Source organism: Phyllobates terribilis, unplaced genomic scaffold (assembly GCF_046119375.1).
Source record: "Phyllobates terribilis strain yellow unplaced genomic scaffold, ASM4611937v1 Scaffold_2__4_contigs__length_985480577, whole genome shotgun sequence".
NCBI lineage: Eukaryota > Metazoa > Chordata > Amphibia > Anura > Dendrobatidae > Phyllobates > Phyllobates terribilis.
Genome location: NW_027362762.1, coordinates 386,451,439 through 386,595,617, shown reverse-complemented (window position 1 = coordinate 386,595,617; position 144,179 = coordinate 386,451,439). Strand labels below are relative to the sequence as shown.

Below are 144,179 nucleotides of genomic sequence, written 5' to 3'. Positions count from 1 at the left end.
TCAAACTGTTTTTTTTTAGATACCAAAGGCCCAAAACTGGATAGTACAGCGATTTGACCCGTGGAACTGTGAAACCACACTGGGATGTCGGGCCTACACAAGACTATTTTCAACAGATATATTTTTGTGTCACAACAGTCAGGAGACACTACTGTTTTTCTTTACGGAAAAAACTACCAAAACCTGAATAATAGAGATTTTTTACCATGGGATGGCTAAACCACAGTTATTGTTTACTGGGGTATACCACACTTTTTTAAATAGAGATATTTGCGGCTGAACAGTGAGCGACACACTCAAACTGTTTTTTAGATACAAATGGCCCACAAGTGGATAATACAGAGGTTTGAACCGTGAAACTGCAAAGCCACACTTGTATTTCTCGGGCCTACACCAGACTATTTTCAACAGATATATTTGTGTCTGAACAATCAGGAGACACTATTTATTTTTTATGGCAAAAAATGCCAAAAGCAGGATAATAGAGATGTTTTACCGTGGAACAGCAAAACCACAGTTATAATTTACTGGTGTATACCAGACTTTTTTGAATATATATATATTTGCGGCTGAACAGTGAGCGACACACTCAAACTGTTTTTTTTAGATACAAATGGCCCAAAAGTGGATAATACAGAGGTTTGTACCGTGGAACTGCAAAACCACACTTGTATTTCTCGGGCCTACATCAGACTATTTTCAACAGATATATTTGTGTCTGAAAAATCAGGGAGACACTATTATTTTTTTTTTTACAGCAAAAAATGCAAAAAGCAGGATAATAGAGATTTTTTACCGTGGAACAGAAAAAGCACACTTCTGTCTCTCTGGCCTAAACCAGACTATTTTCAACAGATATATTTGTGTCTGAAAAATCAGGGAGACACTATTATTATTTTTATACAGCAAAAAATGCCAAAAACAGGATAATAGAGATGTTTTACCGTGGAACAGCAAAACCACAGTAATAATTTACTGGTGTATACCAGACTTTTTTAAATATATATATTTGCGGCTGAACAGTGAGCGACACACTCAAACTGTTTTTTTTAGATACAAATGGCCCATAGAACTGCAAAACCACACTTCTATTTCTCTGGCCTACACCAGACTATTTTTAACAGATATATTTGTGTCTGAAAAATCAGAGGCACACTTTTTTTTTTTTGGGGGGGGGGGGGACACCAAAAGGTTAATAAGATGGGTATTTGTACATTGTGAAGGAGGAAAAAAAAAGAGGATTTAGACAAAAAAAAAACAATTTTTCCTGGCCCCCGGGACCTGGAGCTAAGTCCAGCAATTTCAGCAACAGGAGCAGCACACAGGACTGTAATGCAGCGTTTGCTGGTATAACCACTGCGTCTCATATACAGCCTGCCTGCCTGCCTGATATACCTGGGATGGATAGTAGTCCTGAGAAGGACTGTTTGTTTGATCTGGCAGCCTTTACAGACCCTACACTAACTATTTTGCAGGATATATCTCTCCCTAAATCAGCAGCGCTGTCCCTACACTGTCTGATCCGGAGCGACTGTGTCCAAGATGGCGGCGCCCGGTTTTAAATACTCGAGGTGACGCTGTGCGGCCAGCCAATCACTGTAATGCCCACAAACAACATGGCTGCGGCATTACAGTGACTGGCTGGCAATCCCTGCATGTTCATTGGCTCTGTAAAGAGCGCCAAACATGCAGGGCGGAGACCCGAGCTCCCGCCCAAGTAACCCGGAAATGCTCGGTGCTCGCCAAACATCCCGAGTAGCGTGATGCTCGGGCGAGTACCGAGCAGTGTCGAGCATGTTCGCTCAACACTAGTAGTTATCCAGCAACTCGTGAAATTGACTTAAAAAATAGCCTTTATTTTGAAAAAATTAAAAACATGAGACCATAGTGCAAATAAAAGCGTACAGAGGCTTACGCGTTTCAGATACGTAAAACCTTATTCATAGCATGCTTCGCCTTTTTGAAGGCAGAAGTGCAGAGGAACAGAGCTATTGAATTTTATACATTTAATCCAGAAAGGTAGGCAGTGTTTATAAAAAATATACAAAGATGTTACAAAATGGAAACAAAACAATACGATATATACAATTACATAGAATAAAAGGGATAAACAAAGTAAAGTACTAAACCTGTGTCACAGAAATGGCTCAGAGCTTAGCAGAGGGAGGCCCTGCTTAGGAAAACAGACAGAACCATAGTAAGCTGCACTTTCCCGCACTGACAAATTCCCAAAACCCAAACTCTGATTTTTATTAGATCAAGGTTATGCCTGCCAACATGCCTCCACTTGGTGAGCTCATATGGGGGCTAGTTGAGGGATGTGTTAGGTCTTTTAGAAGTTTATGAGACCCCAACTTTCAGGATATCTTTGCCCCTGAAGGTCCCAGGCGTGAGTTATTGTTGTCATGTTTCCTATCACGATTTTACCTTTCTATAGAGATGAAACAGGGCATGGATAGCATCATCAATCTTTTCGATATTAAGTTGGGGGTGTTAGAATGGCCCTACGGTGATGTGAGTAAATCCCCAATATTCATCATTAACCACTGGCTCCAGAAAGTCTGAGACCAATGCTTTGAACAGAGGAAACTCTTGCCTCAGAAGTGTGCTTCTCTACATCTGAATATATGAATCCTAGGCGTAATGTCTGGTTCTCAGAGCAGATCTCTGCTGTAATTACCTGGTCACAACAGGAGGCCCTACTTCTATGGAGGTTGAAGTGTCAGTTCTTTTCACTTCCCCAGTTATAATTAATCCTATATGTTCAATGTGAGGGTCATATGTCCCCTCTCTGGAGATGTCTTTATGGATTTAAATTCTTCTCTATGACATGCTTCTTTAAGAATACCATAATTTTTGTCTAGGCCATTTTCATTAGTTTGCTTTTTGAAATTTTTCTTTTGAACCACAATTCAACAGCAATGTGTGATTTTCATTAGTTGATATTCAATAAATTTAAATTGAAAATTACTTTTGTCAGTTTCAAGTTATTTCAGTGACCATTGTGGCATTCGTTACTTTAACAGAAGAGTACCAACAATTTTGTCCATATATGAATGTCTTGGTTGATACTGCATACACTGAATTGTCTGATTTACTTGGCAGAATATAGTGCACAAGGATACACTATTTTACAGTGAAATGGGGGAGGAAACTATTGTTAACGGTAGAATGTTTTTTTTTTCCTTAGGGAAATGCAAAGAATTCTGTTACATAACAGAAACAGGAATATGTTCATATTGCCCATTAAGAATCAATAGCTAAGTTACTTTTCTTTGGTCCCTTTTAGCAAGCAATAACTGTCTATGGTAAAATTCTCTCTTTTTGACTATTTTGTAACTGTATTGGATTTTAAGATGCCACTTCAGGCTAATATCTCCATTATTCACATCACATTGCTGCATCCTTAGCACTGTCTTTTGTTCTCTGATTCTAATGGAATGTGAGCTGAGGATCTGCAGGCTTCTTACAAAAGAAGAGTAGAAGACATATGGTGTCCTTGCCATTCATTCACCGGTCCCCAGGCTGGTATACAGTCTTTATAAATGATCGGCTTATCAAGGCTCTTGCTCCTTAAAAGCTCCCTAAGGAGACGTTTGTCTGGCGGTTTGCTACTGTATATTTAGAGCTTGCAGAGGTAGAACCTGGTAATCACTGCTCTGTGCTTTAAGCTTATAATCAATACCTTGGGTGCACATTATGTTTATCTAGCATGGGCCATTAGATCTCGTGGTTGATGAAAAACACTTCACCTACAAATTGTTCAGAATAGCATTGCATATATTATTCTAAATGGTATTAAAACCCTTTATTATGTCCAAATGTACATATAATCATGGAGACTAATATACCGATCATTTAATAAGGATGAGTTGTACTGTACATATATTATTATTATTACAGCTGACACATAGTGTTTTACCCTACAGAATGTATGGCTGATTCTTCCCATCCATGCTAATTGGATTTTATTATCACTTATTAGAAACCAAAGGGATTTCATTCTATAATTTATCATTTGGTTTGTAGTTTCTAACCTCTAAAGAATACATAATACTGTATTCATTGCTATTAGTGGTTAGTATAAATGTAAATAACCATACCGATGTCTGCAAATGGCACTAACTAAATAATAGATAATCTGCTAAAAGGTATTGCAATAAGAATGGTAATACCGCAGGGCACAACTGTAAAAATATTACAACCTTTCAAGATCGTATTATTCATGGTTTTGGCACTACATAGCAAAGTCTGACATATATGTGCAATACCATATAGTGCAATACCTGGGGCAATATCATTCACTGGAAAATAATAGAGTAAAGACTGAACCTCCAGACCATTGAGGTGGCATACTAGTGGTTTCTGGAATAGTATACAAAACTTTATTCTGTGAATTAACACTTTTCGAACCAAACAGAAAACTAGAGTAAAGTAAAGTAAAGCTAAGCATGTCGCATTGCATCGCTTTAGTAAAAAGTGTTTTTGGCGCAACTGTGTTGTTATTACAATTCTCCTTTTTTAAAAAGATCTTTCCTGAGATTATTTGGAGTAAAAAAAGAAGTTTAAAAATACTATCAATGAAAATGGAAATAAGATAGTGATGTCCCTATAATTAAAGGGGTTATCCCGGACCTTTTTTTTAATAATATGCCTATGCACTGACAGAAGCTTCAGCTGACATCACGTAGATGGAGAAGCAGTTCTTTTCCGCTCTGCTCTGTTGACAGGGCTTGACTGCCAACTATGGGGAGCCAGCTTTCAATCAGCATGATGTTGGTAGTCACGCCCTGTTGACAGAGCATCTTGGAAGAAGAAGAGCTGCTCTGTTGCCACAGTGCAGCTGGATCACCGGCAGGAGCGGTCAGAACGTCCGGTGAGTCACCAGTGGGTACACGGGTACAACAGGCAGGTGGTTGTCTCTGTTAGCAACTGCCTGCCTGTTAGTTTTTAGGCACATAGTAAAAAAAATAAATTTCTTTAATAACCTCTTTAAACATTACTTGTTATCCTGCCAAATATCTAGTTAAGAGAATAAAACAAAGACAACCCAGTAGATACAAATAATTTTGTCACCTTCTTAGTAAAGAAAAATGTACTACAAACCCTGGGTGATGTTAAATATAGATTAGAACAATATTTCATCTACAAAAACTATGGTCTCACTTTCAGAAAGATATCTACATACAGTCCCTTTTCTTAAATTTGAATAATAATTTAATTCCAAAATCTAAAGATTTAGTTGGTTTTGAAGTTCTGGTTTTGCTGTTTCAATTAAGTAATGATAATCTTCTTAAAACATTCAACTAACTGTTAGGTGTATGTGCTTTTCCTAAAAATCACTATTTTATGTTCCTTCACTTCAGGTCAGCCCTGCTAAATCAGGAGCAAAACCAGTCATTATAAATATCTAAAACTTATGAAAATTTTCAAAACCGCAAGACCTGATTTCAAATTAAAAGTTGTAAAAAGAAAATGGGAAAAGGACTGGTCTACTATTATGGATAATTAATGGTAAAATATAGTGCCTATCAGCCATTATGTTTCCTCAATATCCTGGTATAAAGCTTCTCAGTTATTTAATTCTTTATTCACATCAGCTCTGCTTCTGTATGGAAAATAAAATGTAAGTGCGCTCCTGACTAGGGTATTGAAAAGTGTCTACGGCATTAATGAATAAAGCACATAACGCTGAGTGATGATGGAAATATACAGCCAAAGCAGTCTTTATTAATTACAACATGAATATAAACAAACTTAAAACACCATTTCTTTCCTGAGGAGATTCTGTATGACCCACCAACACTGGACGGTAACTCGGGGTTGACAAATTGTCATAGTACTGTCCACACAACAAATTCTTTTGTTCCCGGGAACCGTCCCAGCGTGAACTAACCACACTTACTAATAAAGGGTCACCATACCTCCAATGTGACCTTAATCCCATTTAACCACCTCCAGCTGCCATGATGAAATTAAAGCATAATAGCAAAATCCCACACACCACCATCTAAATTTGATCATTGCCAACCAAACATAAAAAGACAGGCGGGCGAAAAGGACGTTCACTGGTTCTGTTCCCAGATAGAGCTGTTGGTCTACAGGTCCTCATCTTTTTATAAGCTACCCTAAAATACCCCGCCCCCTCATAATCTCTTACCCAATCCTGACTTAATGCCGCCTATGTGACCAAACCTATAATCCACACTCCCTAACTTCTTGTGTGTAGGTGCAGAATTCAAAATTAACCCTTTCCTGGCATCCTACTTTCAAACCCCTGTCATGTCTAGGCTTACTCTAGCTATGCTCAATCCAGCCCTATCTTTATTGTGGTAAGTTGATAATATAATTGTGTATGCATATTCACTTGCTTTGGAATTGAAGTAAACACTTTTGTTACTGGAGTAATGTAAATTATGCATGCTAGGTTCTATTGATCCAACATAAATGAATACAGATTAAATCATTATTAGTAGATCTCATATACTGCTAGGAAGACTTTACTTTAGTTATGGGTCGCAGAGGAAGCTCCAACAGATGCAATGTGATTCTTTAATCTCCTAATAATTAACAAAATTGTTAACTCATACAATCTTTCTATAAATAAGGAAAATAGATTTTCTGCTATGAGTAACTGGTCTTATTGTTTCCATATTATACGTAATCTTACTTATATAATAGAAAGGTAAAAAGAGTCCCCAGTAATCACACATTTATTACATAACTTAATGTCACAAATGTTTATGATGGGTGAACTCGTATAAGTGCAGGGTGAGGCTACAGTATCCCAATAACAATACATATTACAAAAAACAGTGTTATTCTGAAGTGCCCCATTACAAAACCATGACTAATTTTTCCTTTTAAGTCCTGTTTCCTCCTATGAGTATCGGCCAAAGTGTTCCTATAATTGCCAGTTACAATTCTACCAAGTGTGGTAGCTAAAGCACTCACATACTTGCTTAGGGTCCACTTATATTGGCTAATTATCGTGAGCAAAGTGTTCCTGGGAATGGTCATTTTCCAATAATTGGGCAGTGTAAAGAGGCTGCCAGTCACCATACGATTGAGCCAAATGCTTGATCAATATTTGCTTAAAAATTATCGTTGTTGGCAGCACATCTTGCTGTGTAATCAGGACATGTGGTGATGATAACAATGACAGTCAATGCACTGAACGATCTATTAATAATCAGTCTGTGCACGCCCGAAGCATGGCTAGCCTATCTATACAGTCGTTTTTACTTTACCGCTGATCATCAAACATGTAGTCTATCGGTAGTCATCTAATGGCTGTAGTTTGTGCAGTGTAAATGTACCCTTGTAGTCCTGAGCCTCTCCTCTTCACTAACATAAGCAGACTTTAAGTGAACAGCCAGAAGCCACTAATATGCATCTTGCACTGATCTCCTTGATGAGTATTGATCTCTATGATCGGTGCAGGAAAGAAAAAAATGACTAAAGACTAGTGCATGCTGTGTGCTCATTATTGACAGTTAAAAGGAACCAGTGACCTTGAACATAGTGTCTGATCAACAGGGAGCATGGTTTGGAGCATGAACGGAGATTATTGATTTCCTTCACCATAAATCTCCCATTTAAGAAGGGTCGACAAGTTCTCAATAGGGTTTAGGCCAGGTACGGAGGTGGGCCATGGAATTATTCTTTCATCTTTAGGACTTTACAGGCTAGCCAAGCAGTGGAGACTTTGATGCATTGTCCTGCATAGAAATCACCTTTTCTTGAAAGATGCAGACTTTTTCCTGCACCACTGCTTGAAGAAAGCGTCTTCTAAAAACTAGCAGTAGATTTGTGAGTTGATTTTGCATCCATCTTCACCCCGAAAAGGACCAACTAGCTCATCTTTAATAATACCAGTCCATAGCAGTACCCCAACTCCACCTTCCTGGTGTTGAAGTTGAGGACTGTGCCCATTATTAATCTCGCTACAGGCCCATTTATATGATCCATTAGGAGTCACTCTCATCTCACCAGTCCATAAAAACCATTGAAATATCTGTTTTCAGATATATCTTGGTCTTGTGTTGACATTTCAACTTATTTTCCTTGTTCAGTGATGGTCGGGTTTCAGTTCTCCTTACCTTGTACGTCTGGGCACTCCAGGGTGGTTACAATTCTGGAATATGACAGCACTGGAGGATAATGGGTTCCTGGTCACTTCACATTTGATTCTTCTCAAATCTTTGGTAATTAATGTAAGTCTTTTTCTCTCGGCATGCTTTTTATGAACCTGTTGACTATTTGCAACAAAATTTTTTGATTGTTCTGTGAGGTATTGCACCTCACCCAGAGGTGTGATATCTCACTCTCAGGTAAGGATGGAATGTGGATCAGGACCCCGACACCTGCATGCATTACACCACATTTCCGGGGGGCAGGGCGACTGATATGCTCCATGTAGAGCACGACAGTCCCTGTCCCTGGCTGGAGTGGGGGGAGGGAATACCGAGGAAGGGGGAACCCTGTAGTGCATAGGAGGGAGAGGGCAGTTCCTGGGTGCACCTAGAGGGAGGTATAAGAGGTGGGCACCATCTTAGTTCAGGCAGTCAGTCAGAGGGAGGAAGTGACAGAGCAGGGCCTCTGTGGAGCTTAGCTCCGGAGGCGGGCCTAGCCTGTGAGGCCCTGCAAGGACAGAGAGAGAGAGAGAAGGAGGCTGGGAGCAGAGGCTCTGCATGAGCTCTGCTCCGCAGGCAGGCCGAAGAGAGCGGCCGGAGCCTGGAGGAAGCAGAAGGAAGGAGAAGGAAGGAAGAGGAGCGGAGGAGACTCCAGGAACAAGGAACGAAGGGACCCCAGGGGTGCGGACCGGCGAGTCGCCACCGCACGCCCGAATCTACCTGCGTAGAAGGGTCAGGCCAAAGGGGGAGACCGGTCCCCGAAACTAGTGGAGGCGGGGAACTACCCTCAGCTAGAAACCGGAGGCTGTGACATTTCACGTGGCGCAGCCCCTCGCTACACCCGCTAGGAAGGCACCACATAGGGTCAGGGAAACTGGCGCCAAGGTTTACCCAGAGAAGGCCCGAGGCAGCCGGACAGAAGCGAGGTCACTGGCGGGGTATGACAGGCCAGAGAAAGGACACACAAAGGGGGTCCTGTGAAACGCTCCAAAGTTATCTGGGAGTAGGCTGAGCCCCTCACCTGGTGAACACAGTGCGACGTGGGACGTTATGACCAGCTGTAGTAACGTGGATAAAGAACCGTGAGTAAATACTCTGGACTGCATTACAGAGACTGTGTCGTTACTGCTGCTCCCGCGCACCATCACCCCCAACATCCACACTTGCTGCCCTGAGGCTATACTCCTCCCGTGGGGAGTTATACTATTTCCTGCTGCACACACAACATCAGCCTCAGCGGTCTGCCCTGCAGCGGCGGTTCACTGTGACCGCAATCCACGGGTGGCGTAGTCGGACATTTAATATCATAAAAACCACATAAATAGACTGTCTGCCATTTGGGTTGACCACCCTGAGTCACGGGACCGGGTCCCCGCCACACGAGGACTACAACCCCCAGCATCCGCAACGGGTCCGGTTCCGGGTATCCCCACACACACGCGGCCCAGGGGGCGCGTCAATCGCACCCCAATATCTTAGCAATTTCAAGAGTTCTGCATCTCTCTGTAAGAGTTTTAACAATTTTTTACTTTGCCGTCCATATGGGCATGCAAGTCATAGAAAGTGCATGAATTTGTCATCATGCAAGACCTTAATTTTAATCAAAATGCTTTTGAACATAGGTATGGTCATTTAATTAAAGAAAACTGACTGCCATAAGTTTTGAATACACTATTTATTGATCACAACATAGAGAGTAATTCATTGTTTTCAATGCCATAACTTAGTATTTTGTAGCATAACCTCTTGCTTTAATTACTGCACCACACCGACGGGGCATTGAAGTCACTAGGGTATTCTAGACATCTTGTGGGATCTTGCTCCACTCCAATTGCAAATCTGCAAACAATTCATTTTTATTGCTCTGGGAACGGGCCCCAACTTGTCGCCCTAACTCATCCCAAAGGTGCTCTATAGGGTTTAAATCAGGTGATTGGCTAAGCGATTGCAACAGGCGAACATTTTTCTTTGCTAACCAATTTTTTACTAAATTGGATGTGTGCTTAGGATCATTGTCTTGCTGGAATTTCCATCCCTTGCCTACTTTGGTTTTACCATATGGCAGCATTACATTCTCCAGTATATCCTTGTACATGGTAGCATTCATATTTCTATCAATTGTATGCAGAGGCTCAATGGCAGTTGCAGAAAAGCAGCCCCAAACCATGACATTGCACCACCATGTTTCACTGTAGGTGTTTGGTACCTTACATCATCACATTTTCCAATTGGGCATTATATATAGTGCTTGCCATCACTACCAAATAGATTGCACTTGGATTCATCCAATCACAATACCTTAGACCAATCTGTCTCTTTCCATTGGCTGTGTTCTTTGGCAAACTCAAGTCGGACCTTCTGGTTCTTTGCAGAGATGAAAGGTTTCTTGACTGGAACTTGTGCATTCAACCCTACTGCTCTTAGCCGTCGCACCACAGTTTCGTGACTCATTTTGACCCCATATTCTTCTTTTATTTCGTGCAAAATCTGTACAGCACTTTTATGGACATCAGATACTGACTTTTTCTTAATAATGTGATTAACTCTGGAGGAAGTTTTCTGTGGCCATCCACTTCTAGGTTTGTCAGCTGTTCCTTCTTTCTCTTTCTTTAATACACGTGACACTTGACTCTGAGAACAGTTGTATTCCATAGCTACCTCTTTTTGGCTTTTGCCTGACTTCACTCTCAGAGTAATAAGCTTCCTGACATCTGGTGATAAATTTGGCTTTGTCATTGCCATGTTTTAACCTAAAAACACATTCATGTTGGAAACTAACAAATAAAGGGAGAAAATAATGTCAAACACAATTTTCGTCCTTATAGCTGACAACCATTTGCTTCCGGTTTACTAAAATCACCAGGACAATGGCATCACAACAACCAGACAAAAGTAATCACACTTGTAAAAAAAATGCAAAACTGTTAGTGCCACTATAGCACGGACCCCATCATCAAACAAAACTAAAAGTTCATTGAATGTAAATTGGCTTCAAGGTCACTAAATACCAACCTTGGACTAAGCTACAAATGTTCCCTAATCAGAATATGCAAAGAACATTTCTTGAGCTTGTTGAACAAATGCACACCTTAGAGGTTTGGGCTAAAAATAAATTGTAATCAATAATATAAAACATACAAATTAATTTGTAATTTTAAATCTCTTAAATATTGGAAGTTCTGCTTTTTTATTTTATGGAATCAGTATTAAACCTAAGTATCAGATATCAGTCCTAGGTGTTGATGCTGATAAACTCGTAGCGTGTATGCAATACAGTAATTTACCGTCTATGAGCTTTGAGGGAATGAGCAGTATAGGTTCCGCAGACATAAATTATGTACAGTCATAATAACATAAAGAAAAATGAAGTATGAACTTTAATCAACCAAAAATATTGATCTGGGCTGTAGCAATTTGTTCATGCTAATGTGGTAGTCAAATATATTGACCGCCTATATTGATTTATGGCTCATGCTTTATAATATGTGCACAGAAGAAGGTAACTGATTTGCTGCAGAAGAACTGATTCTTTTCATTTCATGAGCTATTTTCAAATAACCTGGTACTCTGAAGAGGTCAGAAGTCTCTCCTGGATCACTCGTATGAGAATTCACAGACACATGGAATAAATGGAATAAATACTTTCTTTTCCTTATTGTTAGAACTCAACCAGACAAATGTATTTTTGGTCCGAGTGCTATCTGTGAAAAAACGGACAGCACGCGGACTAATGTTATTTAATGGGCCTGTGCAGGTGAGTGATCTTTTTTTAAGCACCCATTCTATATGTGAAAAAAAATCACTGCATACACTAGTTTCTTCCATAAATCAGATGAGACTCAAAAAAAACTAAAATGGATTCCATACGTATCGCATCCGATTCTTACGGATAGATTGCAATTCTGTAACATGGTAAACTATAAATGGTCTTGTAAATTACTAATAGCTGCAGTACAAAATGGATTGCATGTGGACTGCACACGGATGACAAGTGAGAAAAAAATGTCCGAGTTTTGTGGATGAAATGCTGACAATTATTTACAGTGCCTACAAGTAATATTCAACCCCCTGCAGATTTAGCTGGTTGACACATGCGGAATTAACTTGGCATTGTGACATTTGTACTGTAGATCAGCCTGGAAGTGGGAAATGCTCTGCAGCAAATTTTTTTTTTTTTTTTTTTAAAACGTTAAAAGTTAATTCAGAGTGTCATTTATTATTCAACCCCTCAAACCACAAGAATTCTGTTTGGTCCCCCTAAAGTATTAAGAAGTAGTTCAGGCACCAAGAATAATGAGCTTCACATGTGTGGATTAAAGATCTCTTTTGCCAGCCTTTTCTGACTATTTAAGACCCTCCCCAAACTTGTGAACAGCACTCAGACATGGTCAACATGGGAAAGACAAAGGAGCATTCCAAGGCCATCAGAGACAAGATCGTGGAGGGTCACAAGGCTGGCAAGGGGTACAAAACCCTTTCCAAGGAGTTGGGCCTACCTGTCTCCACTGTTGGGAGCATCATCCGTAAGTGGAAGGCTTATGGAACTACTGTTAGCCTTCCACGGCCTGGACAGCCTTTGAAAGTGTCCTCCCGTGCCGAGGCCAGGCTTGTCCGAAGAGTCAAGGCTAACCCAAGGACAACAAGGAAGGAGCTCCGGGAAGATCTCATGGCAGTGGGGACATTGGTTTCAGTCAATACCATAAGTAACGTACTCCACCGCAATGGTCTCCGTTCCAGACGAGCCTGTAAGGTACCTTTACTTTCAAAACGTCATGTCAAGGCTCGTCTACAGTTTGCTCATGATCACTTGGAGGACTCTGAGACAGACTGGTTCAAGGTTCTATGGTCTGATGAGACCAAGATCGAGATCTTTGGTGCCAACCACACACGTGACGTTTGGAGACTGGATGGCACTGCATACGACCCCAAGAATACCATCCCTACAGTCAAGCATGGTGGTGGCAGCATCATGCTGTGGGGCTGTTTCTCAGCCAAGGGGCCTGGCCATCTGGTCCGCATCCATGGGAAGATGGATAGCACGGCCTACCTGGAGATTTTGGCCAAGAACCTCCGCTCCTCCATCAAGGATCTTAAGATGGGTCGTAATTTCATCTTCCAACAAGACAACGACCCAAAGCACACAGCCAAGAAAACCAAGGCCTGGTTCAAGAGGGAAAAAGTCAAGGTGTTGGAGTGGCCTAGTCAGTCTCCTGACCTTAACCCAATTGAAAACTTGTGGAAGGAGCTCAAGAATAAAGTCCACATGAGACACCCAAAGAACCTAGATAACTTGGAGAAGATCTGCATGGAGGAGTGGGCCAAGATAACTCCACAGACCTGTGCCGGCCTGATGAGGTCTTATAAAAGACGATTATTAGCTGTAATTGCAAACAAGGGTTATTCCACAAAATATTAAACATAGGGGTTGAATAATAATTGACCCACACTTTTATGCTTAAAATTTAATAAAATTCAACTGAGCAACATAACTTTTTGGTTTGTAAGATTTATGCTTCTGTTCATAAAACCTACTCTCGTTTGCAGTTTGAAGGCTCTAACTTATTTGCATCTTATCAAACCAGCTAAATCTGCAGGGGGTTGAATACTACTTGTAGGCACTGTATATGCTTGTGTGAACCTGGCCTTACATGGTACCATAATAGTAGGACCTTATTTTGTAGTGAATGTAAGTCAGTCTTTGTAATGTGAGATACAGTACATCAGAACCTTGCTTATGTTAGTTTTAGACAGTATAAACTTAAACCAGACAGTTTAAAAATGTACCAATTATAACACAGTTGCTCATATTGCTTGATAACTTTAGTGAATTTTTAGTCTGTCTTCGTTAATACCACCTACAAATTTTCTGCTACAAAATATCCATGGAAACCAATACCAGCATAAAAACTTTGTCTATCACAGCTCGCTTTAGATTTGTCACTATCCTGGAGGGAGAATCTTACCATAAGTATGTAATTACTGGCTTAATAGTGAAACCCAGTATCTCAAGGTCTTTTAATGCTGACTCTGACATACTCTTCTATGTCTGAGTATTAAGTAAGCTTTGAGTTCAGTTATCATGTGTATATTGGCTATTCATTTGTTTGCTGTTTAACCCTTTGTTTGCTGTATTACAAACTTTTCTCTAAACTTGTTCACACTATAGGTGTTGCTGCAAGTCCTTCCTGAATTGTCTTCCATCATAATTTCCTGAGTGTGTTATTTGGATCTCTGTGTCTTCTGGTGTACACTTCTCTGCTTGTCTGTCTGCTGACCTGGTCCTCACTGTTCCACATGCAATCTGGCAAGTCCTGCCTCCTGTGTCATTGCCTTCAGTTTGTGTTGTCCACCCTGGTCTGCAGCATCAGGTGAGCCCTTACAGATATAATACTGAGTTATCTCAGCTTTACTATTTCTTTGTTTATGCCATCTTTATAAATCCATGTAATTTGCAGATTTTAGAATCAGTCCTGCTCTTTGTAAGAAAAGTTCTATACAAGTTCTAGAATGCTATAAATTTACTGTCTCTATGGCCATGGCAGTTCATTGTTCTTAGAGCTGCCTCCTTTTTAATGTGGTTATGCCTTTAGGAATTCTTCCCTTTTGCATAGTTTTTGTTACGGTATAAATTATTGTTAGGAATGATTATCCATATGTATATGATCTTGATTATGTATATTGTCCCTCTGGTGATAGGTCATATCTATCACATGACTCATTTTTAATCTTCTAAACTTTAATGAAGTTTACTATTTTTTCACTATTCATTGTATTGTTTATGCCCTTGAGCTTTTGCAAGTGTGATTTTTTGATTCAAAAATCATCACACACTGAATTTATGGACACTATATATGCACTTGATATGAATTTGTAGAGAATGAAATATTATATTGTGTTGCCTTGTGCTTTTGTCATATGGGCGTACTTACAACGGATGATTAATCAGTCATGGGTTTGGGAAGTAGACATCAAGAGCTAAATTAATTTAGAAATAACTGAATGAAAGCACATTTATTGTACATATCACAAATAGCTGATGTTCCTCTCCCAAAATATTCTAATATTCTTTCATTTAAAAAATGTACCTTATTTTTCAGACCATAAGACGCACTTTTTCCTCCAAAATTTTGGCGGAAAATGGGGGGTGCATCTTATAGTCCGAATGTTGGAGGGGTGTATATTTATGTGTGGGGTGGGGGGAGCGGTATCGGTGGAGGAGCGGGGCACAGGAGGCCGCAGCCGCCCGCTGCAGCCTACACTGTCCCCGCTGCTAAAGAAAATGAATATTCACTGCTCCCCAAGCCCATGGGGGTATACAGTGTAGCCGCACTGCGGCTGCTGCTGCTGCCAGCTATCTCCTGTGCCCGCTGTTAAAGGGCATGAATATTCAATCTCTCTCCACGCCCAGGGGCGTGGGGAGGGGGTGAATATTCATGCCCTTTAATGAGCGGGCACAGGAGATAGCCGGCAGCAGCAGCGCGGCTCCGCTGTGTGCCTGCTATGAAGGAAAGTGAAGTCACTGCTCCCAGCGCACACAGACCCGGCGTGGGGAGCAGTGACTTCCGGCAGCTGATCTCACCTTGTGAGACGCGCATGGCAGTGACGTCATGCGCGGCTCACATGGAGAGATCAGTGCGGGCAAACAGGACGCAGCGCTGGAGAAGAGAAGAGAGGTGAGTAGGAGTGTTTATTTTTTTTTAACGTGCAACCTGATGTGGATTAGGGGGACCATGCATACTAGGACAGGGATTAGGGGTGCCATGCATACCAGGACAGGGATTAGGGGTGCCATGCATACCAGGACATGGATTAGGGGTGCCATGCATACCAGGACAGGGATGATGGGTGCCATGCATACCAGGACAGGGATTAGGGGAGCCATGCATACCAGGACAGGGATTAGGGGTGCCATGAATACCAGGACAGGGATGAGGGGTGCCATGCATACCAGGACAGGGATGATGGGTGCCATGCATATCTGGATAGATATGAGGGGTGCCATGCATACTAGGTTAAGGATGAGGGGTGCCATGCATACCAGGACAGGAATGAGGGGTGCCATGCATACCAGGACAGGGATGATGGGTGCCATGCATATCAGGATAGGTATGAGGGGTGCCATGCATACCAGGATAAGGATGAACGGTGCCATGCATACCAGGATGGAGGCATGCCAGGCATACCAGGATGGGGATGGGGAGCACATATAAAAGGAAGGGGGGAGGCATATATACTAGGATTGGGGATATTGTCAGAATTGGGGGACATTACCCCTATACCAGTGTCAGCAGAAGACCCCCTCCCCCTTAAAAGAGCATCATGACCACATTTGTTGCTTAAATTTTTATTTTTTATTTTCCTCCTCTAAAACCTAGGTGCGTCTTATGGTCCGGTGCGTCTTATAGTCCGAAAAATACGGTAATTTATTTATTATTTAAAGGGAAGCTTTCTTTGCTTAAATCAGGATTCTGCGTTATATGTATTTTTTTTTCATTGTTGCAATGTTAGGTTAAAATGTCAAATAACACCTCTAAACACAGCTGGTAACACAGGATCCATCAATCACAATATGCAATGTCACACCTGACCCTGCTCTCTCTTCCTTCACAATGATCTTTGCACACGCTCATGAGACACTACAATACAAGAGATAGGGTCAGTGTCTGTTCATTTTGGCTATGTACATATGTTTTTTCCTTAAACAACAGGAAGTTAGAGACTAAAAAGCCCCATTGGCCAGCGTGAACATTGAAAGATGTCTATTTTTTTTCTACACTAATTGTGATATGGAGAAAAACATTGCCCAAAAAAACTAGCACTAAAACCTGATTTAAAAAATGTCAATGTTTGATGATTGCTTCTTTTAAAAGTCAAGAGGTTGTAGGAAGGAATATTGAAATTTGATCACTAATGCATTCAAATGTTATATTATACTATCATCCCTAGACATATGACTTTTAAATACAATCCATCAACAAGAACTTTTTACTTAATTTAATTATATCTATGCATTTAATATATTATCCAAAATGCTTCCAAAATGTAGAAAAAGCTTACAAATATCAAAAATTGATTTGCATATATATAACTTGACCTTTGCAACCTTTTGTGGATTTCACAATTAAATTAGAAATATACTAATGTGCTTACAGTTATAACATGCCATTCTTTTAGGTACCGATTTGTTTTAGACAAAAAAGTGAGCTGAAATACCCAAAGGGTTGCAAGCATTTTCCTATAAGAGATTATACTTCAGTTACCCTTAATAATTATTTTAAATACAGTCTTCTAGGATCAGTGTAGTGGATAGTTCTTTATAATATTATATCAAATTTCATGTTGACCTAAAATGCTTTTTTTATTTGAAGCACATCCATTAAACTTTAACAATCTGTAGAACTTAAATTCTGTAATTTTCATTATTAAAGGACACCGTTCTCTCCTGGTTCTCCTCCTACCTCTCTGACCGCTCCTTCACTATATCTTTTGCTGGCTCTTCTTCCTCTCCCCTTCCCCTTACTGTTGGGGTTCCTCAAGGATCGATCCTAGGCCACCTCCTCTTTTCCTTATACACTACCCCTATTGGACAAACAATCAGTAGACTTGGTTTTCAGTACCATCTCTGTGCTGATGACACCCAATTATACACATCATCTCCTGACCTCACTCCTGACCTCACCCCTGAATTATTACAAAACACTGGTGATTGTCTTTCCGCCGTCTCTAACATTATGTCCTCCCTCTATATGAAACCGATTCCATCAAAAACTGAACTTCTTGTGTTCCCTCCCTCCACTAACCTACCTATGCCCAACATTGCCATCTCTGTGTGTGGCTCCAACATTACTCCCCAGCAACAAGCCCGCTGTCTTGGGGTTATACTTGATTCAGATCTTTTCTTCTCTCCTCAGATCCAATCACTCTCCTGCTCATGTCATCTACACCTCAAAAACATTTCTAGAATTTGACCTTTTCTTACCTTTGACTCTGTAAAAACTCTCACTGTCGCTCTGATTCATTCTCATCTGGACTACTACAACTCTCTACTAATCGGTCTCCCTCTTACTAAACTCTCCCCTCTCCAATCCGTCCTAAATGCAGCAGCCAGGATTATATTCCTCACCAACCACTACACCGATGCCTCCACCCTGTGCCAGTTGTTGCACTGGTTACCCATCTGCTACAGAGTTCAATATGAACTTGTCAAGGTAAAATACAGTACAGACCAAAAATTTGGACACACCTTCTCATTTAAAGATTTTTCTGTATTTTCATGACTTTGAAAATTGTACATTCACACTGAAGGCATCAAAACTATGAATTAACACATGTGGAATTATATACCTAACAAAAAAGTGTGAAACAACTGAAAATATGTCTTATATTCTTGGTTCTTCAAAGTAGCCACCTTTTGCTTTGATGACTGCTTTGCACACTCTTGGCATTCTCTTGATGAGCTTCAAGAGGTAGTCACCGGAAATGGTTTTCACTTCACAGATGTGCCCTGTCAGGTTTAATAAGTGGGATTTCTTGCCTTATAAATGGGATTGGGACCATCAGTTGTGTTGTGCATAAATCTGGTGGATACACAGCTGATAGTCCTACTGAATAGACTGTTATAATTTGTATCATGGCAAGAAAAAAGCAGCTAAGTAAAGAAAAACGAGTGGCCATCATTACTTTAAGAAATGAAGGTCAGTCAGTGTGAAAAATTGGGAAAACTTTGAAAGTGTCCCCAAGTGCAGTTGCAAAAACCATCAAGCGCTACAAAGAAACTGGCTCACATGAGGACCGCCCCAGGAAAGGAAGACCAAGAGTCACCTCTGCTTCTGAAGATAAGTTTATCCGAGTCACCAGCCTCAGAAATCGCAGGTTAACAGCAGCTCAGATTAGAGACCAGGTCAATGCCACACAGAGTTCTAGCAGCAGACACATCTCTTCAACAACTGTTAAGAGGAGACTTTGTGCAGCAGGCCTTCATGGTAAAATAGCTGCTAGGAAACCACTGCTAAGGACAGGCAACAAGCAGAAGAGACTTGTTTGGGCTAAAGAACACAAGGAATGGACATTAGACCAGTGGAAATCTGTGCTTTGGTCTGATGAGTCCAAATTTGAGATCTTTGGTTCCAACCACCGTGTCTTTGTGCGACGCAGAAAAGGTAAACGGATGGACTCTACATGCCTGGTTCCCACCGTGAAGCATGGAGGAGGAGGTGTGATGGCGTGGGGTGCTTTGCTGGTGACACTTTTGAGGATTTATTCAAAATTGAAGGCATACTGAACCAGCATGGCTACCACAGCATCCTGCAGTGGCATGCTATTCCATCCGGTTTGCGTTTAGTTGGACCATCATTTATTTTTCAACAGGACAATGACCCCAAACACACCTCCAGGCTGTGTAAGGGCTATTTGACCAAGAAGGAGAGTGATGGAGTGCTACGCCAGATGACCTGGCCTCCACAGTCACCAGACCTGAACCCAATTGAGATGGTTTGGGGTGAGCTGGACCACAGAGTGAAGGCTAAAGGGCCAACAAGTGCTAAACATCTCTGGGAACTCCTTCAAGATTGTTGGAAGACCATTTCCGGTGACTACCTCTTGAAGCTCATCAAGAGAATGCCAAGAGTGTGCAAAGCAGTTGTGGCACCCCAGGGGTCTGGTTACCACAGTAATAGAAATATTATGTCTGAGAGCAAGTGGGAGGTTTCTCTGGTCAGGAGCCCTAAGCATGCAACACTGCCCGCCCAGACCTGGGAGGGGAGGAATCTGCCCTTATAAACTGGGTCTGGGGCGGGATTAGGTGAGTTAGAGCTTGGAGAGGGAAAGATACAGCAGGAGCTCTGTAGGAGCAGGAGTGAGAGCCAGAGGCTGGAAGCTAGATAGCTCACCTTGGCTGAAGACACTAAACCCGGACACAGAGTCCGAGGCTGTGGGGACATCCAGGTCCAGCAGCAGAATCCAACCGGCAGGGGATTCCAGGTCCTCTGGCCTTAGAAGCCCGGAGGCACGGTCACAAGCAAGGGACCAGCACCGCCGTCGTGGAGCGAAGGCTAACAGAAGGCCCCAAGTCACCGGCCATACGGGTGAGCACCACACGGTATACTCAGGGACGTGGGCTACTTCTACCCGCATAGAGCAAGGTAGCCAGGAAAGAGTGCAGATAGAAGGGGAGGCCTACAACTCCACCTGGCCAGGGGGAGATCCTGCTTGCTCACAGACTGACCAGGCTTCTACTGCTAACCAGTACTCCCGGGAGGGTCTGCTTTATACCATCAGTAAAGACCCTGAACTGCACCACACTTCTCTGTGTTTCATCGCCGCACCGGCACCATTAGTACAGGGACACTCACACCATCACTCCCATCATCCACATTAGCTGCCCTGAGGCAATACTTCTCCCGTGGGGAGTTATCCCATACTCGGCTGCGCAAACAACATCAGCCTCAGCGGTCTGCAGCGCAGCGGCGGTCCCCACTGACCGCAATCCCCGGGTGACGTAGTCGGACATTTGTTATTACACTAAGACTGCCACTGGTTTGACCACCCTGAGCCACGGACCGGGTCGCCGCCACACTGAGACTACCACCCCCAGCATCCCAGCAGCGATCCGGCTCCGTGTATCCCCTGCACAACACAGGCCCAGGGGGCGAGTCACAGTCATCAAAGCAAAAGGTGGCTACTTTGAAGAACCTAGAATATAAGACATATTTTCAGTTGTTTCACACTTTTTTGTTAAGTATATAATTCCACATATGTTAATTCATAGTTTTGATGCCTTCAGTGTGAATGTACAATTTTCATAGTCATGAACATACAGAAAAATCTTTAAATGAGAAGGTGTGTCCAAACTTTTGGTCTGTACTGTATATATATTATAGAAAATCAATTAGTTTCTTTTAATAGATTACCTAATCAGTGTGAATCAATATAGAGATGATGTAATAATATATGTGTATGTATGTATGCAAATGTGTATATGCACATGGATTATGTTAATAGTTAATGAATATATAACTAACAGCTTCTGATCTAATTTGCAGACACAAACAACTAAATGATTTCCTGGGAATGACGTATGCATGTGCACGGCTGATAACAGAGAGATTCATGTTGAGTTGGCAAAGATGGCGCTGAGAAACGAACTCACCCCTCCCATCGGAATTCCTAAGGCGTTACTGAGTGCAAGAGATACATAGATGAACAAATTATAGCGTGCCGAGTTATCAGAAAAGAGCAATAAATTTTACTAATCCCACCTAGAAGGAGAATGCTATTTAACCCCATGTCTACGTAATAAAGAATGCCATTTGCGTGGTTCAGTCTCTGAGTGAAGTTTATCAACCAGATTAGCAGATTTGGTTAATTAGCTTCTCTGCATGCACTCGGATATCTTTAATTTGGAGGAGAGCACTTACCTAGTGTATCTTAAATTGGTGAAACCTTCACAAACTCATCACCCTCACCCACAAAGCGCTCCATGCTTCAGCATCGCCCTACATCTCCTCTCTCATCTCAGTCTACCACCCTACCCGTGCCCTCCGTTCTGCTAATAACCTTAGAATAACATCATCAATAATCCGAAACCTCCCACTCCCGTCTCCAAAACTTCTCACGTGCTGCGCCAGTTCTTTGGAACGCACTACCCAGGACTCTTCGTTTAACCCCCAATACCCACAGTTTTAAGCGTGCCCTAAAAACGCATTTCTTCAGACTGGCCTATTGCCCCACCTCCCTTATCTAACTATCCCTCCCCATACAAAATTTCCTTCCAAACCAGGTCCCTGGTATAATTTGTTCATCCCCCCCCAAGGACTTAATAGACTTATGTGTCTATACTTGTTCACATACTGGTTGGTGACTGGTTCATTTAGCATTAGGTGATTACCCTATTTATTTCATTGATGGTTGACCGTACAATACAAGCAATTGTTACCATCCTCCTTTCGTGTCTCCCCTATTTCCTCATAGATTGTAAGCTTGCAAGCAGGGCCCTCTCTCCTCCAGCTACATGTTGATTTATGTGATTATTGTTATTCTGTAATGTATTTTATTGTCTGTGCAAATCCCCTCTAAAATGTAAAGTGCTGCGGAATATGTTGGCGCTATAGAAATAAAAATTATTATTATTATTATTATTATTAAAGAGAATTTGCACTAAAATATTATATGGTTTGAATGTTATGTACTTGAGGCAACTCCTTGAAAAACAAACAATTCAACATCCAATGAATTCCCCATAAAATTCCTAATAAAATATTCAACTTTATACCATGCTAACCAGGATAACTTCCTCATATTGAGATAGTGTATATAGCCTGTATCTAAGCAATTACCATTACATAATGAATGTACTGGCATTAATGCCACATTGTGTAATAGTAGAAAACTATTCTATATACATAAATATAAGAGAACAGCTATATTCAGAGCAGAAGAGAAGCAATTTAGAATAGTGTAAAGGCAAACTATTTTGATGCCGGTTTTTCTTTTAATATATCTATTTTTTATCCAATCTGTTGTTGCCCACAAAATGCTAAAGAACTGCACCAAACCTGCACTTTTGACTGAGGTTTACATGTGAAAGCCACATTTTATTTGTTTATTTTCCTCAGTTGGTTGAAAATGTGAATTTAAGTTCACGTAGTTGGCCAGATTTAAAAAACTGAAAGAACAATGGATGCTCTTATTCATCAATTTTTGGAGTCAGATGCTCCTGATTCATGAAAAGATGATGAGCGCCACCTCAGAAACCGTCTCTGACTCGAGTAAGATTTCTGGCACAAGGTATGCAACAGCTCGTCATGAATTAGATGATCTGTGTTGTCCCACCCTGCACACATTTTGATGGACATGGGAGAAAGTGGAATGAAATCCCAAAAGTTGCAACAATTTTATGCAACTCCGAGTGGCGCCAACATTTTTCGACTTTTCAAAGCACTTTATTCCAGAATTTTTCCAAAATTGCTTTGATGAATTGGAGCCTACGTTTTTTACCTTTACCATCCAGTCACAGCACAGCTTTCATTTTACCAAAGCTGGATAAAAAAATGAAAGCTGATATATGGGTAAGAAACAGTTTTTCTTTTAACTAGTTTTCATAAATGGGGCTTAATGCAATTCTGTTTTACATGCATATTTAAGGCACTATGAACCTAAAAACAATACTTGAAATGTACTTATAAATGCTTTGTGGTGTTTACCCCTCCTAAGTCACCACCATGATTACACGCATAGTGCACACTCAACGCTCTGCTAAAGTTTGCTCTTTCTCTCTCTATATATAAAGCGGCAGTCCATAGATTAAGCAAAAAGGTTGATTTCTATTAGACCATGTGGTGACATGGCAATCTTGTTACAGAACCTTTCTACTATGAAGTGCTGCCTCTCTCTTTTATTTTATTATAGTAGACAAAGTTGGGTATATGTGCATGAGGCCTTGCACCAGCCATTAAATATACCGATTTTTTCAGACTATAAGACACACCAGACCATAAGATGCACCCCAAATTTTCAGGAGGAAAATGGGGGAAAAAAAATTAATGCGTCAAATGGGGGTCCATCTCACAGTCTGAATTCAGCTTACTGGCGAGGGGCGGTGGCTGTGATGGAGCGGGGACACAAGAGGTGTTCGGAGGTGAGACTTTGCGGGGTGATGCTGGGAGTCCCATCCCAGGCTGGAAGAAGGGGTTGTTCAGCGGTGCTCAGTGGCAGGAGTCGGGCGATACTGCGGGCGATGCTGCGGGTCCTGCGCTTGGAGGAGGGGATGTCTGGAGGTGCGACGCTGTGTGTCCCAGGGTGGGAAGAGGGGGTGTTTGAGGGTCCTCGGTGGTGCGGTGGCTCCTCCAACATTTTGTGAAATTCTGGAGCCCATGCACTTCCATGTCCTCTATGTGGCGGACTCCGGGAAAATGGCCGCCGGAGGGGGCGCCTGTGCAGATTGAGATCTCGGCACTGAGATCTGTCCTTTACTAAGATGACAGATTCTGAACCTGTGGAATCCATCTTGTTTCCTGTTTGGGCTTACTTGAAGCCATATGAATCTCTCACTCATTGCCTGAGTATTTTGTCTAGCTGTTAGTCTAGTTATAGTCTTCAGCTCCTGAACTGTCTTACCCAGACTCTTCTCACCTATCTCTGGATTGTTTCCTACAACTTCTTTGCTATTTCCAAGGACTTCTCTTACCGCTTGCTATTCCTGCTCATGCTCATTCGGCCTCTGGATTCCAGCAGTGCTGCACTAGTATCGTAACACCCAGTTATAATTAGTTTCTCACTTCCGCAGTTATAATTATTATTTATTTATATAGCGCCATTGATTCCATGGTGCTGTACATAAGAAGGGGTTACATATCAAATACAGATATCACTTACAGTAAACAAACTAACAATGATAGACTGGTACGGAGGGAAGAGGATCCTGCCCTTGTGGACTTACATTCTACAAGAATGGGGAAGGAGACAGTAGGTTGTGGAGTTGCAGTAGCTCCAGTGTTGTTGAGGTGGCAGCAAGCAGGGTCATGGCAGGCTGTAATCTTGCTTGAAGAGATGGGTTTTCTGGTTCCGTCTGAAGGATCCAAGTGGGGTGGATAATCGGACGTGTTGAGGCACAGAATTCCATAGGACGGGGGATATTCGGGAGAAATTTTGGAGGTGATTGCGTGAGGAATGAATAAGTGTGGAGGAGAGAAGGAGGTTTTAGGAGGACCGGGGATTACGTGAGGGAATATATCGGGAGATTAGTTCAGAGATGTACGGAGGAAAAAGGTTATGTATGGCTTTGTAGGTCAGTGTTAGTAGTTTGAACTGGATACGCTGGGCAATTGGGAGCCAGGCAAGGGATTTGCAAAGGGGGGTAGCAGAGGAGTAGCGATGCGAGAGATGGACCAGTCGCGCAGCTGAGTTAAGGATTGACTGGAGGGGTGCGAGAGTGCTAGCAGGTAGGCCACAGAGGTGGATGTTGCAGTAGTTGAGGCGGGAGATGATGAGGGCATGCACAAGCAGTTTAGTAGATTGAGGGTTGAGGAAAGGACTTATTCTGGAAATATTTTTGAGCCTTGGAGGGTGCGAGAGCTTGGGTGTGGGGTTTGAAGGACAGGGCAGAGTCAAGGGTTACTCCGAGGCAGCGGATTGTCTGTACGGGGGAAAGAGTGATGTCATTTATTGTGATAGAAATATCAGGTGAGAAAGATATGCGAGATGGGGGACAAATGATGAGTTCAGTTTAATTTAATTAATCCCATATGTTCAATGTGGTCATTTGTCTCCTCTCTTGAGGTGTCTTTATTTATTTTAATTTTTCTCTACAACACTCGGCTTTATAAATCAGTGCCAAATCCACTTCACGCCCATCTCTTTGCATCAGACCAAACCAAGATTGCATTTATTGTCTCTCTGCTGTCTAAACAAGACCTGGCTTGGGGAAACCCCATTTGGGAGAAGGGTGTCCAGAGTCCCACGACTTAGGGAAGTTCCTGGAGAAGCTCTGAGCGGTGTTTGAGGTAACAGGCCGCACCTCCTCAGTCGCCCTGTCCCTTTTGACTCTAAGACAAGGCGCAGACATCGTGGCTTGGTATGCTTTAGGTTTCCATTCCTTGGCTGCAGAACTGGCTTAGAATGAAAAAGCCCTGGTGCCGACATTCTGTCAGGGTCTTCCGGCCTTATTAAGGATGAATTGGCAGGTAGAGATCTACCATCCTCTTTGCATGCTCTTATACACCTGGCTACTAAGATTGATTTCCGTTTTCATGAGCGAGCTCTAGAACAAGATCAAGTATCTTCTTGTGTCCATGGATCACCAAGGCTGGCTCCAACCGTTTAGTACCCCTTGCTGCCGCAGGCCACACCTCCTACTTTAGAGCAGGTACAAATTGAGTGGGTTAAACTTTCTGTACAAGAACAACAGTAATGGTACAGAGAGAACTAGTGCATGTACTATGGAGGCAAAGAGCATTATGTTCATCAATGGCCAGTGAGGCCAGTAAACTCCAACACCTAGAGTTGCCCGCAGAGATGAACCTAGGTGACAAAGATTGCTCTCCAAAACTTTTGACTGAGGTCATCCTGGTCTGAGGAGAGACGTCTCTCTCAGCGGCAGCTCATTTAGACTCTGGTTCCGCTGCCAACTTCATCTGTCAGGGCATGGTTCTTCAACTTCAGCTTTCTACACAACAGCTAGATCATCCCCTGGATAATACTTCTGTTGACAGACAACTTCCGATGGAGCCTATCCGATTTATCACGCTGCTAGTAACGTTACAGATTGGAGTCCTGCATTCTGAAAAGATTTTTTTTCTACGTGCTACTTAAATCTGTAAAGTCTGTTCTTCTGGGCCTTCCACGGTTGCGTTTTCACGCACCATTTTTTGACTTGTCCACTTGCCAGGTGCTTCAGTGGGGACTGTTTTGTGCTACCAAATGCCTTGCCCAAGTCTCCGCCTTCCTTGCCTTCAAATCTTTCTTTTCTGATCACTTATTATCTTGCCTTTGCAGATGTCTTTTGTGAAAAGAAGGCAGAGGTCTTGCCATACCATTGATCTTATGATTGCCCCATCAAACTTTAGCCTGGTTCCTCTACATTCCAGGGCTGGGTATATCCCTTATCTGTACCAGAGACTCTTGCTATGTCAGAATACAACCAAGAAAACTTCATCCATAAGTCCTCTCCTCCTGCTGGTGCCGGCTTCTTCTTTGTGACAAAGAAGGATGGTTCTCTATGTCCCGGTATTGACTATCGGGGCCTTAACAAATATGCCCTGCCTTTGATTTCAGAACAATTTGGCAGAATCTGTGGGGCACCTATCTTAACCAAGGAGGGGGCTAATGCTAGGTTTTGGTCTGACTCGGCTATGTCAGTGCTCCAGCACTTGAAAGAGGCCTAAGTGAGAGCTCTGATGCTGCACCACCCAATCCTATCAAGCAGTTTCCCCTAGAGGTGGATGCCTCTTTTATTGGTTTGGGGCAGTCATTCTGCAAATGAGTTCTTCCGGGAAATTTGTCACCTGTGGATTTTTCTCTAAGCTACAGTGGCGACCAAAAGTTTAGCATATTTTTTAAAAGTGTGGTTACTTATGTCTGGTTATTGTGAAGCTATTTCCCTGGTGATGAATTGAAAGTGCATGAAGTTGTCATCATGCAAGACCTTAATTTTAACCACAATGCTTTTGAATATAGGTATGGTCATTTAATTAAAGAAAACTGACAGCCAAAATTTTTGCATATACTATTTAAACATAGAGAATAATTCATTGTTTACAATGCCATAACTTAGTATTTTGTAGCATAACCTCTTGCTTTAATTACTGCACCACACTGACGGGGCATTGAAGCCACTACGGTATTCTAGACATCTTGAGTGATCTTACTCCATTCCATTTGCAAATCTGCAAACAATTCATCTTTATCGCTATGGGTACGGACCCTAACTCATCACCCTAACTCATCTCAAAGATGCTCTATAGGGTTTAAATCAGGTGATTGGCTAAGCGATTGCACCAGGAAAACATGTTTCTTTGCTAACCAATTTTTTACTAAATTGAATGTATGCTTAGGATCATTGTGTTGCTGGAATATACATCCCCTGCCTACTTTGGTTTAACCATGTGGCTGTATTACATTCTCCAGTATATCCTTTTACATGGTCGAATTCACATTTCCATCAATTCTATGCAGAAGACCAATAGCAGATGCAGAAAAGCAGCCCCAAACCATGACATTGCCACCACCATGTTTCACTGTAGGAGTTTGGTATCTTACATCATTACATTTTCCAATTGGGAGGTATATATAGTGCTTTCCAGAATTTCCGAACAGATTGAACTTGGATTCAGCCGACCAGAACACCTTAGAGGAGTTCTGAGGAGATAATTTGCATATTCCCACTGCATTTTGGGGTAAGTGAAGAGTCTCCGCGAGCTCAAAGAACACTGGATTTTGGCTGTTGGAGCTGAAAAGAGGACATCGGTAAACCAGGGGAGGAGTCCTGAGGAGATAATTTGCATATTCCCACTGCATTTTGGGGTAAGTGAAGAGTCTCCGCGAGCTCAAAGAACACTGGATTTTGGCTGTTGGAGCTGAAAAGAGGACATCGGTAAACCAGGGGGGGAGTCCTGAGGAGATAATTTGCATATTCCCACTGCATTTTGGGGTAAGTGAAGTGTCTCCGCGAGCTCAAAGAACACTGGATTTTGGCTGTTGGAGCTGAAAAGAGGACATCGGTAAACCGTGCGCCTACCGGCGCGCGCATTTTGAATCTTTTTTTTTAAGCTTTTTTCACTGTTTTCATAACATTAACAATAAGAACATGGAAGAGTCCAGGAGCCATTTGGTGAGCTGCATATCGTTCTACATGTTCACAGACTTGCCAGTGGAAAAGCCAAACTTCACATGCCAGAAATGCAAGCTTGTGTCCCTGTTGGAGGAAAAGTTGCGAAATCTAGAAGAGAGGTTAACTACCTTGAAAATCATTAAGGAAGATCAAGAGTTCTTAGACAGAGCAGAATTATCTCTTCATGATTCAGAAAGAGAAGAAATTCGAACTGCACCTGACGAAACAGAGGAATGGAAGCATGTGACCCACAGAAGCAGGAGGATCGAGAGGCAGTCAGCACCCATACTGCTCAGGAACCAGTACCAGGCTCTCACGCAGGAGAACCATGAAGAAATACAGCAAAATAAGACTTTGCCAGCAATGAATAACCTTGTAAGCCCTCAGAAGCCTCCTGGATGGAGAAAGAAGAATGTTGTGAAGAAAAAACGGAGAGTGGTGGTCATGGGGGATTCCCTGTTAAGAGGAACAGAGGCCGCTATCTGCAGACCAGACATAACCTCAAGAGAAATGTGCTGTCTTCCAGGAGCAAAAATTAAAGATGTGTCTGACAGGATATCAAGACTCTTCAGACCTACAGATCACTACCCATTCCTGCTAATGCATGTGGGGACAAATGACACCGCAAGAAAGGACCTGGAAACCATCTGCAGTGACTTTGAAGACTTAGGCAAGAAAGTGAAAGAATTGGGAGCGCAGGTGGTCTTCTCATCCATCCTCCCAGTGGATGGCCATGGAACAATAAGGTGGAATAAGATTCTACAGGTGAACAACTGGCTACGTCGATGGTGCCGTCAACAAGGATTTGGATTTCTGGATCACGGAATGAATTACCTATACGATGGACTACTTGCTAGAGATGGGGTGCACCTTACGAAGACTGGAAAACATGTATTTGGAAGTCGCCTTGCTACACTCATCAGAAGAGCTTTAAACTAGAACAATGTGGGAAGGGAAGCAAAAGGCCAGAAAAAGCCATACAACTGACAAATACTATTGAGATCTCTGCTACTGGAAGTGGAAAGGAAGAACAAAGACAAAACAATTTAAATAATAAAAATATGGGAGGAAGAGAAACCAATCACAAACTAAAATGTTTTTATACAAATGCACAAAGCATGGGCAACAAACAAGGAGAATTGGAACTACTAATGCAGGAAAAGGAATATGATGTCATTGGAATCACTGAAACTTGGTGGGACGATACACATGATTGGAATAAAAGGCTAAAAGGATACAACTTATTTGCAAGAAACAGACTTGATAAACGAGGAGGAGGTGTTGCATTGTATGTTAGAAAAGCGTATATCTGCACAGAGATTGAAGCTTCAGAGACTGGGAGTTCTGTGGAAACTGTTTGGGTAAGAATACAAGGAGAGAACAACGGAAAGGACACCATTGTAGGCATTTACTACAGGCCACCTGGGCAAGCTGAAGATATGGATGAACTCTTTATGTATCAAATGACCAAGTTCTCCAAAAAATATGACGTAGTGGTCATGGGAGATTTCAACTATCCAGACATTTGTTGGGAATCTCTCTCAAGTAAAACTAACAGGTCAAGCAAATTCTTATCCTCTCTTGCTGACAACTTTATCTTCCAAAAGGTAGGGGAGAAAACAAGGGGATCTGCTACTTTGGATCTAATCCTTATAAACAGGGAGGAAATGGTTGAGGAGGTAAAGGTGGCTGGGAGCCTAGGAGGCAGCGATCATGCTATTATAGAATTTTGGATAACTAGAGGAGGAAGACATGTGAAGACTCAAACTTCAAGGTTAGATTTTAGAAAGGCAGATTTTAAGAGACTCAGAAAGAGAATAGGAGGGATCCAATGGCTGGATGTCCTTAAGGACAAAAATGTCCAGGAAGGATGGGAAATTTTTAAAAATGAGATTCTCAAAGCACAATCGTTAACAATCCCGAAAAGTAGGAAGAATGGGAAGCATTTAAGGAAACCAGGATGCATGAACATAGAACTTAAACACATGCTAAAAAGAAAGAAAGAAATGTTTATTAAATGGAAAGAGGGAGGCATATCTAAAGAAGATTATAATGCAGTCTGCAGATCCTGCAGGGCATGTATCAGGTTAGCTAAAGCTGACAATGAATTAAGGCTTGCAAGAGATGTCAAAAGCAATAAAAAAGGATTTTGGGGGTATGTCAAAAGTAAAAGAAAAGTCAAAGATGCTATAGGATTTTTACAGGATGAAAATGGAGAAATGGTAAGAGAGGATGTTGAGAAGGCCGAACTTTTTAATTCCTATTTTGCATCTGTTTTCTCTCAGAAAGAAAATGTAACATCAACTGATCTTCACTGTCCTTTTAAAGGAATAGAGGAATCCAAGTTATCTGTAAACAGAAAGATTGTGAGGGAATATTTAGCTAACATAAATGAGTTCAAGTCTCCAGGTCCAGATGAATTACACCCCAGAGTACTGAAGGAGATCGTAGAAGAAATTTTAGAACCACTCTCCATAATCTTTGAAAATTCTTGGAGAACAGGAGAAGTCCCAGAAGACTGGAGAAGAGCAAATGTTGTTCCTATCTTCAAAAAGGGGAAGAAGGTGGACCCAGTGAACTATAGGCCGGTGAGTCTGACTTCTATACCAGGAAAGATCTTTGAACAAATTATTAAACAACATGTATGTAAGTTCATGGATAAGAATGAAGTGATTAACCAGAGTCAGCATGGGTTTGTAACTAACAAGTCATGTCAGACTAACTTAATTTCCTTCTATGACAGAATCACTGACTGGGTGGATCAGGGAAATGCTGTAGATATAGTATATCTTGACTTCAGCAAAGCATTTGACAAAGTATCTCACACCATCTTTATTGAAAAAATGACCAAGTATGCAATGGACCAGGCAACTGTTAGGTGGATTCATAACTGGCTTAGTGATCGGACTCAAAGGGTGGTTGTAAATGGCTTCACATCCAGCTGGATGAATGTCTCAAGTGGGGTACCACAGGGCTCCGTCCTGGGACCTGTATTGTTCAACATCTTTATCAATGATTTAGATGAAGGAATTGAGGGTAAACTGATTAAATTTGCTGATGACACAAAGCTAGGAGGGATAGCTAATACTAGAGAAGAGAGAGAGAGGATTCAAAAAGACCTAAATAAACTGGAGCAGTGGGCAGCAACCAACAGAATGGTTTTTAACAGGGAAAAATGCAAAGTACTACATCTGGGCAATAAAAATGAAAAAAGCATATACAGAATGGGAGGAATAGAGCTAAGCAACAGTACATGTGAAAAAGACTTAGGTATACTAATAGATCATAGACTGAACATGAGTCAACAGTGTGATGCAGCAGCAAAAAAGGCAAATACAATTCTGGGATGTATTAACAGAAGCACACAGTCTAGATCACGTGAAGTCATTATCGGTCTTTACTCCTCTTTGGTCAGACCTCATCTGGAATACTGTGTACAGTTTTGGGCACCACATTTTAAAAAAGACATAGACAAACTGGAGCAAGTTCAGAGAAGAGCGACCAGAATGGTGACTGGTCTGCAAACCATGTCCTATGAGGAACGGTTGCAGGATTTGGGAATGTTTAGCTTGCAAAAAAGAAGACTGAGAGGAGACTTAATAGCTGTCTACAAATATGTCAAGGGCTGTCACATTGTAGAAGGATCATCTTTATTCTCATTTGCACAAGGAAAGACTAGAAGCAATGGGATGAAACTAAATGGGAGGAGACACAGATTAGATATTAGAAAAAACTTTTTGACAGTTAGGGTGATTAATGAGTGGAACAGGCTGCCACAAGAGGTGGTGAGTTCCCCTTCAATGGACGTCTTCAAACAGAGGCTGGACAGACATCTGTCTGAGATGATCTAGTGAATCCTGCTTTGAGCAGGGGGTTGGACCAGATGACCCAGGAGGTCCCTTCCAACTCTACCATTCTATGATTCTATGATTCTAGACCAATCTGTCTGTTTCCATTAGCTGTGTTCTTTGGCAAACTCAAGTCAGACCTTCCGTTTCTTGCAGAGATGAAAGGTTTCTTGATTGGAAGTCCTGCATTCAACCCTACTGCTCTTAGCCGTCACTCCACAGTTTGGCGACTCACTTTAACCCCATATTCTTTGTACATTTTGTGCAAAATCAGTACAGAACTTTTATGGACATCAGATACTAAGTTTTTCTTATTAATGTGATTTAAGTTTTCTGTGGTCGTCCACTTCTAGGTTTGTCAGCTGTTCCATAACCTTATTTATCTTTCTTTAATATATGTGACACTTGACTCTGAGAACAGTTGAACTCTATAGCTTTTGCCCGACTTCACTCTCAGAATAATAAGCTTCCTGACATCATGTGATAAATTTGTCTTTGCCATGTTTTAACCTAAAAACACATTCATGTTGAAAACTAACACATAATGGGATAAAACATTGTCAAACACAATTTTCGTTTTAATAGCTGACAACCATTTGCTTCCGGTTTACTAAAATCACCAGGAAAATGGCATCACAACAACCAGACAAAATTAATCACACTTTCATAAAAAATGCAAAACTTTTGGTCGCCACTGTGTTATCAGCGGTAGAGCGAAACATACTATTGGAGATTATGAACATTAAGATGGCGCTTGAAGAATGGCGACATCTGAAGGGTAACAGGAGGAAGCAGCAGAACTGAAGGGCACCAGCTCTCCACTAATAATATACACTGCTCAAAAAAATAAAGGGAACACTCAAATAACACATCCTAGATCTGAATGAATGAAATATTCTCATTGAATACATTGTTCTGTACAAAGTTGAATGTGCTGACAACAAAATCACACAAAAATCATCAATGGAAATCAAATTTGTTAAGCAATGGAGGCCTGGATTTGGAGTCACCCCCAAAATTAAAGTGGAAAAACACACTACAGGCTGATCCAACTTTGATGTAATGTCCTTAAAACAAGTCAAAATGAGGCTCAGTATTGTGTGTGGCCTCCACGTGCCTGTATGACCTCCCTACAACGCCTGGGCATGCTCCTGATGAGGTTGCGGATGTTCTCTTGTGGGATCTCCTCTCAGACCTGGACTAAAGCATCCGCCAACTCCTGGACAGTCTGTGGTGCAACGTGACGTTGGTGGATGGAGCGAGACATGATGTCCCAGATGTGCTCAATCAGATTCAGGTCTGGGGAACGGGCGAGCCAGTCCATAGCTTCAATGCCTTCATCTTGCAGGAACTGCTGACACACTCCAGCCACAAGAGGTCTGGCATTGTCCTGCGTTAGGAGGAACCCAGGGCCAACCGCACCAGCATATGGTCTCACAAGGGGGCTGAGGATCTCATCTTGGTACCTAATGGCAGTCAGGCTAACTCTGGCGAGCACATGGAGGGCTGTGCAGCCCTCCAAAGAAATACCACCCCACACCATTACTGACCCACTGCCAAACCGGTCATGCTGAAGGATGTTGCAGGCAGCAGATCTCTCTCCACGGCGTCTCCAGATTTTGTCACGTTGTCACATGTGCTCAGTGAGACCCTGTTTTCATCTGTGAAGAGCACAGGGTGCCAGTGCAACTTTGCCAATCCTGGTGTTATGTGGCAAATGACAAGTGTCCTGCAGTGTATATATGGACCATAAGAATTTAACCTTTCTGCTGTCCACCCAACGGTTAAATTCTCATCAAGCCAGGTAGGCCCTGTTTTTCACTTGTTTCAACTTTGAATTGCACTTTATTCCTGCAGAGAGGAATGTTAAAGCGGATGCCTTGTCTTGATCCTTTGACGTGACTGATTCCAAGGAGGAGTCACAGCATATCCTTTGATTGTTGAAGCGGATCCTGTTCTTTTAAAAGACATTCCCCCGGGTAACACTTTTGTTCCTACTGATAGGAAAAGGAGAATTATGTCCTGGGGACACAAATCCAAGCTGGCCGGCCATGTGGGCATACATAAGTCTACTGAGCTGATTGCTCACCACTTCTGGTGGTCCTCACTGGCCAAGGATGTTCTGGACTTTGTAACCACCTGTCCACTGTGTGCCAGAAACAAGTCTTCCAGGAACAAGCCTGCTGGTCTCCTTCAGCCTCTGGTAGTTTCTTCTATTCCCTGTCAACACATACCCGTGGATTTCATCATGGACCTGCCCATCTCTGAGTGTTACAATAGTATCTGGGTCGTGGTGGACCACTTTTACAAGATTGCTCACTTCATTCCACTGGTTGATCTTCCCTCCGCTGCCAAGCTTGTCACAAAGTTCTTTCTGCATGTGTTTCATCTCCATGGTCTTCCTCTTCACATTGTCTCAGATCGTGAGGTTCAGTTCACAACAAAATCTTGGAGAGCACTTTGCAAGCTGTTGAATGTCCAGCAGGATTTCTCCTCCAAGTATCATCCTCAGACCAATGGGCAAAAGGATCAAGTCAATTAGGTTCTTGAGAACTACTTACGCCACTTTATCACTGCCCGTCAAGATGATTGGGTGCAATTACTTTCCTGGGTGGAATTTTCGTACAACAATCACGTTGGGGAGTCTTCTGGAGAATCTCCATTTTTCTTTGTATACTCCAAGCATCCTCAAGTGCCCTTTCCCATGATTGTTTCTTCTGGGGTACCAGCAGCTGATTCTTCATATGGCAAGTACTTCCAGATCTGGCCGCTGTCTCAGCCTTACTCCTCAAGGCCGTGTCCTGGATGAAGTCTAATGCAGACAAGAAGAGAAATCCTTAGTTTCTTTACCGACCTGGAGATAAAGTCTGATTATCTTCCCGAAATATTTTCCTAACGGTGCTCTCTACAAGTTTGTTCCCCAGTACTTTGGGCCATTAAAAATCTTCCAACAGGTTAGTTCAGTGACCTACAATCTTCAGCTCCTAGTGAATCTACAGATTCCGAATTATTTCCATCTTATTTTCCATCTTCCTCCTGAAGTCTGTCGTCCTGAATCGCTTCTCTAAATCCCATACTCCTGCCTCTACTTCTATTCTTGATGCTTCCTCAGATGTGTTTGAAGTAAAGGACATTCTGGTTCGTAAGAAAGTTCGAGGGACGACCTTCTATTTGGTTGATTGGAAGGGCTATGGAAGAGAGATCTTGAGAGCCTGCTGAGAACATCTGCCCCTCTACCATTCTTGAGAGGTTACTCTGTCAGTCTAGCCAAAAAAGGAAGGGCCATAAGGGGGAGGGTACTGTCATGCTTGTGACTTGCATGGTTTGGAAGCTCCATCCTAATCACTGCATGCACCGTTCTGCTCTTCTCAGTGTCAGACCATCTCGCTGAGCTGCCTCGTGCAACACTTTCGGCTCTGCTACATCCTCCTGTTGCTGGAGAGTCTCAACCTGGCTAAAGGGATGCGTGGCCAGACTCTGCAGGGATTTAAAACCATTGTGTGCTGCAGAGTTTTGCTTCCATGGCCTATCCCCTGCCAGCAGTGGATATATTAGGCAGAATTTCCCTCCACACTTTGCCTGAGCTTAGGTTCTAGTTGCAGTTTGTCTCTAGTTCCCTGTCTAGGTGCATTATTGTCTTCATTCGCCTGTTGCCGATCCGGCTTGTTTACTCGTCTAGTCTGATCTCTCCACTCCTGACCCCAGTGTTCTATTTTCAACCTGTGTGGCTCACCCTGACCTCGGACTGTCTGACCATGTTTCTGGCTTCATCCACGGTGCTTTGTATTTGTGCCTCTGACCCGCTTGTCAGCTGCTGCAAGTCTGGGGACTGCCCTGGAGTGGTACCTGGTAACAACCCTAACAACCCAAGCCTATCCTCACCATCAGAGGCTCTAGTGAAGACTAGATAGTCAGTTAGTTATGACCTTCCAGGGTAGGCCCTGCCACTGGCGCAGTAAGTCCACATCCACCGTTGTCATATAGTGTAATTCAATGCACAGATCCTAAGCAGTTAGAAATACAGAAATACATGCCATGACCAGTATATCTATAATTAGTTTTATTGTTAAAAACTGACATAATGCCAATCTTTTTCATTGACTATAAATATGGTTTAGGACTAGAGATGAGCGGTGTTCGACTAGAACTGTTCGCCAATCTCAAATTCGAGCTGTTTTGGGCGGTGTTCGAGTTGTTCGACGAACCCGAACGATTTGCAAAAAATTCGGCTGTTCGAGGTTATGTTCGATAACTGTTCGTGCACCAAAAGCGTGTCCTGCATGTCTGGTGCTATTTAGAGCACCAATCATGCAGGGATTGTCTGCCACTCACTGTAATGCCACAGCCATGGTGGTTGTGGCATTAGAGTGATTGCCCAAATCGATGGGAACAGTGCCAACAGTGAAACATGAAAAGCCGGCAATTCAGCAGCGGCATACACCGGTACCCGACAATTTAGAACCGAAAGAATAGAGCTTCACACATAGATTAGATAGATATAAACATGTCAGCCACATATATACGAAGTACAGTGAAAGTGCTGCTTACTGTACTTGTCATTTAGCGTAAAGGATTTATCAAAAAAAATAATAGTGTTTTCATGCACCGTCTCTTTAAAAAAGCCGGCCGGCAATTCAGCAGCGGTACCCGACAATTTAGAATAGAAGGAATAGAGAATCACACATAGATTAGATAGATAGAAACATGTCAGTCACATATATATGAAGTACAGTGACAGTGTTGATTACTGTACTTGTCATTTAGTGTAAAGGATTTATCAAAAAAAATAATAGTGTTTTCATGCACCGTCTCTTTAAAAAAGCCGGCCGGCAATTCAGCATCTGTACCCAACAATTTAGAATAGAAGGAATAGAGAATCACACATAGATTAGATAGATAGAAACATGTCAGTCACATATATATGAAGTACAGTGACAGTGTTGCTTACTGTACTTGTCATTTAGTGTAAAGGATTTATTAAAAAAAATAATAGTGTTTTCATGCACCGTCTCTTTAAGAAAGCCGGCCGGCAATTCAGCATCTGTACCCGACAATTTATAACAGACAGAATAGAGCTTCACACATAGATTAGATAGATAGAAACATGTCAGTCACATATATATGAAGTACAGTGATAGTGTTGGTTACTGTACTTGTCATTTAGTATTAAAATAAAGGATTTATTATTAAAAAAATTGGCGTGGGGTTCCCCTTAATTTTAGTCTCTAGCGGAGGTTAAGCAGACAGCTGGGGCAGATGTTTGAAGCCTGGGAAGGGGGTAATACCCACGGAGCTTCCCAGGCTACTAATATCAGCCCCCAGGTGAATACATAGCCTTTACTAGCTATTAAAATGGGGGACCCCCCCAAAAAAATGACGTGGGGTCCCCCCTAATTTAATAGCTAGCAAAGGCTAGGCAGACAGCTGGGGGCTGATATTAATAGCCCAGGAAGGGAGCCATGAATATTGGCCCCCTCCCAGGCTAGAAACACCAGCCGTCAGCCGCCCCAGAAATGGCGCATTCATAGGATGCGCCAATTCTGGCACTTAGCCTCGCTCTTCCACGCTGCCCTGGTGCGGTGGCAGGGGGTAATAGGGCTGGGGTTGATGTCAGCTTATAATGCCAGCTGACATCAAGCCCAGGTTAGTAATGGAGAGGCGTCTATAAGACACCCCCATTACTAATCCCATAGTCAAAGTTAAAAAAAACACAAACACCCAGAATAAAGTCCTTTAATTGAAATAAAGACACAATTCTTTATTGTTCTAAATTAAACCATACTTACCGTCACGCCCATTCCAGCTGAAGCCAACGATCTCCTGTAATAAAAATAAAATAATAAACCAACCTCATCCTTACCTTTCCATGGTTCCCATGACAGCTTCAGCTCTGCTACATCGAGATGACAGGCTGGACCGCAGCAGAACGCTGCCATCCAGCCTGTCATCCCGCAGACACTGAGAAGAGCAGGCTTGCTTGCGCTCCACATTGTCTCTCTGTGACGGCATAAAGATGAGCCGAGGTCATGTCCAATGAACTCGGCTCACCTCATGCACGTCACTTACAGCGTGGGAGAATTCTCACGCTGAAGCGCTGAGTGCAGGAGAATTTTCCCACGCTGTCAGTGAGGTGCATGAGGTGAGCTGAGTTCATTGGACATAAGCTCACCTCATGCACGTCACTGACAGCGTGGGAGAATTCTCCTGCACTCAGCACTTCAGCGTGAGAATTTTCCCACGCTGTCAGTGACGTGCATGAGGTGAGTCGAGTTCATTGGACATGACCTCGGCTCATCTGGATGCCGTCACAGCGAGACACTGAGGAGCGCAAGCATGCCTGCTCTTCTCAGTGTCTGCGGCATGACAGGCTGGATGGCAGCGTTCTGCTGCGGTCTAGCCTGTCATCTCGATGTAGCAGAGCTGAAGCTGTCATGGGAACCATGGAAAGGTAAGGATGAGGTTGGTTTATTATTTTTCTTTTATTGCAGGAGATCGTTGGCTTCAGCTGGAATGGGCGTGATGGTAAGTATAGTTTAATTTAGAACAATAAAGAATTGTGTGTTTATTTCAATTAAAAGACTTTTTCTGGGTGTTGTGTTTTTTTTAAATACTTTACTAGAAATTCATGGCGGTCATGTCTAATACTGGCGTGACCCCATGAATTTTGGGCTTGGGTCCAGCTGATAATACCAAGCTGGCCCTAACCCCTTTATTACCCAGTGAGCCACCGCACCAGGGCCCTGGATGAGTTGGGTACAGCGCCAGAAGATGGCGCTTCTATGAACGCGCCATTTTCCGGGGTGGCTGCGGACTGCAATTTGCAGCGGGGGGGGCCCAGAAAGCTTGGGCCTCCCTGCGCTGCAGATTCCAGCCCCCAGCTGCCTAGTTGTACCTGGCTGGACACAAAAATATGGCGAAGCCCCACGTATTTTTTTTTAAATTATTTCATGAAATTCATGAAATAATTAAGAAAAAAAGGCCTTCCCTATATTGTTGTGTCCGGCCAGGTACAAATAGTCAGCTGGTGGTTGGGGGCAGCCCGTTCCTGCCTGCTGTACCTGGCTGGACACAAATATAGTGCGAAGCCCCACTTCAATTTTTTTTAATTATTTCATGAAATTCATGAAATAATTAAGAAAAAAAGGCCTTCCCTATATTGTTGTGTCCGGCCAGGTACAAATAGGCAGCTGGTGGTTGGGGGCAGCCCATTCCTGCCTGCTGTACCTGGCTGGACACAAATATAGTGCGAAGCCCCACTTCAATTTTTTTAAATTTCTTCAGGTAATTCATGAAATAATTAAAAAAAAATTGACGTGGGGCTTCGCACTATATTTGTGTCCAGTCAGGTGCAGCAGGCAGGAACGGGCTGCCCCCAACCACCAGCTGCCTATTTGTACCTGGCCGGACACAACAATATAGGTAAGCCCTTTTTTTCTTAATTATTTAATGAAATAATTTAAAGAAAATTGACGTGGGGCTTCGCCCTGTTTTTGTGTCCAGCCAGGTACAACTATGCAGCTGGGGGCTGGAATCCGCAGCGCAGGGAGGCCCAAGCTTTCTGGGCCACCCCCGCTGCAAATTGCAGTCCGCAGCCACCCCGGAAAATGGCGCGTTCATAGAAGCGCCATCTTCTGGCGCTGTACCCAACTCATCCAGGGCCCTGATGCGGTGGCTCACTGGGTAATAAAGGGGTTAGGGCCAGCTTGGCATTATCAGCTGGCCCTAAGCCCAAAATTCATGGGGTCACGCCAATATTAGACATGACCACCATGAATTTCTAGTAAAGTATTTAAAAAAAACACAACACCCAGAAAAAAGTCCTTTAATTGAAATAAACACACAATTCTTTATTGTTCTAAATTAAACCATACTTACCGTCACGCCCATTCCAGCTGAAGCCAACGATCTCCTGAAATAAAAGAAAAATAATAAAGCAACATCATCCTTACCTTTCCATGGCTCCCATGACAGCTTCAGCTCTGCTACATCGAGATGACAGGCTGGACCGCAGCAGAACGCTGCCATCCAGCCTGTCATCCCGCAGACACTGAGAAGCGCAGGCTTGCTTGCGCTCCACAGTGTCTCTCTGTGAGGGCATCCAGATGAGCCGAGTTAATGTCCAATGAACTCGGCTCACCTCATGCACGTCACTGACAGCGTGGGAAAATTCTCCTGCACTCAGCGCTTCAGCGTGGGAGAATTCTCACACTGAAGCGCTGAGTGCAGGAGAATTCTCCCACGCTGTCAGTGACGTGCAGGAGGTGAGCTGAGTTCATTGGACATGAGCTCACCTTATGCACGTCACTGACAGCGTGGGAAAATTCTCCTGCACTCAGCGCTTCAGCGTGGGAGAATTCTCACGCTGAAGCGCTGAGTGCAGGAGAATTCTCCCACGCTGTCAGTGACGTGCAGGAGGTGAGCTGAGTTCATTGGACATGAGCTCACCTTATGCACGTCACTGACAGCGTGGGAGAATTCTCCTGCACTCAGCGCTTCAGCGTGAGAATTTTCCCACGCTGTCAGTGACGTGCATGAGGTGCGCCGAGTTCATTGGACATGAACTCGTCTCATCTTTATGCCGTCACAGCCAGACACTGCAGAGCGCAAGCAAGCCTGCGCTTCTTAGTGTCTGCGGGATCATAGGCTGGATGGCAGCGTTCTGCTGCGGTCCAGCCTGTCATCTCGATGTAGCAGAGCTGAAGCTGTCGTGGGAACCATGGAAAGGTAAGGATGATGTTGCTTTATTATTTTTCTTTTATTGCAGGAGATCGTTGGCTTCAGCTGGAATGGGCGTGATGGTAAGTATGGTTTAATTTAGAACAATAAAGGATTGTGTCTTTATTTCAATTAAAGGACTTTATTCTGGGTGTTTGTGTTTTCTTTTAACTTGGACTATGGGGTTAGTAATGGGGGTGTCTTATAGACGCCTCTCCATTACTAACCTGGGCTTGATGTCAGCTGGCATTATAAGCTGACATCAACCCCAGCCCTATTACCCCCTGCCACCGCTACAGGGCAGCGTGGAAGAGCGAGGCTAAGTGCCAGAATTGGCGCATCCTATGAATGCGCCATTTCTGGGGCGGCTGACGGCTGGTGTTTCTAGCCTGGGAGGGGGCCAATATTCATGGCACCCTTCCTGGGCTATTAATATCAGCCCCCAGCTGTCTGCCTAGCCTTTGCTAGCTATTAAATTAGGGGGGACCCCACGTCATTTTTTTGGGGGGGTCCCCCATTTTAATAGCTAGTAAAGGCTATGTATTCAGCTGGGGGCTCATATTAGTAGCCTGGGAAGCTCCGTGGGTATTACCCCCTTCCCAGGCTTCAAACATCTACCCCAGCTGTCTGCTTAACCTCCGCTAGAGACTAAAATTAAGGGGAACCCCACGCCAATTTTTTTTAATAATAAATCCTTTATTTTAATACTAAATGACAAGTACAGTAACCAACACTATCACTGTACTTCATATATATGTGACTGACATGTTTCTATCTATCTAATCTATGTGTGAAGCTCTATTCTGTCTGTTATAAATTGTCGGGTACCGCTGCTGAATTGCCGGCCGGCTTTTTTAAAGAGACGGTGCATGAAAACACTATTATTTTTTTTAATAAATCCTTTACACTAAATGACAAGTACAGTAAGCAACATTGTCACTGTACTTCATATATATGTGACTGACATGTTTCTATCTATCTAATCTATGTGTGAAGCTCTATTCTGTCTGTTATAAATTGTCGGGTACAGATGCTGAATTGCCGGCCAGCTTTTTTAAAGAGACAGTGCATGAAAACACTATTATATTTTTTAATAAATCCTTTACACTAAATGACAAGTACAGTAAGCAACACTGTCACTGTACTTCATATATATGTGACTGACATGTTTCTATCTATCTAATCTATGTGTGAGGCTCTATTCCTTCTTGTATAAATTGTCGGGTACCGGTGTATGCCGCTGCTGAATTGCCGGCCGGCTTTTTTAAAGAAAGCGTCTTCTGAGCAGTTTGTCAGCTTTTGGACACCTTTGAAGGTGTTTTCTATGTGTTTCTATGTGTTTTTGTTTGCCTGCCATTGGTTTTAACGGTGTTCGACGGTGTTCTAAGGTGTTCGACGAACAGTTCGACGAACAGTTCCTCGAACATCCCGGTGTTCGACGAACCGAACCGAACCCGAACACTACGGGGGTGGCTCAACACTATTTAGGACATTGCAAGGCATCTTACAACATTATCAGGGACAAGAATTCCTAATAGTTTGCATGTGTGTTCAGCCTTGACTTAAGAGCAAACATTCATTGTACAGTGTTTGCATTTTTCACATATGAGACATACCCTTTAAATTGCCATCATAATGCTTCTGAAATCTAATTGGGATTTAATTAGTAAACCCACTGGACATTTATCTTACTTAAGTAAGACAGTAGCTTAATACTTTAATGTATAATAAATTCAATATGAAGCTTGGTTTACACAATTAATAATTAAATGTCAAGTATTTAGTTGATAGATTTGGTAGATCATTTGCAAGCTGTCACCTCAATATTTTCCAATGCTCTCCCATGGGAGAGGCAATCACTTCTTTTTTTTTGTTTTAAATACATGGCACAACTCTTATTTGTATGCATTGAAGAGGTTCTGTATTTCTTAAAAATTGATAAGCCATCAATATAAAGGTACAATCAGATGTCCGTATAAATCAGCCTGAGATCAGAACGCAGTGCATGAACTGGTTGGCGGCTTTCCCTAGCTGAGTGTGACAGCTTCATGTATTTCTATGCAGCTGACATGCTGGGGTCGGGAGAGTTGCCTGCCGGTCCGTCCACTGCGTTCCAATCTCAGTTCACTTCATACAGCCATCTGACTGCACCCTTAGATTGGCGTAGGCATTCCAGGGAAGTTGGACCACAACCAATTGAATATGAATGTCGTATACTAAAGATGGTCTATACATTTTAAATAAAGAGATGAATCTGTTAAAGTATATTTGCATTTAAAATAATTTATAGTTTACAATATTCAGTTGAATAGATTTTCTAAAAATTCTGAACACATTTACATTCCAAGTCCCAATATGTTAACACATTTCATCTTGTCATTGGGGGTTGCTGTTTTTTTGTAGTCAAATAGCAAATAACTATGCAGACTGAAATGGGGCAAAACATTTTAATAGTTAGTGACATGTACTAGGGAATGAGCTATCAATATTTACAATACATGCGTTTAAAAAAATATATTGATTTTTCACATTTTTCATGTCACTAATCAAAAAATATATCAGAAATCTTGGAATTTTTACACTGGTCATTAAGCCTAAATGTAGGCCTGTACTTCTCAGAAGCCTCATTATTATCACAGACAGAATTACAATTAAAGGTAACAAATTCTATATGCAGTATTTAATACAGGATCTGCCATTTATAGTGATGGTCACAGCTCAGCTCCCTTTCCTTCTTGCACATTGACCTTTGCTCAGATCTAGCATGCCCAGAAAGCTCTCATATAGTAGTCAATGGGTCAGTACTAGTGATGAGTGAGCATGCTTGCTACTTTTCGGTACTTGATCGAGTATCACTGGTGCTCAAGCGCCATGCTCGAGTTCCCGCCCCGCATGTTTGGCACCTGTTAGATAGCCAATGAACATGCAGGGATTGCCCGCCATGCACTGTAATGCCGTAGCCATGTTGACTACTGGCATTACTGTGATTGGCCGGCCGCATCGAGTCATGGGTCTTATATACAGTGGGGAAAAAAGTATTTCGTCAGCCACCAATTGTGCAAGTTCTCCCACTTAAAATGATGAGAGAGGCCTGTAATTGACATCATATGTAGACCTCAACTATGAGAGACAAAATGAGAAAACAAATCCTGAAAATCACATTGTCTGATTTGGAAAGAATTTTTTTTTCAAATTTTGGTGGAAAATAAGTATTCGGTCAATTACAAACAAGCAAGATTTCTGGCTCTCACAGACCTGTAACTTCTTATTTAAGAGGCTCCTCTGTCCTCCACTCATTACCTGTAGTACTGGCACCTGTTTGAACTTGTTATTAGTATGAAAACACCTATCCGCAACCTCAAACAGTCACACTCCAAACTGCACTATGGTGAAGACTAAAGAGCTGTCGAAGGACACCAGAAACAAAATTGTAGCCCTGCACCAGGCAGGGAAGACTGAATCTGCAATAGGTAAGCAGCTTGGTGTGAAGAAATCAACTGTGGGAGCAATAATTAGAAAATAGAAGACATACAAGACCACTGATAATCTCCGTCGATCTGGGGTTTCACACAAGATCTCACCCCGTGGGGTCAAAATGATCTCAATAACGGTGAGCAAAAATCCCAGAACCACACGGGGGGACCTAGTGAATGACCTGCAGAGAGCTGGGACCAACGTTACACAGGCTACTATTAGTAACACACTACGCTGTCAGGGACTCCGATCCTGCAGTGCTAGACATGGCCCCCTGCTTAAGCTATTACATGTCCGGACCCATCGGAAGTTTGCTAGAGAGCATTTGGATGATCCAGAAGAGTATTGGGAGAATGTCATATGGTCAGATGAAACCAAAGTAGAACTGTTTGGTAGAAACAATTCGGCGTGTTTGGAGAAGAAAGGATGCTGAGTTTCATCCAAAGAACACCATATCTTCTATGAAGCATGGGGGTGGCAACATCATGCTTTGGAGCTGTTTCTCTGCTAAGGGACCAGGACGACTGATCTGTGTACATGAAAGAATGAATGGGGCCATGTATCATGAGATTTTGAGTGCAAACCTCATTCCATCAGCAAGGGCATTGAAGATGAAACATGGCTGGGTCTTTCAGTATGACATTGATCACAAGCACACCGCCAGGGCAATGAAGGAGTGGCTTCGTAAGAAGCATTTCAAGGTCCTGGAGTGGCCTAGCCAGTCTCCAGATCTAAACCCTATAGAAAACCTTTGGAGGGAATTGAAAGTCTGTGTTGCCCAGCGACAGCCCCAAAACGTTACTGCTCTAGAGGAGATCTGAATGGAGGAATGGGCCAGCATACCAGCAACAGTGTGTGCCAACCTTGTGAAAACTTACAGAAAACGTTTGACCTCTGTCATTGCCAACAAATGATATATAACAAAGTATTGAGATGAACTTTTGTAATTGACCAAATATTTATTTTCCACCAAAATTTGAAAAAAAAATTCTTTCCAAATTAGACAATGTGATTTTCAGGATTTGTTTTCTCATTTTGCCTCTAATCGTTGAGGTCTACCTATGATGTAAATTACAGGCCTCTCTCATCTTTTTAAGTGGGAGAACTTGCACAATTGGTGGCTGACTAAATACTTTTTTTCCTCACTGTAAGACCCAGTGATGTGATGCTCGGCACACTGTGTTCAGGGAGAGTTTTTATCGGAAGGAAAGCATAGTTTAGAATCAGGGTTTAAAAATATTGCAAGTACTTGTATACTGCTCATGTAACATTAAAACAACAGTCCTTTTTGTTATGCACACGCCCGGGCTAAGCGGCGTGTGCGTGTGATTGGTAGTGATTCCACTGGACCGTGCCGGAGAGTGAATGCCTGGAGGGGCGTGACTAAGTATTCACCCGATCCGACCAGGGTCGCACGACGGCATACGACGCCAGTGCACCAAGGAGGAACCGAGCAGAGGGACCAGGTGCTACTCCAGGACAGACCCCGGACACGGCTGTTGACCCACACAGGGAAATACAGGAACAGGCTGGTAGGCTGGCACACAGACTGGAGGGTATAGGCAGGCACGACTGGTATGCAGGCAGGCGGGTATGCAGGCAGGGGGGTAAAGGCAAGCACAGCTAGAGTGCAGACAGGGAGGCACTAGCAGGTAGGAACACAGGCGGGATAGGACCCAGTACACACCGGGACTCAGGAACAATACAGGCAGAGGGTTACAGGCAAGCACAGCTAGAGTGCAGACAAGGCTGAGCAGGGAGGACAGGGCTCTGTTCACACGGAACAGACAGGAAGGGAAAGACAGAGCCAGATACTCACACAGTACTTGCAGAGACAACAAGCAGGAGTTAGGTACGAGTTCAGACTCTGCAGAAAAAGGAAGGGAACGGACATAGAGGCAAAACAGGTAAAGGACAGGAGAGAGTTCAGACTGGAACTGAGTGTACGGAGGAGACCGACACTGCAGAGGGATACAGGAGCGGGTCTGGGAATACGGCCCCCAGAGAGGCGGAACGAACAGGCAAGGAGCGTGTTCAGACAGGACAGACCAGACGCAGGAGCGGGTCTAGGAAATCGGCCACTAGAAGGCGGAACGAACAGGCAAGGAGCGTGTTCAGACAGGACAGACCAGACACAGGAGCGGGTCTAGGAAATCGGCCACTAGAAGGCGAGAGGAACAGGCTAGGAGCGTGTTCAGACAGGACAGACAAGAGAACACAGAAAGGAGTCAGTTCAGACACGGGAGCTGAAACCGCAAAGCAGGAGACATACAGGACTCAGTTCAGACACGGGAGCTGATACCGCAAAGCAGGAGACATACAGGACTCAGTTCAGACACGGGAGCTGATACCGCAAAGCAGGAGACATACAGGACTCAGTTCAGACACGGGAGCTGATACCGCAAAGCAGGAGACATACAGGACTCAGTTCAGACACGGGAACTGATACAAAAAGCAGGAGACAAGAGACGGGACCTGGCACCTTCAGAGTGCAAGCACACACTGAAGGAAACACTATGCACAGGCAGGGATAGAAGGGAGCTGCTGAGCTATATACCAAGTGACAGACAGCAATAGGCTGAGGACGCACAAGGGGTGTGACCCACAGCAGGTACAAAAGGCAGGAAGTGATCGGGCGCCGCCCTTAAGCAGCAGAAACAGACACAAACAGACAGCATGGAGGGAAGCCAGAGAGACATTCTGGACAGGAGATCAAGTGCGCCCTCTTGCACAGTGGGAGATGGACCACCATGCAAGGACGCCGCCAGGTATGTTACAGTACCTCCCCCCTTACGCCCCCTCTTCTTCAGGCCTGCCAGAATCTTCCGCAGGGAATTCGAGGGCCAGTCGTTCACTGGGTTGGAGGGGGACAGAGACTTAAGGGTAATCTCTGCTTCGAGGTACATCTTGTCAAGCTCACAGGAAGAAATAGACGGGTTATCACGTACATAATGAGGAAAAGTCACTGTCTCTTTGTTATCTGGTGGTATCCCGGAGGATTCAGGAAACAACTGGAGGTCCTCCGCCGGGTCAGAAGAGTGCAGAGGCTCAGAGAAAACAACTGCTTCAGAGTACACTAGGTCGGACTCACTGGAGGAAGCAGGCGAGGTATCGGGTACCGAGTATAGGAAAGTCTCTGTCCATTCACCACCAGGTGGCACCCCGAAGGGTTCTGGAGACAGCTGGCGGTCCTCCGCCTGGTCAGAGGGGTGTAGAGACTCACGGGTAACCTTTGCTTCAGAGTACACTAGGTCGGACTCACTGGAGGAAGCAGGCGAGGTATCGGGTACCGAGTATAGGAAAGTCTCTGTCCATTCACCACCAGGTGGCACCCCGAAGGGTTCTGGAGACAGCTGGCGGTCCTCCGCCTGGTCAGAGGGGTGTAGAGACTCACAGGTAACCTCTGCTTCAGAGTACACTAGGTCGGACTCACTGGACGAAGCAAGCGAGGTATCAGAACCAGGATATAGGAAAGTCTCTGTCCATTCACCACCAGGTGGCACCCCGAAGGATTCTGAACACAACTGGAGGTCCTCCGCCTGGTCGGAGGGGTGTAGAGACTCAGGAGTAACCTCTGCTTCGGAGTACACTAAGTTGGACTCACTGGACGAAGCGAGCGAGGTATCAGGTACAGAGTATAGGAGAGTCTCTGTCCTTTCGCTACCAGGTAGCACCCCGAAGGGTTCAGGAGACAACAGGAGATCCTCCGCCTGGTCGGAGGGGTGTAGAGACTCGGAGGTAACTACCACTTTGGGGTACCCATTGTCAGGCTCACAGGACGAAGCGGACAAAGTATTGAGTACCGGGTGTAGAGAAGTCTCTCTCCATTTGTCATCGAGTGGTATCCCGGAGGGTTCAGGAGGCAACAGGGGATCCTCCGCCAGGTAGTAGAGGTGCACAGACTCTGAGGTAACCACAGCTTTGGAGCATCCTTGGACATGCACACCGGTTAAAGAGAAAGAAGCATCTGATGCCGGGTGCAGGAAGTTCTCCTGTGTGGAGTCTGGATGGGCAGAAGTCTCTTCGGCCAGGAGAACTGGTGCACTACCCACGCACATTACCCATTGGGGTTTCTCCGGGATACAGGGAGATGAAGCTTCAGTAGGGACCTCAAGGTTGGGGTCAGGAGGTCTCAGGGAGGACAGACCCTGGCGTGACGGCTTGCCTCCAAGTCTAGCACGTCTGGACTGCCTCTTGAGGTTGAGAGAAGTATTCCGGAAAGCGTAGTCACCCTGTGAGGATTCTGGGTGGGCAGTAGTCTCATTGGGCTGGAGGACTATTGCGCTACCCACACACATTACCCGTCGGGGCTGCTCCGGGATATTGGGAAGTGAAGCTTCAGCAGGGGCTTCAGAGTTAGGGTCCTCGAAGACCATACGAAAGGCCACCAGGAAGGCCTGCAGGTCAAGGATGACAGGATCCCATGCTTCCCATAGGGGGGTGACCCATTTCAAGGCATCACCCGCTAGGTAGTCAATCATAAAGGCCACTTTAGCCCAATCGGAAGGAAAATAGAGAGGGTAGGCCTTAAAGTGTAGCATGCATTGCTCCACAAATGCACGACACTGTCTTGGATCCCCATAGTAACGTGGCGGATCCGCAGGAACGAGGGCTGATAGATCCATCTGGACGGGTGCGTAATTCGCCTGGAACTCAGCTAAAGGGGGAAAAAAAATTTATTTATTTTATTTTAATGCATGTATTCGCTGGAAAAACTTCTCAAAGAGCGAAGGCCGTGGGGCTCAACGGGAACCATGGCCTGAGCATGCTGTTATGCACACGCCCGGGCTAAGCGGCGTGTGCGTGTGATTGGTAGTGATTCCACTGGACCGTGCCGGAGAGTGAATGCCTGGAGGGGCGTGACTAAGTATTCACCCGATCCGACCAGGGTCGCACGACGGCATACGACGCCAGTGCACCAAGGAGGAACCGAGCAGAGGGACCAGGTGCTACTCCAGGACAGACCCCGGACACGGCTGTTGACCCACACAGGGAAATACAGGAACAGGCTGGTAGGCTGGCACACAGACTGGAGGGTATAGGCAGGCACGACTGGTATGCAGGCAGGCGGGTATGCAGGCAGGGGGGTAAAGGCAAGCACAGCTAGAGTGCAGACAGGGAGGCACTAGCAGGTAGGAACACAGGCGGGATAGGACCCAGTACACACCGGGACTCAGGAACAATACAGGCAGAGGGTTACAGGCAAGCACAGCTAGAGTGCAGACAAGGCTGAGCAGGGAGGACAGGGCTCTGTTCACACGGAACAGACAGGAAGGGAAAGACAGAGCCAGATACTCACACAGTACTTGCAGAGACAACAAGCAGGAGTTAGGTACGAGTTCAGACTCTGCAGAAAAAGGAAGGGAACGGACATAGAGGCAAAACAGGTAAAGGACAGGAGAGAGTTCAGACTGGAACTGAGTGTACGGAGGAGACCGACACTGCAGAGGGATACAGGAGCGGGTCTGGGAATACGGCCCCCAGAGAGGCGGAACGAACAGGCAAGGAGCGTGTTCAGACAGGACAGACCAGACGCAGGAGCGGGTCTAGGAAATCGGCCACTAGAAGGCGGAACGAACAGGCAAGGAGCGTGTTCAGACAGGACAGACCAGACACAGGAGCGGGTCTAGGAAATCGGCCACTAGAAGGCGAGAGGAACAGGCTAGGAGCGTGTTCAGACAGGACAGACAAGAGAACACAGAAAGGAGTCAGTTCAGACACGGGAGCTGAAACCGCAAAGCAGGAGACATACAGGACTCAGTTCAGACACGGGAGCTGATACCGCAAAGCAGGAGACATACAGGACTCAGTTCAGACACGGGAGCTGATACCGCAAAGCAGGAGACATACAGGACTCAGTTCAGACACGGGAGCTGATACCGCAAAGCAGGAGACATACAGGACTCAGTTCAGACACGGGAACTGATACAAAAAGCAGGAGACAAGAGACGGGACCTGGCACCTTCAGAGTGCAAGCACACACTGAAGGAAACACTATGCACAGGCAGGGATAGAAGGGAGCTGCTGAGCTATATACCAAGTGACAGACAGCAATAGGCTGAGGACGCACAAGGGGTGTGACCCACAGCAGGTACAAAAGGCAGGAAGTGATCGGGCGCCGCCCTTAAGCAGCAGAAACAGACACAAACAGACAGCATGGAGGGAAGCCAGAGAGACATTCTGGACAGGAGATCAAGTGCGCCCTCTTGCACAGTGGGAGATGGACCACCATGCAAGGACGCCGCCAGGTATGTTACACTTTTCAAGGCTAAATGTTTTCCTTTCTGTAGTAAAACTGCTGTTAACTGCATTTAGTGGATGGAAAGTTTAGAATCAGAGGTATCTTGGCAGGGTGTAATATTACTATTGCAGTATTAGTATACCATGGCTTCTGCTGCATCATTTAAACGACAGTCCTTGTCAGAGCTAAATAGTTTCTCTCTATAGTAAAACTGCTGTTACCTGCATTGAGTGGAGGGATAATTTAGGATTTGAGGCATCTAGGCAAGGTTTAAAGACGTTGTTCACAACTTTTTATTACTCCCCAATGTTTCCCCCCAGGGCCCTCGAGGGCGGGCCGCTCACAGGCATCATGTGATCCGCCACTGATGTCACGTCAAGTGAGGCATGACATCAGTGGCGCGGTCCCCGCGGTGGATGCTGGGTTGTGGGCGGGGTTACCCCCTGTGTCACACCCAGCATCCACCGCGCGCTTTCCCAATGAATGGGGAGAGGGAGAGTGCGCTGTGGATGCTGGGTGTGATGTGCGGGGTAACCCCGCCCACAACCCAGCATCCACCGGTGGAACGCAGAAGAGAGACTCCCGGCTGCCTCTCGGAATCATGACATGACATCAGCGGATGTTAGAGCCGGCTGCAGCCGGGGGTCACGTGATTCCTGTGAGCGGCCAGAGATAGCGACGCTCACAGGCAGTAACTGCACCGCAAGGTAATTACAAAACCACTTAGGGGTCTTGGAGAATACATTGGGGGGTAATAAAATGTAGTGAACAACCCCTTTAATATTACTATTGCAGTACCAGCAAACCACTGCTGCTGCTGCACCGTTAAAACAACAGTCCTTGTCAGGGCTAAATATTTTTTTTTCCCTATTAATACCGTAAAGGTTACATTTAGGCATATATACCTAATTTAAAATGTGAAAGGCGTGCGGTAAGGGACAGGAAAGTGGATGTGCTGCTGATGGTGCACGCAGAGGCCAAGGCCATGGGACAGGTGAAACTGCCTGCTGCGGGAGCACAACAAACACGGTTATCCATGAGACCTAGCATCCTGTCCCGCTTTGGAGGGGGGTGCGAGACACCACTATTGAAGCCAGACCAGTGTGAACAGGTGGTCGGTTGGATGGCAGATAATGCTTCCAGTATGTTTCCCAGCACCACCCTGTCTTCCACATGATCCAGTCTCACTCCAGTACTGCTCCTGAAGTCCTCTGGTTCTGCTGCGGCCAATATCTGAGCGTTCCCCTATCTGAGTCTCCATGTCAGTGAGCTTCGACTGTACCTGCTGACTCTGAACGGTGCCCTAATCAGTGTCAGACACTACCCTCGAGTGGTACCTGGTAGCTACTTGCTGCACAAGCCTGACCTCACCACTAGAGGCACCAGTGAACAATAAGGTAGCTGCTTAGTCACGTCCCTCCAGGGCAGGCCCGGCCTGTGGCACAGTGGGTCCACAAATCCACATGCGCTACCGGTGGACATAGAATACTGTATAGGAGGTAAATAGGATAGGGAAAGCCAGCTCACCATGTTAAGATACACTTTGTTTCAATGGAGATCACCGCACGGAGCCGCCCTAGTCTAGGACGTGAATATTAAAGCATGCAAAAAGAGAAAAAGGTTTCCTCTAGTGATGACAAAATCAGTTAAAAAATAAAAAATAGAAAAAACGTCTTAAAAATAAAAATCATTGACTGATAAAGTGAAGGACAGGTTCCATTGTCAAACTCGTTCTTCACTTCATTTGTCAATGATTTTAATGTTAAAGCAATATGGTGTATTTATTTTACTAATTAAAAAGAGGTATCATATATAGTAAATGCTTTTGCATATGAATATATTGGAAACCATTTTGGTAATTTCATAGAATAGATTTCAGCTACATACATTTTTCCTAATCAGTGTTTTACTTTAAATAAATAGAAATTATTTGGGATTTAAACAATGACCTGAGACATGATAGACAGAACTCAGTCCAAAAATTTACACCAGTGAATAGTTAATGAAATTAGACCACTAATAATATTCCCCTAAGGCAACCAGAACTACACCAATTAATTCCCTTCACCTAAATAAAACGTAGCATTTATTATTTCATTAAAATAGTCACAAACCTGCACACTGTGAAAAACAAGTTAAAAATGAAAGTACAAAGCCTTCTCTCTATTACTGTGTAATTAGTTTAGAATTTGATGCACCTACGGTAAATATAAAAAGTCTACACACCCCTGTTAAAATGCCAGGTTTCGTAATGTAAAATAATCATACCAAGAAGAAAAATGAAGGGAACCCTTTGGAATTACCTGAATTTCTTCACTGATTAATAATACAATGTGGTCTGATTGTTATCTAAGTCACAATTATAGACAAACAAAATCTTAAACTAATAAAATATAAACGGTTGCACGGTTCATGTCTTTTACTGAGTGCATTGAGTTAAGGAGAACCTGTCATCATGATTTAACCTGTTAAAGTAAAGGTATGGCCATAATGGCGCTGTCATACTGATTTAATTGATACCTGTAGTGAAACAATCCTTAGGCTGGTTCTTTTTAAATGCATCTTACATTTGGTGCAATAGCCTCTTCGTGCATCAGGGCGGGACTGTGGGATGGGACTGTTGGTAGGGTCCTCGGCTCTGTTTTGGCCCCACCGCATTTGTATGAGCATCCGTTCTCAAATTTCGCACTAGCGCAGGCCTTGCTGCGGGTGGTCTTTGCACACATTCAGGTCCCAGTGTTCTCCAGCAAAATGGAGCCGGTGGCTGTGCATGCGCAGATTGGGATCTCAGCTTAATGATGAGCCGAGATCTCTATAATTTTGCTGGAGACTGCTGGAGGTTAATCTGAGCATGTGCCGCCTCCGGCGCCATTAAATTGAGACATGCAATGCCTAGTTGCAGAAAAATCTCTTTATCTCAAGATAAAGAGTTAGTGTCAAACATGCCTCACAGTGAACAAAATTCTGGAGACCTCAGAAGATATGTGATACCTCAGAGGATTGTTGCTACTTTCCTTAGGAAGGGCTTCTTGTTAAGATTAACCCAAGAACAAAACAGCAAACCCTGAAAGAATGAAAAACAACTGTAATAGAGTCTCTACAGACTCTTTTACAGTACATAGCAAACTCCAGAGTTAGTTGAGAGTCAAATCCAACCCTGCGCTATTGAGATGGTCTACCAAATGAAAGGTTAACTAGAAGGGGTTGTCCAGACTTGGGTTTAAAGTCTGCAGTCACTCTTTGTGAATCCATTTGCACCAATGCCAGTTTTAAATCTTGGACACCAATTTTGTTCTTTTATTGCTTTGAGTGGCTTCTTGGACTCGTACAGATTATTAATAGCCAAAGACCCATTTCCATGTATTGAATTAATTGTTATGCTTTTCGGTATTTCAGAATGTGGAGCCCCGCATTGAATTTTGCCCAGGGTCATAATTTGTCTAAAACTGTCCATGGGTGTGAGAGGGTAAATTCACAAAAAACTATTTTATTAGAGAAATGTCTAGGACTAGCTTGCTGCCAAAAAAAAAAACAATTAGGTGAACAAAACTAATTCAGAAATTTATAGAACAAAATCTGCAGTAAAAGTACACACCTTTAAGTGTAGCCTAAATAGATCTCACCCAGATACATAAATTAGTGCATAAAGTAGTTTTACGCCATGAGTAAAAAAAAGTTTATTAAAGCGTATTTTCTTTGCTATGCTACACACATTATATTTTTAATACTATTAAAATAAATATGTATATCTGTGGATTATATAGATAAGTATAAACTTTATATTACACAATTCTGTTACAGAATCCATTTGGCACTATTTAATACAGTACTTGAACAATAAATACATTTAATCTTATTTTTTAAGCATTTTACTATATATAGTGTCGGAAACAAACAAAATATATATATTTTATAACAATATTCTGAAAAGTCGGTCACCTGACAGATACACAATATGTTTCTCTCTGCTCACTGTTGCAGATTGAAATCACAATGGGACAACATCAATTGTTTCTGTAAGTTAACAGCAGATGCATTATGCAGGTATAGAATAACAAGAGCAATACACTGTATCTGTACCTGGAACTAGTATGGTTACAATGCAGGAAACCCACAACACATTTTTTTGTTCGGAGAAACACAAGTGTACACGTAAATGCACAGGTATTATTTTGCTGTTTATGAAGAAAGCTGAATCTCACTTTCGACTTTCTCTATACTAATGCAATTTTTCTTGCAACTACAAAAATAATCACACAGTGAGTTGATATATGTATGACAAATCATAATTAATATTGAAGAAAAATGAATATATTCCAGTCAGTTGGCAGTATCATAGTCACATTTTCATCTGCTCTCTTGTTTTTCTTTAATTGGAGCAATTCCACTTAAAGGTGATCTATTAGGTCTCCATATGTGTCTGTTTATGAAAATCTTGTATTCACCCAAAAATAACAATTCTGATGCATGTTATTTAGAATGCTACACTCTGTTTTTTCCCCCTAGAAATGTATGCATTTATGATAATTGGGTGTTACCATTTTATTTGTCAAAGGGATGTGTCCCTCCCGGTCACCACTTTTTGAGCAGGGAGAAAGTACATATAAACACACTCTCAACTGGTAACTCCCAGTTGTCAATTTTCTTATACCTTTGTAGAAGGAATAACATAAAAATGGTACAATGCAATATTGTTAAGTGAAAATAATTCATAATTATTATATTATGGAAATGGGTATCTCCCAGTTGTCAATTTTCTTATATCATTGGAGGAAGAATAACATAAAAATGTCAGAATACAAAATTGTTAAGCAAATATTCTTCAGAATTCTTATATTATGGAGAATACAATTATTTAGTAAAACAGACATGAAGAGGTAACAGGTCCTCTAACTTGTACGAAGTCTAAAATATGTGTGTGGCGAAAAACATTGTAGCTTTAAGATTAAAGCTTGTTTAAGACTAAAGCTTGTCACGAAATTATCAAAATCACAGGATAAATATATTAATGATATGCAGATTATGAAAAAATGGAAAAAAGTTTTCTAAACATCCCAATTTATTCAGTAACAAATACAAGCAACACACCCAGAAATACGCTCACATTGGCATGCTATGAATGAGGTTATTAATGGTTGTCTGAGGAATATTCTGCCATGCTGAATGCACTTGGGCTCGCAAATCATCAAAATCCACAACTGCCAGCTTTCTTTGCAATTACCAACCAATGATGTACTAGATATGCTCAAAGGGAGACAACTAGACATGCTGCAGGTCATGAAAGCCTATTTAGGCCATTTAGGCTGCTCGCAGTAGCACGAGAAATATGCAACCTGGCATTTATCATGTTGAAAAACATCTACTGTGACACATTGGAGAATTGGGGGTACCAAATTAATGTAATGCTGAGCTATTAGTGTATAGCTAGAATGAAGACTAGAGGGGGAAGGCTAACATACATTAAGCCATCCTACATCAAAAACCCGGAAGTAGGACTGGTGTGACACTCCTTCGAGAAGGTGTTCCATTCACCTTACGCCACAACTCTCAAAGGTTATCTTGGTGCAGAGCAACACAGCAATGGAGGCTGAAAAAGACCATTAATGACCTCACTGATGACATGCCAAAGGGTATAAGTGTGAGTACTTCTAAGCGTAGCGTTCATTCTTGATACTGAATAAATTTAGATGTTTTGAAAATTTAGTTTCCATTTTTTTTTCATCATTTGCATATCATTAGTATGTATGTCGATCCTGTGATTTTCATAATTTTATGACATTTCCTTCTTGGTGTTACAATTTTAACGTTGAGGAGTTCAATCAACTCCAGCAACAGAGTTTCCCTCTGTAATGTAAAGTGCTGTGGATTTATGTTGATGTTATAGAAATAAAAATTATTATTATTATAAGCACATGTGATGTCACACCATGGCGGCTAATCTGTAGTAGAACCGCGGATGTCACCAGGTAAGAGTTAGTACTCCCTCTTCCATTGTCATGGCTGATTGAATGGGATGTGCGAATAAATTCACACCAACTCTAATATATAGATAATTATATATCCTAATCCACAATAGACCTTTTTTAATACGATTCAATGAACGATAAATAGGATTGCTCAGCAGTGCACATTACTCTTAGGTTTAAACATATAAAAACATAAATGTAAAGATTTGCATATCATATATGGAGTATCTGAAGAGACGTCACTTATACATGCACAGTAAGGATGTCATGTGTACTGTAAGGCACAAGTTGATATTTAGTGTCTAAAATGTAAGTGTATTACATGTTTTCTAGTCAGTGTCAGAGTAGCTTGCAGTTCGGCTTCCATTCAGTGATGAATTTCATTGATTTATATTGGGGCCCTTATGAACTAGCCCCATGAGATCAATAGTTAAATTCACTAAATATAAGCAAACATTTAATAAATATTAATGATAATACTATGTGGATAATCAGATCATTTTTACAGCAAATTACATATATAATACAACAGAGACAACAACAAAAAATTATCAGATGGATGATGCTGGTACTTCCATTTATTATTAGAATGGGATCCTGAACCTCTGTTCTTCCTCCTGGTGGTCAGAGATTGATTGGCCCCACATATAGACTTCTGGCCTATTCAGTGTCTATGAAGCTTATGGAAACAGCCGAGGCTGCAGTCTACGGTACCATAGACAGTGAAGAGAAAGGAAACCTCCATGTAGAACCAAGTAAGCTCTGGACCCCTGTTCACTTGATCTGTGAGAATCTCAACACTGGGGTTCATAGCTCACTGAAAGGAGGAAAAACTCTGTACCCCTGTATAGGAAGACTCCTGAAAATCTACATTAGTTATAGTTTGTGTTGTTTCAAGGTAATGTTCATTTGGGAATGAAGAAAAGATGCCAATAATTGTTGATGAATACAGTATTTTAAATGTATATATAATTAATATTTTCATTGCTTGCATATTTCTATATGAAAACTAAAAATATCATAATTAAAGGGTTATTTCTATCTCATAAATTAATCACATATCTCTAGGATATGCCCTCATGTTAAGATTGTTGGAGATTTGATTTACTGGACCCCCACAATCCTCAGACTGGAGGAACACCTTCACTGTTTTTTTTCTTGCAAAGTGGCTTCCCGTCCACGTGAAGGTGAGTGAGCGGCAGTCGGTCTGATTCATTTGAATGGACCTGCCACGAAGGGCAAGACTCTGACAGATGAAGGAGCACAGGACCCTTATTTGTGTTTTAAAGGAGAACTGATTTCTGTCATATAGGGAAACTAATAATATATTACCATCTGGACTATTGAATTATTGTATTTAGTAGGGCTACATTTAACAAGCTTAATAAATCTGTATACTATAACAATGCTGATATTATTTCTGATAAGTATCAATCTTCTTTAGAAACCACTAAAACAGAAAATCTTCCCAATAGCAATTTGCTATCAATTCAACTGAACATGACAGAAGAACAAATTGGCATTGTTAGCCAAACCCATGCTTAATTTCTAAACTGAAATGTTTCTCCTTATGGAGAGTGACACACCAGCTCTGGCACGTCAAGGTAAGGAGGCTTATTCGCCGTGTTGACGTGCCAGGGCTGGTGTGTCACTCTCCATAAGGAGAAACACTACCCCTTAGACCTCAGTCCAGAGCCTCTCACCTAGCCAAATCAGTTCTCATTCTTTGCACTGACGAGGGCCAACAGCCCGAAACACCGTGTCTGCAAATTGAGATTCTGTTTTGGCTTTTATCCTAAGTCATATTGCACGACTCGTTAAAGGGTTGATTGTGACTTGTAGGATTGCTGCTTCCAATAGGTGGCGCTATAGAGTACAAGTCCTCTTTTTCTCTGAAGAGGCAATTTGCATATAAAATGAAATGGTTGTTCAGAGATTCCAAACCTATTTAGCACATTACAGTAAATTTAATTACTGATATTTACTTATCATTCAACACACAGTGCTAACCCATGTGAAAGGGTTATTCCCAGAATCGCATTATTTTTCACAAAGCACAGTTAATGAATAAATCTATGATGATGTACAGACTAAGCCAAATGTAAAGTGTATTTCTTGTACCTGTGTGTCTTTTTTATCTGTACCTGTCCCCTGGGTGCATCCAGGTTCACATAACAGAATAAACAATTCTATTGTTATCTGCTAAAACTGAATTTCCTATCAGCACTTGTTTCTCCTTAGTGCTGCAGGACCCTCTACTTTGTGCTCCTGGTTAGCCACACCTCCCTGAGTTATCATCAAGCTAACATAAATCTAAAATATGCATTATGTTTCTGTACAGTGTCTGCTCCTGTATAGTACTCTGTATGATCAAGTTTATCTTTTACCATCAACACCAGTATAGCTGTAGTGTGATTTTACATAATTTTTAGCTGGTTTTAGAAAAACTCAACTTTCAGGTGCTGAACTCTCAGGTGCTCCTACAACAGGCAACAAAGCGTGTTTGTTGCCTGTTGCAGACAGATCAATGATCCACATATGCAGTTACTGTGCAACAATAGATAGGAATATGCAGTTTCACATCCCTGGTCTCTCATCAGTGGGCAGCTAACACAGCTCAAGTAATTTCAACCCCTATACACAGATCCACATATGCAGTATATTTCTCCTCTCTGCTCCGTGTATACTACCCATCCTGCAGCAGTATATCTCTCCTTTCTGTCCACTCTATATGCAGACTATCCTGCAGTATAGCTCTTCTTTCGGTCCCCTCTATAAACAGCCCATCCTTCAGAATATCTATTTTTCTACCCACTGTATATACAGCCTGTCCTGCAGTATATCCCTCCTTTCTGTCCTGTCTATACACAGCCCAACATGCAGTACAACTGTTTCATTCCTGCTCCCTCTATAAACAGCATATCCTGCAGCACATTTCTCCTTTCTGTTCACTTTATATCCAGTAATTTCACCGTTATATAGCTCCTTTCTGTCTCCTGTATATTCATCCCATCCTACAGCACATAGTTGTTATGAGCTCTGCACTATAAGGGTATGTGCCCATGGTCAGGGGCCACTTGCAGTCCCAATGCTGCAGGATAGCTGTGCGGCTTTCTCCCTCATTTTATGCAAATGAGCTGCGTGATTATTTATTTATTTTTTTACATGCATACTTTCCTCTTAAATATAATCTATGGGGAAGGTCCACATGTGGACCCCCAAGAGAAATTTACATGCTGTGGGTCTGAAAGACGCGCCGCATATCAGATTCCGAGGGTGATCCACAGGTGCTCAGAGACGCATAGTGGACATGGAATTTCTAGAAATCCCATCCACTACGCTGTAACATCAGGACGCTGCAGGTTTGATGCTCTTGAATATGGGCACATACCCTGAGAGAGGCTCTGCCCCTTTCTATGACATCATCCCTCACTGTAAAAGCTCAGTTTTAGACACAGCCCAGCTATGCTAGCAGTATGCCAGCTGAGAGAGACTACACTCTGCAGGATTGATCAGGGCCCCTGAAACTACAGGACGGTTCCAGTGTCAGCTGAAGGCAAAGAAGAGCCTGGAGGGTCCCCCATGGTGGGTGATATATGTAAAATGGGGCAGATTTAAAAATGGCTTATATTGGCACAAATGAACAAATATATGTGTACATTATTATAAGACCACATTGTTATTTTGGCAATACCCCTTTAATGGCTTTTCATGTGATATGCTGTTTCATTTATTTTCTGCAATTTATGTATTTAATTAGTGTCAAAAAAGTTAGAATTCTCCGTAACTTTGAAAATCTAGGACCATTTCATATTTTCATGTGGAACCTTAAAAGATCATTTTCGGTTAGTTTCCCTCTATAAAGTTAAAAGAATAGCTAAACTTTTTTTATCTAATTATTCTCTAAGTATTGCAAAGTTCTAAAATTCTGTAATACATATTTCATTACCTTATCTTGCTTTCTTCTTTCCCAAACACCATGCTGCATTGTTGTTTCACATGGAGAATTCAAGCTCCTTTAGAAGATGATATCAACTGCTGCTCACCCAAGATCTGTACTCTATTTGTAATCACAGTAGGAGAGTTCCCTTCTCTGAACTTCTCTGCTATCCACTCCTATAATTAGATCAGGAAATTCTCCTAATCTGGATGTTTGCAAATACAATATGGATCTTAGCTGTGCAGCAATTCAAAGCAGCTTCTAAAGGAGTCTGGCCATATGAAGCCGCACTGCAGCATAGCGTTTAGGAGAGAAAGAAGCAAGATAATTTAATAAAGTCTATCGCCAAAATTCATAACTTTGCAATGTCGGGAGAAAAACTAATTAAAGAATAGTTTAGTTATTCTATACACAACAAATTTAAACAAAGTGAACGGCAACCATCGTTAATGTCATTTTGGCTGAATACTGGTATTGGCCTTGGATATTGGGATGGATGACTCCAAATCCTTTGTTTTTTTGTAATAGCATCCCTAATTTTCAAAATAAAGTTAGTTGTAGTTGGAAGGGTCCGTACAACTAGCCTAAAGTGGCCTGCATAAAGTGGCAAATGATCAGCTGAATTCACTTGTATTTTCAGGCATCCCAGGCTAAAACCATCCAATCTGACAGCCCAGAATTACCAATCTATGATTATATGAAATGGTCAAAATTGGCCACTTTGAATTTTATGTAATATGTATGTACAGTATGTACTGTATATGTTTGGTAATATTTTGTTCTGGAAGTATTAGCTAAGATAATTGGATCAGGTTCCAATCTCTGGCAAATATGAGAGAATCTGGATAAAAAAATTGTTGGGGGAAATGAGATGGGTGTTGGCTAGTCTAATCACTGGTGAAAATGATATTACTTTAGGTGAACTGTTTAATAACAAGTAGAGAGATGCCTAAAGTATGTCCATACAATTAATAATGCTTCAGAAATATACAACATAAATATACTTCTTCATATTCTATGCACACTCCTTGTAGATATTACATTTTTAAAGACATATTGTACAGTATGTATACTCAGTTAAATAAGCAATTAAACAAAACTTATTAGATTAGTTATTTCTGGTAAAAACAGCAGATAGCCACCAATGATGTCATGAAAACATATCATAAAAATAAAAATCTATGTAATATGACATTTTTACAATATTTCATTGGTATGGCAGCCATTTTCATATCATAAATGGCAACCATTATTTTTTTTTTATAAAATAACCATATGATTGATTCTAAAGGATATTCTACAGTTTAAAAAAAATGCTTCAGATATATACAATAGCTATTTTGGGTTCAGTGATTTCATTGAATTGTGGCAGACTAAGTGTATGTGTATCTTTTTACATATTGATTATTGCTGGATCTATATAACAAACTCGAGCGGCAAATAAACCACACCATATTAAAGTTCGTTTGAAGAATAAAATTAAATTGATATTAAGTTTATGTGCCTTCATACTGGGAGGGTGATATGATGTGTATGCTGAATTGTGCAATGACATACATATATAAAACCATATATAACTGCAGTAAAACACTGCTTACCATCTTTATTTCAGTTTATAGAGTTTTCATTGCTATTTATGTAGAAGCAGCATTCTTATTATGGCTATATCAGAGGTCCTTGTCTTCAAGTTCTGGAGACTCTGGGCTTGAGTCCAAGTCACTGATGGCCTCCTTATTTACAAATGTGTTCCCCAATGTTATGCTGTGTCTTGGCTTCACTGGAGCTAACTCCGACAAATTGATATTGTCATTCTTCACAAGAGTTGTCTTGTCCATGTTCTCTTCGCTGTGCTTAGCCACCACAGCATTTAAGAAATCAAACTTTGGTGACAATGTTCCCTTTTCAAATAGATACTTGACCAAGTAAGAGATGGCTATATTGCTTAGAAATGAAACCAGCATAGAGAGTGTTTTAAATGGGAATCTTTGTAAATATATATTATTCTTGTCTACATAGCAGTCACCATAACATATAAGAGCCTGGAGATGTAGATATGGTTCTCCTCCACTTATCCGTAGAAAAAGCCCAAGGACATACCCTACTATAGAGCCATAGGTGTTGGTTCCTTTGATAAACAAGACGCAGAGCAGCTGAGGGAAAATGACAATGTAGACCAAGTCAGAACTCAGATACCAGAGTCCGTACACCGACTTTGCCAGTAATGCCATGGCAGTTGCACCGGCTCCAAATATAAAGACAGTGCTCTTCATAACCAAGGAAATCTCTCTTTCTGATGCCTGGGAATAAATGATATTTCATTCAATAAAAATACAATTTTAGTCATGTGTACAGAAGACAGCGTTTTCAAGAACTTCAAAATGTGTAAAAAGACCAAAAATCTTTGCTTATATAGTCTGCTTAATTAATAATCTTTTTTTTCCAATTCTGCATTGGTAGAGGCAACTAACAGAAAAAATATCTCTTGTCTGAAGAACCCTAAAAACCCAACTAATTACTAAGTGCAACTGAGTGTTGAATTCTACTCAAATTTTACAAAAATGTATTTTCTCCAGAATGCAGATTTCCTGTACTTCGCTCTGTATGAGCTGCGATTCTAAACTGAAGAGGGCCCGAAAAAGTTGTTTCTTAGTAAGAAAAAATGATATTCATATTTTCACTCACCTCCCAGCTACCTCTGCTGCACGCTCTCCTCGTAGGTCTCCGACGTCTCTCCTTACTGCAACCATAAGCTGAAACCCATGGCCTCTTCACTCTAGACCGAGAAATTACTATGGGCACTCTAGGTCAGGATATCCACTGGGCTTAAGGCAGGGACATCCCAGCCCAAATGTGGCTGGAAGTCCTATCCTAACTTGAAGATGCCTGGAGTTTCAGTATGCGGTAGATAAGAAGAGGATCCAAGGACCGTACAGTGAGCAGAGAGAAGAGTGACAGTGAGCAGAAGAGGTATGCAGTGAGGAGACTATTGGTTGTTGTTTTTTTCTACATCTTACATATGTTATGCTCTAGGGTCTCTCCAGACCCCAGCGCATTATAAGGGACAATCAATTTGTGAAGATTAAATTAGCTATGAATCGAATTTCCCATCTGGTAGATTTGGCTAATTTGAATTGGGTAATTTCTACTGGAAGTAAATATTTCATTCCCTTGCAGCACATCTGCCGGAAAAGAGGAGCATTACATGATGCCCTCTGAAATCAGTGGGCAGTCCATGTGATGAATGTGCATATTTCATAATGAGATAAACTCTATACAGCAGCTATCTGCTCAAGTCTGAAAGATGTATTGAACGAAGATTTGTTATGAAGCAACTCAGAATGGTACATGAAAATGAGTTTTCTAAACCAAATAACCTCTTTAAGTTACTCGCTATTTTATTTCTAGGTTACTTTTACGTCTTGTGTCGTAGCAGAGGGAATATATCTGACATTCAAAGCACCAGTAATTAATTCCTGCTCCCTTTATTCTCATCTGTTGCGCTCAGTAATATAAAAACATGTAAGTAATGATTAGTGATGAGCGAGCACTAAAATGCTCGGGTACTCGATGCTCAGGTCAAGCATATTGGAATACTCGGGTGCTCGACCCGAGCAACGAGCCCAATGTAAGTCTATGGGAAACTCGAGCCTTTTTCAGGTTGCTCCCCCCGGCGGTCTGCAGAGGGCCTAAAAATTGCCCAAATCGATGGGAACAGTGCTCAAATGACATGGGGACAGCATGGGAAAACCCATGGAAGCATTTCTGACTCCCAGGTCACTTCTGTCAACAACATTGTCAAAGGTATTACGCCACTTTTACAGACTCACAATAAAACACACCAAAATGAAACCAAAGTGGATTTTCCTGGGAAATATGTCATGGAACATCATCATTATTAGGAAGTGGGTCTCCCATTGTGTTTGCCTATGCAGTGAATGCAAGGGTTGCCAAAAATTTGGAGGCACTCCAATGCCCCTTGGAAGAGATGTGGAGGTCAGAGGGCCTCCTGAAAACAATGTTCCCATAATTAGGAACTGGGTCTCCCATTGTATTTGCCTATGCAGTGAATGCAAGGGCTGCCAAAAATTTGGAGGCACTCCAATGCCCCTTGGAAGAGATGTGGAGGTCAGAGGGCCTCCTAAAAACAATGTTCCCATTATTAGGAAGTGGGTCTCCCATTGTGTTTGCCTATGCAGTGAATGCAAGGGTTGCCAAATATTTGGAGGCACTACAATACCCCTTGGAAGAGACGTGGAGGTCAGAGGGCTTCCTGAAAACAATGTTCCCATTATTAGGAAGTGGGTCTCCCATTGTGTTTGCCTATGCAGTGAATGCAAGGGCTGCCAAAAATTGGGAGGCACTCCAATGCCCCTTGGAAGAGATGTGGAGGAGGGCCTCATAAAAAAAGTTCCCATTAGAAAGGAGCAGGCCTCCTATACTTGTAATGCCCATGCACTAAGTGTATGGGCTGACAAACATTTACCCCTGGGGGGTATACATGAACATACTGTATAAAATTTTTTTTTTACGGGCATCATAAAAACCCTTTAAAACAATTATGTGGGTGTTGCATCACGGACCACGGCCACCCTGGTGATATGGTGGTGGAGGATGAGGAGAAGGAGGAGCAAATAGCCAAAATCAGGAAGCGTATACCCATGTCTGGGTGTGAAAAGGTGCATGGGAATACACCTCCCAAGAAAAGACACTGGATTTGAGTTTATGTTACGCTGCTATCATTTGGTGGTGTTGCAAAGTCTGGCCCAATCCAGCCCTTGTTCATTTTTATAAGAGTCAGCATGTCAGCATTTTCAGTTGACAGGCGGACGCGCTTATCAGTTATAATTCCACCAGCGGCACTTAAAACTCGCTCTGATAAAACACTGGCGTCAGGGCAGGCCAGGACCTCCAAGGCATAGAGAACCAGTTCATTCCACGTATCTAGCTTGGATACCCAATAATTACAGTATAAGGCACAGCGAAATCACGGAGGACGTTGGTACGGTCGGCAAGGTACTCCCTCAGCATCTTCCAAAACTTTGCACTCCCTGTGAGAGTACCCCGCGCTTCAGGGCTTGTGCGATGGGAGGGGCTGAGAAAATTCTCCCAGAACTTTGACAGTGTTCCCCTTCCTGTGCTGGATTGAAGTTGTGTCTCTCTCGCCTGTACTTCTTGGTTGCCCAACCAGTAATGACTGTCACCCAAAATTTTGAGAACGCGAAGGTCATGGGAAAGGCAGCGTAACATAAGCTCAGCCATGCGTGCCAGACTTCTAACAGGCAAGACTTCCGTGTCCTCACCAAGAGGATAACTGACTAAGCTCTCCTCCTCCTCCTCCTCTCTGTCCTCTGGCCATCCACGCTGAACAGACGGTATGACAGCTGTGCAGGTAGTACCGTCTATAGCGCATTAAACTAGCTCCTGTTCTTCCTCCTCCTCCTCTTCCTCATTGCCCCCCAATCCACGTTGGGATGAGACGAGGCTGGGTTGTGTGTAATCACCCTGTATGGTTCCTAGCTCCATCTCATCGTGCTCCGCTTGCAATGCATCCTCTTTGATTGTGAGCTTTTCAGAAGACAGAAAAGCGGGATGGTGATGCTAATTATGGCGTCATCGCCGCTCACCATCTTGGTGGAGTCCTCAAAGTTTTGAAGGATGGTACATATGTCTGACATCCATGTCCACTCCTGAGGTCTTATGTGTGGAGGCTGAGCTGAATACTGACGGCCTTGTTGATGCTGGTACTGCCCTCTTCTGCTCACAAATCCTTCCCAACATCAGCAGTGTAGAGTTCCAACGCGTGGGGACATCACACACTAGTCTGTGAGCCGGAAGCTGCAAACGCTGCTGAAACACGGTAAGGGCGGCGGAAGCTGTAAGTGACTTTCTAAAATGGGTACACAGGCAGCGTACTTTAACAAGCAGATCCGGCAGCTCCGGGTAGGATTTGAGAAACCGCTGAACCACGAGGTTAACCACATGGGTCAGGCATGGTACGTGTGTGAGCTCGCCTCGCCTCAGAGCCACCACCAGGTTCCGGCCATTGTCACACACGACCATGCCTGGCTGTAGGTTCAGGGTGTGAGCCACAGATCTGCCAGCTCTTTCAGAGCTGTCCACAACTCTTCAGCATTGTGTGGTTTGTCACCTAAGCATATTAGCTTCAGCACGGCCTGTTGCCAGCTTGGCCAAGGCAGTGCTGCAGTGCTTCCAGCTTGTGACTGATGTGGTCATTTCGGAGATGGAGGCTGAAGAGGAGGAGGAGGCTGAGGAGGATGAGATGCAGTAGCTGTAGACCATGGGGGCAACCCTGATTGACCTAGGGCCCGCAATCCTTGCCGTCGGGAGGACGTGTTCCGTCCCAAGGTTCAACTGCGTCCCGGCTTCCACTATGTTAACCCAGTGTGCCGTCAGCGAGATGTACCGTCCCTGCCCACAAGCACTTGGTGGACTTTCCCGGTAACTGCATTGTTGAGGGCACGGCTAATGTTTTTGGACACGTGCTTGTGTAATGTGGGGACGGCATACCGAGAGAAATAGTGTCGGCTGGGGACCGAGTACCGAGAGACGGCCGCCGCCATCAGGGTGCAGAATGCTTCCATCTCCATGAGCCTAAAAGACAACATTTAGAGCGCAAGCAGTCATGAAATGTGAGAATTTAGCAGTGTGGCCTGTGGGCCGTTGACTGCGCATTTGCGCTTGTATTCCAAGGACTGGGGTATGGACAAATGAAGGCTGCGCTGGGACAAGGACGTGGACGTGCTTCCTGATGCTGCTACTTGAGAGTGTGCAATGGCAGATGCAGGGCAGGAGGCATCTTCGCATGCACAATGGACAGAGGATTGGTTTGCATGCACAACAGTGGAAGAAGCAATGGTGCCACCCGCAGACACTGTTCCTGGACCCTGGGGTTCGGCCCACAAAGTCAGGTGCTTTGCTGCCATGTGCCGGATCATGCTGGTGGTGGTCAGGCTGCTAGTTTTGCCACCCCTGCTGATGCTGGCCGGGCAGGTGGTGCAAATGGCCTTTTTGAGGCCGAGTCTTTAAAAAACAACCAGACTCGCGAAGACCTAACAGTTGTACTGGTAACTTCCTTCGTGCTGGTGTTATGGGGAACGGTTGCCTGCCTTCTGTCTGCAGCCACCACACTGCTTCTTCCTGACTGTTGGGGTGTTCTGCCTCCTTTCACCTGTGTGCTGCTGTCCTCGCTCTGCTTGTCCTCCTGCTAGGTTGGGTCAGTTATTATATCATCCACCTCCTCGTCTTCCACTTCTGCACCCTGGTCCTCCTCCTGACTTTCTCGCAATTGTGTCTCATCATCGTCCACCTCTTGTGACACTTTCCCACCGTGGCCTTTGTGTGACCGTGGCTGCTCAAATATTTGGGCATCGCTACATGCGATCTCCTCTTGTCTTGCTTCAAGTGGACCGGGCGAGAGGCCCAAATCTATAAATGGAAAAGTGAACAGTGCTTCATAGTGTCCAAGTGTGGAATCATTTGTCTCCGGGCACTTGGCATGGTGGGAGGAAGAAGGATCAGGGTGAGGAATATGCGGTCCAGACTCACGGCTACTGAGACTTGACCGTGTGGAAGGAGGTGGTGGTGGCTAAACGACTGGAAGCATTATCCGCTATCCAACCAACAACCTTTTGACACTGCTCTGGGTTCAATAGCGGTGTGCTGCGGTCTCCTAGAAATTGGGACAGGAAGGGCGGCGAGAAAACACAGTTTTAAATACCAGGCCTATAGGTAACTATTTTGAACAGCAAACCGGTGTCAAAAACTTTGCTGACACAGTGAAAAAAAATTTGAATGGAGGCCAAAAGTGGCAGTATTTTCTGAAAACGTATATGTGATCCGTGTGATGGAGAAAACACAGTTTTAAATACCTGGCCTGTAGGTAACTATTTTAAACACCAAACTGGTGTCAAAAACTTCGCTGACACAGTGAAAAAAATTTTGAATGGAGGCCAAAAATGGCATTATTTTCTGAAAACGTATATGTGATCCGTGTGACGGAGAAAACACAGTTTCAAATAGCGGGATTTCTAGCGCTGTAATATGGAAAGGACCTGGCTGTATTCTGCAATGCCAACAAGCAAATGGCGTAGAAAAACGGTATTCTCTGGATTGCTTTTTAAGCAAATAATGAGGATTAAGATCCCCCCAAAAATATTCCTGGCCCCTGAGACCTGGGCCTTTGTCTAGAAATATCTAACAGCAGCAGAAGGCAGAATTGGAATGGAGCCTCTTGTGCTATATGCACTGCAGTCTGCTATATACACTGCCTGCCTATACACCCTGCCTGCCTGATATCTCTGCAGATAGATTAGTCCTCAGAAGGACTGTTTGTTGAGAGAGATATGTGTAATGTTCGTGTTTTCTCCCTACACTACCTAATACACAAGCAAATCTCTCCCTAGCTCAGCAGCACCTCTCCCTACACTGCCTGATTGCGGCGTAGACTGACGAGCATGGCGGCGCCAGGTCTGACACAGACCTGATGAAGCTGTGCGGCCAGCCAATCACTGTAATGCCACAACCACCATGGCTGCGGCATTACAATGAGTGGCAGGCAGTCCGTGCATGTTGATTGGCACTCTAAAGAGCGCCAAACATGCAGTTAGGGCACCCAAGCATCCGACCGAGCATCTCGCAAGTACTCGGCGAGCTCCGAGCATCTCGAGTACTGAGATTCTCGGGCAAGTACCGAGTAATTGCGAGTATGCTCGCTCATCATTAGTAATGATTAAACACTGTGTGTGTTGTAGTAATTTGCAAACTTGGAATAGAACAAAATAATTGAAATTCAACCTTTATTAATGAGACCCATTTCCTTTAATTAAAGTTTTGCACCAAACATATAGCTTTTTAATTATGACAATTCTTATACTGTATGCATTTAGAATCTGAAAATTCTCAGAAGTTACTTACATTTTGTCTAAATGAAAGCTGATAGATGTTTCTGGCGAACATAGAGCTGGCAGACAAGATTGAAGAATCAGCAGATGACATCACAGCAGCAGATACGGCACCAAGTCCAAAGAAAGAAATGTAAGGAGGGCACAGATACTGAAGAACAATGGGCAGGATCATATCTGTTTCATTTCTACTCTGTGGATCAGGCAAACCATAGTCGGTTTGATTCCACTCTGAAAATAAAGGGGAAACACAAGCTTTTTGTTCAAAGAATACTAATAATTAATATTATTATTATTATGAAATGGGGTGGTCCGAAACTAAAATTTATTTTACTTCTAAATGCCTGTCTATTGTAATAATCTAATCTCTTTTCTAATACACTTTAATTAAAAATTCCCTATTGTTCCCTCGCTACACTATTAACAGCTTTTATTTTTTTCCCTACTTCCTGTATGATGACGCTACACTTGAGAATCCACAGTGCATGCTGGGATATTCAAATGAGATTTCATCAGGCAGCAGAGTCTGTGGTCACTGCCGCAGCCTCGGCCCCCACTCTAAAATGAAGCGTCATCAGTCCGTTTCAGCGGCTGGGCTAGTCCCTGCTCTACTGAGCACACATCAGTTGTCATTTCTGACATGTGCTCAGTAGAGCTGCCTTGTTACTGTGCATAGTCCTTCAATGCTCAGGGACTCCCTCGCCGGCTCTGATGAGAAGTGACGAGTCGGCAAGAGAGCGCACTGTCTGTGCTCATTGTAAGTAGAGAATGCAGCGAGCAAATAAAGAAGAGACCATCCCGGTCCTCAAGAGTGAAGTCACTTGCAGGGGAGGGATTGGTTTCTGCTTTTCTTGCTGACTAGGTTTTCTCTTTACAATGCGTGCACTTTCTTGCCAACTCGTCACTTCTCATCAGAGCCAGCAAAGGAGGCATTGTCACTGTCCTTTGAAAGAATATGCACGGCTCTACTAAGTATATGTCGGAATTATTATTATTATTTATGTTTAGAGCCCCATTAAGTCCATGGTGGTGTACATGAGAAGGGGTAACATGGTAACATACAATACACAAATAGAAATTATAGTGAACAAACTAATAGTGACAGACAGGTACAGAGGTGAGAGGACGCTGCCTTGTGGGCTTACACCAATGCATGCTCAGTAGAGCAGGGACTAGCCCAGTCCCTGAAACAGACTGATGACACTTCATTTCAGAGTGGGGGCAGAGGCTGTGTAAGTGACTGCAGCCTATATCCCCTGATGACATCTCTTATAAGTATCCCAGCATGCACTGGAGGTTCTCGAACGATGCGTCATCAAACAGAAAGTAGGGAGAAAAAGAATGAAAGCAGTTAGATAGCGTAATGATGGAACGATAGAAATTTTTTCATTAAAGTGTATTAGAAAAGAGATTAGACTATTACATTAGATAGGCTTTTAGTATTAAAATAAATGCTAGTTTTGGACCACCGCTTTAATAACGGTTGCACTGTATTCAGTCATGCAAATTAATATCGTACAAAGTATAAATATCAGATAAGTCAAACATTTAACAACGTTTAGATCTGTTATATTAATATAAATAGAATATTGAGAAGGCAACCTTATGAAGAATATGCTAGAACAGTTTTTCTAAGCACTTTGACCAAAACTCTGATATACTCATATACTGTATGTCTAAATTAAACCTTTGCACATACAAAGTAATATACACTTTGGGCCCAATTCATCAAAGCTTTAACGCCACCATAGAAAGCTTCGAAAAGTCGCATAACTTTGGCATAACTCAAGGATTTCCTAAAATTTTGTTAATTTTCTTCGTTCATATATCATTTTCGCCCAGCTCCAACAAAGTGGGCTGAGCTGGGGGTGTGACGGGAGTGAGACAACTGCTGCTTGTCAAATTCATAATGAGCAGTGGCGTTTGCTACACCACAAATTTTATTCCAGCAGGGACTGGAGTAGGATTTGTGGCGAGGCGCACACAGAGGTGTATGCCACTTGTCCGACACTCCTGATTCATGAAGGCATGTGATCTCCACATCAAGACCGGCATCTGATATGCATCAGATCATCAATTTCTCAATATGAAGAACGTAAATAATGAGACATGTAAACCTTACATACCCGTTGAAGCTCCTATAGCACCAATGAGAATAGAGGGAATAGCCATCAGTAAGCAGCCAAAGGCAGCTAAAATAGAGAGAACTTGGGCATAGGTTGCTGAGGATGCTGACAGTACCCTTTGGAAATATGCTTGCCAGGGAATCCCTCCGAGAATCTGAAAAATTAAGAATTTGAAGCATATTAAGACTCCTACTTCAGCAGCAGTGTTAGTAATGTCATGTGTCATATCATCTCCATATAGAATCCATATAGCAATGCTAAATAACAGAATGTTACCACCATGTTTTTCCCCAAAAAATATAACTCCCTTTTATATTCACTTTCTACATGCTCTAAAATATTCTACACTTTAGGTGGGTTATTGACAATATTCTTGCTAATATGGCCAAATATTTTGAGTGGTTGAGGATGTTTAAAGACATAGTGGTATTGTCTACAGCATTTCAGAGCAGCAAAGGACTAAGGTGGATTTTTATAATTTTATAATATCCAGTAATTTTAATGAATCGAATGAATTGAATTTAAGTAAACTAAATAAAGAATTGCTGATCAATTTTAGAATATAGCTTTACAATGGCTGAAGCTTTGTTTTTTTCTATTACACAGCTTCAAGCACCTTCAGATGGCTCAAGGATTAAAGGGGTTGGTCACTTTATCTTTATTTTAGCAAATGTATTCGGGGACGTGATTTACTGGCACTTACTGATATATAAAAATTACAGATTCATGCCCTGTACTTGTTAGTACAATGTTCCTCATAGACTGCACAGAGCATCTATCCACAGAATGATGACTGATGGAGGAGACCATTAGCTTCCTCCAATAGAAAAACAGCTTTCCCATGTAAGGTGTTTGACGATACTGATGGATTGGTTGAGATGGAGTAGAATGGACAGCAAGCTGGACCAGTAGAAGAGTGGTGGGGATGACAGATTCAAAGTTCAGTGACGTAGTCAGGTCAGCAATCCCCAAGGGACATGTGTCACAAAGGGATTTAAACAAGGCATACCGCACGTTTGGCCACTTAATCTGTCCTAACGTTTGTCTGAGACTGGCAAAACCTAATTTACATAATGCAAACTAACTAAGTTGCTGGTCAGTGACCACTTCACCTAGCCAGGTGGGGAACTTATGGGTGATTGACTGGAGAGCCAGAACTCCAACCAGCAGGATGAGTGATCAGAGAAAAGAGAAGCAGCGTGGTCATCCACAAACTCAGAATGGCAGCGGTGGACACAAGGGTCAGATGACACTTGGTGACATGTAACAGTAGTTAGAAGCTTAAAAAATGTTTGTATATTATTAAACGCCACTTCATAGTTTTCCCCTAAAAAACTCTTATCCAATGCTAGGAAAAAAAGAAACATAAAAAGAATATTTCTGTAAGTCCACAATGATAGATTTGCAGCAGAAATGTCAAAAATCTGAATATTGTACATCTGGATTCCTGCAACCCTCACTCAGATATAATGCAGAAAATGCATCAAAACGTTTTTCCAAGGACTAAAGTCTGCAACTTATAGATGTGAAACCTTTAAAAAGGGTTGGGAATATAATTTACTAATATGTAATGTAAATGTAAATATTTCAGCTAATTCAGACTATAGCCCAATTAATATGTGAGATGCATTAATTTTCAGCCCAGAAATATCAAGGCTAGAATAGATGCTAAGTGTGACACTGAGAAAATTGTTTATTCATATACAGTGTTCATCCTGACCCTAAGTCTTCTCTTCTCATACTGTGCCCTTTTCACACGTTTTACAATCCATCAAAAGAAAGATTTGGAGAAAAGTATTGTTTACCAGAAGCAAGAAACTGTCAATCCAAGACCAGGCATCTTCTTTCCTTATGCTGCCCAGCCAGGGATCCTTGTAGACTTCTTCTACAGCTGTCACTGTGATGTCTGTAACTGCGGGATGAGTCATTGCAAAAGGTACACTGATCCACTGCAACACAAAGAGCCAGCATGTCTGACGTGACACTGCTCTTAAACATTGCCATTTTGTACAATAAAAACAAAAGGTAATGCAATTTATGTAATGTCATATGACAGGGAGACGTCAGGCAATCAAAGTAATTGAAAATTAGCTAAATGGTAAAATGACATGAACAGCGGTGCACGCTGTCCGTCAAGGGCACCGCTGCTGAACGTGAGTCTGGGCTTCCCCCCTCTCGTCATGTATATACACACATATATGAATATATATGCACATTACATAAATATGTAATGGCAAAGATAAACTTTATACCAAAGACACAAAAAACCCCAATGTTTAAACGTACCCTAAAAAGAAGAGAGGCAGCAGTATGCTGAATAGATTGTAATTAAATCCTTTTACTGATGGAATTTATGGTGATGCACTTGTTTTGACGGCCAGAAGAATTTCCACATTCATAGCCATAATTTTGTTATTTTTTCATAAGCATCAGTATGTGAGCTGTATTTTTTAGGTGACATTTTGCCACAAACGTATATAAGCATCACAGTTTTATTAATTTTTGGGGGGTTAAAAAGAATGCGTCATTTTTATTTACACCATAAATAAAATGTTTATTGTATTGTGCGGTTTGTTATGATTATGCGGATACCAGATATATTGTTACTGCTTCATGTTTATTTATTTTCCAAGATTTTATGCCAATATTTAGTAGGTGTAATAATAGTAATAATAGTAGGTGTAATAATAGTAATATTAGCAAATACCACCAATCAGAATTGTAGTATAGTTATCCTCATTTGCTATGTCGCTTACCCCATGTGCAGGGCATTGCAGTAGCTTAGGTATCCATGGTTATGACCCCTAACAACTAACTAACTAACTTTCACTATATGAGTGGTCGTAACCATGGAAACCTAAGCTACTGTAATGCACTACTCATTGGGTAAGCGACATAGTGAATCAGAACAACTATACTACATTTCTAATTGAAGGTATTTGGTAATATTATTATCATTACACCTACTACATATTGGGATAAGAGCTTGGAGATGGGAATACCACTTTAACCACTTACAGACCCCCCATAAAATAGTCAGGACCACACATTTTAAACATCCGGTTGGTCCCACTCCTACTCTGCAGGGACATTCTAAAACATCACTGCATAGTAGTGCAACTACATTCTCTTGTGTAGCTGTGGAAGCAGCGATCCAGCTGTGAGAGACAGTCAAAGTCCCTATAGTGGTTTCTCAATAGAGTTTGTCTGCTGAATCCACTAGTGATTACATTGTTAGGGATGTGGCACACAGGCACATTAACACATTGGGAGACAGAGTGTATGGGGTTTAGGGTGAAGACTTGTCCTCTAGTGCACACAAGGGGAAGTGGTATACTGTATAAGGCCGGTGCTATGGGTAAGATGGAGACTGTAGCATCGGCGTCTCTGTCCCCTGCCAGGCAGAGACGCTGTCCCACTCACCTCCTCGCTCACCGCGCTCCCCTCTCTGCGTCAGCGCTTGCAGCTCCCTGGGCACTGTGCTTAGGGCGCGCGCGCTCCCTCCCTCTTAGAGGGGCCGCGTGCGCCATCCTAAGGAGTCCCCAGCCAATAGCCGAGGGTCCTCCCATATATAAGGCACCTCCTCCAAAATGGAGGTGCCCGAGCAAAAGTTGTTGCACAGTGTTTCTAACCTCTGCTTCAGCCCTCAGGTCCTGCTGCTAGCCTGACTACCAGTCCTGCCCGCCAGCCTGTTACCTGCCTGTTACCTGCCTGTTACCTGCCGTGCCTGCCAGCCCGCTCACCTGGGAGCACTTGCCTGTTGCCTGCCTGTTACCTGCCATGCCTGCCAGCCTGCTCACCTGGGAGCACTTGCCTGTTGCCTGCCTGTTACCTGCCGTGCCTGCCAGTCCGCTCACCTGGGAGCACTTGCCTGTTGCCTGCCTGTTACCTGCCGTGCCAGCTAGCCCGCTCACTTGGGAGCACTTGCCTGTGACCTGCCTGTTACCCGCTTGTTACCTGCCGTGCCTACCCGGAGGCTCCTGCCGTCACTCGCCGTGACCACCTGCCAGCCAACCTAGAGACTCCTGCCGTCACTTGCCGTGTCTACCTGATAGCCTACCCGGAGGCTTCTGCTCGCCAGCCTGCCTGCTGTGCCTACCTGCTATTCCTGTCAGTCCCTGCCATCTGTACCGTGGGAGTCACCTGCTCCCTTACAAGGTCGTCCCCAGAGTAGCAGCTGATCCCTCTGCTCGGTCCCTCCCTTGTCACGGAGTCGTTAGCCGCCGTACGACCAGGGTCGGTCCGAATTGATACTTAGTTGCACCGCAGCACAGAGGTTCCACCTCCCGGACCCGTAACAGAGACCAGAAGCAAATCCACAGAGTGTGTACTGTGGACATCATGGATTGATGCCATATTAACCAGGAGCCCCCTGATGAAGTCTCTGATGGAAGGGTCCAGACACATGCTGTATTTATTTTGTTTTTAATTAATTAAGGTAACCTCTGCCTAGGTTACACAATTGACTATACCTGGTTTTGCAGCCCACACCCTCACTATCTGGGATAATAGGCTTGACATCAGTCAGTGTTATATATACCAATAGTCCGTCCAATATCTAAAATTAACATAGGACTATGTAGGCTATGTTAGGATGAGACACAACTGAACTGGGGAGCCACTTACGCTATAATTTAGGGTGCCAACCTCTGCGGCTAGGTAGGGCAGATACCAGGGAATTAATAGGGAAAGACAGATCCCCAATACCCTGGTACCTCATATCGCTGTGGTTATTACCTAAAGTTATATGTGTGAATATTCTGTAACTATTTGTCTTTTACATTCTTGGGGAAGTTTTTAATAATTTTTGAATAAAATATATGCTTATAAGGGCTAATTTTGATTGTCCTTGTGATTACCCTTTCTTGAATCACTGATGTGAGCAGCTAGCACTAACAAGAACCTATTTCAAGTCTTGCGGCACTTCTGGCCTTCTTACACACGCTGATGAAGAAGGGTGGTGACTAATGTGATCGGTCTGTCCCCATACAGTATCATGTTATCAGAAGACATGTCCTGTTTACTCCATGCTATCTTCTGGGTCGGTTTGAGGATTGGAGCCCTTGGCAATTGCCCAGTTTGCCTTCATAAATGCCAGCCCTGGTCATAGATACAGCACGTATCAAAGCTGCAACCAATCACTAAACTCAGTGGCTTGTGTCCTTTACATCTACAGTGCTGCTGAGATCAGTGATTGGATGCAGTGGTGAAGTCGATGTGAGATCACTGCTGCAGCCAAAACACAGAAGCCATTGCTGGGTAGAGAGCTGGCGCTGGGCCCAGGTGGGTGAATACTATCTGGCTTTGTTATTTTATATGACTATGACTGCATATTTTTGGGGTCCACTTTGTTGAAAGTTGAGAATCCCTATATTAATATATTATTGTTTAATAATATTCAATACCCTATATATAAATACATAGTTTAGTGCAATTGAATGATGGTATTCATTAATACTTGACCAAAAAAATTAAATTCAATCATAGTTCAGTTTTAAGTCTGAAAAATACAATTGTTGAATACTGTACAATAAGGCATTATTGGCTACATTATATGCAACACTCAAAAGTTCAGATATATGTGCAATAGTAGAGTTTGATGTGATTGACTAGAAGAACTAAGAAATGTAATAATGTTTGCTTTATCTTTTACTCACCAATCCTACAAAGATGCAGAAGAGCTGAACAACGTCAGTGTAGGCAACAGAATACATTCCACCAATAAGGGTATAGAAAATAGCAATCAGGGCAGACACTATCACTGAAATGTTTATATCAATATCCACTATAACACTTATGGTGGCACCTATGAGAAATACATACAAAACAAGCAAGTAGATTACAATGCATTCCTTAAAATTGTAATGTTGGTGTATCATGTTAAGCTCAACAGACTGGCTCAACAGATTAATTTACTTTTAATTCTGTTGCATGTTAACTGTGAACATTTGTTAGCAATGTTCTGTCCTACAAACAGTACTTTAGACTCTGTTCACATTGGACTTTCTGGCAGTTCACATAGCCAGTCCATTCCTTCATTACTGAGAAATCAGTATTTGAAGCAGCTGATGTTAGTGATGTGACCTCAGGAAAAGGAGTCGTCAGTCAAGCCGGAAGAGGGTGGGGAGTAGAGCTGGAGTGACCTAAGCTTCAGATCTACAAACAGATCTTCATCCTCATTTGAATATCAATTCAAATGCAGATTTCTCAGTAACAGAGGAATGGATTGATCATGTAAAGGTCTGTCTTTGAAAGAGCTACACGCACATTTAAATAAGTTTTTTTTTGGGGGGGGGGGTGAATGGGGAAAAATCCTTCTGACAGGTTTCCTATAAAAATACATGAACCTCGATTGAAACCTGGCATTGCCTATTATGAAACAATGAGCTCTGTCAAGATTAGTCTATATAATTTGCAAACAGCTCTTGCATAGCTGTCATGGCTCACTTATAAATGATGCAAGCATGAATAGAGCCTCAGACTAATCATTTTAAAATGACACAACAGATATATTTTGCCTTATATGTGGATTAATTCATCTTTAATTTACTTTGTCATTCTCCTTCATTGTGATCCCACTTTATTATAATCCTTGTACATTTAATCTGTGTATCTTTATCAAAGCAGATGCTAATGTATATTCATTAGGGCCCCCTACTCCCACCCATCCATCTTGGAATACAATGGCATGTAAAAGTTTGGAGACCCCTAGTCAAAATTACTGTTATTGTGAACACAAGTTGAAGATGAAATTATCTCTAAGAGGCCTAAAGTTAAAGATAATACATTTCCTTTGTTCCATTTTTTGTTCCATTTTAGGCAAAAAAAAAAAGAATATATTTTACATTTTAAAAATTACAAAAAGGAAAATGGGCCTATGCAAATGTTTGGGCACCCTTGGAGATTTGTGTGCTCAGATAACTTTGACCAAGGTTTCAGACCTTAATTAGCCTAGGGTTATGGCTTGTTCACTATCATCATTAGGAAAGGCCGGATGATGCAAATTTCCAAGCTTTATAAAAATCCAGCCTCCTCCAACCTTGAATCAAAAAACAGCAGCAATGGTTTCTTCTAAGCGGCTGTCTAGCACTCTGGAAATGAAAATAGTGGTGGAGGCCCACAAAGCAGGAGAAAGGTATAAGAAGATAGCAAAGTGTTTTCAAGTTGCCCTTTCCTCAGTTTGAAATGTAATTAAGAAATGGAAGTTAACAGGAACAGTGGAGGTTAAAATAAGGTCTGGAAGACAAAGCAAAATTTCAGTGAGAGCTGCTCGTAGGATTGCCAGAGAGGCAAAACAGAATCCCCACTTGACTGCAAAAGACCTTCGGAAAGATTTAGCAGACACTGGAGTTGTGGTACATTGTTCTATTGTTCAGAGACACCTGCACAAATATGGCCTTCATGGAAGTGTCATCAGAAGAAAACCTCTCCTGTGTCCTCATGCTAAAAATCAGTGTCAGAAGAATGCAAAAGAACATGTAAACAAGCCTGATGCATTTTGAAAACAAGTCCTGTGGACTGATGAGGTTAAAATAGAACTCTTTAGCAACAATGATCAAAGGTATGTGCGTAGAAATAAGGGGAAAAAATTTCCAGAAAATAGCAACTCACCAACCATTAAGCAAAGGGGTGGATCAATCATGCCTTGGGGTTGGGTTGAAGCCAATGGCACGTGGGAACATTTCACGTGTAGAAAGAAGAATGGATTCAGTGAAATTTCAACAAATTCTTGATGCAAACATAACAGCATTTGTAAAAAAGCTGAAATTGAAAAGGATGGATAATGATTAGTGATAAGCAAACGTGCTCGCCACTGCTCGATACTCGCCCGAGCATTACGGTGCTTGACAAGCTCGGAGAGTATTTCCGGGTTGCTCGGGCGGGAACTCGGGTCCCCACCCTGCATGTTTGGCACTCTTTAGAGAGCCAATGAACATGCTGGGATTGCTTGCCACGCACTGTAATGCAATAGCCATGTTGGTTGTGGGCATTACAGTGATTGGCTGGCCGCACAACGTCATCAGGTCTATATAAGACCTGGCGCCGCTATGCCCGTCACAGTCTACCCCGGAATCAGGCAGAGTAGGGAGAGCTGCTGCTGAGTCAAGGAGAGATTTCCTTGTTTAGAGTTAGCATAGGTATTCCACAACATATATCTATAAGTGATAGCAGGAGTTAGGCAGGCAGGCAATGTATGTGGCGGACTGCAGTGCACATAGTGCAAGAGAGTCCATAGCACGTTCCTGCTGCTGCTGTTCTTACAGATATTTGTAGACATAGCTCTAGGTATCAAGGGCCAGGGCAATTTTTTTTTTATCTTAATCCTGGTTATTTGCTTAAAAAGCAATTCAGAGTACACCATTTTTCTGCTCCATTTGCTTGTTTGCACTGCAGAATACAGCCACATCTGTTCCATATTTCAGCAATAAAAATCCAGAAATTTGAACTGAATCTGGAAAATATTGGCTTCCTTTTCCATTCTGTTGCAGTGTGTCAGTCAATCTATTCACACTAGGTCTCTGTGAAGAATAATATTAGTAAATTACAGTCCTGCTATTTAAAACCATGGTTCTCTGTTAAACATATCACATATAACAGTGTTCCAAAATCAGCCATTTCTGCCTTCCATTGTGTTGCAGTGTGTCGATCAAGCTATTCACACTAGGTCTCTGTGAAGAATAATATTAGTAAATTACAGGCCTGCTATTTAAAACCGTGGTTGTCTGTCAGACATATCACATATAACTGTGTTCCAAAATCAGCCATTTCTAGTGAACGTGGAAAATATTGTCCTCCATTTAAAATGGGCAAGGTGCGTGGCAAGGGACGGGGAAGTGGATGTGATGGTTATGGTGCATGCAGAGGCCGAGGTCGAGGCCGTGGGCAAGCGGAAATTGTGCCACAGCAAACACCAACATCTTGTCGCCCGACCTTCCTGTCCCAAAAGCTAGGGGACCGGAGCACAACACTATTGATCTCAGAGCAATGTCAAAAGGTTGTTGGCTGGATAGCAGATAATGCTTCTGGTCACTTTGCCACTACCACTAACACACTGTCTTCCACACGGCCAAATCTCAGTAGCCGTGAGATGTGCTTAACCTCGTGGTTCAGCAGTTGCTCAAAACGTACCCAGATCTGTTGCATCTGCTTGTCAAAGTACGCCACATGTGTGCCCATTTTAGAAAATCAGCTACAGCTTCCGCCGCCCTTGCTGTGCTTCAGCAGTGTTTGCAGCTTCCAGCTCACCGACTGGTGTGCGATGTCTCCATGCATTGAAACTCTACATTGCAGATGTTGGGAAGGATTTGTGAGGAGAAGAGGGCAGTTGTTGACTACCAGCATCAATGCGGCCATCAGTATTCAGGTCAGACTCCACACATAAGACCTCAGGAGTGGACATGGATGTCAGACATCTGTACCATACTCCAAAACTCAGATGGTGAGCGCCATAATTAGCGTCACAACCCCTCTTTTCTGTCTTCTGAAACGCTCTCTGCTCACAATTAAAGAGGATGCATTGCAGGCGGAGCACGATGAGATGGAGCAAGGAACCATACAGGGTGATTCCACACAGCCCAGCCTCATCTCATCCCAACGTGGGTTGGGTGACAATGAGGATGAGGAGGAGTTTCCTGTGCTATAGATGGTACTACCTGCACAGCTGTCAAACCGTCTGTTCAGTGTGGATGGCCTGAGGACAGGGAGGAAGAGGAAGAGAAGGAGGAGGAGTGCATGGTCTGTCATCCTCTTGGTGAGAACTTGGAAGTCTTGCCTCTTTGCAGTCATTACTGGTTGGTGACACTTCTAGACCCATGCTGCAAGGAGAACTTTCTGTCCCTTATTCCCTTGCTGGACAGGCCTAATAAAATGAGGAAGTACCAGAATGCCCTTGTTGTGGAATTTTTAAAAAAAATTCCCATCTGAAAACGCTGGTGGCAGAGGTCACAGTTCGCTGGATAACAAGGAGTGCAGGCGAGAGAGACACAAATGCAATCCAGCAGAGGCAGGGTAACGCTCTCAAAGTTCTGGGACAGTTTTCTCAGACCCTCCCATCGCACAGGCCCTGAGGCGCGGGGTACTCTCACAAAGAGTGCAAAGTTTCGGAAGATGGTTAGGGAGTACCTTGCCGACCGTCCTCCATGATTCCTCTGTGCCTTATAATTATTGGGTATCCAAGCTGGACACATGGCATGAACTGGCTCTCTACGCCTATGAGGTCCTGGCCTGCCCTGCCGCTAGCATTTTGTCAGAGCGGATTTTTAGTGCCGCTGGTGGAACTAAAACCAATATTCGCATCTGCCTGTCAACTGAAAATGCTGACAGGCTGACTGTTATAAAAATGAACAAGGGCTGGATTGGGCCAGACTTCTCAACACCACCGAATGATAGCAGCATAACATAAACTCAAATACAGTGTCTTTTTTTTGGGAGGTCTAACTCTATTTGCATGCACCTCTGTCTTCACACTCAGACATGGGTATAACCTTCCTGATTTTGTCTGTTTGCTCTTGTCCTCCTCCTTCTCCTCATTCTCATCCTCCACCACCATATCACCACTATGCCATATCACCATATCTACGTCTCTTGCAAGGGACATTGGAGTGCCTCCAAATTTTTGGAAGCCACTGCATTCACTGCATAGGCAAACAGTATGAGAGACCCACTCCCTAAAAATGGGAACATTGTTTTCAGGAGGTCCTCCGACCTCTACGTCTCTTGCAAGGGACATTGGAATTCCTCCAAATTTTTGGCAGCCGTTGCATTCACTGCATAGGCAAACAGTATGGGAGACCCACTTCCTAAAAATGGGAACATTGTTTTCAGTAGGCCCTCCAAACTCTACGTCTCTTGCAAGGGACATTGGAGTTCCTCCAAATTTTTGGCAGCCATTGCATTCACTGCATAGGCAAACAGTATGGAAGACCCACTTCCTAAAAATGGGAACATTGTTTTCAGGAGGCCCTCCGACCTCTACGTCTCTTGCAAGGGACATTGGAGTCCCTCCAAATTTTTGGCAGCCATTGCATTCACTACATAGGCAAACAGTATGGGAGACCCACTTCCTAAAAATGGGAACATTGTTTTCAGGAGGCCCTCCAACCTCTACGTCTCTTACAAGGGACATTGGAGTTTCTCTAAATTTTTGGCAGCCGTTGCATTCACTGCATAGGCAAACAGTATGGGAGACCCACTTCCTAAAAATGGGAGCATTGTTTTCAGGAGGCCCTCTTACCTCTACGTCTCTTGCAAGGGTCATTGGAGTTCCTCCAAATTTTTGACAGCTGTTGCATTCACTGCATAGGCAAACAGTATGGGAGACCCACTTCCTAATAATGGGAATATTGTTTTCAGGAGGCCCTACGACCTCTACGTCTCTTGCAAGGGACATTGGAGTTCCTCCAAATTTTTGGCAGCTGTTGCATTCACTGCATAGGCAAACTGTATGGGAGACCCACTCCTTTCTAATGGGAACATGTCGTTACTGTGGCCCAGCTCAATGTGTCTTTAAATTGGTATTAGGGTTTTTCTCAAATTTTGGCAACCCTTGAAGTCACTGCATGGGCATTACCACTATAGAAGACTCACTCCTTTATAATGGGAACATTTTTTTTACTGAGACCCTCCCCTATGTCTCTTCAAAGGGGTATTGGGGTGAGTCCAAATTTTTGGCAGCCCTTGCAGTCACTGCATACGCAATAACAGTATATGAGACCCACTCTTTAATAATGGAAACAATAAAGCATAGCTGACTGCTGGCCCTTTAAGAATAGTAAGGGCCGCCTGATGGCCCTATAAAAATAGTGTTTATGACTTTCAGAGTCCATCCTTCATAAATGAAACAGGATGTGTCTGATGATGTCTCACACACCACATGGACAAATAAGGTAGTAAAATGTTAAAATGACATTTCCTGGTGAATGCATTTTTCACCGTTGAAAGCAATGCAAAAGTGCAAAAACGCATCAAAAATGCTACGTGTGAACATAGCCCAAGGTGTGGAAGAGCATTTTTGTTTTTGGTTATTTATTTTGCCTTATATGCAAGTCATTACCCTGGAAACGATGTTCCATGACATTTTTCACAGGAAAATTCATTTTGGTTTTGTTTTTATATGTTTTATTGTGAATAGAGATGAGCGTTGTCTACTCGAACTGTTCGCCAATCTCAAATTCGAGCTGTTTTGGGCGGTGTTCGAGCCGTTCGGCGAACACGAACAATTTGAGAAAAATTCGGCTGTTCGAGGTTATGTTCGATAACTGTTCGTGCACCAAAATCATAACTGGATTTTTTCTCAGTAATGATGAAAATTAATGTTAATACGCAGTTTGAGTGTACAGCGGGGTGGGGGGAGGGGCAGGGGATGGATCTCTGCAGGAACAATGAAGATCTCCATTTTTTTTTTCTCTTTCCAGCATTTACAGTGGGGAGGTGCAATCTGTCAGCCTATCAGCAGCGCACACACGGAGCGAAGTGCTTTTTTTCACACAAGCAAGGGCATGTGTCATTGGCAGTGTATGTCACATGTCCTTGCCCTATAAGACCAAGCCATTTTCCCCGTCGCCACCATTTTCTCACTGCTGCAGCTGCGTGTTAGACGGCACCGCTGTTGCTGTGTGCGCTATAACTTGTTAATTTCAAGCCAATTTTCGCACAAATCTACAGATAGCTTGGGAGTAGGGAATAGTTGTGATTGCAGTCCTTTTAAGGACTAGGTTACAGCATTTCCTACGACTTTTATCAGGCAGGTCTGTGCTCTTAAATAGATAGATTGTGGGAGTAAAGACTAATTGTAATTGGAGTCCTTTTCAGGACTAGGTTACATGAGTTCCTATCAGTTTTTGCCAGGCAGGTCTGTGCCAGTGCTGTGCAAGTTTTTTTCACAGCATTTGGCTGAATCTAGCAAAGCTAATCCTTTTTGGCCTATTGCAGAGTGTGTTAGTCAGTGGAGTAGCCTATCTGTGTTGCAAGATATACCACCTGTGTATAGAATACCAATTTTTTTACTGCACCTAGTGAAGAAAAATCTTTTGGGCATAGCATCATTCTATTAGTCCATCTATACTGACCTCCATCAGGTTGCAAATTGAATATAATTTTTTTCTGCATCTAGCTCTGAAAAAATATTGGGCTTCTAGCTGTGTGTGGGACTTGTATTAGTCCATCTATACTGACCTCCATCAGGTTGCAAACTGCATATATTTTTTTCTTCATCTACCTCTGAAAAAATATTGGGCTTCTAGCTGTGTGTGGGACTTGTTCTATTAATCCATCTATACAGACCTCCATCAGGTTGCAAACTGAATATATTTTTTTCTGCATCTACCTCTGAAAAAATATTGGACTTCTAGCTGTGTGTGGGACTTGTTGTATTAGTCCATCTATACTGACCTCCATCAGGTTGCAAACTGAATATATTTTTTTCTGCATCTACCTCTGAAAAAATATTGGGCTTCTAGCTGTGTGTGGGACTTGTTGTATTAGTCCATCTATACAGACCTCCATCAGGTTGCAAACTGAATATATTTTTTTCTGCATCTACCTCTAAAAAAATATTGGGCTTCTAGCTGTGTGTGGGGCTTGTTGTATTAGTCCATCTATACTGACCTCCATCAGGTTGCAAACTGAATATATTTTTTTCTGCATCTACCTCTGAAAAAATATTGGGCTTCTAGCTGTGTGTGGGACTTGTTCTATTAATCCATCTATACAGACCTCCATCAGGTTGCAAACTGAATATATTTTTTTCTGCATCTACCTCTGAAAAAATATTGGGCTTCTAGCTGTGTGTGGGACTTGTTGTATTAGTCCATCTATACTGACCTCCATCAGGTTGCAAACTGAATATATTTTTTTCTGCATCTACCTCTGAAAAAATATTGGGCTTCTAGCTGTGTGTGGGACTTGTTCTATTAATCCATCTATACAGACCTCCATCAGGTTGCAAACTGAATATATTTTTTTCTGCATCTACCTCTGAAAAAATATTTGGCCTTCTAGCAGTGTGTGGGACTTTCTCTATTAGTCCATCTATACTGACCTCCATCAGGTTGCAAATTAAAAATAATTTTTATCTGCATCTAGCTCTGAAAAAAATATTTGGCCTTCTAGCAGTGTGTGGGACTTTCTCTATTAGTCCATCTATACTGACCTCCATCAGGTTGCAAATTAAAAATAATTTTTATCTGCATCTAGCTCTGAAAAAATATTTGGCCTTCTAGCAGTGTGTGGGACTTTCTCTATTAGTCCATCTATACTGACCTCCATCAGGTTGCAAATTGAATATAATTTTTTTCTGCATCTAACCCAGCCAATAGTTTTGGCCTAATACCACAGTTTGGCCACTCAGCTCTGCTCGGTTCCCATCCATTGTTTTTTTGTGCAAACAACTCCAGAGTTGTTAATTAGTTAACCACCAAAATGAGTGGAAAAAGGCCTGCTGCTGGTGGAAAGGGGAATAGGCGTGTTGGGAAGGGGAAAAAAGGTTGTGTCCGTGGGGTAGGTGTTAAAGCAACAGTAACATCTGCAGAAGAAAGACCATCTTCCAGCCAAACTAAAATGTCTACTTCTTTTAGCGGACAATGTGATAAGATCCCTTTCTTACGGCCACGCCAATCGCTACAAATTCCAGATGAGGCACAAAAACAGCAGGTGCTTCAACGGATATCAAGTGCTCCTTTAAGTGGGCTCTCCTCCACATCAACTTCAACATCACAAATACTCCAGTCCTCAAAGGTGTCACCCCAATCGCACTTGCTTCCTCACAGCTCCAAAATCTCCAGCTGCCCGTCTGAGTATGAGGTAGAACAGATGGTTGAGTCTGCAGAGCTGTTTACTCATACTATAGCCTGGGAATCAGAGGTCGACTCCAGCGCTTCTGTGAATCCAGACGAGGAAATGATCTGCACTGATGCCCAGAATCTTTATGAGTCGGATCCAGGACCAGACGCAGAAGGTTCTGACCATAATGTAGACCCTCATTCCCAAACTGTAACTCCTGTTGGTGGAGACAATGAGGAAGATGATGATAAGACTCAAATACCTGATTGGAGCGACAACTTTAGTTTTTTGTCAGGGCAGGAACAGGTTGGCTCTGAGGACGACGGGTGTGATAACGCACAGGGTGATGATGATGAGGTTGGAGATCCCACTTACTGTCAACCCACAGTCAGCCAAGAGATGAGGTCAGCAGAGGAGGTGGAGGAAGATGCTAGTGACGACGAGGTCAGGTTGCGCCTTCCTGGACAGAGACGTAGTACTGGAAGCACGTCAACAACTGCATCCTCAAACACAACTCTGCCTCTCACCACAAGTCGTGGTGGCTCTTCAGGTCGCATGGGTGCTAAGCCTTGCATAGCCTGGGCATTTTTTCAGATCGATAAAGATGACCAAACTCGTGTTATCTGTAACATTTGTCAGCAAAAGCTAAGTAGAGGCCAAAAAATACATAGTTTGAGTACTTCATGCATGAACCGGCACATGGACATGAAGCATAAGTTGCAGTGGGAAGCTCAGTGTGCTACAATGCGGCCTAGCCGGCCAGGCCAACCACCGTCTGCCATATCTTGTGCATCCGCGGCCTCTTCATCCTCTGTGACTGGGGGGACAGCAGTCACACCTGTTTTGGGGCGCAGACCTGCCACCTCTTTACCCGCAACAGCCAGCGTGATTGGCAGGTCATCATTTTCTTTGGAGGTGGTAACACCAGCTGGTGTTGAGCGCTGTCCGACATCGATAGCACCACCTTTGGATCAAGGCAACCTAACATGTCCGCCTGCATCTTCCTCACAGACCGGCAGTTTGCCGGGGACACCCTTATCAACCCCGTCTAAGCACAATAGCCAGCCCTCGGTCCCTCAGATGTGGACAAGTAAAAGACCATTTCCTCCTAGCCATGAGAAAGCTAAGAGGTTGAATTTCACCATCTGCAAGTTTTTGGCTACAGAAATGCTGCCTTTCCGCCTGGTGGACACAGAGGATTTTCGAGACCTTATGTCCGTCGCAGTGCCCCAGTACCAGATGCCCAGTCGGCACTACTTCTCAAAGAAAGGTGTGCCTGCGCTCCACCAGCATGTCGCACACAACATCACCGCTTCTTTGAGAAACTCTGTGTGTGACAGGGTGCATTTCACCACAGACACTTGGACGAGTAGGCATGGACAGGGGCGTTACATGTCGCTGACTGGGCACTGGATAACTATGGTGACAGCAGGACAAGGGGCTGCTGTCCAAGTCTTGCCGTCCCCACGAGTTGTGCGTCAATCCTCTTTATGTCAAAGTTCCTCCACTGCTTCTGCCTCCTCAACCTCCTCTCGGTCTTCCACCTGCACCCAAAGCCTGTCTGGTCATGCCACAAGCTTTATAACTGCGCAGAAGGGATCCTGCACATCTCCTTACTATGCTGGCAGTAGGGCTCAACGTCATCAGGCGGTTTTTACATTGAAATGTCTGGGAAATGTGAGTCACACAGCTGAGGAGTTGTGGTCAGCTCTGGAGAACCAATTTCATGAATGGTTGTCTCCACTGGACCTGAAACCAGGGAAGGCCGTGTGCGACAATGCTGCAAACCTGGGTGCGGCCCTTCGCCGGGGCAATGTCACACACGTGCCTTGTATGGCTCACGTGTTGAACCTGGTTGTCCAGCAATTTTTAGCCCACTATCCCAGACTAGATGGCCTTCTGCAGAGGGCACGGTCGCTGTGTGCTCACTTTCGCCGTTCGCATCCCGCAGCTCAGCGACTTACATCTCTACAGAAGTCGTTGGGCCTGCCACTTCACCGGCTAAAATGCGATGTGCCTACCCGGTGGAATTCAACTCTGCACATGTTGCAGCGACTGTGGCAGCACCGACAAGCCCTGGTGCAATACGTTCTGACTTATAGCCTGGGCCAACGAGATCCAGAGGTGGGGCAAATCACGTTGGAGGAGTGGTCTCAGATCAGGGACCTATGCACCCTTCTGCACAGTTTTGAAATGGCGACGAAGATGTTTAGTGCTGACGATGCCATTATCAGCATGACTATTCCGGTGATTTACATGCTGGAGCACATGTTAAACAGAATTGGGAGTCAGGTGGTAGCACAAGAGGAGGTGGAGGAAGTAGAGGAGGAGGAGTTGTATGTGGAAGGGCTAACATCTGCAAGGTCCAGACGGTCGGCAGCACCAAGGCGGCAGGCATGTGAGGGTGGGGGAGATGGTTTTACCAGGGCGCATGGTAGCAGCCAAACTAGTGAGGAAGGTGCAGGAGCCCAGGAAGAAGTGGAGGACGAACTGATGGAAGACTCATCAGATGAGGGAGACCTTGATCACATTTCTGTTGTGCGAGGTTGGGGGGAGAGGACTTAGGAAGGAAGCATGATTGTTACCTCGCCACCAACACAACAGGGACTTGGTGCTCCTGGATGCGCAACACACATGAGTGCCTTCTTGCTGCACTACCTGCAACATGACCCTCGAATTGTGAGAATTAGAAATAATCCTGACTACTGGGTTGCCACACTGTTAGATCCCCGGTACAAAAGTTAATTTGCAGAAATTATTCCTGCCATAGAAAGGGATGCACGCATGCAGGAGTATCAGCAGAGACTGTTGCAGAATCTTACATGTGCTTTTCCACAAAATACCAGTGGTGCACGTAGTGAATCTCACAGTTCCAACTTGCCAACCGTGGGACCGTCAAGTGTTCAGCACTCAAACCGTAACAGAACCACAGTATCTGCTGGTAACATCAATTTTGCGGAATCATTTCACCACTTTTTTAGCCCATCCTTTGCAAGGCCACAGGAGACAAGAAGTCTGACACATAGTCAACGCCTAGAGACGATGGTACAGGAGTATCTCCAAGTAAACATTGAAGCCACGACTGTGTCACTAGACCCTTGCTCTTTTTGGGCTTCCAATCTGGATAAATGGCCGGAGCTAGCCACTTACGCCTTGGAGATCTTGTCATGCCCCGCAGCCAGCGTTCTGTCTGAACGTGTGTTCAGCGCTGCTGGTGGTGTGCTGACAGATAAGCGCACGCGGCTCTCCACTGATAATGTAGACAGACTCACGTTCATAAAGATGAACAAATCATGGATCCGAAACGACTTTTCTACCCCTGTGTCATCCTGGGGAGAGTAAAAGCTTGATGATTGGTTAAAATCACCCTACCAACCGTTTTAAGCTTTCAAATTACTAATCATGTTTATCTGTATCTTGGCTGGAAAATAATTTGGGCTTTGTAGCAGTGTGCAGCACTGATTCTATTAGGCCATCTATAATAAGCTCCACCAGATTCAAAATTACTAATCATGTTTATCTGTATCTTGACTGGAAAATAATTTGGGCTTTGTAGCAGTGTGCAGCACTGATCCTATTAGGCCATCTATACTAAAGCTTCACCAGATTTAAAATTAATAATAATTTTTAGCTGCATCTAGCCCGGAAAATAATTTTGGGGCTCCGAGATGCGCAAGACACATAAGTGCCTTCTTGCTGCACTACCTGCAGCATGACCCTCATATTGTCAGAATTCGAAGTAATCATGACTACTGGGTTGCCACACTCTTAGATCCCCCAAACTTTTCGATCAACCTTTTCATTTTAATAAAGACCAAAAAAATGGTCATTTTTGAAATTATAAGCATTAGCAGGTTGTTAGAAACTGAAATCAAACAGTTTTCAACTCAAAACTTTATTCTAGGTGATGTTACATTTTCACATAGGACCCCTTGTTCGAAAGGAGCTTCTGAACTCTCTCATCCATTGAATTTGTCAGGTTTTGGATGGTTTCTGCTTCAATTGTTTTGCATGAGGACAGAATACCCTCCCAGAGCTGTTGCTTAGATGTGAACTGCCTCCCGCCATCATAGACACTCCTTTTAATGATGCTCCAAAGGTTCTGAATGGGGTACAGGTCAGGGGAGCATGGGGGTCACACCATAAGTTTGTGCCCTTTTATGCCCATATCAGCCAGAGATGCAGATGTTTTATGTGCAGCATGAGATGGTGCATTATCATGCAGAAAAATGATCTTGCTGTGAAACACACGGTTCTTCTTCTTGAACCATGGCAGGAAGTGCTGTTTGAGAAAATCCACATACATTATGGAGTTCATCTTTAGCGCCTTCAGGGATCCTAAAGGGGCCGACAATCTCTCTCCCCATGATTCCAGCCCAAAACATTACTCCACCTCCTCCTTGTTGGCGCTGTAGCCGTGTTTGCGTGGGGTGTCCATCAACCAGCCATCCTCCACTCCATCCATCTGGACCATCGAGCGCTGCACGGCACTCATCCGTGAACAAAACAGTTTTGAAATCAGTCTTCATGTAATGTTTGGCCCACTGGAGCCGTTTCTGCTTGTGTGAAGTGGATAGAGGAGGTCGACAGGATGGCGTATGCACAGCTGCAAACCTCTGAAGGACCCTGCATCTTGTTGTTCGGGGGACGTTGGAGGCACCAGCAGCTTCAAAAACTTGTCTGCTGCTATGACAAGGCTTTTTTGCCGCTGCTCTTTTAACCTGACGTAATTGCCTGTAGGAAAGAGTCCTCAATTTGCCCTTATCAGCACGCACACGTGTGTACTGTGAATCAGCTACATACTTCTTGATTGCCAAGACACTTCATCCTGATCATCGCACAATGTTGATTGTAGTCATGCCTTGACCTAAACACTCCACAATTTGTTGCTTCTCAGCAGCCGACACATCCTTTTTCTTTCCCATTTTGGCAGAAAATGTAGGCTGCTTAATAATGTGAGACAGCCTTCTTAAGTAGTCTTGCCTTTCATTGGACACACCTGCCAAACTAATTAGCACAGGTGTCTGCAATTGCTTACAGTGATATAAAGAGCCCTGACACACATCACCATCAATGAGTTTAACTGACAAACAAACAAATTCTTCCCTTATCACTCCTAAACACTTTCTGCATAATAATTTGGAACACAGTGTACATGTGCTTTTCCACAAAACACCAGTGGTTCACGTAGTGAATCTTACAGTTCTAACTTGCCAACCGTGGTCTGTATGGAGTTGTTCAATAAAGGGCCCAAAATTAAGATAACATAGATGGGAGAGGTCTCTATGAATAGGAATTCCTAAGTATTTGATACCCTGTGAGGGCCAGGCAAAGGGTAAGTTGGACTGGATGGAATCCTATATGGATTTGGGGGGGGAGACATCGAGGGCCTCAGACTTCGCTGCATTGATTTTAAAATTTGACCATGTAACAAAGTGATCTATTTCAGCCATAACAGCATGGATGGATATATGTGATTGAGTGATATATACTAGGACATCATCAGCAAATAGAGAGCACTTGTACTCGGTGCCTCCCACCTCAATCCACCTAATTTTGGGGTTATGGCGAATTGATGAGAGCAGGTGCTCCGTCACTAGGATGTATAAGAGAGGGGACAGAGAACATCCCTGCCTTGTCCCATTGGTGATTGTGAAAGGTGATGAAAATGTTCTGACGCGCCCCCTGGGCCTTGGGACACCCGGAGCCGGACCCTTTTTGGTGGATGCTGGTGGTTGTAGTCTCCGTGGCGGCAACCCGGTTCCGTGGCTCAGGGCGGTCAAACCAGTGGCGGAACTATTTATGTGGTTTTGATGTTTAAATGTCCGACTACGCCACCCGTGGATTGCGGTCAGAGTGAACCGCCGCTCCAGGGCAGACCGCTGAGGCTGGTGTTGTGGGTGCAGCAGAGCGTAGCATAACTCCCCACGGGAGGAGTATAGCCTCAGGGCAGTGTATGCGGAGGATGGGGGTGATGTTACAGGGCAGCAGCAGTAATGACACGGAGTCAGTGATGCAGTCCAGGGCCTTTACTCACAGTTCTTATTATCCAGACCACGTCTGCAGGTAACGGCTGCCCACGTCGTACTGTGCTCACCAGGTGAGGGGCTCAGACAACTCCCAGATAACTTTGGAGTGCTTCACAGGACCCCCTTTGTGTGTCCTTTGTCTGGCCTTTCTTACCAACCCTTCTGTCCGGCTGCCTCGGGCCTCCTCTTGGTAAACTTGGCGCCAGTTTCCCTGACCCTATGTGGTGCCTTCCTAGCGGGTGTAGCGAGGGGCTGCGCCACATAAAATGTCACAGCCTCCTGTTTCTAGCTGAGGGTCGTTTCCTGCCTCCACTAGTTTCGGGGACCGGTCTCCCCCTTTGGCCTGACCCCTCCACGCAGGTGGATTCGGGCGTGCGGTGGCGACTCGCCCGTCCGCACCCCTGAGATCCCTTCGTTCCTCATTCCTGGAGCCTTCTCCGCTCCTCTTCCTTCCTTCTCCCTCTTCCAGGCCTGGGCCTCTGTTACTAGGCCCGCCTCCGGAGCAGAGCTCATGCAGAGCCCCTGCTCCCTGCCACTTCTGCTCAGACTTCTCTGCACTGAACTAAGATGGTGCCCACCTTTTATACTCCCTTCTCAATGCACCCAGGAACTGCTTCCTCCCTGCTCCTGCACTACAGGGTTCCCCTTCCTCAGTGTTCCCTCCCCCCACTCCAGCCAGGGACAGGGACTGTCGTGCCCATCTCAGGGGCATATTGGTCGCCCTGCCCCACGGCAATGTGGTGTAATGCATGCAGGTGTCGGGTCCTGATCCACACTACATCCTTACCTGAGAGTGAGATATCACACCTCTGGGTGAGGTGCAATACCTCTGTAGCAACCGAGCCCTCAGGGTGCTACAGTTCCATTTATCTTCAGCCTAGGTGACGTATTGCGATACAGGGCCGTGATTTTGGCTATAAAAGGGTCCCCTAGACCCCTACCCCAAGCTTTTTAAGAGAATCATATATGGCGTGCCAGGAGACTCTATGGAATGCTTTCTCAGCATCCAACGAGAGTATCTAATTACAAATTTTTAACTGCATCTAGCCCAGGAAATACTTTGTGCCTAGTAGCAGGGTCTGCTAGTCAGCGGATTATCCCGGCTGTTAAGCAAGCTACACCACCTGTAGTTTGGACACTTCATTTTTTCAAAGGAAATGCTTCGGGACCACGGGATACTCAGTGAAGAGCATCAGGAGGCACCCCAAGGCATAGGGGCTCGGACTGGCAGTAGGATGCCTTGCGGTGGACAGCCGAGCTCGATCCTTATAAAAGCTTTTTAACTGCAGCAGCTTTAGTGGACGCTACTGGAGCTGGAATTACGCGGCTGCTGGCATGAGACTTGCCCTCCAATAGATCCTTGTAAATGGATTTAAAGTGTATTTATTCAAATTAGAGAGACAATTTAAATTAAAAAGCTTAGAGCTGCCTCCACCACAGGGGGGCTCGCTCGACCCACCAGCGGACAGGCACCAGTATTGGGAGAGGGGGGCTGGCCGTCAGGGTTCACCGCGGCTCTGCCACAAACCCGGCGACACGGAGGTGACACGGGCAGGAGCGGACTGAACGTGTCGGCTTCTCACTTTTTGGATTTTAGAAGGGCATGACATGCCTATATCTGTGTCTCCCCCTCCTTTTACTCCTCCACCTCTTTTCTTTTCGCATGACTATATGTACTTGTCACTTTTCCATGTGTTAGTTGTGTCTTCTGAGCAGTTTGTCAGCTTTTGGACACCTTTGAAGGTGTTGTCTATGTGTTTCTGTGTTTTTGTTTGCCTGCCATTGGTTTTAAAGGTGTTCGAAGGTGTTCGACGAACAGTTCGACGAACAGTTTGGCGAACACACGGGTGTTCGACGAACCGAACCGAACTCGAACACTACGGGGGTGGCTCAACACTAATTGTGAATCCGTAAAAGTAGCATAATGCCTCTAACAACATTGTTGACAGCAGTGACCTGTAAGTCAGAGATACTTCCAGGGGTCTTCTCCATGCTGTTCCCATGTCAATTGAGCACTGTTCCCATTGATTTGGGAAATTTTTAGGCTCTCTGCAGACGGCCGGTGGGAGCTGCCGGAAAAATGCTCAAGTTTCCCATAGACTTACATTGGTCTCGTTATTCGGACTGAGCACTCGAGCATTCCAATTTGCTCGACCCGAGCAACGAGTAGCTGAGCATTTTACTGCTCGCTCATCACTAATAATGATCCTAAAGACACATCAAAATCTGCAATAGATTACCTCAAAAGGCGCAAGCTGAAGGTTTTACAATGGCCCTCACAGTCCCTGATATGAACATTATTGAATATCTGTGGCTAGACCTCAAAATAGCAGTGCATGCAAGACGACCCAGGAATCTCATAGAACTCGAAGAATTTTCCAAGGAAGGACGGATGAAAATTCCTCAAACAAGAATTAAAAGACTCTTGGCTGGCTACAAAAAGTGTTTACAATCTGTGGTACTAGGTACTAACCATGAAGGGTGCCCAAACTTTTTCATTGGCCCATTTTCCTTTTTGTAATTTTTAAAATATAAAAGATGAAAATATATATATATATATTTTTTTTTTCCTAAAATACAAAGGAGATGTGTCATCTTTAATTTTAGGTCTTTGAGAGATCATTCATCTTCAACTTGCTTAACTGTTCACAATAACAACATTTTTTACCAGCGGTGCCCAAACTTTTACATACCACTGTGCATAATTTTGTATTGCACTTGAACAAATTTTCTTGGCCTGTAATGTGATACCGCATTCACTATTGAGCCATAGCGAGCTGACATTTTGATAAAGAGACAATTATAAAATTCAATACAAATAAGTTAACTCTCACAATACAGATAAATTTGTTAAATTGAACTTTTACCCCCTAAGACATAACTTTTGTGTAGCTTTTTAAAAGATAAATCAATTTATCACTTCATGCCCATAAAGCGCTGCTGTGGCAGCACAAAATGGCATTTGACGTTCAGTATACATCAGTCTGGATGTGCAATGGGGTGTGATGATGCATTTTCAGCTCCTCTGCCTTAGGTTGCATTTCCTACCTAGCACCACCCTCCTCTGGTTGACTGACAGGTTGTTGGCTGTTTACTAGAGCCAACAACCTGTCAATCAACCAAAGTAGGCATTAAATACAGTGTGAAGCTGAGGAGCTGGAAGTGCATTGTTACATCTCATCAGCAGCATGATATAGAGAAAGAGACCTTGATTCCAGCAATGTATCACTTACTGGGCTGCTTACTGTAGATTTGATAAAGTCACTGTTTCATCAGTAGGAGATTACAATTAGAAAACTAGTAAACCTGCTGCAATGTAGTTCTCCTTATTCATAAGCTCTGTATAGCCTCACCTCTACGAGGGATTGGCAGCTTTCTGCCTATGCACAGCGTACATAGCTGTCCATTTGCTGTGTCTGAGAGGTTATTCAGAGCTCAGCATTTAAAGAACTGGTAGATCTTCAGCAGGGAAAACAATGATTAGAGAAACATAGCAAGAAGATTGTGGGTGAAGAATGGATTAATTCTAAGAAGGGGTTGTCCAATCCAGAGTAGCTATTAAGGGGTTGTCCAGTTGAGAGACAACCTGTTACAGAGGAGTTTAATAAAATAAATAGTGTCAAAATCCTGAGATTTGCTTTATAAAATATTTCTGGGTGGTTTGTACTGGTTTATTTTTAACAATTTGACAATTTGCAAAAACATATTACTTGACCAATCTGTCAAGTGCATGATATTCAGAATTTTACTATTATACTTTGTTATTTTTCTATTCTTGAAAATGATTGAGGATGATATTTTTGTATATGATTAGTCTGCTGTCTTGTTTTTAGCCCTTTTAGCATGTTGCAATTTTTTTTTTAAACTATTAACGTTTAAAACCAGAATAATTCCATCAATATTACTGAGATAATTGTCATCACAAACAGTCAGAATGTAAACAAGCACCTTACTGTTTCATCTAATCACGACACAGTTGGAAATTAGAGTAAATTATGTTTATTAGAGCTAGAAAAGCTTGGCCTGAAGCAGGAGAAATAGACCAGACAACCTAAGACAAATGCACTTGAATCAAATCTAAGTGGCAGCAACAGAGGTAAATCACTACCAATTTGGGATTCTTACAAAGATGACTCACAAGACGCAAGTGTCAAGTTATTACAAGCTCCCAGAAACAAAATGTTGCTTATTTAAAAGGTAAATCTGGGCTGTTTGATTTATTTCATATCATTACCTGGGAGATGAAAGCCCAGACTTTAGACCCCCACTCGTACTGTAGAGAAGCGTTTCCCCTCTCCCCAGCATGATGTAAAAATTGCCACCTACTTCTCTCATTACATTTCAAAGGAACATCCTTAATTCATAGTACATGAAAGAGTGTCCATGTAATGACTATTAATGCATCCACATGAGCTCCACATATAATTGTCATACATGACATGCTGAAAAATTGACATGTCAAACATAATTACAAAAATGGTCCCTATTTTTTTTTCATTTTTTAGAGAGGTATGTATGCTGTAATACTGTTGCCAACATTTACATTTTAGATGGGATGGCGAAAAGTTGTAAATTTAAATAAACTAAAATAAAAGGGCATGTCAAAGATAAGAAAGAGTCTTTTTTCCTTGTTTCCCCCCAGGAACTGTGCCACTCTTGTCCATGGGATTTGACTGGTATTGGTGCTTGGTCCCTTTCACACAAAAAGGGCAACTTTTAAATTAATGGGGTGGTCTGAAACTAAAATGTATTTTAATCCTAAATGCCTATCTATCCATGTGCATGCTGGTATAGTAAAATGAGTCATTATCAGGGGGCAGAGGTGCGGTTACTGCTGCGGGTTTTGCCCCCCCTGAAATGAAGCGTCATCAGTGACGTCCATTTCAGGAGCTGGGCTAGTCCTGCTGACATGCTTCAATTCCAAAATATGATCAGTGGATTCTTGTATTCTTGTCACTGAGCAATATACACAGTGACAGTGCACTCCTTTGCCGCTCTGATCAGAAGTGACTAGATGACAGGAGAGCGCACTGTCAGTGCGTGTTGTAATAAGAATACCTGGCGTGCTGAAAAAACAGAGACCAGCAGATTGCACAGTGACAAGAATCTGAGTGTACGTCGGAATTGACAACTGACACATGTTCAGTAGAGCAAGGACTAGCTTAGTCCATGAAATGGAGGTCACTGATGACGCTCTTTTTCAGGGAGGCAGTGACCGTAGCCTCTGCCCCCTGATGACGACTCATTTTACTATTCAAGCATGCACTGGGGTTCTCAAATGGAGAGTCATCAAAGAGGAAGTAGAAAAAAAAAGCAGTTTGATAGCGTATTGAGGGAACAATGGGGACTTTTTAATGAAAGTATATTGAAAAACAGATTCAAATATGACATTAAATAGATGGGTATTTAGAATTAAATTAAGTTTTAGATTTAGTTTTTCACCATCCCAAATACAGTCCCAATACAATTTCACTAATTTATGATGAAACTAAAGAGAGTCTGGTTATGATACTATATGTAAGGTATCACTCCATGTACCTAGGGAATAACTACATGTGCCTAGTGTATGACACCATTTACGTAAAGTATGACTCCATGTACAGTACAGACCAAAAGTTTGGACGCACCTTCTCATTTAAAGATTTTTCTGTATTTTCATGACTATGAAAATTGTACATTCACACTGCAGCCATCAAAACTATGAATTAACAGATGTGGAATTATATACTTAACAAAAAAGTGTGAAACAACTGAAAATATGTCTTATATTCTAGGTTCTTCAAAGTAGCCACCTTTTGCTTTGATGACTGCTTTTCACACTCTTGGCATTCTCTTGATGAGCTTCAAGAGGTAGTCACCGGAAATGGTTTTCACTTCACAGGTGTGCCCTGTCAGGTTTAGTAAGTGGGATTTCTTGCCTTATAAATGGGGTTGGGACCATCAGTTGTGTTGTGCAGAAGTCAAGTGGATACACAGCTGATAGTCCTACTGAATAGACTGTTAGAATTTGTATTATGGCAAGAAAAAAGCAGCTAAGTAAAGAAAAACGAGTGGCCATCATTACTTTAAGAAATGAAGGTCAGTCAGTGCGAAAAATTGGGCAAACTTTGAAAGTGTCCCCAAGTGCAGTTGCAAAAACCATCAAGCGCTGCAAAGAAACTGGCTCACATGAGGACCGTCCCAGGAAAGGAAAACCAAGAGTCACCTCTGCTTCTGAGGATAAGTTTATCTGAGTCACCAGCCTCAGAAATCGCAGGTTAACAGCAGCTCAGATTAGAGACCAGGTCAATGTCACACAGACTTCTAGCAGCAGACACATCTCTACAACAACTGTTAAGAGGAGACTTTGTGCAGCAGGCCTTCATGGTAAAATAGCTGCTAGGAAACCACTGCTAAGGACAGGCAACAAGCAGAAGAGACTTGTTTGGGCTAAAGAACACAAGGAATGGACATTAGACCAGTGGAAATCTGTGCTTTGGTCTGATGAGTTCAAATTTGAGATCTTTGGTTCCAACCACTATGTCTTTGTGTGACGCAGAAAAGGTGAACGGATGGACTCTACATGCCTGGTTCCCACCGTGAAGCATGGAGGAGAAGGTGTGATGGTGTGGGGGTGCTTTGCTGGTGACACTGTTGGGGATTTATTCAAAATTGAAGGCATACTGAACCAGCATGGCTACCACAGCATCTTGCAGGGGCATGCTATTCCATCCGGTTTGCGTTTAGTTGGACCATCATTTATTTTTCAACAGGACAATGACCCCAAACACACCTCCAGGCTGTGTAAGGGCTATTTGACCAAGAAGGTGAGTGATGGGGTGCTACGCCAGATGACCTGGCCTCCACAGTCACCAGACCTGAACCCAATCGAGATGGCTTGGGGTGAGCTGGACCGCAGAGTGAAGGCAAAAGGGCCAACAAGTGCTAAGCATCTCTGGGAACTCCTTCAAGATTGTTGGAAGACCATTTCCGGTGATTACCTCTTGAAGCTCATCAAGAGAATGCCAAGAATGTGCAAAGCAGTCATCAAAGCAAAAGGTGGCTACTTTGAAGAACCTAGAATATAAGACATATTTTCAGTTGTTTCACACTTTTTTGTTAAGTATATAATTCCACATGTGTTAATTCATAGTTTTGATGCCTTCAGTGTGAATGTACAATTTTCAAAGTCATAAAAATACAGAAAAATCTATAAATGAGAAGGTGTGTCCAAACTTTTGGTCTGTACTGTACCTAGTGTATGACTGCATGTACCTAGTATATGACTCCTTGTACCTAGGGTATGACTCCTTGTACCTAGTGTATAACTCCATGTATCTAGGGTATAACTCCATGTACTTAGTGCATGACTCCATGTACCTAGGGTATAACTCCAAGTGCCTAAGGTATGACTTTATGTACGTAGGGTATGACTCCATATACCTAGGGTATAACTCCATGTACTTAGTGTATGACTCCATGTATCTATGGTATAACGCCATGTGCCTAAGGTATGACTCCATGTTCGTAGGGTACAACTCCATGTGCCTAGTGTATGACTCCATGTACCTGGGGTATAACTTCTTGTGCCTAAGGTATGACTTGTTGTTCCTAGCGAATGACTCCGTGAATCTAGGGTATAACTCCATGAACCTAGCATATAACTCCTTATGCCTAAGGTATGACTCTATGTACGTTGGCTATGACTCCATGTACCTAGGGTATGAGTCCATGTACCTAGGGTATGAGTCCATGTACCTAGGGTATGAGTCCATGTACCTAGGGTATGACTCCTTGTACCTAGGGTATGACTCCATGTACCTAGAGTATAACTCCATGTACTTAGTGTATGACTCCATGTACCTAGGATATGAGTCCATGTATCATGTGTATGACTCCATGTACTTAGTGTATGACTCCAAGTACCCAGGGTATAGCTCCATGTGCCTAAGGTATTACTTCATGTACTTAGAGTATAATTCCATGCACCTAGGGTATAATTCCATGTACCAAGGATATGACTTCATGTACCTAGGGTATAATTCCATGTGCCTTGTGTATGACTCCATGTACTTCGTGTATGACTCCATGTACCTAGGGTATGACTCCATGTTCTAAGACACTACATTTGCTAAATAACAACTTGACATATTTGCACATTTTAACATCATTGCATGTTGAAACAACTCATCAAATAGTATACAATGGTTTATCAAATAATTGTGCTTTTAATAAAAGGGAAATAGAGACAGTAATTACTGCATTTATTTCTGTTGGCTGAGGGTGTGATAAAATTAAAAAAGCCAATAAATGTAAGGTCACATTTATTGATTGAGTAAAAATGGAAGAAAGTTTTTTATGCCCAGATGATGCAGCATCTTTAACAACATAACTCTATAAGAGTATATTAACAAGCAGCAGATTTGTTGAAGAAATGGCCCTATAGCAGTCCATAAGAGTTGTATTAGGAATCTACACTGTGTGTAGAATTATTAGGCAAGTTGTATTTTAGAGGATTATTTTTATTATTGATCAACAACTATGTTCTCAATCAACCCAAAAGACTCATAAATATCCAAGCTTAATATTTTTGGAAGTTGGAGTGGGTTTTTTTTAGATTTGGCTATCTTAGGAGGATATCTGTTTGTGCAGGTAACTATTACTGTGCAGAATTATTAGGCAACTTAATAAAAAACAAATATAATCCCATCTCACTTGTTTATTTTCACCAGGTGCACAAAATTTAGAAATAAACATTTCTGACATGCAAAAACAAAATCCAAAAAAATTAGTGATCAATATAGCCACCTTTCTTTATGATGACACTCAACAGCCTTCCATCCATAGATTCTGTCAGTTGCTTGATCTGTTTTTGATCAACATTGCGTGCAGCAGCCACCACAGCCTCCCACATACTGTTCCGAGAGGTGTACTGTTTTCCCTCCCTGTAGATCTCACATTTTATGATGGACCACAGGTTCTCTATGGGGTTCAGATCAGGTGAACAAGGGGGCCATGTCATTATTTTTTCTTCTTTTAGACCTTTACTGGCCAGCCACGCTGTGGAGTAGTTGGATGCATGTGATGGAGCATTGTCCTGCATGAAAATCATGTTTTTCTTGAACGATACCGACTTCTTCCTGTACCACTGCTTGAAGAAGTTGTCTTCCAGAAACTGGCAGTAGGTCTGGGAGTTGAGCTTCACTCCATCCTCAACCCGAAAAGGTCCCACAAGTTCATCTTTGATGATACCAGCCCATACCAGTACCCCACCTCCACTTTGCTGGTGTCTTTTTCGGTGTGGAGCTCTCTGCCCTTTACTGATCCAGCCTCTGGCCCATCCATCTGGCCCATCAAGAGTCACTCTCATTTCATCAGTCCATAAAACCTTTGAAAAATCAGTCTTAAGATATTTCTTGGCCCATTCTTGACGTTTTATCTTATATTTCTTGATCAAAGGTGGTCGTTTTTCAGCCTTCCTTACCTTGGCCATGTCCCTGAGTGTCACACACCTTGTGCTTTTTGATACTCCAGTAACGTTGCAGCTCTGAAATATGGCAAAACTGGTGGCGAATGGCATCTTGGCAGCTTCACGCTTGATTTTCCTCAATTCATGGGCAGTTATTTTGTGCCTTTTTCGGCCAACACGCTTCTTGCGACCCTGTTGGCTATTTGCCATGAAACGCTTGATTGTTCGGTGATCATGCTTCAAAAGTTTGGAAATTTCAAGACTGCTGCATCCCTCTGCAAGAAATCTCACAATTTTGGACTTTACAGAGCCCGTCAAATCTCTCTTCTGACCCATTTTGCCAAAGGAAATGAAGTTGCCTAATAATTAAGCACATGTTATATAGAGTGTTGATGTGATTAGTCAACACCCCTCCTCATTACAGAGATGCACATCACCAGATTTACTTAATTGGTAGTTGGCTCTCAGGTCTATGCAGCTTGGATTAGGACAACATGTATAAAAAGTATCATGTGATCAAAATACTCATTTGCCTAATAGTTCTGCACACAGTGTATATGTATGAATTCTTCAAAGAACTAAGGGCCTAATTCCTATGTTTATTAAATGATCTTTTGGGTTCAAGGCTATTATATGGTTGTAATGATAGTGAGTGATGAGGGTACTGTTCTTGTAAAACTGACTACCACTTTTAGAAAGGCCCAGTGTTTCTTCATCTAAACAAATATTTTGTAATAGTCCCTTGTTAATGTTCCTATTTTTTATAACGATGCCTTGTATATATTATCAAGGTGGCCGTAATTGGAACGATTGCAAGAATTTCTCCATTGAATAAAAATAAGAACTGTGCAGCTGGTAAAAAATGGTTAAATATCGAATCCATGTGACATTTTATTTTGTCCTACCCTTATTGACCAGTTATGCTGATTTATAAGACTTTCCTTCATGATTGGTAAACGTTTGCTACACAGATTAAAGAATAGTTGCAAACCTGATTATGAGGTTACAAGACCAGAATTCAATTTCTCTCTCATCCCCTTCATTTCGCTAACTCCAAACTGCACCATCTTCCCACGTTATATTTGTTTTTGAAAATGTTAATATTATACTAGTTAGACTAAAGTGATAATTTTTCTCAAAGTGTGAAAATTTGCTATTTTCTTCCCCTTGCACTCGACGAGTCTACACTAATAACCTGTTTTTACATATTTTACTCTTAAACAGAATGTATCACAAGGTTTTTGCCCCCTTAATCTGAGAGCAGCATGATGTAAAGACAGAGACCCTGATTTCACTGAAAGTGTCACTTACTGGGCTGTTTGCTGTAGTTTTAATACAATAACTGTTTAATCAGCAGGGAATTATCAGTACAAGACTAGCTGTCATGTAGTCCTCCATATTCATATGCTCTTTATAACCTTGCTCACACCACTTATTGGCAGTTTTCTGCCTATGCACAGTGTACACAGAATGCTGCCAATCAGTGATGTGGGCGGGGTTATACAGAGCTCAGCATTCTGAGAACTGGAAGATGTGCAGCAGATAAAACAGTGGTTTTATCAAAACAACATCAAGCAGTCTAGAAACTGATACATCACTGGAATCAGAGTTTCTATCTTTAAATGATGTTGCTGTCAGATGGGGTAACAAAATCTGGTGATAGATTCCCTTTAATGTTTTTCTTAGAACATATTTTGTATATCCTAATCTATACATTAATGTAGTCATGAATCTAATTGTATTACCAAAGCCAAAGACACATTATTTATATTATACCACATTCAGCAGGAAAGACACGCTGATTAATTCCATAGTGTTCCAGAAAAAGTATAAATAGTTTTGGCAACTTGTGTGGCCTCAGATCTATTGTAGTTCTCCTACTTTTAAACTTAGTGGTTTCTCCCCAAATTTACCACCTAAGCCCTATTGAATAGGAGCCAAGTGGCTTGTTGGCTGAACTCTTAATCAAATTTTGACCTGTTTTTCTGAAAAACAGAACTGATTTCATTATTCTGGCAGTAAACTCTTTTGTGTAATGACATATTCAGTAAGAAGGAGGGGACAAATTCTGTGACAATCTGAGAGCCAAACAGAAGTTCTAATGATTTGTATAGGTCAATCATCGCCACACCCTAAATATACAAGTTAATATCCGGTATATGGCAACGCTTTCATTTTCCATATAAGTAGGTGTGAGCGTGCCATGGTCACTTCCCCAAAATATTTTCCAATGTTTGCTCAAGTTTTCTTTAACATTCTTTGATTTATTAAAGATTGCCTTACATTTCAAAAACACACAGCTATCCTAATTTATTTGTAAATGTAACATTATTTTAGGTGTATAAGACATATAAATGCCGCATTGCTTTTATTGAATGCAAGCAACAAACTATTAATTTCTGTTCATACATCAAATATTATATAACTTAGATCATTGCAAGTATACCAAGAGCCTTACCTAAAGCAGAAAGTATTGCGGCAGCCCAGAACATCTCTCCCATTAATGCTGGTACAAAAAGTAATCCACCCATGCGCTTGCCATAAATCTGCTGGAAAGGGTCTAGCATGGTAACATATCCCCTTGATCGCATGGGCTTAGCAAAGAAAAGACCACCTAGAATAAGATGCAGAATATATTTTTATCTGGTGGACATGTTGCTATAAGTAGGAACTGGCCTGCTGCAGCTATGGTCTACTAACTAATGGCAGCAACAGCAACGGAAACGCTAAAGCCATTAATCCAATAACCACTGATGTGTACTGTACGTACTATAATAATGTACTATAATGTGCTATAATGAGGTACTATAATGATGATTAGATTACGACTGCTATTTGCAAACAAACCGTGTAAAATTAAACAGGTTTACAACATTAAGGTGTTGGTCAGCACATCAGAATTTCTTAAGTACAAGTGCTGTAAAGAGACCATGCCTTATTGAAACTACAGTTCATTAACAGGTATAGGAATAAAGGCTGCACATTCCTAACCTTATGGTTTCTCCAATTTAAAAATATATTAGGCACCGGCTCAGTATTGTTTGCTATTCGGATGAGCATAACATCATGACCAAATGACTCAACAACTGCAATAACACATATTTCTTTATGTTTCTTTATAGTTTACTGAATTCTGAACACAGCCTTTTACATATATTATGGCTACATTACATTTGATAATGTCATGTAACAGAGGGCAATATCTGTGATACATAACAATTAATTACATACTCTTTTGGTTGCAATTACTGTTTTTGTGAGCCCCAAACTGGTAAAATATTTTCTCACGCCGGATCAACATACTATATCACAAGTGTCAGTACATATTATAGTCAGTATATTCTACTGTCCAGCAATGTCCGACACTTAATTATATTTGTTCACAGTATTCAATATTGCTTACAAGAAAATCATATTGTACTTTTTAATACAGTTTTCAACATAAAATTGCTTTGTTAGTTTGTAAATTGAATTTGCAACATAGGTGATAAATTGACAAAACCATTAGATTATTTTGGCTTTGGTCTTTAATACATAGTGTTTAGATCCATTATAAAATATGTTGTCGCTAGAATTAAATTGATGACCCAAAATAACTATTCATATATAATACATATTAGTATGACTATACCATACAATGTACCATATATCTAAGCATTACACATGGTAGTGTACTATGCAAAACTGAAAATACAATATAAATACGGCTTATAGTACATTATTGCGGACAGCATACTTTTTGGAGGGTGACTTCTAGGGTATTCTGCTTGCAGCTTCTTTGTCTAAAATTGCCATCATTTTCATTTTAATTTACTATTTGTAAAATGTAAAATTCAGAGGCAACGTGAAAGGTCAAAATACAGACTGTAATGGTACAGTATAGCATCCCATGAAAAATTAATTGTTGTGTGCCCAGACATGCATTATTAGAACATTTTGCCTTCTGAAATTTTTCACACTAATTATTAATCACATATGGGAAATATGTATTAAAGATATTTTTTCCTGCCTTGAATTCAAGACAAAAATATTTTTTTGAAATTAATTTTCATTATAATTTTTTTCCCTAATAAGAACTCCATTGCATTATCCTTTGTGCGCCCTGAAATAAAACAGCACACCGCATTCAAGGCCTGAAAAGGTTATTTCAATGCAGCCTTTCAATGGAAAATTGATTAGATATGTCTGCTTATTAAATTAGCCGTGCATTAACCTCCGCATCTCCCTGATATTTGTATTCCTCCACTCTTATTTGATTTGCGGATAACCATAGTTAGTTTTGACTGAAACAAATATCAATACATGTAATTTAATTCTGACTTACCCACGATAAGACTGAGCGAGTAGCCAATAGGTGCTTGAGCCCATGCCAGCCCATACCCTGACACATATACTGCTTCTGCTGTCCCATTGATGTATCCTCCACCAACCCATGTTGCTGGTGTATTGTATTGCCATAGAAAAAGAGATAAAAAAAATAAACAAAATAAAAATAATATATATATTACTATGCATAATATATATATTTATTAATTTTTAATCAATTCATTCATTCCTTTATTCTTTCGATCCACACATATGACTTGGAAATGAGAAAGGGTGTTAAATAAATCACTATATGTAACACAAAGTGAAATGTTTAGTGCTTCAGTTAATTGTTGGCTTTCAAAGTAACTACGTACCTGCAATGTCCATTTAATATTAAACAAGTCTAGCTAAGTCCTAGCAGAGAAAACATTGCTGCAGTTAATCATTCAATTATTATCATGAATTATGCAGACAATTTAGCAATGTATACAAGTGAAGGTGGAAAGTAATGAAATAATACTCAGCTAGAGAATACAGTAAATGCACAGCCTGTATAAATGAAGCTGTACTGCAGCCACAGATCATAATTGAGTAGTCAGCAATAGAGAAGAAATCTTAAAATATTCTCTTCTCTGAGCCTTCGAGACAGGAATCAGAATAGTTTGCAATGAATTTTGAACCTAGAGCCTGAATTTTACCATCTCCAGTAAACAACAACATGACAGGTGGTAAATAACAAGTAGTAAAATCTGTAAGGTTATTCTGCACCCTATCTGGATCAGTATAGTGTGCCAAGGAGCAAATCAATGCAGATTTCCTTCATTAAAGCAGGCTCCTCATAAAGATCAGCCTTATTAGCTGCTGATAGAAAACTTTATAAAAAAAAGAAGGTGGGTCCTCACCTGTAGTTGTAAAAGCTCCAACCAGGAGACCTATATCTCTTCCACCCACAATAATTCCTTCTCGAGGATCTCCGTCACCGCGTGAGTTTTTAGTTCTCCAGGCTGCCCAGATGCCCACAAATAAGATAGCCAAGTAGAAAAGGATTATTGCCACCAGCCCTTCCACATGGAAAGCCATCTTCTACAGGAACGTCTGGCTATTTCATGAAGGTCTCTATGTGGCTACAGCTCTTGTGCCCCCTGTACATGGAGAACTATAAGAAAGATAAAGATAATCAGCTTAACATCCCTCCTGACACACTACCTCTATGCAGGATAATAACCATCAAAGAAGTCACAGGAAAATATCAACAAGTCAGTCACCTGTAAAGAGCAGCTCCTCTGCCTGCACTGAGCTCCTACTCTCATCAATCACTGCCTGTCTCGCAATGCTAGGGATTTCTCTGCTTCACTCCACCACAAAAAGGCAAGAAATCCAATGTTACTTCTACTATAACAGATCACAACTAACAGTATATTATTGTCATTCTGGATGTATGGATAGATCTCACATTTAGTCAGACTGTGTTATAAATATTATTCATTTCTAAGAAACTTAATTCATCTCTTGCTCCCACCTAATACTAATATACAATCCATATATAATACATCTAAAAAGAAAAATCACAGTTTAACAATATTGACTAAAGCATCTGCTAACAATGAAACAAAAGGAGACAGAGAGGACCCTGACCCACCCTTACAGCTTCTACAGAAATAAGGGTAACACAATCTGTTAGTAAAGTTACACTGATTGTTGTCCTGTTTTCTCTTTATTCATTAAACCAGTCAATGCTTTCACAATAGTAACGCATTACAAATGTGCCCTATCTGATCACGATAAGAATCAAGTTCTTAGTCTTTGCACTTTTCTATTAAAGTTGAAATATATTTTTGAATGAGTTAATATTAATCGATTAGATAATACCTAGGTTTTGCCAATTTCGAATACTCACATTATGTATAGGTCATCAAACACTTGTCATCATTCAGCAGCAACCTCCAAGTCACAGTGTATGCCCACTCCCTTGCTCTGCATCTGGCTGCACACACCCTGCTACACAAGCAGGAGCACTATCCCCCTGCTGCTCCTATACTCCACTATTCGCTTCTCATTCAAGTAAAAAAGAAAATCCACCCCCTGAGAGCTGCAGTCTGCTTTCCTCTGTCAAATCATACTGTCAAAAATCTAGGGAAAATGTATTCTTTTTTACTCATGAAGGTGGAGGCTATATATCATGTTCAGTATGAAAATGCAGAGTCTGATGTAATTTCAGTCTGACTATTGTGGTGGGAATACATCCATTATTACTGTGGAACTGTCCTAGGTCCTGATCATCATAACCACAGAATTGGAATCTGCTTAATCTAAACAAGTAGTCACCAGAGGGATGGAAATAGTTTTCGTCTTGGCTGAGAGTATTTAGCCACACAACTAAAGGATAAAAATAGGTTTAGTCTTGGCTGAGAGTATTTACCATACAACTAAAGGAAATAAATAGGTATAGTCTTGGATGAGAGTATTTAGCCATACAACTGAGGGATAGACATAGGTTTAGTCTCGGCTGAGAGTATTTAGTCATACAACCGAGGGATGGACAAAGGTTTAGTCTTGACTGAGAGTATATACTCATACAACGGAGGGATGGAAATAGTTTTTAGTCTTGGCTGAGAGTATTTAGTCAATTTAGTCATACAACTGAGAGATAGAAATTCATTTAGTCTTGGCTGAGAATATTTAGCCATACAACCGAGGGATGGACATAGGTTTAGTCTTCGCTGAGACTATTTAGCCATACAACTGAGGGATGGACAAAGGTTTAGTCTTGGCTGAGAGTATATAATCATACAACAGAGGGATGGAAATAGTTTTTAGTCTTGGCTGAGAGTATTTAGTCAATTTAGTCATACAACTGAGAGATAGAAATAGATTTAGTCTTGGCTGAGAATATTTAGCCATACAACCGAGAGATGGACATAGGTTTAGTCTTGGCTGAGAGTATATAGCCATAGAATGGAGGGATGGAAATAGTTTTAGTCTTTACTGAGAGAAATATAGTCATGTAAATAATGTATCTAATGTCTATCTGCTTGTTTTTTTTAGATAGCAGAGCATAATGAAACATTGGCTCCCATTTATAGTAGTAAAGTTTTAGTCTTACCTGTAGAGTGTTTGACACTCTTGTCTTTCCAGGACATCAAATCCTCTTCCTGCAGAACTTCTCCACTTCTTCCAATTTTTTTTTTACATAATATTTAATAGTAGGGATTATTATAAGCTTATTATATACTTAATTGGGCTTGTCTCTGACAAACTGGACTCAACGGAGAACCTCTTGGCTTTATTAAAAGAAAATTCTTATAAAGCTGGAAGGTTGTTCGTCATAGATCAGTTGGTGGACGTCAGAAAACGCTATATGGCTTTTGAGAAGAATAAATGAATAATTATGGGCAAATAGTTATGGGGGAAGGGGATGTATATAGAAAAGCGACAGCGTGAAAAAAATGGTGTAGTGATAAAAATAGGGATAGACATCATCAAAAGCTTAAAATAACCCAGGCACACCTCTAGAAATCCACGTCCACTCCTGCACGACTTTTAATGCATCTTCTGGGCATGACGCACTGCAGAATACTTCTCCACCTCTTCCATTTGACTGATTAATAGAGAAAGGTTTTTTCCTCAATGGTTAGTGTTTGCCTGCACTTTTAAGGCTCAGCTGTCAAATACAATTCAAAGATTGATTGAAGAAACAGGTCACCACATTCTTGTTAACATAATGAAAATTCTAATATAGTGAAACAGACTAAAGAAAAAAACAATGCTATTAACTAACTGTCTAATTTAAATCTTGCTCACATTTAGTCTTTGATATACATTGCAACCACTCATTGATGGTTTCAAATAAAAGTGGTTTTAGGAAAGAGTCTTTAACGATGATGTTTCATATCAGTGTCCCAATAATTTGTGTTCTAAATTGCTCAATCAATTTTATTTACTGTCAGGTCTGAGGTAAACTGAGGAGGATTCGTGACAGATCAGGCCATTCCTTATATTTAAGGTCATGTGAGCTAATAACCTCCAAATCTGCAATTGATGATTTTGACCTAAAAACTGTTGTAATACTGAGGTGTTCATCAAATGTACAGTGGGTACGGAAAGTATTCAGACCAATTATTTTTTTCACTCTTTTTTTCATTGCAGCCATTTGGTACATTCCAAAAAGTTCATTTTTTTCTCATTAAAGTACACTTTGCACCCCATCTTGACTGAAAAAAACAGAAATGTAGAAATTTTTGCAAATTTATTAAAAAAGAAAAACTGAAATATCACATGGTCATAAGTATTCAGACCCTTTGCTCAGACGCTCATATTTAAGTCATATGCTGTCCATTTCCTTGTGATCCGCCTTGAGATGCTTCTACTCCTTCATTGGAGTCCAGCTGTGTTTAATTGAACTGATAGGACTTGATTTGGAAAGACACACACCTGTCTATATAAGACCTCAAAGCTCACAGTGTATGTCAGACCAAATGGGAATCATGAGCTCAAAGGAACTGCCCAAGGAGCTCAGAGACAGAATTGTGGCAAGGCACAGATCTGGCCAAGGTTACAAAAGAATTTCTGCATTACTCAAGGTTCCTAAGAGCACAGTGGCCTCCATAATCCTTAAATGGAAGAAGTTTGAGACCACCAGAAGTCTTCCTAGAGCTGGCTGTCCAGCCAAACTGAGCAATCGAGGGAGAAGAGCCTTGGTGACAGAGGTAAAGAAGAACCCCAAGATCACTGTGGCTGAGCTCCAGAGATGCAGTAGGGAGATGGGAGAAAGTTCCACAAAGTCAACTATCACTGCAGCCCTCCACCAGTCGGGCCTTTATGGCAGAGTGGCCCGACAGAAGCCTCTCCTCAGTGCAAGACATATGAAAGCCCGTATAGAGTTTGCTCAAAAACACATGAAGGACTCCCAGACTATGAGAAATAAGATTCTCTGGTCTGATGAGATGAAGATAGAACTTTTTGGTGATAATTCTAAGCGGTATGTGTGGAGAAAACCAGGCACTGCTCATCACCTGCCCAATACAATCCCAGCAGTGAAACATGATGGTGGCAGCATCATGCTATGGGGGTGTTTTTCAGCTGCAGAGACAGGACTACTGGTTGTGTAGCACCCTGAGGATTCGGCTGCTACAGGGGTATTACACCTCAAGCCAGAGGTGTGGTATTCCACTCCCGGGTAAGGATGGAGTGTGGAACTGAGCTCAGTAGGCTGCATACACTACATACATCCCATTTCCGGGGGACAGACCGACGGTACTCCCACCAGTTTATGTGCAGGTACGATAGTGTCTGTCCCTGGCTGGAGTGGGAGGGGGGTGGAACATCCCAGTAGTGTAGGGGCAGATAGTGGGAGCAGTCTGGGTAATGCTAGGAGCTCATTGGGTGCTGGTCACCTGAGCTCACACATAGAGGGAGTATATAAGGTGGGAACCATCTTAGATCAGGGTCAGACAGTCAGACAGGCAGACAGCTACTAGTCAGTCTGTTGTAGAGGGTCAAGCAGTCCTGAAAGAAGAGAGAGAGGAGTCAGAAGGACCCAGAGGGGAAGAAGAGGGAACCCCAAGAGCCCAAATACAAGCAACAGGGTGAAGGGTTGGCACAAGGGTACCGGATCCCAAGCTGGTGGAGGGCACTAATCCTCAGCCAGAGACCGGAGGTTGTGGGCAGGATCTGCCACGACCCCCCACTAAATCCACCAGGAAGGCAGACCAAGTATAGGGTCAGGGAACCCAGAAGAGGTGTACCCACCAAGAGACCCGAGGGAGCCGGACATAGGTGGATCCCTGGTGGGGAAGGCCAGAGAAAAGAAACGTCAGAAAGGGAGCTCAGGATCACGCTCCAGAATTACCTGGGGGTTGGCCGAGTCCAGGACCTGGTGGACGCAGCACGGCTCGGGTGGTCACTCAAGGCCGGAGTGACCAGAACAACAGCAGTAAGTAAAAACCCTGAACTGCACAGCCCGACTCTGAGTCTTAATACCATCCTCACTGCACCACCACAACCACCACCCTCTACAACTGACCCCCTGAGGCTATACCCCTCCCGTTGGGGGTTATACTACCAGAAGCTGCACACACACCACCAGCCTCAGCGGACCCTGCTGCAGCGGCGGCCGTATTGACCGCAAATCAACGGGTGGCGTAGTCGACACTAAAGAACATCCAGCAACATCTGTAGGACTGCCACACACTGAGCTTGACACCCTGGGCATGGACCGGGTCACCGCCACTCGGAGACTACAACCCCCATCTGATCCGGCTCCGGGTATTCCCCAAACAACACTGGCCCAGGGGGCGCGTCAACTCTGGCGTAGTCGGCAGGAATACGTGCCCGCAACAACCGGGTACTGCGTGCCTGAAGAAAAGTTCACCGTTACCTTAAAAAGAAGTCTCCCGCCGGTTCTGGAGGGTCCCCGCCAACGGACCCCATCACAGGTCGTTTCCCGCCGGTTGTCCGCCATTTGCAGCTTTTTCCCGCCATCCATGGAGTTTCCCGCCACTGGGAGACGATTCCCGCCATTTCCAAAGATTTCCCGCCTTGGAAGAGCGGACGCCATTATGGGCGTGCCAGAGGGTGGCAAGAGGCCACCTCCCATCGTGGGCCAGGTCGAAGAATGGCGCCAAAAGCGGAAACCGCGCCCACCAACAGAGACTGTGATGCTGGAAGTGTCCATCAGCGTAAGAGAACTGCCCCTGGAACTGACAATCACAAAGTTGCCCCGGGACCACCCTCGATGTGGGCGGAGACTGAACAAAAGAACGAAGATGGGTGCAGCCTGGAGGAGTCTGGAGAGAGCGCACCCGGAGACAAGAAGTCTGGAGAGGACTCCGGAGAAAGCGTACCCGGAGATGGAAGGAGAGTCAGGCAGCACCGACCCAGTGGTCAGGAGCCTGCTGCAAGCAACAACCCCACTAGGCTTAGTGGAGATCCTGGCACAGCTCCCCCGAGACCGGGAGTGTGCACAGACCGCGCTGGAGGGCCTCGCACGGAGGATGGCCCAGGTGCAGCAAGACACGCTGACGGAGTGGAGCCGTGAGATGGCCCAGCAGACCGGAACCCGTCAGCGGAGCATGCCACCCGAGATGAGGAGACAGACCGCCTCTGAGGATGGTGCAGGAGGAGTGAAGGCCGGAGACGGCGCCGAGAAGGGAGCTGGACAACTGGAGGCAGGTAAAGGGGACGTCACTACCCCGAATCGAGAAACCGCGTGCCTGCCCCAGCTCCCCGTCGCAGAGCCCGAAATTCCCCCTGCCGTGCCCGTCGCTGCATCGTCACCGTGCCGGACTAGGCCTCAAGCAGAAGCCGCGGCCGCGACCCCTGTGACGTCACACGCCTCGACCCTGAGCGCGACCAAACAGGAAATACCAACGGCCTGGTCGCAAGGTCTAGTACCTCCAGGCGCCGCAATTCCAACAGCGCCCCCTACCTCCGCGGAGCCACCGGCCTGGTCGCAGGGCCGAGTACCCCCGGGCGCCGCCGTCCTTACGGTGCCCTTTACCTTTAGGGTGCCCCAAGCCTGGTCGCAAGGCCTGGTCAACCCGGGCGCCGCTTCCACCACCGCGCCCTCAACATCTCGAGTGCCGCACCTGGGCGAAGATCTATTTGCCCAGCACACGTGCCCGGATGGGCAGCCCTTTGTATGGCCCCAGGAGTACTACCAACTGGAACTCCAAGGAGCAAGGCCCCTGTGCGAGCCCCTGATTCCGGCTCCGAAGCCCGTCAGGAGAACCCCGCTCCCGCTAGAAGAAGCACAATTCGAGTGGGACCCCACCGGAGGAGACCTCATGGGGTTCACTCAAGAAACGCGGGCAGCTGCAGCAGAGCGGGTGGAGTGCTGCCGCCAGCAGTTGGCGGCCTTTGAGCAAGAGCGGAAAGAGAGGCGGATCCGTGAGCAGCGGCTGCAGGAACAGAGCGCAGGGCAGAAGAGCCGGACCAGGAGGAACCCCCGTGCAGCTCATGGTCCCCGTACCACCGGGACTGTGATTAAATTCAACCTGCAGCATGGGTGGGGCTTCATAAGAGACCATCATACCCCCGGCGACGTCTTTGTAACCCGCAGAGACGTAGAAAGCCATCTGCCGGAGGGACACAGAGGTCGTGACCTGTACGTAGGGGACGAGGTCACGTTCACCCGGCACAAATGTGCCAAAGGACCCTACGCCCTCCATGTGCATCGCCTGACGGAGGAGGAGCTGCGGTGTGAGGAGGAGCAAGAGGACCCGGACGGGTCTGAAGATAAAGAAGGAGCAGGAGGACGCCGTCGTTAAAGTACGGTAAAGAGACTGTAAATAGTTACCTGTCGGGGTACAGTGAACTGTTGCTGCTTTAAATATGTCCCCGTTGGGACAAGTGTAAACTGTTACCCGTATTTCCCTTAATCCAACTGACCGAGGACTGAGAGCGGTCATTCCTTCCTTATACCTGGCCGAGGACTGAGAGCGGCCATATCCCCTTGTATATAGTTGCGCTTCCTAAGGCGCCCCCTACCGGTTTTATAGGAAACTGTTGTTTTTCTTGAAGAGACTGTCGCACTTTACCCGGTCACAAGTTACACCGTGGCCGGAGGAACAAGAATGTTATTTATGAAAAGTTTATGCTGATATATATATTGTTTTATATGTTATTGTTGTTATAAAAATTTGTATGTTTGATGTTTTTATTCTCTTACAGCCCGAGGACGTGCTGTGATTTACCAGGGGGGAATGTAGCACCCTGAGGATTCGGCTGCTACAGGGGTATTACACCTCAAGCCAGAGGTGTGGTATTCCACTCCCGGGTAAGGATGGAGTGTGGAACTGAGCTCAGTAGGCTGCATACACTACATACATCCCATTTCCGGGGGACAGACCGACGGTACTCCCACCAGTTTATGTGCAGGTACGATAGTGTCTGTCCCTGGCTGGAGTGGGAGGGGGGTGGAACATCCCAGTAGTGTAGGGGCAGATAGGGGGAGCAGTCTGGGTAATGCTAGGAGCTCATTGGGTGCTGGTCACCTGAGCTCACACATAGAGGGAGTATATAAGGTGGGAACCATCTTAGATCAGGGTCAGACAGGCAGACAGCTACTAGTCAGTCTGTTGTAGAGGGTCAAGCAGTCCTGAAAGAAGAGAGAGAGGAGTCAGAAGGACCCAGAGGGGAAGAAGAGGGAACCCCAAGAGCCCAAATACAAGCAACAGGGTGAAGGGTTGGCACAAGGGTACCGGATCCCAAGCTGGTGGAGGGCACTAATCCTCAGCCAGAGACCGGAGGTTGTGGGCAGGATCTGCCACGACCCCCCACTAAATCCACCAGGAAGGCAGACCAAGTATAGGGTCAGGGAACCCAGAAGAGGTGTACCCACCAAGAGACCCGAGGGAGCCGGACATAGGTGGATCCCTGGTGGGGAAGGCCAGAGAAAAGAAACATCAGAAAGGGAGCTCAGGATCACGCTCCAGAATTACCTGGGGGTTGGCCGAGTCCAGGACCTGGTGGACGCAGCACGGCTCGGGCGGTCACTCAAGGCCGGAGTGACCAGAACAACAGCAGTAAGTAAAAACCCTGAACTGCACAGCCCGACTCTGAGTCTTAATACCATCCTCACTGCACCACCACAACCACCACCCTCTACAACTGACCCCCTGAGGCTATACCCCTCCCGTTGGGGGTTATACTACCAGAAGCTGCACACACACCACCAGCCTCAGCGGACCCTGCTGCAGCGGCGGCCGTATTGACCGCAAATCAACGGGTGGCGTAGTCGACACTAAAGAACATCCAGCAACATCTGTAGGACTGCCACACACTGAGCTTGACACCCTGGGCACGGACCAGGTCACCGCCACTCGGAGACTACAACCCCCATCTGATCCGGCTCCGGGTATCCCCCAAACAACACTGGCCCAGGGGGCGCGTCAGTTGCAATCGTAGGAAACATGAATGCAGCCAAGTAGAGAGATATCCTGAATGAAAACCTCTTCCAGAGTGCTCTGGACCTCAGACTTGGCTGAAGGTTTACCTTCCAACAAGACAAGAACCCTAACCACACAGCTAAAATACCAAAGGAGTGGCTTCAGAACAACTCTGTGACCATTCTTGACTGTACCAGCCAGAGCCCTGACCTAAACCCAATTGAGCATCTCTGGAGAGACCTGAAAATGGCTGTCCACCAACATTCACCATCCAACCTGACGGAACTAGAGAGGATCTGCAAGGAAGAATGGCAGAGGATCCCCAAATCCAGGTGTGAAAAACTTGCTGCATTATTCCCAAGAAGACTCATGGCTGTACTAGCTCAAAAGGGTGCTTCTACTCAATACTGAGCAAAGGGTCTGAATACTTATGACCATGTGATATTTCAGTTTTTCTTTTTTAATAAATTTGCAAAAAATTCTACATTTGTTTTTTTTTCAGTCAAGATGGGGTGTAGAGTGTACTTTAATGAGAAAAAAATGAACTTTTTAGAATTTACCAAATGACTGCAATGAAACAAAGAGTGAAAAATTTAAAGGGGTCTGAATACTTTCCGTACCCACTGTATATATAGTGCACTCAGAAATACAGAATATGTATAATGTATACAGAGGTGAAAGCAGCACTGTGTAATAAAGATAAAATACAGGGTGCTCGCCATGTTGAGATATACTCATATGCCCATTTTGTTGCATCCTTATCTTCCACTTGGAAGGACTTACCCTGTTTAGCCATGTTTGAATGTCATAAAAGTCATTATGGGTTATCTATATAGTGAGGACCTGACATAAGGTCAAAAGTGGCCAGTTTTGCTTTTATTTTATTCCTGCTGCTCATTTGAGTATTCCATTTGCTTTTTTAATCCTCCATACAGTTCCAGAGATGATGCCTTGCCATTTTATTTGGTGCTAATTTGTATGGCCGTTACCATGGGGGCGTATCACAGACTAAAAATGTAGAGCAGTCTTATGAAATGCCCCCAGAGAATCCTATGAGCAATGCCCCCTTGTAAAGACCATAAAAATCAATACAAAATATACAAAATGAAAAAGTTCATATCCCTGAAACCATATGGCGGAAATAAAAAAACAAAAAACCCCCCCCAGCTTACTCAGAGGAGCAGTGGAAATAAAAATAAAAGCAAAACTGGTTACTTTTAACCTGGTGACAGGTGCATTTTAAGGTTGCATTAGGGTGACCTTAGAATTTATAATTGATTGCTGTAGTGAGGATAGGCTGCTGTAGTGCATGTACATTGTTTTGTATAGAAATATTAGTCATTTCTGAAATCCCGATATCTTACACTGACTCCCAGATGTCTAATGAAGTATATGACATGTAAATGACTCCCTCATCCTGTTTTGTGGGAAATAATTAGAATGTGACTTCTACCTCTGATGCCTTACACTAACCTTTACTATGGTAATTCCGAGTGTAATCTAGTGGAAGTGACTCGCCCCCTGGGCCGTGGGGCACTCGGATCCGGGCAGTAGGGGAACGATGGGAGTAGTAGTGGCAACCCGGTTCCGTGGCTCAGGGTGGTCAGGCCAGTGGTAATCCGTTATGCGCTGATGATTATGTCCGACTACGCCACCCGTGGATTGCGGTTATTAGGAACCGCCGCTGCATGCAGACCACTGGGGCTGATGAGGTGTGCAGCTAGGGTAGTGTGACTCCCCACGGGAAGAATGCGGCCCCAGGGCAGTATAATGGATGGTGGGAGTGATGGTGGTGAGAGTCCCAGTACCGGTAGTGCTGGAGGTGCGAAGGAGCACACAGACAACAGGTTGCAGTCCAGGGTCTTTACTAAAACAGGTAAACTGACCCATAAACAGTCCTGGCTAGGAGGGGACCTGGATGTCTGAGAGCAATGTGGAAATTGGCCCTGGTCAGGGTGAGGGTGTAGGCCTACCGTGCTTTCTGTGCTCCTTCTGGCTATCTCCTCCTTATAGGGTAACAGCCCACGTTTCCGAGCTTTCCGTGTACTCTCGCCTGTATGGCCTGCGACGTGGGTTCCTTTCTGCTCCCGGCCTGGTACGGCTTTACTGGTCCCTTCTGTTGTGGCAGAGCCTCTAGGTTTCTTAGGCCAAGGAACATACAGTCCCCTGCGGACTGGTTATCTGCTGTAGGATGTGGAATCCTCCCAGCCTCAGACACCAAAGTCTGGTAAATTAAGTCCTTTATCTGCCAAGACAGGCTCACTTCGCTTCTTGTCTCTGGCTTGTGGCTCTCCTCCTGCCACACTTCCTCTTAGGGTGCAATACAACTTTCTGTCCCTGCTCTGCTCCGGGACAAGTCTCAGTACTGAGACAGGTCATCCAGTTCTCCCTAACCCTGCCCCCAGTTCCAGCTTTTATAGGGGCAGCCTGCTCCCCCTACTGGCCTGAGACAGGAGGTACTGCATGCTAATGTTCCCCTGACTAGAGAACCTCCCCCTTGCTCTCAGACACAGCTTTATTACATTTTGTGGCATCCAGGCCAGGGTGACACATTCCCCCCTAGTAAAATTTAGTACTCCAGGACTAAACAATAAACAAAGACAATGTGCATAACCATAAAACATTAACAGACAGACGACGCACAGATTGAGTTCTTAAGGTCACAGTGTGGTCTGTGACCGGGTGTCCATATCACCAATACAACGGGGAGCCTTAACCAGGTGGGGGTCTGTCCTACCCCAAGTCCTTCACAGTCTTAGTTCATTCCTTGGTTAGGCTCCGAACGCAGTCCATACAAGGTCCCGGTTATAAAAAGTCCATAACCTGTGAGTCCTTACGGTAGCTGCAAGAAACTGAAACACAGAATTACCAAACATGCATGTAACTTTGCAAACATTTCAACATTTGGCAACAGGGTTATTTACAATTAGTGCACTCTATATTCTCCAGCGAGCGGGAATCTGCCCCTTTGTGCTCCTGGTTGATCTCCTTAACCCACTGTCTGGTGGTGGTCTAACCTGGCTTTCCCCACTAGCATTAGGGGTACAGCTACCAGCTGGGTGTACAGGTAGGGCAGGCAGCTGTCTGCGGGTCCTTTAGCTTACCGCAGGCATGGCAGGCTCACTGTCAGCAGAGGGTTGACTCTTCTGGGCTGCTGATACAGGCTCTTCTGCCTCTGGAACTGCTTGCTCCTCTTCACCTTCCGGCTCTGGTGCAGGTTGTTGAGCAGTCGGTTTCAGGAAATGCAGGACGGGTACCACTATGGCATCGTTTATCCGAGTCCAGGACTGAGGGAACTCTCCGACAACGGTGCTGATCATTTCTTCCTTGTCCTCTGCGGGTTCAAGGTCACTTTGATCCTCCTCTGCACTATGGAGTTGCTCGGGGCATCTTTTGAGGTGGTCCCTGGAGACGGTACTAGTGGTTTCTCCTCTGCCCTTGGTGATCATGCACACCTTCGGGTTGTCATGGTCAGACTGCAGTACGGTGTAGGGTTCCCTTTCCCACTGGTCGTCCAACTTGTGAAGCCTTCTCTTTCGCTTCAGGACCTGCTCACCAGGTTCTAGGGGACCAGCAGGGGCATGTTGGTTGAAGAGTATTTCTTGCTTCTCTCTCACCTGGGCCAGGCTCTTCTCCACACTCTCCTGTACCTTCTTGTACTGCAGTTGCCTTTCCGTATCCCAGTCCGCATCCGGGGAGGTGTCCTCAGGTGTTAGGACTCCCATCTCCAGGTCTACGGGCAGCTTACCTGGTCTGGCTCGCATCAGGTAAGCCAGGGTGCAGTTTGTAGCATTCACCGGATATGATTGTATAAGTCTATCAGATCCGGCAGTTTTTCTGGCCACAGGCTGCGTTCCTCCAGTGGCAACGTCTTCAGGAGATCAATGACTATATTGTTCATTTTCTCACACATCCCGTTGGCTTGTGGGTGGTAAGGCGTTGTCCGAATCTTCTTACAGCCATAGAGGTTGCAGAATTCTTGGAAGATTTCAGCTTCGAACGCTGGACCCTGGTCCATCAGGACCTGTTCCGGATACCCGTGTGGACGGCAGAAGTATTGTTGGAAGGCTCTGGCCGCTGTTTGGGCTGTCAAGTCTTTTACTGGGACCACCACGAGAAAACGGGAATAGTGGTCAACGATTGTCAGGGCGTAGATGTACCCTGACCGGCTTGGAGCCAACTTGACGTGGTCTAGAGCTACCAGCTCAAGAGGCTGCGTGGTGACGATGGGCCTCAAGGGTGTCTTCTGGCTGGCACGGTCCTTCCTCCTTAGGTGACAAGGGCCACAGTCTCTGCACCACTTTTCTACAGCTCCTCTCATGCCGACCCAAAAGAACCGTCCTCTTAGCAGGAACTCCAGTTTCTTCCAACCGAAGTGCCCCGCTCTGTCATGGTAAGCCCCTAGGACCATAGCTGCATCCCGCCTTGGGACCACGACTTGCCAGGTCAGCTCGTGCGTCCGGTGGTTGACAATCCTTCTGCACAGCTTGCCTTCGTAGAGGAACAGCTTGCTCTTCTCTTTCCATAGCTGCTTGGCTTCCTCTGGGGCGTCCGGATCCATGCGGGCGTCTTCCTGGGTCAGCAGATCTTTCACCAGGCGGATGGCAGGGTCACTATCTTGGGTCTCGGCCCAGCTGTGGTGAGGTAGGGGATTGATCATCACGGTTGTTAGATCCTCCTCCTTCACACGGTGGGAGTATTGAGTGGCTCCATACCGGTGAAACGCGGGGAGTTCTACCTCCTCCAGCTCTTCTGGGTCTTCGTCACCTTCAGGTAAGTGAGGCATCCTCGATAGGGCATCAGCGTTGGCATTGGTTTTGCCGGCCCGGTACTTGATCACGAAGTCATAGTTGGAGAGACGGGCCATCCACCGCTGTTCTAGGGCACCCAGTCTTACATTGTCCAGGTGTGTCAACGGGTTGCTGTCCGTGTACACAGTGAACTTTGCGGAGGCCAGGTAATGCTTGAAGCGTTCTGTCACGGCCCACACCACCGCCAAGAATTCTAGCTTGAAGGAGCTGTAATTCTCCGGGTTCCTCTCGGTGGGCCTCAGCTTCTGGCTGGCATACGTGATCACCCTTTCTCTGCCTTGTTGGTTTTGGGACAGTACTGCTCCCAGTCCCACATTACTGGCGTCCGTGTGGAGAATAAAAGGCTGACCATAATCAGGGTAGGCCAGGATCTCATCCCCCGTGAGGGCCATCTTCAACTGGCGGAAGGACTCCTCTTCCGGTTTATCCCACTTGAAGGGAAGCTTTTGGCTCCTGGACTCAGACTGTCCGATCAGGAGGTCCTGCATAGGAGCTGCCATCTTAGTGAACCCGGGGATGAACCTTCGGTAGTAGCCTACCAAGCCGAGAAACTGTCTCACCTCTTTGATGTTCGAGGGGCTTGGCCAGCTCTTGATTGCCGTGACCTTGTCAGGGTCGGGGGCCACTCCTTCCGCGCTTACCACGTGCCCTAGGTACTGGACCTTTGGTTTCAACAGGTGACACTTCGATGGTTTCACCTTCAGGCCATAGCCTGCCAGGGCTTCGAACACCTCGGCCAGGTGCTTTAGATGGTCCTCGTAGGTCTTCGAATAGACGATCACGTCGTCCAGGTAGAGGAGGACCATCTCGAAGTTTCGGTGCCCTAGACAGCATTCCATCAGCCGCTGGAAGGTCCCTGGTGCATTGCAGAGCCGGAAAGGCATACAGTTGAATTCGCTCAGTCCCATCGGGGTGGTGAAGGCGGTCTTCTCCTTATCAGCCTTTGCCACAGGAACCTGCCAGTACCCGCTAGTAAGGTCCAAAGTAGAAAAGAAGTTAGCTGATTTTAGTGCGGCTAAAGACTCCTCTATTCTAGGCAGCGGATATGCTTCTTTGTGGGTGATACGGTTGATTTGTCTATAGTCTACGCACATTCTCATGGTGCCGTCTTTCTTTTTCACCAGAACCAAGGGGGCTGCCCAGGGGCTACAGCTATCTCTAATGACCCCAGCTTCTTTCATTTCTTTTAGCATGCCCTTTATGTTCTGATAATGTGCAGGGGGTACAGGTCTGTGTCTTTCTTTTATCGGTGGGTGGCTCCCTGTGGGGATGTGGTGTTCTTTCCCCTTTACTCTGCCGAAGTCTAGCGGGTGCTTACTAAAGACTCTCTCGTACTCCTGTACCACCCGGTAGACTCCTTGTTTTTGGTGCAGGGGAGTGGAGTCAGCACCCACATGGAGTTTCTGGCACCAGTCCTCCTTTTGTTTCTGGGAGCCATTACCCTCCGCCTGTGGAGATGGAGGCAAGGGTTCCACGGCCCTGATAGCTTTGTGTTCGACAACAAACAGTTTGGCAAGTGTAGCGTACCTGGGTAAGTGTACCTCTCTCTCCCCAATGTTGAGAATGCGAACGGGCACCCTCCCATGGCGGACATCAACCACCCCCCTGGCTGTCAAAATGGTGGGCCTGCTGTCTGAGTACACGGGTTCTACCATGGCTTGGTAGTCTCTACCTCTCAACCCGATTGCAGTCCGACACCAGATCATCATTTCACTTTTGGGATGCATGGAAATGGGGAATGGGTCACTCAGTCTTACGCTACCGATCTCACCACCAGACAGTTCTACCTGCTGCCGTCTCATCAGGGCTTTTATCTCCTTGTTGAGGACTCTCTGTTGGCTGGAACTAGCATTCACCGCCACCTGTTGTAGAATTACAATTACCTCTGAAAGACAATTTTCAATTACATTAGTACCCACAGTTATTTTAGGGTGACTTTCACGACGGTCAATGTCCACAATAATTACTCCCTGTGCCGGTAGTTCAACTTTACCAATTTTAATGGTCATCTCCTTGAACCCCATCTGCGGCACGGGTAAGCCATTACTGGCGATGATGCTCAAATTACTGTCTGGATACCGTGTGATATCAGCATCAGTCCAATACTGCTTAAAAAGTACATAAGGGATAGTGGTTACTTGCGACCCAGTATCCAGCAAGGCGCTCATGGGGATGCCGTCCAGCACCACGCGTAAAACCAGGCGCCCCCCAACGTACTTATCACGCCAATTATAAGGGCCTGGTGATCTTATGCCTGGGGGTTGGCCCTCTGCCCCAGGTTGGACCCGTTTAAATTACTGTACCTGGAAATGTGTCCGGGCTGGTTGCATCAACGGCAAATGGGCTGTCCATCCTTTGCGTAGCGGTCTGTGGGCCTCCCTCGGAACGACGGGATCCTCCTCTGTCGACGCCACGGGACATCCTCCGGACTTGAAGCCAGCTCGATGGGTCTTGACGGGTCCACTTGTAACGCCTGGACGGTCCTGGTCAACGCCGCAACGCTCCTGGTCAGCTCCTGGACTTGGTGGTGCAGATCTTTCGACAGTGCTTGGTTCAGGGCCTGTGCATCAGCCCCCACGGAGTCCATAGAGGAGGGCGCCGCCTCCTGATTGTAGGTGAGAGCAGGGCGCCGGGGGTTTATAGAGCCACTTGTTGCGGATTCACGGAGCACCCTTATTGCCCTGTCTTTGAATTGGGCAAAGGTCAGATCAGGGTTCTGAAAGAACATGAGGCGCAGCTGGGTCCTGTGGGCGCTAGACAGCAGACCTTCTATAAACTGTTCTGTTAGTAGCTTATCCGTTTCCTGCACGCTGCCAGGGTCAGCTTGTTGGATGGCCCTCAAGGCTTCCTGCAAATTTAGGGCATAGTCTCTGATGCTGTCCTGTGCCCGCTGCTTGCATCCATAGAACCTCATTTTAATTTCAGCGGAGGTACGTGTGTCAAAGGTACCCCGCAGCCGGGCCAGAATACCCTTCACGGTCCTTTTCTCCTCAGTGGGCCATGATTTTACCTCCCTTTGGGCTGCACCAGTTAACTGCCCTGTTAATATGCTGACCTTCAGTTCCTCTGTCAGGGGGTAGACTTGGAACAAACTGTACAGCCTTTCCTTAAAGTCAGTTAGGGCATGGGGCTCCCCTGAGTACTTGGGCAGCCAGGCTGCTCCAGGGATGTAGGGCAGGGAAAATGGCATCACCGCTGCTGCAGCTGCGTTGGTGGTAGTGGGCGCCTCTGTGTCCGACATCTTCCTCCCCCCTAGTTAAGCGTGGCCTACCTTCCGACGATCCTCTTCTGTAGGCCGCGGCTCCGCTGCTGCTGCTCTGGACGAGGACCTTGCGTCGCGTCCTGGTGACGTCAGCGTCGCTCTCTCTCCCTTCCAGGACCTTGCGCAGCGTCGGTGCTTGGGGCGGAGCTTCGGGTCTCACGCGCTTTCGGCGTCCACGCCCCTCTTCTTCCCGCGCGGCGTCCTGAAGATGGCGTCTGACGGCGGGAAAACGGCTGAAGATGGCGGGAACCGATGGAAGATGGCGGGAGACGGCTGGAAATGGCGGGAAATGGCTCCGGATGGTGGGAACCTTCACCACGGCAGGTATGACAGTCTTTTGAAGGCACGCAGTACCCGGTGGTTGCTGGCACGAAATCCTGCCGACTACGCCAAAGCTGATTCGCCCCCTGGGCCGTGGGGCACTCGGATCCGGGCAGTAGGGGAATGATGGGAGTAGTAGTGGCAACCCGGTTCCGTGGCTCAGGGTGGTCAGGCCAGTGGTAATCCGTTATGCGCTGATGATTATGTCCGACTACGCCACCCGTGGATTGCGGTTATTAGGAACCGCCGCTGCATGCAGACCACTGGGGCTGATGAGGTGTGCAGCTAGGGTAGTGTGACTCCCCACGGGAAGAGTGCGGTCCCAGGGCAGTATAATGGATGGTGGGAGTGATGGTGGTGAGAGTCCCAGTACCGGTAGTGCTGGAGGCGCGAAGGAGCACACAGACAACAGGTTGCAGTCCAGGGTCTTTACTAAAACAGGTAAACTGACCCATAAACAGTCCCGGCTAGGAGGGGACCTGGATGTCTGAGAGCAATGGGGAAATTGGCCCTGGTCAGGGTGAGGGTGTAGGCTTACCGTGCTTTCTGTGCTCCTTCTGGCTATCTCCTCCTTATAGGGTAACAGCCCACGTTTCCGAGCTTTCCGTGTACTCTCGCCTGTATGGCCTGCGACGTGGGTTCCTTTCTGCTCCCGGCCTGGTACGGCTTTACTGGTCCCTTCTGTTGTGGCAGAGCCTCCAGGTTTCTTAGGCCAAGGAACATACAGTCCCCTGTGGACTGGTTATCTGCTGTAGGATGTGGAATCCTCCCAGCCTCAGACACCAAAGTCTGGTAAATTAAGTCCTTTATCTGCCAAGACAGGCTCACTTCGCCTCTTGTCTCTGGCTTGTGGCTCTCCTCCTGCCACACTTCCTCTTAGGGTGCAATACAACTTTCTGTCCCTGCTCTGCTCCGGGACAAGTCTCAGTACTGAGACAGGTCATCCAGTTCTCCCTAACCCTGCCCCCAGTTCCAGCTTTTATAGGGGCAGCCTGCTCCCCCTACTGGCCTGAGACAGGAGGTACTGCATGCTAATGTTCCCCTGACTAGAGAACCTCCTCCTTGCTCTCAGACACAACTTTATTACATTTTGTGGCATCCAGGCCAGGGTGACACAGAAGCATGTGGCTGCTACCCCAAATGAGCAACATCCTGTGATTATAACATCTTTTATGCAAGGTTCATATCATAACTTTAATATCTCATATTTAATATTTGAAGAGGGTAGGGGGCAGTGCGAATGTGTAATGAAGAACCCTTACTATGGGAGGACTCAGGAAGTAGGAGAATAATGTTCTAACCCATTTCTAATGATTGACTGTGTATAATCAATGGAATATTCCCCTTATAGTTACACAAATTGGGGACCCAAGCCAATTGGATTTAAATACACATTCTGACCCCTCTGAGGAAGCTACAGACGTGAAATGCATGTTAGGGGCACTCTGTGGACCACTTGTCCTGACCTTGGGTAAATATGAATGCTTTGATGGATATTCTGAACAGCCAATCACAGCGTTTCTCAGTGTTTCAGGCAGTTAGATTGACTGAAACACTGATCTCAAGCCTAGGATCGGTGCTGTAAGAGAACCGATCACAGGCTGGTATCTAGCAACGCCAGTCTCACCTGAGCCAGCTCTGATTGGTGCGATCAACAATGACATCGATCGCACCAATCAGAGCGCACAAACGCTGTGTGAACTGGCAGTAACCGCCCTGTACAAATCCGCAGCTAGAATGAGGAAGTACATGGTGGTCATTCTGTCCGTCTGTGCGCTGTTCTGGGCCTTGTGGTGCCACAGAAGCCTGTGCCATCACGCTGCTGCTGCCTGTGAATCGCTCGCTGCTCCTGATCCTGCTGGAAAGAAGAAAGAAGAGTTCCTGATCCCTGATTCTTTCCTGTTCTCTCCTCATTCACCCCAATTCCTCTTTCCCCTTTCCGTTCACTTTTTACACCTTTCCTTCCCTCCCCATCCCCCCTTTCTGCCAAGCGCTGATCATTATTTGATTGCTCGATTTTTGCCAGTTTTTGTCTTTTTCGTGCATACTGCAGCGGCCGAGCGCTGATCAGTGACGCAAATCACTGATCAACATCCGTGCTCCCTGTTTCCCAGGACTTTTTTTGTCCCTGTCCATTTCCCCCCCTCCCTTTTCCACCACCTCCGTGGGTGCATCGTGCAGCTGCCGCTGATCAGATGTAAACGACTGATTAGCACCTATGCTAGTTTTTGGCAAGGACTTGTTGTACGTGTTGTACCAGGGCAACATTTTCCCGGTGAGGTCCCTCAAATTGCAAAGAGAGAAAGGAGGCAAAAAAAGATGCAAAGTGTGTTAAAGAAGGGGGATACGAAATGACACCATTTATCAGTGTGGCACCTTCCCTGACAAACCTGGTCTGTGTATGAAAGACTGTTTCAGAATCTACCACTCATCCATGGACTAATAAATTTATTTCTGACTTACACAACTCACATATGACAACTTGACATACACTATACAACTTATATGCCAACCTACAGCACACAAAATAGAGTCATGGAAAGATCCAGAGATCAATGAATGTAGAAATAGACATAATTTTATTAAGCAATAATCATACAAACAAGATAAAAGAACTGTGTTCATTTGAACAACAGAACAAGAGGAAAGTTCCTCGCAAAGTATGAATGAGGTCCAGATACAGGTTCACAAAGTGCAGTGCAAATCACATGTACGCAGGAAAAAGAAAAGTGGCCAGAAAAAGTCACTTGTTACGAATCACTTGATCTCTCATCATGTATCATGAGTCATATTTGTACATATACAGTCCATGTCATATATATTGTATTGAAGAGACTCAGCAATTCAACAGAGAAAGTTTCAGTGAATAATATGAACCCCATGGTCCATGATATATATGCCCGGGTCCCAAATCAGACCAGAATGCAGTTACACAAATTACCACTCATACACAGTAGAAGTCTCCATATGGTAATTACCTGCCCTGCGTGTCTGCACTAGTGTTGAGCCACCCCCGTAGTGTTCGGGTTCGGTTCGGTTCGTCGAACACCGGTATGTTCGAGGAACTGTTCGTCGAACACCTTAGAACACCGTTAAAACCAATGGCAGGCAAACAAAAACACATAGAAACACATAGAAAACACCTTCAAAGGTGTCCAAAAGCTGACAAACTGCTCAGAAGACACACTCTTTAAAAAAGCCGGCCGGCAAATTCAGCAGCGGCATACACCGGTACCCGACAATTTAGACAAGAAGGAATAGAGCATCACACATAGATTAGATAGATAGAAACATGTCAGTCACATATATATGAAGTACAGTGACATTGTTGGTTACTGCACTTGTCATTTAGTGTAAAGGATTTATTAAAAAAAATATTAGTGTTTTCATGCACCGTCTCTTTAAAAAAGCCGGCCGGCAATTCAGCAGCGGTACCCGACAATTTAGAACAGAAAGAATAGAGCTTCACACATAGATTAGATAGATAGAAACATGTCAGTCACATATATAATAAGTACAGTGACAGTGTTGGTTACTGTACTTGTCATTTAGTGTTAAAATAAAGGATTTATTAAAAAAAAAATTAGCGTGGGGTTCCCCGTAATTTTAGTCTCTAGCGGAGGTTAAGCAGACGGCTGGGGCAGATGTTTGAAGCCTGGGAAGGGCGTAATACCCACGGAGCTTCCCAGGCTACTAATATCAGCCCCCAGCTGAATACCTAGCCTTTACTAGCTATTAAAATGGGGGACCCCCCAAAAAAATGACGTGGGGTACCCCCTATTTAATAGCTAGCAAAGGCTAGGCAGACAGCTGGGGGCTGATATTAATAGCCCAGGAAGGGTGCCATGAATATTGGCCCCCTCCCAGGCTAGAAACACCAGCCGTCAGCCGCCCCAGAAATGGCACATCCGTAGGATGCGCCGATTCTGGCACTTAGCCTCGCTCTTCCCACTGCCCTGTAGCGGTGGCAGTGGGGTAATAGGGCTGGGGTTGATGTCAGCTTATAATGCCAGCTGACAGCAAGCCCAGGTTAGTAATGGAGAGGCGTCTATAAGACACCCCATTACTAACCCCATAGTGAAAGTTAAAAAAAACACAAACACCCAGAATAAAGTCCTTTAATTGAAATAAACACACAATTCTTTATTGTTCTAAATTAAACCATACTTACCATCACGCCCATTCCAGCTGAAGCCAACGATCTCCTGCAATAAAAGAAAAATAATAAACCAACATCATCCTTACCTTTCCATGGTTCCCAGGACAGCTTCAGCTCTGCTACATCGAGATGACAGGCTGGACCGCAGCAGAACCCTGCCATCCAGCCTGTCATCCCGCAGACACTGAGAAGCGCAGGCATGCTTGCGCTCCTCAGTGTCTGGCTGTGACGGCATCCAGATGAGCCGAGGTCATGTCCAATGAACTCGGCGCACCTCATGCACATCACTGACAGCGTGGGAAAATTCTCCTGCACTCAGCGCTTCAGCGTGGGAGAATTCTCACGCTGAAGCGCTGAGTGCAGGAGAATTTTTGCCACGCTGTCAGTGACGTGCATGAGGTGAGCTGAGATCATTGGACATGAACTCACCTCATGCACGTCACTGACAGCGTGGGAAAATTCTCACGCTGAAGCGCTAAATGCAGGAGAATTCTCCCACGCTGTCAGTGACGTGCATGAGGTGAGCTCATGTCCAATGAACTCAGCTCACCTCATGCACGTCACTGACAGCGTGGGAAAATTATCCTGCACTCAGCGCTTCAGCGTGAGAATTTTCCCACGCTGTCAGTGACGTGCATGAGGTGAGCCGAGTTCATTGGACATGACCTCGGCTCATCTGGATGCCGTCACAGCGAGACACTGAGGAGCGCAAGCATGCCTGCTCTTCTCAGTGTCTGCGGGATGACAGGCTGGATGGCAGCGTTCTGCAGGTCCAGCCAGTCATCTCGATGTAGCAGAGCTGAAGCTGTCATGGGAACCATGGAAAGGTAAGGATGATGTTGGTTTATTATTTTTCTTTTATTGCAGGAGATCGTTGGCTTCAGCTGGAATGGGCATGATGGTAAGTATGGTTTAATTTAGAACAATAAAGAATTGTGTGTTTATTTCAATTAAAGGACTTTATTCTGGGCGTTGTGTTTTTTTAAAATACTTTACTAGAAATTCATGGCGGTCATGTCTAATACTGGCGTGACCTCATGAATTTTGGGCTTAGGGCCAGCTGATAATACCAAGCTGGCCCTAACCCCTTTATTACCCAGTGAGCCACCGCACCAGGGCCCTGGATGAGTTGGGTACAGCGCCAGAAGATGGCGCTTCTATGAACGCGCCATTTTCCGGGGTGGCTGCGGACTGCAATTTGCAGCGGGGGGGGGGGCAGAAAGCTTGGGCCTCCCTGCGCTGCAGATTCCAGCCCCCAGCTGCCTAGTTGTACCTGGCTGGACACAAAAATAGGGCGAAGCCCCACGTATTTTTTTTTTTATTATTTCATGAAATTCATGAAATAATTAAGAAAAAAAGGCCTTCCCTATATTCTTGTGTCCGGCCAGGTACAAATAGGCAGCTGGTGGTTGGGGGCAGCCCGTTCCTGCCTGCTGTACCTGGCTGGACACAAATATAGTGCGAAGCCTCACTTCAATTATTTTTAATTATTTCATGAAATTCTTGAAATAATTAAGAAAAAAAGGCCTTCCCTATATTGTTGTGTCCGGCCAGGTACAAATAGGCAGCTGGTGGTTGGGGGCAGCCCGTTCCTGCCTGCTGTACCTGGCTGGACACAAATATAGTGCGAAGCCCCACTTCAAGTTTTTTAAATTATTTCAGGAAATTCATTAAATAATTAAAAAAAAATTGACGTGGGGCTTCGCACTATATTTGTGTCCAGTCAGGTGCAGCAGGCAGGAACGGGCTGCCCCCAACCACCAGCGGCCTATTTGTACCTGGCCGGACACAACAATATAGGGAAGCCCTTTTTTTCTTAATTATTTCATGAAATAATTTAAAGAAAATTGACGTGGGCTTCGCCCTGTTTTTGTGTCCAGCCAGGTACAACTAGGCAGCTGGGGGCTGGAATCCGCAGCGCAGGGAGGCCCAAGCTTTCTGGGCCACCCCCGCTGCAAATTGCAGTCTGCAGCCACCCCGGAAAATGGTGCGTTTATAGAAGCGCCATCTTCTGGCGCTGTACCCAACTCATCCAGGGCCCTGATGCGGTGGCTCACTGGGTAATAAAGGGGTTAGGGCCAGCTTGGCATTATCAGCTGGCCCTAAGCCCGAAATTCATGGGGTCACGCCAATATTAGACATGACCGCCATGAATTTCTAGTAAAGTATTTTAAAAAAACACAACACCCAGAAAAAAGTCCTTTAATTGAAATAAACACACAATTCTTTATTGTTCTAAATTAAACCATACTTACCGTCACGCCCATTCCAGCTGAAGCCAACGATCTCCTGAAATAAAAGAAAAATAATAAAGCAACATCATCCTTACCTTTCCATGGTTCCCATGACAGCTTCAGCTCTGCTACATCGAGATGACAGGCTGGACCGCAGCAGAACGCTGCCATCCAGCCTGTCATCCCGCAGACACTGAGAAGCGCAGGCTTGCTTGCGCTCCACAGTGTCTCTCTGTGACGGCATAAAGATGAGCCGAGTTAATGTCCAATGAACTCGGCTCACCTCATGCACGTCACTGACAGCGTGGGAAAATTCTCCTGCACTCAGCGCTTCAGCGTGGGAGAATTCTCACGCTGAAGCGCTGAGTGCAGGAGAATTTTCCCACGCTGTCAGTGACGTGCATGAGGTGAGCTGAGTTCATTGGACATGAGCTCACCTCATGCACGTCACTGACAGCGTGGGAGAATTCTCCTGCACTCAGCGCTTCAGCGTGAGAATTTTCCCACGCTGTCAGTGACGTGCATGAGGTGAGCCGAGTTCATTGGACATGAACTCGGCTCATCTGGATGCCGTCACAGAGAGACGCTGAGGAGCGCAAGCAAGCCTGCGCTTCTCAGTGTCTGCGGGATGACAGGCTGGATGGCAGCTTTCTGCTGCGGTCCAGCCTGTCATCTCGATGTAGCAGAGCTGAAGCTGTCGTGGGAACCATGGAAAGGTAAGGATTATGTTGCTTTATTATTTTTCTTTTATTGCAGGGGATCGTTGGCTTCAGCTGGAATGGGCGTGATGGTAAGTATGGTTTAATTTAGAACAATAAAGAATTGTGTGTTTATTTCAATTAAAGGACTTTATTCTGGGTGTTTGTGTTTTTTTTTTAACTTTGACTATGGGGTTAGTAATGGGGGTGTCTTATAGACGCCTCTCCATTACTAACCTGGGCTTGCTGTCAGCTGGCATTATAAGCTGACATCAACCCCAGCCCTATTACCCCACTGCCACCGCTACAGGGCAGTGGGAAGAGCGAGGCTAAGTGCCAGAATCGGCGCATCCTACGGATGTGCCATTTCTGGGGCGGCTGACGGCTGGTGTTTCTAGCCTGGGAGGGGGCCAATATTCATGGCACCCTTCCTGGGCTATTAATATCAGCCCCCAGCTGTCTGCCTAGCCTTTGCTAGCTATTAAATAGGGGGTACCCCACGTCAATTTTTTGGGGGGTCCCCCATTTTAATAGCTAGTAAAGGCTAGGCATTCAGCTGGGGGCTGATATTAGTAGCCTGGGAAGCTCCGTGGGTATTACGCCTTCCCAGGCTTCAAACATCTGCCCCAGCTGTCTGCTTAACCTCCGCTAGAGCCTAAAATTATGGGGAACCCCATGCCAATTTTTTTTAAAATAAATCCTTTATTTTAACACTAAATGACAAGTACAGTAATCAACACTGTCACTGTACTTCATATATATGTGACTGACATGTTTCTATCTATCTAATCTATGTGTGATGCTCTATTCCTTCCATTCTAAATTGTCGGGTACCGCTGCTGAATTGCCAGCCGGCTTTTTTAAAGAGACGGTGCATGAAAACACTATTATTTTTTTTATTAAATCCTTTACACTAAATGGCAAGTACAGTAATCAACACTGTCACTGTACTTCATATATATGTGACTGACATGTTTCTATCTATCTAATCTATGTGTGATTCTCTATTCCTTCTATTCTAAATTGTCGGGTACCGCTGCTGAATTGCCGGCCGGCTTTTTTAAAGAGACGGTGCATGAAAATACTATTATTTTTTTTAATAAATCCTTTACACTAAATGGCAAGTACAGTAATCAACACTGTCACTGTACTTCATATATATGTGACTGACATGTTTCTATCTATCTAATCTATGTGTGATGCTCTATTCCTTCCATTCTAAATTGTCGGGTACCGCTGCTGAATTGCCGGCCGGCTTTTTTAAAGAGACGGTGCATGAAAACACTATTATTTTTTTTAATAAATCCTTTACACTAAATGGCAAGTACAGTAATCAACACTGTCACTGTACTTCATATATATGTGACTGACATGTTTCTATCTATCTAATCTATGTGTGATTCTCTATTCCTTCTATTCTAAATTGTCGGGTACCGCTGCTGAATTGCCGGCCGGCTTTTTTAAAGAGACGGTGCATGAAAACACTAATATTTTTTTAAATAAATCCTTTACACTAAATGACAAGTACAGTAATCAACACTGTCACTGTACTTCATATATATGTGACTGACATGTTTCTATCTATCTAATCTATGTGTGAAGCTCTATTCTTTCGGTTCAAAATTGTCGGGTACCGGTGTACGCCGCTGCTGAATTGCCGGCTTTTCATGTTTCACTGTGAGCACAGTTCCCATCGATTTGGGCAATCACTCTAATGCCACAACCACCATGGCTGTGGCATTACAGTGAGTGGCAGACAATCCCTGCATGATTGGTGCTCTAAATAGCGCCAGACATGCAGGACACACTTTTGGTGCATGAACAGTTATCGAACATAACCTCGAACAGCCGAATTTTTTGCAAATCGTTCGGGTTCGTCGAACAACTCGAACACCGCCCAAAACAGCTCGAATTTGAGATTGGCGAACAGTTCTAGTCGAACACCGCTCATCTCTAGTCTGCACTGCTTGGTTCAGTTCCCCGTGGGGCACTGAACTAGGGGCACGGGGCACTGAACCAAGCAGTGCAGACACGCAGGGCAGGTAATTACCATATGGAGACTTCTTCTGTGTATGAGTGGTAATTTGTGTAACTGCATTCTGGTCTGATTTGGGACCAGGGCATATATATCATGGACCATGGGGTTCATATTATTCACTGACACTTTCTCTGTTCAATTGCTGAGTCTCTTCAATACAATATATATGACATGGACTGTATATGTACAAATATGACTCATGATACATGATGAGAGATCAAGTGATTCGTAACAAGTGACTTTTTCTGGCCACTTTTCTTTTTCCTGCGTACATGTGATTTGCACTGCACTTTGTGAACCTGTATCTGGACCTCGTTCATACTTTACGAGGAACTTTCCTCTTGTTCTGTTGCTCAAATGAACACAGTTCTTTTATCTTGTTTAAATGATTATTGCTTAATAAAATTATGTCTATTTCTACATTCATTGATCTCTGGATCTTTTCATGACTCTATTTTTGTGTGCTGTAGGTTCAATTAATTTTTAGTCCTGATTAGTGTTGATCGAGCACTAAAATGCTCGGGTGCTCGAAGCTCGGGCTGAGCTCGCCGTGATACTCGGGTGCTCGACCCGAGCAACGAGCCCAATGTTAGTCTATGGGAGACCCGAGCATTTTTGCGGTGGCACCCCCGGCAGTCTTTTAAAAGCCTAAAAAGTGCCCAAAATGATAGTGACAGTGCTCAAATGACATGGGGACAGCATGGGAATCGCCCCAGGAAGCATTTCTGACCCCCAGGTCACTGCTGTCAACAACGTGGTCAGAAGTATTAAGCCACTTTTACGGGCTCACAATAAAACTTTCAAAAACGAAACTGAAACTTTTTTCCTGTGAAATATGTTAATGAATTTCTTGTCCAGGGTAAAGACTTGTGTATAAGGTAAAATAAATAACCAAAAACAAAAATACTCCTCCACACCTTGTGCTATGTTCACAAGTAGCATTTTTTATGCATTTTTGCACTTTTGTATTGCTTTCAACTGTGACAAATGCATTCACGGGGAAATGTAATTTTAACATTTTACAACCTTATCTGGCCATGTGCTGTGTGACACATGCATAAAGTGCTAAAAAGACATGGGAACAGCATGGGGAAGACCCCTGGAAGCATCTCTGACACCCAGGTCACTGTCTAAAAGTGTGCCCATCATAAGTGATCCTTGCCACATCAGAAGATGCAGACTTGCAACTATCCCCGTGCAAGTTCTAGTCTCAGGGCAGTGTTCAATTGTACCTCCCCCATTCCTTGCAATACAAGCGCAAGTATGCAGCCTGCCACCCACCCACCCCCAGGCTGCAATACTATACTGCTTGCTTGCACTTGAAATTGGGCCTTTTAGGCAAGTGGAGGCGGAATCTGGCCACCACGTCATGGCTGCGTTGGCAGCCTGGAATCCATACTCAGTCCCCAGCCGCCCAGCGGCCGGGTGTCCACGCTCGGTCCCCAGCCGCCCCGCGGCCGGGTGTCCACACACGGTTCCTAGCCGCCTGGGGGCAGCCGGGTGTCCAGAAACGGTCCCCAGCTGCCCCTATTTCTCCTTGGAACATCCCCCCACACACTTTTCTTAGCCCGGCCTGCTTTAGGGCAGCATTGGACGAGCCCACCAGAGAACCAGACTCCTCCGGTGGGCCCTGGATTCTCCATCAGGGGAGTTGAGAGTGCCAAGGTGAGGAGCATGATGATGATGACAGAAGTTAGTATCTGCTTTGTTTTCTTTTAATGCAAGTGTAAGTGTGCAGCCTGCCACCCACCCACCCCCAGACTGCAATGCCATACTGCTAGCTTGCACTTGAAATGGGGCCTTTTAGTTTGGAGGAGGCCGAAGCTGGCCACTACCTCATGGCTGCTTCGGCAGCCAGGTATCCATACTCAGTCTCCAGCCGCCCCTATTTGTCCTCGTGTGCCTTATACATAAGATTAAGAGCGTATACCAAAACATTACCTGTGCCCTCCCCAGTGCATTTAGTGGGAAGGAGAGCCTATTCCACTGTAGTGTGTGCATGCCAAACCCCTGTTCATGATATATGCAAAGATGCCTCCCACCCTGCACCTGTCGTTGCAGACTTGCAACTATCCCCGTGCAAGTTCTAGTCCCAGGGCAGTGTTCAATTGTACCTCCCCCATTCCTTGCAATACAAGCGCAAGTATGCAGCCTGCCACCCACCCACCCCCAGGCTGCAATACCATACTGCTTGCACTTTAAATTGGGCCTTTTAGGCATTTGGAGGCGGAATCTGGCCACCACGCCATGGCTGCGTCGGCGGCCTGGTATCCATACTCAGTCCCCAGCCACCTGGTGGCCGGATGTCCCCGCTTGCTCCCCAGCCTCCAGGGGGCGGCCGGGTGTCCATACTCGGTCCCCAGCCACCCCTATTTGTCCCGGTAACCTTTCCCACACTTTTCTTAGCCTGGGCTGCTTTAGGGGAGCATTGGCCGAGCCCACCAGACAACCAGACTCCTCCGGTGGGCCCTGGCTTCTCCATCAGGGGAGTTGAGAGTGCCAAGGTGAGGAGCATGATGAGGATGATAGAAGTTAGCATCTGCTTTGTTTTGTTGGAATGCAAGCGCATGTATGTAGTAGCGGCTAGGCCTGAGGTGGTCAGCGTTTTGGCGCATATCCTACCTCCTCCGAGGATTGCTGGATGTTTTCCTGCTACTATCCAAGTTCTATGACTCCCGTTAAAACAAAGCTTCAGGTGATAAATGATGGATGAGGTAGTGGAAAAGGAGAAAGAGCAGGAGGAGCAGGGACCATTCACATCAATATCAGGCCAGTCAACCACATATGTATTGTAGGTTATGTTTCTGTAACAAAAGGAGCGGTTCGGCTACACAGTTATTGGGCATACAGTGAGTGCAATGCCTACCAAAAATTTCGAGGCACTCCAATGCCCCTTGGAAATGACATGGAGGTCAGAGGGCCTTAACTAAACCTTTTTTTCCATTTATAGCAACTGGGTCTCCTGTGCACTGTTGGCCTAAGCAGTGAATGGAAGGCTTTCCAAAAATTATGAGGAACTGCAATGCCCCTTACAAGAGCCATGCAGTACAGCATATTACAAACCTAAGTCCCATTATTGGGGAGTGGGTCTCCCATAGGATTTGCTTATGCCTTCCAAGCAAAAGCTTCCAAAAATTAGGAGGGAGCAACTTGCAATGCCCCTTACAAGAACCATGCAGTACAGCATATTACAAACATAAGTCCCATTATTGGGGAGTGGGTCTCCCATAGGATTTCTTTATGCCTTCCAAGTAAAAGCTTCCGAAAATTAGGACGGAGCAACTTCCAATGCCCCTTACAAGAGCCATGCAGTACAGCATATTACAAACATAAGTCCCATTATTGGGGAGTGGGTCTCCCATAGGATTTGCTTATGCCTTCCAAGCAAAAGCTTCCGAAAATTAGGACGGAGCAACTTGCAATGCCCCTTACAAGAGCCATGCAGTACAGCATATTACAAACATAAGTCCCATTATTGGGGAGTGGGTCTCCCATAGGATTTGCTTATGCCTTCCAAGGAAAAGCTTCCAAAAATTAGGACGGAGCGACTTGCAATGCCCCTTACAAGAGCCATGCAGTACAGCATATTACAAACATAAGTCCCATTATTGGGGAGTGGGTCTCCCACAGTCTTTGCTTATGCCTTCCAAGGAAAAGCTGACAAAAATAAGGACGGAGGAACTTGCAATGCTGGCACCCTGGTAGTATAGTGGTGGTGGAGGCTGAGGATAAGAAGAAGAACATAAAACAGCCAAAATGAGGAAGCATATACCCATTTGTGGGTGTGAAGCGGTGCATGGGAATACACCTCCCGAAATAACACAGTGGATTTGACTTTATGTTACTCTGCTGTCATTTGGTGGTGATGAGAAGTCTGGCCCAATTCAGCCCTTGTTCATTTTGATAAGGGTCAGCTTGTCAGCATTGTCAGTTGACAGGCGAGTGCGCTTATCAGTTATAAGGACCTCCAAGGCGTACAGAGCGAGTTCATTCCAAGTGTCCAGCTTGGATACCCAATAATTAAAAGGCACAGAGGAATCACAGAGGACGCTGGTACGATCGGCAAGGTACTCCCTCACCATCTTTTGAAACTTTCCACTCCTTGTGAGAGTACCCCGCGCCTCAGGGCCTGTAAGCTGGGCGGGTGTCAGAAATCTGTCCCAGAACGTTGACAGTGTTCCCCTGCCTCTGCTGGATTGGAGTTGCATCTCTCTCGCCTGTACGCCTTGGTTGGGCAAAGAACTGTGACCTCTGCCGCTAGCGTGTTCAGATGGGAATTTTTTTAAGAGTTCTGCAGCAAGGGCCTTCTGGTACTGCCCCATTTTTGTAGACCTCTCCACCTCAGGAATAAGAGAGTGAAAGTTCTCCTTGTAGCGGGGGTCTAAAAGTGTCACCAACCAGTAATGACTGTCACCCAACATTTTGACAACGCGAGGGTCACGGTTAAGGCAGCGTAACATAAAGTCAGCCATGCGTGCCAGACTGGTAACGGGCAAGATTTCCGTGTCCTCACCAAGATGACGACTGACCATGCTCTCCTCCTCCTCCTCCCCCCTGTCCTCAGGCCACCCACGCTGAACCGACGGTATGACACTTGTACAGGTACTACTGTCTACAGCGCATGATAGCAGCTCCTGTTCTTCCTCCTCCTCCTCCTCCTCCTCTCCCTCATTGTCCCCCAATGCACGTTGGGATGAGATGAGGCTGGGCTGTGTGTAATCGCCCACTACGGCTTCTTGATCCATCTCATCATACTCTGGCTGCAATGCCTCCTCTTTAATTCTCTGCAGAGAGCGTTGCAAAAGACAGACAAGTGGGATGCTGACACTAATGATGGCGTCATTGCCACTCACCATCTTGGTGGCCTCCTCAAAGTTTGTCAGGATGGTACATATGTCAGACATCCAGGTCCACTCCTGAGGTCTTATGTGTGGAGTCTGACCTGAATATTGACGGCCTTGTTGCATCTGGTACTCCACAACTGCTCTCTTCTGCTCACAAATCCTTTGCAACATGTGGAGGGTAGAGTTCCAACGTGTGGGGAAATCACACACCAGTCGGTGTGCCGGAAGCTGCAAACGCTGCTGCAATACAGCAAGGGCGGCGGAAGCTGTAGCCAACATGCGAAAATGAGCTGACAGGCGGTGTACTTTCACGAACAGATCTGGCAACTCGGGGTACGATTTAAGAAACCGCTGAACCACGAGGTTAAGCACATGAGCCAGGCATGGTACGTGTGTGATCTCACCTCGCCTCAGAGCCGCCACCAGGTTATGGCCATTGTCACACACGATCCATGCCGGGATGTAGGTTCAGCGGTCTCAGCCACAGATCTGCCTGCTCTTTCACAGCTGTCCACAACTCACAAGCAGTGTGAGGTTTATCACCTAAGCTTATGAGTTTCAGCACAGCCTGTTGCCGCTTGGCGGAGGCAGTACTGCAGTGCTTCCAGCTTGTAACTGATGTGGTGATATCTGAGATGGAGGCTGAACATGAGGAGGAGGAGGAGGAGGATGATGCGCAGGAGCTATACACTGTGGGGGCAACTATGACTGACAATGGGCCCGCAATCCTCGGTGTTGGGAGGACGTGTTCCGTCCTAAGGTCCGACTGGGTCCCGGCTTCCAATATGTTTACCCAGTGTGCCGTCAGAGAGATGTACCGTCCCTGGCCACAAGCACTTGTCCACGTGTCCGTTGTCAGGTGGACTCTCCCAGTAACTGCATTGTTGAGGGCACGGCAGATGCTTTGGGACACGTGCTTGTGCAGTGCGGGGATGGCACACCGGACAAAATAGTGTCGGCTGGGGACCGAGTACCGAGGGACGGCCACCGCCATAAGATTGTGGAAGGATTCCGTCTCCACCAGCATAAAAGGCAGCATTTCCAACGCAAGCAGTCGTGAAATGTGCAAATTTAGGACTGTGGCCTGTGGGGTGTTAGCTGTGAATTTCCGCTTTCGTTCAAAGGTCTGGGATACGGACAATTGAACACTGCGGTGGGACGTGGACGTGGACGTTGATGCTGTTTCTTGAGAAACTGCCATAACAAGTGAAGACTGAGAGGAGGGGGCATCTTTACATGCAGTATGGACAGAGGATTGCCTTGCACACACAACAGGGGGTTCTATTGCACGCACAACAGCAGAAGAAGCCGTGGTGACACCCGCTGACACTGGTCGTGGACCCTGGGTTTCGCCCCACAAAGTCGGGTGCTTTGCTGCCATGTGCCTGATCATGCTGGTGGTGGTCAGGCTGGTAGTTTAGTCACCCCTGCTGATGCTGGCATGGCATGTGGAACATATGGCCTTTTTGGGGTTATCAGCAGAGTCTTTAAAAAAATTCCAGACTCTGGAAGACCTACCGCTTGTACTGGCAACGTCCCTCGTGTTGGTGTTACGGGGAATGGTTGCCCGCCTTCTGTCTGCGGCCACCACACTGCTTCTTCCTGCCTGTTGGGGTACTCTGCCTCCCTCCCCCTGTGTGCTGCTGGCCTCACTCTGCATGTCCTCCTGCCACGTTGGGTCAGTTACTAGATCATCCACCACCTCCTCCTCTTCTACTTTCACACCACGATGCTCCTCCTCACTTCCTGACAATTGTGTCTCATCATTGTCCACCTCTTGTGACAAATTGCCAGCGTCGACTTCCTGTGGCCGTGGCTGTTCAAATATTTGGGCATCGCTACATGGGATCTCCTCTTCCACAACTTCAAGCGTATCAGGCGAGGGGCACAAATATGGAAATGTGTAACGGGTCTGGGAGGCGGAACCTCTGAGCTACTATACAAGGGGGCGGTCCTTGTAAGGGAGCGGGTGGCGACCAGGGTAGACGGGCAGGCAGTCACAGCAGGTGACTGGGACAGTCTCTGAATGAATGAACAGGAGGTCACGGCAAGTGACCGGGGCAGTCTCTGGATGAACGGGCAGGAGGTCACGGCAAGTGACCGGGGCAGTCTCTGGATGAACGGGCAGGAGGTCACGGCAAGTGACCGGGGCAGTCTCTGGATGAACGGGCAGGAGGTCACGGCAAGTGACCGGGGCAGTCTCTGGATGAACGGGCAGGAGGTCACGGCAAGTGACCGGGGCAGTCTCTGGATGAACGGGCAGGAGGTCACGGCAACTGACCGGGGCAGTCTCTGGGTAAAGGATTGGTACGACCTGTGGCGGCAGATGATAGAAGTGAGCTCCGAGGTGAGCAGGCGAGAGTCTCTGGATAAACGGGTGGTCACAGCATGTGACGGCGGAACCTCCAGGAAGACCAAAAGACAGGTAGCAGATGAGCGCTCCCAGGTGAGCGGGCAGGAGTCTCTGGACAGGCGGGTGGTCACAGCACGTGACGGCAGAGCCTCCTGGTAGGCTAGCAGACAGGCAGCAGATGAGCGCTCCCAGGTGAGCGGGCAAGCTGGTCCTTAGACAGACTGACAGGAGTTGGAAGGCAGACCGTCGGACCTCAGGCAAGCAGGCAGGTAGAAGATGTGCGCTCCCAGGTGAGTGGGCAAGCTGGTCCTTAGACAGACTGACAGAAGTTGGAAGGCAGACCGTCGGACCTCAGGCTAGCAGGCAGGTAGCAGGATATCAGGCAGGAATTAGACAGCAGACTGGCAGGAAACTGGCAGGTATCTGGCAGGTAACTGGCAACGGGACCTGAAGGCTGAAGCAGAGTAGTGAACAGTGCTACAACAATGCTCGGGCACCTCCATTTTGGAGGAGGTGCCTTTTATATGGGAGGTCCTCCGGCAATTGGCCGGGGACTCCTTAGGACGGCGCGCGCGGTCCCTTTAAGAGAGGGGGAGCGCGCGCGCGCGCGCCCTAAGCACACTGCCGGGGAAGGAGCGCGTGCCGGAAGCAGCGGGGAGAGAAGCGCTGGAGGACGCCGCGCCAGGAGCGGGAAGGTGAGAGGGACGGCGTCTCTGCCTAGAATGGGGCAGAGACGCCGATGCTACAAAATGGACCAGTGAACAGCTGTTCAGAGTGTCCAAGTGTGGGATCAATTGCTGTCTGATGACACTCGGCATGGTGGGAGGAAGGAGCATCAGGGTGAGGAGGAGTATGCGGTCGAGACTCACGGCTACTAAGAGTTGACCGTGTGGAAGACAGACCTGAGGTGGTGGTGCCCAGGTAACTGGAAGTATTATCTGCTATCCAATTAATAACCTGTTCACACTGATCAGTTCTCAATACTGGTGTTGTTCTGTGCTTGAAAAAAAAAAAGTTGAAGAAACCAGCTTCCAAAAGTGCAAATATTTATTGAAGCAAATCCACGCAGTTTAAAAATTTCCAAATTACATCGGGGAATCTCACATGGAAAAAACGCAACGCGTTTCGAACACAGAGCTGTGTTCTTTGTCAAAGCTGTGCTTCCCTAGTAATTCGGTCAAGAAGTGGGAGCGAGAAGATGTGGCTGTTGGTTGTGGCACATTTTCACCTTGGCCATGGCCCCGTCCTCTGCACGAACCATCACCAGAACGTCCACTTCCATGTCCCTTGCCACGCGCCTTGCCCATTGTAAAGGAAGTAAAATAGCTTACACTTGCACTATCAATGGAAAAAGGGTAATAAAAAGTAGATTAGAACCGTGGAAGAGGAAAACCACAGTTCTATTTCTCTGGCCTACACCCGACTATTTTAAACAATCTGAACAATCAGGGAGAAACTATTACTGTTTTTCTTTACGTACAAAATAACAAAACCTGAACAATAGAGATTTTTTACCGTGGGATGGCAAAACCACAGTTATTGTTTACTGGGGTATACCAGACTTTTTAAATATATAGATTTGCGGCTGAACAGTGAGCGACACACTCAAACTGTTTTTTTCAGATACCAAAGGCCCAAAACTGGATAGTACAGAGATTTGACCCGTGGAACTGCAAAACCACACTGGGATTTGTCGAGCCTACACCAGACTATTTTCAACAGATATATTTTTGTGTCACAACAGTCAGGAGACACTACTGTTTTTCTTTACGGAAAATATACCAAAACCTGAATAATAGAGATTTTTTACCGTGGGATGGCAAAACCACAGTTATTGTTTACTGGGGTATACCAGACTTTTTAAATATATAGATTTGCGGCTGAACAGTGAGCGACACACTCAAACTGTTTTTTTTTTAGATATCAAAGGCCCAAAACTGGATAGTACAGAGATTTTACCCGTGGAACTGCAAAACCACACTCGGATTTGTCGAGCCTACACCAGACTATTTTCAACAGATATAATTTTGTGTCACAACAGTCAGGAGACACTACTGTTTTTCTTTACGGAAAATATACCAAAACCTGAATATTAGAGATTTTTTACCGTGGGATGGCAAAACCACAGTTATTGCTTACTGGGGTATACCAGACTTTTTTAAATATATAGATTTGCGGCTGAACAGTGAGCGACACACTCAAACTGTGTTTTTTTAGATACCAAAGGCCCAAAACTGGATAGTACAGAGATTTGACCCGTGGAACTGCAAAACCACGCTGGGATTTGTCGAGCCTACACCAGACTATTTTCAACAGATATATTTTTGTGTCACAACAGTCAGGAGACACTACTGTTTTCCTTTACGGAAAATATATCAAAACCTGAATAATAGAGATTTTTTACCGTGGGATGGCAAAACCACAGTTATTGTTTACTGGGGTATACCAGACTTTTTTAAATATATAGATTTGCGATTGAACAGTGAGCGACACACTCAAACTGGTTTTTTTTTGGATACCAAAGGCCCAAAACTGGATAGTACAGAGATTTGACCCATGGAACTGCAAAACCACACTGGGATTTGTCGGACCTACACCAGACTATTTTCAACAGATATATTTTTGTGTCACAACAGTCAGGAGACACTACTGTTTTTCTTTACGGAAAATATACCAAAACCTGAATAATAGAGATTTTTTACCGTGGGATGGCAAAACCACAGTTATTGTTTACTGGGGTATACCAGACTTTTTTAAATAGATATATGTGCGGCTGAACAGTGAGCGACACACTCAAACAGTTTTTTTTTAGATACAAATGGCCCAAAAGTGGATAATACAGAGGTTTGAACCGTGGAAGTGCAAAACAACACTTCTGTTTCTCTAGCCTACACCTGACTATTTTCAACAGATATATTTGTGTCTGAAAAATCAGGGACACGCTTTTTTTTTGGGGGGGGGGGACACCAAAAGGTTAATAAGACGGGTATTTGTACAGTGTGAAGGAGGAAAAAAAAAAGAGGATTTAGATGAAAAAAAAAAGGATTTTTCCTGTCCCCTGAGACCTGGAGCTAAGTCCAGCAATTTCAGCAACAGGAGCAGCACACAGGACTGTAATGCAGCGTTTGCTGGTATAACCACTGCGTCTCCTATACAGCCTGCCTGCCTGATATCTGGGATGGATATTAGTCCTGAGAAGGACTGTTTGTTTGATCTGGCAGCCTTTACAGACCCTACACTAACTATTTTGCAGTTTATATCTCTCCCTAAATCAGCAGCGCTGTCCCTACACTGTCTGATCCGGAGCGACTGTGTCCAAG

The 144,179-nt window shown here is 44.3% G+C and overlaps 1 protein-coding gene across 3 annotated transcripts; it reads right to left on the bottom strand.

Moving 5' to 3' along the window:
• Nucleotides 1–54,374: 54,374 nt before the first annotated feature.
• SLC5A7 (solute carrier family 5 member 7) lies at nt 54,375–109,814 on the bottom strand. 3 transcript variants are annotated; one of them, XM_073664811.1, is made up of 9 exons: nt 109,356–109,814; nt 107,155–107,408; nt 106,269–106,382; nt 104,403–104,558; nt 77,347–77,495; nt 73,495–73,638; nt 71,690–71,843; nt 69,577–69,794; nt 54,375–62,939 (listed from the first exon to the last, which is right to left on the bottom strand). In XM_073664811.1, the coding sequence occupies exons 2-9, from the start codon at nt 107,330–107,332 to the stop codon at nt 62,310–62,312; spliced, it is 1,743 nt and encodes a 580-aa protein (XP_073520912.1). In that variant the 5' UTR covers nt 107,333–107,408; nt 109,356–109,814; the 3' UTR covers nt 54,375–62,309. The 3 variants fall into 3 exon arrangements, with proteins under 3 accessions (XP_073520912.1, XP_073520911.1, XP_073520913.1); XM_073664810.1 differs by lacking the exon at nt 109,356–109,814 and adding an exon at nt 108,150–108,413; XM_073664812.1 differs by lacking the exon at nt 109,356–109,814 and adding an exon at nt 107,518–107,634.
• Between the last annotated feature and the right edge of the window lie 34,365 nt (nt 109,815–144,179).

What these genes read in the sequence shown, in the direction of transcription:
- SLC5A7 (XM_073664811.1), bottom strand. Translation starts at nt 107,332, where the DNA reads ATGGCTTTCCATGTGGAAGGGCTGGTGGCAATAATCCTTTTCTACTTG. An exon ending in CGCAATACTTTCTGCTTTAG is followed by an intron (nt 77,496 to 104,402) that starts GTAAGGCTCTTG and finishes TATTTCTCATAG; the next exon opens with GTGCCACCATAAGTGTTATA. An exon ending in AGCTTTCATTTAGACAAAAT is followed by an intron (nt 62,940 to 69,576) that starts GTAAGTAACTTC and finishes ATTTATTCCCAG; the next exon opens with GCATCAGAAAGAGAGATTTC.